General features: G+C 50.7%; 1 protein-coding gene across 4 annotated transcripts; it reads left to right on the plus strand.

Annotated features, from left to right (window-relative positions):
- The first annotated feature begins 58,520 nt into the window (after nucleotides 1–58,520).
- Nucleotides 58,521–117,770, plus strand: ADCYAP1R1 (ADCYAP receptor type I). Of its 4 annotated transcripts, none has more exons than XM_043589200.1 (17): nucleotides 58,521–58,894; nucleotides 70,110–70,248; nucleotides 71,767–71,872; nucleotides 85,705–85,812; nucleotides 88,378–88,398; nucleotides 89,426–89,467; nucleotides 91,847–91,956; nucleotides 92,564–92,661; nucleotides 93,128–93,260; nucleotides 94,193–94,346; nucleotides 94,769–94,829; nucleotides 95,363–95,432; nucleotides 99,671–99,762; nucleotides 102,665–102,748; nucleotides 109,974–110,103; nucleotides 111,486–111,527; nucleotides 112,964–117,770. In XM_043589200.1, the coding sequence occupies exons 2-17, from the start codon at nucleotides 70,198–70,200 to the stop codon at nucleotides 113,150–113,152; spliced, it is 1,491 nt and encodes a 496-aa protein (XP_043445135.1). In that variant the 5' UTR covers nucleotides 58,521–58,894; nucleotides 70,110–70,197; the 3' UTR covers nucleotides 113,153–117,770. The 4 variants fall into 4 exon arrangements, with proteins under 4 accessions (XP_043445135.1, XP_043445136.1, XP_043445137.1 ...); XM_043589201.1 differs by lacking the exon at nucleotides 102,665–102,748 and adding an exon at nucleotides 106,766–106,846 and having other exon boundaries at nucleotides 58,522–58,894; XM_043589198.1 differs by lacking the exon at nucleotides 102,665–102,748 and adding an exon at nucleotides 106,763–106,846 and having other exon boundaries at nucleotides 58,526–58,894.
- The last annotated feature ends 24,191 nt before the right edge of the window (nucleotides 117,771–141,961 follow it).

A 141,961-nucleotide genomic window follows, 5' to 3' on the forward strand; every position in this document is an offset into this window, starting at 1 on the left:
TATTTGGCAAACCTTCTCTTGGTGCAAGTGGCTCCCAAGCCAGTTCTCTGAATTTCCATCCCTTTTCTAGAGGCTTCATGCATGGCTGGAAATCTAGTCCTTGTTCCCTTCAGTTGAAACCGGAACCTCAAATTCCTGCCACTTTTCTCGTCTCTGCCACCAGGGGAATCCCTGGACTGGGGCTACAGTGATGGCTCCTGGGTCTGGTTCCTTGACTGGCACACCCTTCCCTTCTCAGGGCTCAGGATCCGCATCTGCAGCAAGAAGGAGAGGGTCATTAGGTGATTTTTGAGGGCTCAGAAGGGACATTGAATGAGGGGAGCTGAGAAGAACAATGCTTAACTTGGCCACCAGGTGGCAGAAAAACTGCAGCCGAGAACCCTGGCTGGGCTGACGGGGCTGCCTGTCTGAGGACCTCACTCTGGAACAGGGAGCAGGACTGCCAGGGCCGGGTCTGGGGCACAGTGAGCCTATGGGGCTGGTGGAAGAAGGTGCTTCTGGTCTGGCCAGCATAGGGAGGGCTCCAGTTTTGAGGAGGACAAAGCTGATAAGAAGAGGGAGTGCTAGACAGACAGGAGAACTGGTGCTCGTTGGAGTCTCTCTGCAGGGTTCAGACCAGAAGGAGGTTGCCCCGGGGCCCTGGTTTTGTGCAGGGTGGGAAGGCAGGGATTGCCATCAAACACTGCCCTCACCCACACTGGTCTTCATTCCAGTGAGCTGCTCCTGAGGCCCTGAAAGGAATTTCCTAAAGGGAAGGGGGAACTTTGACTTTTCTCCTGTTGTGGTCAGCCTGTGTTTGCTTACACTGTGAGGCAGAGGCAAGGACAAAAATGAGGGACCCCTTCCTTGTCACCAGAAAGCCCTCATGAATGTTGGGGGTGATATCCAGGGGTGAACTCTAACCTGGATGTAAGAACAGGCATGTGAGACTCAGACTCTCGGGGATGTATGAGCTCAGAGGTCAGAGTGTGGATGAGGGCAGGGGCAGTCAGGGAAGGCTTCCTGGGGGAGGGGACTCGGGTTGGTTGTATAGACCTTAGACTAAGTACCACTATCTGCTGAGCAGGAAGCAAGAATGTGGCTGATTTCAGCTTGGGGAGCAATGCTTGAAGGAAGGGTCTGACAGGACAGGAGGGTGGGCATCAGATTCGGGGTATGTTTTCCCCAGGAATGTTCCTGCGCGTTTCTGTTGGGGCTCTTGGCTGCCCATTCATTCACTTGGTAGGTGTTTCTGAAGTACTCGCTTAGGCAGCAGGCACCTTGCTAGAGCCTAGACAACAGGGACAAATAACGCCAGAATGTTCCTCCTCAGGAGGTTTCGGGGCTGGTTAGAGAGGATACGACTCAGGACTCCCTACCGCAAACAGCAGGACCCCTCAGGCTGAGGGAAACAGAAACACAATGTAGTCAGGGACATTGGGGAGCCACCTGTGCCCCGGACGGCAGCCAGTGGCGGTGCCCAGCCCACACCGGGGGATCACTGTGACGAGTTCCCCACTGCACCTCTTTCGGTAGCAGACACAGATGCTCACACCAGTGCTACTGGGGACAGAATGCCAGACACACTATGCGGCTGTCCTGAAAAGCCACACGCCTCCAGTACCACGCTTGCTAAAAACTCCATTCAACCCGGCACTGGTTTCCTCTGGTTGCTCTCTTCTAAACCTGAGGCCGCAGCCTTGGTCCTGACCCTGCCCACTACCTGCATGGTGGGGAGGCTGGGAGAGCCAGTTCTGACTTCTACCTTTGGGGAGGGCCCGCAGATCGTGGCCGGCTCCTCAGACATAGGAAGGGCATTCAGAATATGCTGGCTGGCCACGAACATGACAGATGTCCAGTGCTGGGAGGCAATCATGCCACTCAAACAATTGCATGATAATGGTGGCAGGTATACCGGGAGAAAGAGAGGACCAGAAGAAGAAATATCCGGAGGACCAAATCTAGTCTGGGGGTGTTAAAAAAATAGGGGGGGCCTTCCTGGGGAAGTGACACCTAAGCTGAGATTAAAACCATGGGTAGGAGTTGGCCAGATGAAGAAGTGGATAACAATCCAAGGTAAATGAAGCAGCCTGTGCAAAGGCCCTGAGGTAGGAAGCAGTGTCGCATTTAGGGGGTGAAGCAGATAGTATACTGCGGCAGGATTGTAGTGATGAAAGGGCTTGAGATAAGGAGGAGGTGGGCAGCACCCAGATCACTCAGAGTCAGGAAAGCCATGTTAAGGAGGCCTTATCCCAAGAGCTGTTGGAAGTATGTGATATAGGGCAAGACTTTTTAAAAATGATCCCTCTGGCTTGTCTGTGAAGACTGAATTGCAGGCAGATACTTCAGCTGGAAGCAGGGAGAGTGAAAATGGAGGCTGGGATGGGGCCACGGTAGGAAAGATTAGGGCAGATTCAAAAGCTGTTTCACGGAGTGATGGATGAACGTGTGCCATGAGGAGAAGGGAGGTTTCTGGGAAGACTCTGGAATGGGCAGCGGCGGAGAGGAGCACATTTCAGCGGGAAGAGTAGGGGCTCAGTGTGGGCTAGGTTTGGGGTGCCCATGAGACACGTGCTTGGGTGCCAAGGAGCAGGCTGGGGCTGAGAAGGGAGCCGGGCTGGACGGGGGGTTCGAGACCTGTTGGAGGAGCAGTGACGCCATGGAGGGGTGGGGGCCGGGGGTGGGACAGGCAGGGGCTCGGAACAGATGGAGCCCCGAGGGGTGGAGGAGTGGTGGAGAGGTGGGAGGAAAGCAAAGTGGCTGAGCGGGGGGTCCTGGGGCCAGACAGAGAGGGGTGCGAGGAAGAGAGGGTGGCAGGCGGTATGAGGAGAAGCAGGTCTGGATCTGCAATGCGGCTCCCAGAGCAGATGTGGCAGGAGAGGGACTGTCCACTGCCAGAAAGCAAGTGAGGCCTGAGAAAGTAGGGGCAGGCTGTGTGGACGTATCCTTTCCTGAGGCTGGTCTGGGAGTGGGAGCATAGTGTGGGGTTCAAGTCGTGTGTTTTGTTTTGTTGAAAGGAGGTCCTGGATGGCTCGGGAGTCAGGGAGGGAGGAGGGCGGTGGGGAATGTCAGCAGGTCACGGAGCCTCGTCACTGAGAAGGAATGAGAAGGTTCTGGGTCCAGAACCCGGGCAGGGGCGGCTTGGCCAGGGAAAGGGGTGTCTACTGGCTGTGACATTCGCCGGGTCTGCTGGGGGATGGGAGAGGAAGGGGGTGGGGGTCTTGAGGAGAACAAAGAAGGTTGGAAATAGCAGTGGCAGGAGTGGGGACAGCCGGTTGGTAAGAAATACGTGAACTTGTCAGGCGGTGTTGATGGCCCAGCTCCAGCCCGAGATTGGGAGTTTGGAGTGACACCAGTTTCCCTGGGGGGCACTACCAGGCAGAGAGAAGGCAAAGTTGAGCTTATTCAGGTGGGGCTTTGCTCAGACGTCACCATATTTGCAGACAAGGGCCTGTGCTGGTGACCAGGGGGCCAGCGGGAGAGGCGGCAGTGTGCAGGGGGTGTTGAGGAAGAGATCTGGCAGGCCAGGTGGGTGCACTGGAGGGGATGAGTGTGGCTGCTGGTGTGGATTCTCACCGTGGAATGGGTCCCACGGGAACGGAAGGGCCACGCTGCTGGGAGTCCGGAGAAGGACCCTGGAGGGAACGACAGGAAGGGCTCTGTAGCTCGGGCATTGGGGTCCCCCAGCATAAAGCCTGTGATTACAGAGGGGGCCCAGGTAGGGGTAGGGTGACGCTGAGTGGGGAGCAGGGGACCAGCTGGACAGAGATCCAAGACGAGGTTGCAGGTGCAGAGGCCCCCGGGCAGGTGGCAGGGGGACACCGAAAGATCCAGGCACTTGCTCCCACCCTCTGGAAGCCTGGTGTGTCCAGCTGGGTGGTCCTGTGGTGGATCTCACCCTCCCAACTCTGGGACAGCAGGGTGGCCAGGTCCTGGAACCATTAGGAACAAAACTGCCTGCAGAGGTAGAGCCAGACTCTGGAAACCAAGAAATCACAAACTGCAGGTCATGTTTGGACTTTTTTTTTTTTTTTTTGAGAGTCTGCTCTGTCTCTGCCTTCTGTGTGAATCTGTTGTGTGGCTACTTCTCTTCCTGAGCTCTCCCGCTCTGTGTCTCTGTGCCTTCTCCCCTCTTCCCACCTCCTCTCTCTCTCTATTTCTCTGGCTCTCCCTCTCCCTATCTCTCTCTCTCTCTCTCTCTCTCTCTGTCCTTATCGGTCTGTTTCTCTCTGTTTCCATCTCTCTCTGCCTTTCCTTCTCTCTTCGGGGCTCCAGCTGTGGAAAGTGATGGGATGGTGCATCGGGTAGCTGGCCTGTCTCTATGACACTGGACATCTGGGTCCCGGGGCCGAGGTGGTGGAACTTTCACTTGTGTCCGGATGGCCAGCTGCCTGCATCTGTCAGAATTCTTCTCTAGTCCCTCTTCCCAGCCCCCACGGCTGCTTTTCTCTTTCCTCCCTGTCCTCCCTCCCTTCTAGAGTCAGCGTGCTGTGTGTGTGTGTGTGTGTGGCAGACTGGGGGTGGGTGACAGGTGTGGTGATACACCCCAAGATCAGGAACCTTCCCTGCGGACGTCCCCTGGAGCAGGTCAGGCTGGTGGGACTGACGGGCAGCCGTTTCCCTGCCTTATAAGGATTGCATAAGCAGTGCAGGCCTGTGCACATTCCCATGGTGACGGGGCTGGGAAAGGCTGGCAGCGGTGGCATCGCTGTGGCTGGGCGTGGTGCTGACACGGAGCAGCTCTGGGCTCCCACCCGGCAGATCTCCTCCAGGCAGGGCCCCTCGGGCCTCCTGTGGCCTGTGGAGTCAGGTGGAAGCAAACAGCCCCTGGACAGCCTCTGGGAAGGCCGAAGGCCTGCTCAGCCTCTCAACTCAGAGGCCAAGACTCTGGGTGGTGTGTGTGTGGGGGGGGGCGGTGGATGGCCACGCGAGCACAGGTCTGGCTCACCATCTGGCTTAGAACAGGCAGACCTGACTCGGAGTCCTGGCCTTGTCCCCCAGGCCAAGCCCTGACTGTCCACAGCCCAGATCCTTTCTGCAGCCCCTTCCTCAGTCCAAACTGGGCCCACCTGGAGTCCTAACCAAACACAGCCTCAGCCTTCCACCTGGGCCCTGCAGAAGTCTTGATCTTGATCCTGACCCCAGCCTTAGTATTCTGATCTTCCGCACACTCTCCCACCAGGGCTGTGCCCTGGGGATCGAGCGGAATGGAGGGGAGGGTCTGGAGACCTAAGCTCTGCTTTCAGGGGCGTGAGTGCGTGCTGAGAACAGGCCTGTGGGACTCAGGCCAGCAGGGCTGTGGGGGTTCAAATGTCAGAGGTCGGTTGGGGGTCAGAGCAATCAGAGAAGTCCTCCTGGGAGAAGTGGTGGGATGTTGGACCCCCACAGGACGAGAAGGATTTGAGGAGGGGGAAGATCCTGGGAGGAGGAGCCGCTGACATGAAGGCGGGGAGACCCAGGGCACGCGACTTGCTTGATCAAAATAAGATCTTTCAAAAGGACAATAGTGCTGCGTATGTAGAGGTCTCTCTGGGTTTAGTTCCACATTGCTGGAGCACGGGAAGTGTCCTGGAGGAAGGGGTGAGGGATGGTTAGCAGGGTCCGGTGCAATCCCTTTAAAGGGAGCCTCGCCGAGGCCCTGGCACAGCCTCGGTGGGAAGAACTTCCTGTAGGGCACACACGAGCTACACATGCCTGGGCTCCCACCCAAGCGCAGACCCCTGGCCCGGCTGCCTCCCCGACAGCCCCACGTAGGTGTGCAGGCATCTCCCACCCGGCAGGGTGGCAGACGGCTCTGGCTGCTGCTCTCCCAGTTCTGTGAATGTCAACCGTGTCTGCCTCTGCCCATTCTCACCTGGATCCCAGGACTAATGCCCGAATCTCCACCGGAAGCTTCTGAAGCCTCAGAACCACTTTCCTTGCCATGGCCCCTCGCTGTTACTCTGTTGGTCCCTACAGGACAGGGCTCCCACGGTAGGGATGAAGCGCATCCTGGCACCCCCCTGCTTCCCAAAGTGATAAGGAAGTTCCTTTCCACAGCCTGGCCTGGACCAGCACTGCTCCCCAGCTGTGCTCCCCCCTCGCTCTGGCCACGCCCACCTTCTCACGGTCCCCAGAACCCCTGGGACTGTGCTTCTCTCCGCACAACTGTCACTTGGGACACTTGCCCTTGCGTCTCCCATGGCTGCTGCCCTCCACTTGGTCCCTGTTCAGCGTCAATGTCACTTCCTCAGAGAGGCCTGTCCTGACCATCTAGTGACATCATTCACTGTCATATTGCATGTCCTTGTTTTATTTTCTTCATGGCACTTAGCAGTAATTGCAATTGGTTCTCATTATTTGCAGTAGTTATGTTCTGTAAAGTCACCAGGAACACCGAATTAGCAAATACAGAACACTGCTCCCAGGAGATATGCAGGGTGGGGCTCCTGCAAGCCTCTGTTCATAACATTTTTGTCAACTGATCACTATGTAGCCTTGCTTTCTGTGTGTTTCTGTTTGTAGGCACCTTATTTAACATACATCATTGACTCATTAACATTGAACTCATGGCCAGCAGCACTAGAACCCAGGACTGGAAGGAGCTTGTTTAGCACACATATTTTCTCCGTAAGGCATGCCACTGCCCTCTTGCACCGAGGGACACTAGACAGCACTTTTGCACGATGCTTGAGGGTCATTTCAAATAGCAAGGTCACCAACCAAAAGTGCAAACATGTGAAAAACATGCCACTAGACAGAACATGAAAAAGACACTTGTTTATGTTGTGTGAGCTGAAAAGAGAAGGCAGAGTGTCACCCTGTTGGACCTCACCTGGGGACAGGTGCACCGGGCCACTCAAGTTCTTCACTGTTCTGTGTACATCCGAGAATGACTGACAACAGGTGGGTATTGACTTTGGGCTACAAATAAGGTTACCTGGCAGGCAAACTCACACATACTGAATCTGCAAGTAATCGAGATGGATTGTATGTTATTTGTATTTTGTCTCATTCACTGCTGCATTCCCAGCACCAGAGTCAAGGTCGAGATTCATAGCAGACATCCAATAAAGATGACTGGCCCGCCTCATACACACCCACCCACACACTTACACTCACACACTCATTTACACACACACACACACACACACACACAAGAACATACAGAGTCCTTAGGAGGTCACAAAGTAGAAAAGATGGGACATCTCCTTTTCAGGTGCTCCTCCCTCGGGCACCACAGGCAAGGAACACAAGGAAGATTCTGGAAGAATGGGGTAGGTGAGAGTCCGTGCCCTACAACTTTCCTTATCGCTGTCTTCCTGTCCTTAATGCCACGCCTGTCATCCATTGCAGGAGAGGTGGCGTGTGTGCACGTGTGCTGTGTAAACCCCCTCCTGTAGGAATCCACGGAGGTTGGGGGGGGGGAGCACAGTTCGCATGTGGCCTGGCTGAGGTCCTCCAGGTCCCGGTCCTGGAAGAACAGTGGGCGTGCGCGTGCGTGCGTGCGCGCACACGCGAGCACCGGGCCCCCTGGTGCGTAGGCGTGCGTGCGGGCATGTGCTCCAGCCCTGCCCCGGCGAGGCCTGCTGGCTTTTCAGCAGCTGCAGAGTTTGCCTCGCTGACAGGGCCCGTAATCACGGGAAATTACCCAGCCCAGAGCTAAAATTAAGGCTGCTGCCGCTGCCGCAAGACCTGTTCACAAAGCCAAGAGCCCGGAAGCGCCTCTGGAGGAGGCTCTGCAAGAGCTGGGACTTCGGGGGAGGGTGGCGGGGCGGAGGCTGGGCAGAGAGGCCGCAGAGAGAGGAAGGCAGCCTCGCGTATTTGGTATTCGTCATGCACCTACGAAGTGTCGGGCACGGTGCCGTTCATTCTGTGCTTCAGTTTGCTGCATCCCCACAGCAGCCCGCCAGGTAGGTACCGTCCCGGTCGAACTGGCGCTAGACCCGCCTGGCCTCCCAAAGGTGGGGTAAGGAGCTTCGGGCCTTGAAGGTCCAGCAGAGCTGTTGGACTCCAGGGCTGGGACTCCGAGGCAGGGAGAGGGGCGCGCTGTGGGCCAAGTAGGAACAGGGCCCGTAGGAGATTTGATCGTCTGGTTTTTAGCATTTGTATTTGGTGCAAGGAACACCCGGAAGAAGCCCTCCGACCCGCCTCACCCCCCGCCCCGGTGTCTTGCAGGCGGCTCTGCCGGGCTCACGAGCCCTCCTTGACAGGAGGGGCTGCCTCTTGGGTCTGTTGGCCAGGCCTCTTGGTGGCCCTGCGGGGACCTAATGAGGACAGTCACATGGCTGTGGACACGCTCACCACTAGCACCCACAGCCCTGAACCAGGCTGGTCTGGTCGCGAGCCCAACTGCTTCACACCAGCCCCTTAATCTTTTTTTGTGTTTGTGACCAGCATTTAATATACATATATATATATATATATATATATATATTTTAAAGTTTATTTACTTATGTTGAGAGAGAGCGAGAGTTTGAGTGGGGGAGGGGCAGAGAGAGGGAGGGAGAGAGAGAATCCCAAGCAGGATCCTCTCAGAGCCAGATGTGGGGCTCAAACTCATGAACCATGAGATCGTTACCCGAGCTGAAATCAAGAGTCAGACGCTTAACTGACTGAGCCACTCGGGCAGCCCCCACCGTTTAATATTTTTAATGAGATGCAAGAGAATAAAAAATACAGTACATCACACCTAGTGGGGGTAAGTACGTTTCGTGAAACTTATTTTCCATATATAGGCATGTTTATGCTGAATCACAATGAAAAATGCATTTCTCACTGGGGGTGAGGTAAAAACAAGTTTGAGAAACAGTCCTGTAGGTTTTGTGTCCTATTCAGGTTTCTGCATCAGCTGCAGCCAGCCCCGGATCTCCCCTCTGGCTGAGCCCAGAGTCCCCCTGCTCCCCCTACCGCTGAGCCAGCCTGGCTGGGGGTGGGGCTTGCAGGGAGAGAAGCCACCTTATTTTCTGATTGGTCAGAGATAAAACAGACCGCTGGGTAATACAGGCTCACAATGTGCCAGGCTCTCTGCAAAGCACTTTTCGTGCAGTATTTTTTAAAAAGCCTTGTGAAGTAAGTACATATATTCTCCATTCCACAGATGAGAAAATTAAGGCTCAGATAGCTTCATCTGCTGCTCAAAGTCATGCAGTTCATGCTAAGCGGGTTCAAATCCATGTCTGAATGACTTTCTCCACTCAGGATTGCAGCACTTCCTCTGGGACGTGGGTAGGCAGTGATCAGAATGCACCCTGAGCCTTGCACCCCACCTCCGTGGTGGTCACCTCCTCCTCCCTCCTGTATCCCAAGTGGTGGCTCCAGCCGAGTTCCTCTGAGGCTGCTTCCCCTAGGGCCTAAGGGATTCTGTGGGTTTAACTGGAAGCAGGTTATTACTCCTGTGACAGGGTGGCTCCTGGGAGGCTTGCTGGGGGCTTGGGGAGGAGACAGACTGAGGAGAGGCTGGACGTGACCTCTACTGAGCCTGTGGAGCAATCCTGGGTCTTGTACCACAGCCCAGTCCAAGCTTTCTTTTCTCCTTTCTCCTTTGCTCACACAGTCCAAGCAGGCAGATGCCACATTCCTCATGCCCTGGAGGGTGAATTCTCCTGTGGGAGCCACACTCCTTCGCAGAGCTGCTTGGAGCCCCACTGAGGCTGTCCCTTGGGCCTCTGGCTTCCCTTCTTCTGCCCTGACCCAAGCTCTGGCCCCAGGCGTCTGCTGTCAGAGCTAACAGGTCCCTCTGGGGTTCCAGAATGAGCATGAGTCTGGAGTTAGTCAGACCTAGCTAGGGCTGGATTCAGAGAATAGGGTGGCTATTCATACCTCCACACCCCCAAAACCCTGTGGTTCAAAATAAACCCTATTATTCGCCAACCCCTCCAGTAGCTCTCCATTTCTTCAAAGTCAAATGCCAACACCTTTATGACGGCCCACACAGGGCTACGAAGCCTTCCTTCCATGTTCTGCCTCTTTGGACTCCTCTCCTTTTTTTCTTTCCTTCATTCACTTGGCTCTTACTATGCTGGCCTCCTTGCTGTTCCTGCCCCAGGGCCTTTGCACTTCTCATTCCCTCTGCCTGGAGCAGTTTCTCCTCAGATAGCCGCAGGGCCACTCCTTTCCCTCAGCCCAAATGTCACTCTGCAATTCCAGCCAACGTGCCCAGCATGTCTTCTGCCACTTCCTCACTTTACTGTCTTCTCTATGGCACCTACTACCAAAATACAGTCTGATTTATCTCTCTTGTGTATCACTATTCTCTCTCCATTAGAATGTAAGCTCCACGAGGGTGGGGTGTTTTGTTTAGTGTGTTCAACAGTGCCTAACACAGAGTAGGCCTTAGAAAAATGTTTGTAGAAATGAACTGAAATAGAATTAAAATAGGCATAAAGAGGTCCAGAATTCTGATTTCTCCCATGACTTCCCTCAAGCTTCCATCTCTGATTCTTTGAAGCCAAAGTCATTAAAGAACTCATTCTGTGATGTTCCCACTTTGCTCTAGGCCTCTCCTGAGGCAGGATCCAGATCTGATTTGGGGCCTGGCTCCAGCACGGCCTCCTGGGTGCCAGGCCTTGTGCTAGGCACGGTACATACAGATGTGAACAGAGACGCCCCCCTGCCCTGCTGGAGCTTGCAGCCTGTTGAGGGGAGGGGCGGGAGAGGGTGACAAGGGAATAGGCACCGATGACAGGAGTGTGAGAGGGAAGCACCAGAGGCTGCGGGCACCCACAGGAGAGGAGAGTGGTGCGGAGGGAGAGAAGAGCCTGCAGAGAACTGCTCCCAGAGTGAGGGCTGGTGGGGAGGGGAGGTGCGGGGGGGATCACTTAACTCCTTCCAGCCTGCTTTCTCAAGGTGGGTGGGTCAACTTGGAGATTAAATGACATGATGAACTAGGGGGCACTCCAGGACTGAAAAGTGACCTGCAGATACAGGTTTTTATTTTTTGCTCTTCACATAGAGGCAGAAAGGCAGGGCAGAGATTAGTAGGCCCATTTGACAGATTTTGCCATATTTATCTTGTCCTGTGCGTCATGTCCTGCTTTTCAGTCACACGGGGAGCTCCTGCAGGCTGGGACCCTGTCTGCTTCATCTTCCCTCCTTCCTGCCCCCATCTTGGCAAAGCCCAGACTTGTCCTTTGCATGTTAGGACATTGGGACTCAGGGAGAGTGACTTGCTCATGGTTACACCATGAGAATCAGAGTCTGGGCAGGGACTGGGGCCCAGTCCAAGGCCCTCCCACTGGCAGACATGTGTTCTTTGGACGTGCTGCCTCTAGTCTGGGTTTCCCCGGAGGATGCCATGACCCCTGACCCTGATGGGCCTTTATTGATTCCTCCAGCGCTCCTGGGGCCACCACACTCAGGGTTGAGGGCCTGTTAGGGCTGGCTAGAGGTGCGGGAGTCAGGGCAAAGCCAATTCTCACTGAGGCCTTTGCATGCCTCCACCGGGGCTCTGCACTGCCCTCTCTCCTCCCCTCCTCACTCTTTTGGGGCAGACTCTCCCAAGGCTCAAGAATACTGATCTTCAAGGCTGGAAGAGCTGTCATGACGTTCAAGATTGCACCTCTTCTTGCCATACCGTAGAGAAGGATGCTGAGGTCCAGAGAAGGCGAGAGGCCTGCCCGGGTCCCAGTCTGAGAATACCTGCTCTCTCAGGCCCTTAGGTGTGTTACATCAGGGCAGCATCCTGGACTTCTGGTTACTTCTGGGCAGCATGCTTCAAGTGACGGGGGACTCACTACCACTGTGTGCTTTCCCTTGGTCTTTCTCCATTTCTGTTTTTCTGACCTCTGGACCCAGGCTTTAGAAGTCAAGTTTCCTGCTTCTGACCCTCCCTGTCTTCGTGGCCAGTGCTAAGGCCCCACACATGTTTCTTGTGTAACTGTGTTTATAGAAGGGACTTCCTCTGGCCACCACTTGTCTGTTCCACACAGCAAACCAGGTGTCTGAGACCAGGTTTGCTCATCCTTGTCACTCCTTTATTCAAAAATCTCTGTTGAACATATGTTCTAATACGTACCAAGTACTGTTCCAGGCACTGAGGATATACTAATGAAAACAAACAAAAATGTCAGTCAAAAAAGCACAAATACCTGCACAGTCCCTGATTTAGATACTTCCTCCCCATTACAGACCCTTGTGCAGCTGTGAGACCAGTGGACAGAGGGGCAGACTAGTAGGGCAATAAAGAGACAGATGGACAGAAAATGGAAGTGTGATGAGGCACACGGAAACGGGACAGAACCGCCGGCCCCCGTGGTTAGCTCTGGTTCCTCTGCCAGGAAATTGCAAGGCTGCCCTTTGGCCTTCTTCTGGACTTGGAGGCTGGAGAGCCCTTGGGAACATCTGGAACATCTGGAACATCTGGAACATCTGTTAGCTGTCCTCTCCCACTGAGGGAGCCCGGGCCAGGGGAGGGGTTGGGGAGCACAAGTAGGTCCAGCAAGAGGCCCCGAAGGCCTCTTTATGCTTCCAGATCCCAAACAGCACTTCAGAGCCGGGGCGGCCTGGCGCTTCCCCAGCTTCATCACGAGACCCTTCTCATCCCGCCTGCCGCCTCCGGCCTCTCAGAGTAGGCCAAGTTCTTCCCAGCACAGGGCCTGTGCAGGGTCTGGGGGGATGCCCGCTCTCCTGCGGGAGCCCCCGGCTGAGGGGAAGGGCTGCCAGCTGGGCCCAGGGGAGCCCAGTCTCTCTGGGCAGTCGGGGAAAGGGTTGTGGGAGATTAGAGCCCAGAAGGTGAGGGCGAATGCAGCTGGGAGGAGGCCTCCTAGGAGAGCACTCAGGGAGTCCTGACGGCTGAGGGCTGAGGTGGTGAAAACACAACGGGCAACTCCAACCACAGACTGAGATGGATCGAGACATCCCCCAGCCCTGCTCTTGGGGCTGAAACTGGAGGATGTGTTATGGGCTGACTTGTGTCCCCTTCCAAATCCACACGTTGAAGTCCTAGCCCCAGTGTCTCAGAATGTGACTGTATTTGGAGACAGGGCCTTTAGAGAGGTGGTTATGTTAGAATGAGGTCATTAGGGTGACCCTAATCCAGTTGACTGGATCCAGTTGAGGGCAGAGCAAGTGAAGACACAGAAGGGAGGCGGCCCACTGCAGGCCGAGGTGAGAGGCCTGAGAGGAAACCAGCCCTGGTCACACCTGGATCTCCGACTTCCAGCTTCCAGAGCGGTGGGGAAATCATTTCTGCTACTTAAGCTACCTGGTCTGTGGTACTTGTCACGACAGCCCCAGCAACCCAATGCGGGTGGGAAGCTATTTGAATATGGCACTACCTTTGTCTCAAGCAAGGGTACTTTCCGTTCCCATGGAGGTCCTGTTGTCCAGAGGCTCTGCCATGCAAGAGGCACATACACCTTCGGGTCATACTCCTGGATTATTTCCCCATGGATCGGGGTCAAAGCTGGGGCAGCTGGAGAAGCTGGTGTTGTTCGTAGGGACTAGACAGGAAACCAGTTCACAGCGGTGAGTTGTAATTGCCTTAAGAATGTAGGAGAAAACCAGGTGCTGTTCTTGACCCCCTAACCCCCAGTTCTGCACAGACCTGGCCGTGGAGCCGCCCGGTGGGCAGCAAGCTTGTGTACTTTTCACGCACTTGGAGGTCAGGGACTCTCGGGACAGTCTTATGCCATATCTAATTCTCCCCTGGCCACTTTACTTCCTGAGGACTCAGTTTTATATCCTGTGGTGGGGATAACAAGCTGAGACCCCCCCCCCCCGCCCCCGGTTCATGCTCAGGGCTGTTGAGACTGAGGAGCTTGGGGGAGAATGACTGGTATTCTCTGGTAATCACCGGCCGATTTCTGTCTTCCCTTGAAATAATGCCAGCACACTTGGACTCTTCCCAGAGAGACTTTAGGAAAGAGGAAGGAAGAACTTGCTGTTAGTGAGAAAGGGACAAGGCGGCCGGAAGAGACCCAGCTGGCCTCGGAGTCTTTCCTTCTGGAGACCTGCACAAACGGGACTGGGCTGGACGGCATGTCTCTGGGGTCCTGTTTGGAGCTGGAGCCATGATGCCCACCTCCAGGGAGCCAATGGGAAGGACCGGCCTTAATTTGCAGCCAAGACTTGGGCTGCTTTGTCAGGGTTGCAGTGGTGGACACGCCAAGGTAGGCAGTGGCCAGAAACAACGTGATATCCCTAGGCTGTGCTGGAATTTGCCACCAAATGAACACCTGGCAAAACTAGGGTGCAGTCATGCATTTCACATTTGATAAGTATAAGGAAAGTGACTCAGTGTGAAGCTGGGAAAGTAAAAAGGGGAGGGGACCATGATTTGACTGGCATCTTTGCTGTGCCCTTAACAACCACCACGTGGGGACACGAGGGAGGGAAGCTGGCTCAGGGCAGAGTGATTTGTGTGTGTTTACTGGCTGGACTGGAAGGAGAGAGAAGAGATAGTGCGGTGGCTGCAGCAGCTCCAGAGAAGGGAAATGTGGACTTGAACTAGGCAAGGAGTGCCTGATGGCAGGAGAGGGAGTGGATGAAGTGGGTCTAATCCTCAGGAGGGGGCATGGTGGCTGACTGGCTGTGGGGACCCTAGCTGCCCCTCATCTACCACACCTGGCTGGGGGCTTCCTCTTCACAGAGCATTCTGGGAAAGGCTGCCCCTCCTGATCTTTGGCCCTGTGGGTTGGGGGTCGGGACCAGTCCCAGGAACCCAGCCTTCTTGCCCCGCCCCCCCAAGGAAGGGCTTGTCACCAGGAGAAGGATAACCCTCCCGTGTCCGAGACCTCATTTCACTTGCAGCTGGGCGCTAATCCAATTGCTGGCTCTAACCTAATTCTCCATTGATGCTTGAGTCCTTTGCCTGCCGATATTAAAACTCTTTTCATTTAATTGTGCAGAAGATAGATCCTCCTCAGCCGTCAGGTGGTAAATATAGAATAGCTGATGTGTAGCTCTTCATTTCTTCCCTGGCAGGCCTCCCGCAGCTCTGAGTAATTGGGGACCAAGACGTTCTGGAAGGAGGGGGCCAGGAAGGAGGGAAAAGGGAGACAGGCGGAGGAGCTGGGACCTTGCCGTGCTCAGGAGGTTATAGATCTAAGGGAGCTAGTCTAAGGTGTGTTCCTGACCTGGTCCATTTCTACAGGGCCAGTCACTTCTCTGAATCTGTCACATTGCCTGGTGACTGGTGTCCTGAGATGTTGTGTGAGGTGCAAGTGTTTCTGAACCAAGGGCAACCGAGGGGGCAGGGTGCTGTCCCACTGTAACGAGTATGGGAAGTCACAGGATCCCCCAGAGCTGGGGGCATGGAGGAGTGATCCTGATAAGCCCCCTTGACCTTGCTCATGGCAGAGGGCTACTCCAGTCTCTATACAGACTCACCAAGGAGCCCCACAGAGTCATGGCTTTTGATGCACCAAGACCCACTGAGATGATTGTCTGCAGCCCCCTATTTGCTGTCCACGCCTGGTCTCCCAGCCAGGCAATGAAGAGTTGGTGATAGAGTGCAGGCCTCTTGATTTCCAGTGTAGTGTGGGACCTGGTGGCCACTGTGTGTTCCCATGGTGGGAAAGGGTAGTGGCATCACGGTGAGATGTGGAGAGTGAGATGTTCTAATGGCTCATTAGAACAGTTAGGCTCAACGTCCTCTTCCGTCCACCCAGCAGAGGCCACTTAGAGTCAGCGCTGCCCATCTGCGTCGTGCCCTCACCCCCAACGCACACAGGAAAAGCAGGATGGATGTAGAAACCACATGGCCCAGACAGTGGGTCAAGGGCAGGGCTCCAGTCTGTTACTGACCTTGCACCTGGCCACAGGGAGGCAGGAAGCGTCCTAGGAAGAAGCACTAGTCACCAGACCCTGATGTCTCTGGCAGCTCAGCCCCAACCGTGGCTTCCCACAGCTTCCGAGGTTCTCTTGGGCTCCAGAAGACATGGTCCCCACTCCATTTCCTGGGGGGGGGGGGGGGGTTGGCGGGCAGGGAGGGCTAATTCTTCCTCTTGGTTACCTGCTTGGCTCCTAGCACCTCAGAGCTGCTGTGCCTGACCATTGGTGGGTCTGAGCTCCGCAGATGGGCTCTGCTTCCCTGTAAGAGGCTTTGCTGGGCCTTATAGCTCCCTGAACCACTCCTCTCCATCACCCCTTGCCACTGTCTGGTGGGCACCTCGGTGGTCTCTCTTCTCCTCTCCTTTCCTTCCTGCCTTAGATCAAGGCACACCTCCAGCATTTCCCAAGGGCTCCTTTCTCCTGAACACCTGGGAGATTCTTGGAGCGCCATCCTCTCCTGGTCCGGCCACCCCAGGGGCCTCTGGTTGAGCCTGCTCTGTCTGAGCCCACCTCAGCCACCCCCCGCAAGATCTGCTCGCCCTCACACCCACTGCCTCTACCCCTGCTGAGCTAGGCGATCCATGGACAAGGGGAAAGCAATGCCTGGGACTTAGGATAGCTCCCTGACCAGGAGGTCCTAAAGAAGATGACAGGGTGGCTAACAAGACCCCAGCCCTGAACCCTGTCATTGTCTTTCCCTTCAGAATTTGGAGCTGAGCCCCTGACCTACTGACCTGCAGGTCACTCTCCTCCATGGCATTCTCGGAGCAAATACCGATAGGACATGTGTCTTCTGGGAACATGGTAGTCCAGTCACGGGATCCCTGCATATCAGGGCCAGAAGAGCCAGCACAGCTGCTGAAACCCTCTGCTCAGGGGAGGAAATGGAGGCCCAGAGACAGCAGGTGTGTGGGTGTGTTTGCCCAGACTCATGTAGTGACTCCATCCTGAGACCCTGGCTTCCTGGCTCCGGACTGGCCTCTGGACATTTCTTCTGGTAGAGTCAGAATTACAGGGTGTTTCCAAGCATGGGGGGCAGGATGACAGGGTGCCAGTTCCAGCTTCCTCCTCTTCCAGCTGTGGGAACTCCAGCCAGTCACCTGACCTCCTTGGGTATCGGTTTCCTTATCTGCACAGTGCGGGTGACAAGGACATCTATCTCATGAGGTGGCATGAAAGTGCGTGGAGATAAGGCATCCAAAGCCCCAGCATCACATCTGGCACATGATAAGTGATTATCAGCTATTATGCAACATTCAGCCCTACTGCGTCGCAAACATCCCTAAAACTAGTGTGAACCATAATGAGCATTAGCTATTCAAGCAATGAACAGGCATTCGATTTACTCCCTCAGAAAATTGAAGGGTTCTGTGTCAAGGGACTGTTTGGATCGGTTTTCCGAAAGAGAAGGTTTCACAGATGACATTTTGCCCTTCGTAGAAGTTTCCTGGCGCACGGCAAGGGCAACAGAGCCATTCCACTCTTCCTGAGGCTGCTCCCGGGAAGCAGAGGGAGCCAGCAAAGTCAGGATCCTGCCCGGTCTTTTCTGGAAGCACTCTGGGTGTGCAGGACTGCCCTGGGATATAGCCCACCTTCATCTGAGCAGTGTTTCTCATGCTGTGCCTTTGTGCAGTGATTATGCCCCACAGTTCAGGCCCTGGCAGGGTGGAAGAAACAATGCTGATGCTCACCAGGGCCAGAACTAGGGCAAGGAGAGTGAAGTGCTCGCCTGGGGTGCACGATCTAAGAGGTGCCCCAAACTCAGTAAATCAGGATTAGTGTTTTAATTTCTTACCTCCTATGCCCCCACTGTCAGGAAATTATTGGAGGATGCACACCACCGAAACAAGGGAGCAAGCCCAGGAAGAGAAAGAAAGAAGATGCCAGAAATGAGGCCTTGAACATAGGAAGTCCAGTGAAGGCGTGTGTCAGCAAGAAAATGAGGAGTGCCCTCACAAGACAGTTGAGTATCAGGCCCCGCAAACAACACATCCAGGTTCTAAAAAGAAAATGGAGGGAAAATGGACCTGAGGTGTTTGACCGGAAACTACCATTGACAGGTGAGTGGCAGAGATATTGAACACTTAGAATTAACAATTAACAATAGATACTAGACATCAGGCAAATAAAAAAAGGCAGTTGTGAACTCCAGAAAAAAAAAAAGGGTCAGACAAAAAGAATGCAGTTATAATGCACACCTGGGCTCAGTGGTACTTTAATTCAACGAAAAATTGGAAAATGACATTATTGGGAGGATGGAAGGAAAGGAAGCAGGGGAGAGATAGGAGATTTACGTCTTTATTTACCATGGCAGGAAGTCAGGAGCTAATGCCCCAAACTGAAATATCAAAAAATACCATGTACGCCTGTATTTTTTTTTTAATGGAGCTAAATACTGGATGAACTACCCAAAAGGATTAAGGGTGATTGAAACCCAGAGGTGATGCTGAGCTTGGAGAAGGTGGAGCAGAGCTTGCTGACTTCTTTCTAACCTTCAGGTACAGTTTTACTTTAATTATGTGCTGGTATTATTTCTGAGTTCCTCAAGTAGAATAAAAAAAAAAAAATCAATCCTTGTGTCTCTGCAACCCAGCCTGTCATATAGTAGGTGGTTCTCAAGTGAGTGCTTATGGAATACATAGAAGGAGAGATCCCAGTTGCTACAGCCAATGTCAGAGAGGTTACTGCCTGTGTTCTCGAGGATTTTGATGGTTTGCTCTCTTACATTTAGGTCTTTCATCCATTTTGAGTGTATTTTTGTGTATGGTGGAAGAAACTGGTCCAGTTTCGTTCTTTTGCATGTTGCTGTCCAGGAAGGGGTTTCAGGGGCTTCCTGGAGGGGGAAGAAGGGGTGAACTGGGACTGGAGTCCACAGAGGATTTGGATAAGCAGAGAGAAGGACCCTTATCACCTGGAGTGGACAGGTGGGGCACAGGGTCCTCAAAGACTCAGCTAATTAATTTATTGTATTGTTTAATCATTCTAAGAGTTTCTGAATTTTATTTTATTTTTTAAAGCTTATTTTTATTTATTTTGAGAGAGAGAGAGAGCAAGCAGGGGAGAGGCAGAGAGAGAAAGAGAGAGAGAGGGAGAGAATCCCAAGCAAGCTCTGCAGTGTCAGCACAGAGCCCAATGCAGGGCTCGACCTCACAAACCATGAGATCATGATCTGAACAGAAAAGTCAGACTCTTAACGATTGAGCCACCCAGGTGCCCCTGAGAGTTTCTGCATTTTAAAGACAAGCCCACGGAGAAAGCCCCAAAGGAATGGAGGAGGAAAGGAAGAGTGTCAGCACCCTGGCAGATAGGGCATATATCTCTTAAACAGCTGCAGTCCCGTTTCAAGGAGCACATGGCAGTCCCTCCCTTCTCCTCTGCAACTCTCAGACCTACATTTGTCACTTCTTCCAGAGCAGGAATACTCAACCTCTGCACAGCAGAAATACATGCAGAATTTCCCCAGATAGGACCTCTGCCTCCCGGAGAGTCTGACCCTCCCCTCCCGTGTTGGGCAGGGAGCCTGGCTTCAGAGCTGAGCAGGGACTAGGGTGAGGTAAGTAAGGCACTCACTCTCAGTGTCCTGCAGGGCCAGGGGCAGATCCCGTGGAATTGAAAAGTGTCATGTTTTGTTCATCATCAAGCCTTTTTTTTTTTAAGTTAAAAATTTATTAAGCCATGACACATAACATTGTATTCGTTTCAGATGTACAACATAATGGTTTGATATAAGGAGACATTGTGAAACGATTACAACAAGCTTAGTTGAAATGACTTTTAATATTTTAAAATATTTTGGAATCCAGGAGAAGTGGAGGGGAAACAGCTGAGAGATGTTTCAGAAGTGGAATCCATAGGACTAATTTTTTCCCTGAAGTTATTTCTTGTTTGTTGCTTACTTAGTTTTCCTATACCTACCATGGTTCTTCCCAAACTCTCCAGCAAAACCTAAAACTGCTCTCAATTCTACCCGCCTCCTCAGATAATCTACACATACAAACCATGTCTCTTCTCTGGCTGTCATTCTAGAACTGTCCTTCCCCATCTGCCTGAAGAGTTCCCTCTCTTCCTCGTTAGTTGACCCCACGGTGTCCTGGACCCAGCGCCTTCCTATTTCTTGGCTAACTGCCTTTGGTGTAGCATATTCTCCAGCAATTTCTTAAGAAATGCACAAAAGACATAAATTTTGTGACTCCTTGCATGTCCATACAGAATAAATATGTGTTTATTCTATCTTAAGAAACAAACACACATGCACACACACACATACACACACACAAAACCCCTATTTTACTTAAGTGATAGTTTGGCAAAGCATGGAATTGTAGCTTGCAAATAAATTTCAAAGATTTTGAAATCTCAAAAGATTTTTGATTGTTCAGTTGTTTTCTATTTTCCAGTTTTGTTGTTGAGGAGTCTGATGCTAGTCTAAGTTTTTACCCCTTATATGATCTGTCCTCCCATTTTCTCCTTTTCAGGTTTTTTTCTTTGTCTCTGACCCTCTGGATTTCATGATACTATGCCTTGGTATGGATCGTCAATGATTCATTGCTGCTGAATGGGTGCTTTCCAAGTAGAGACATCCTTCAGTTCTAGAAAATCTTGTTTCATTCTCCCCTCTGTTCTCTCTGTTCGAGCTTATCCAGAAGTCCTATTAGCAAGACATGAGACCTTATGATTCTAACCTCCAATTTCTTATCTTTTCTCTCTTATTTCCTAATTTGCCATTTTCTTCTATTTTCCAAAAGATGTTTTCAGCTTAATCTTTCGGCCTTCAATTGACTTTTTAAATTTCAGCTGTATAGTTTTCTTTTTATTTTCCATGTTCTTTTGTCCATTCTTTGAATATGTGTTTTCACTTACATACAACACCCAGTGTTCATCACAATAAGTGCCCTCCTTAATACCCATCACTCATTCAACCTGCACTTCCGTCCATCTCCCTCCAGGAATCCTCAGTTTGTTCTCTATAGTTAAGAGTCTGTTTTCTGGCTTGCTCCTCTCTTTTTCCCCCCTATCTTCACCCATTTTGTTTCTTAAATTCCACATATGAGTGAAATCATATGGTATTTGTCTTTCTCTGACTGACTTATTCCACTGAGCATAGTATTAGCATAATATTTTCTGGCTCCATCCACTTCATTGCAAATGACCAAAAGATTTCATTCTTTTTTATGGTTGAGTAATATTCCATTATCTGTCTATCTATCTATCTATCTATCTATCTATCTATATTTATCTATCTCACATCTTCTTTATAATATTCTATTATATATATTATTTATATATATTTAGTTAATATGATTATATTAATTATATTATATTATAACTTAATTATATTAACTTAATTATATATAATATATATAATTTGGTTATAATCTGGCTATTATAGATAATGTTGCTATAAACATCGGGGTGCATATATCCCATTGAATCAGTATTTGTGTATCTTTTGGGTAAATACCTTATAGTTCAATTGTTAGATCATAGGGTAATTCTATTTTTAGCTTTTTAAGGAACCTCTATACTGCTTTCCATGGTAGCCACACCAGTTTGCATTCCCTTCAACAGTGTAAGAAGATTCCCCTTTCTCTGCATCCTTGCCAACACCTGTTGTTTCCTGTGTTGTTAATTTTAGCCATTTTGACAGGTGTGAGATGATATCTCATTGTAGTTTTGATTTGTGTTTTCCTGATGATGAGTGATGTTGAGTATCTCTTCATGTGTCAGCCATCTGTATGTTCTCTTTGGAAAAATGTCTATTCATGTCTTCTGTCCATTTTTTAACTGGATTCTTTGATTTGGGGTGTTGGATTTTAGAAGTTCTTTATAGATTTTGGATACTAACCCTTTATGAGATATGTCATTTGCAAATATCTTCTTCCATTCTGAAGGTTGTCTTTTAGCTTTGTTGATTGTTTCCTTTGCTGTGCACAAGTTTTTATTTTGATGAAGTCCCAGTGGTTGATTTTTGTTTTTGTTTCCTGTGCCTCAGAAGATCTATCTAGTAAGAAGTTGCTATGGCCAATGTCAAAGAGGTTACTGCCTGTGTTCTCTTCTAGGATTTTGATGGTTTCCTGTTTTACATTTTGGTTTTCATCCATTTTGAATGCATTTTCATATATGGTATAAAAAAATGATCCAGTTTCATTCTTTTGCATGTTGATGTCCAGTTTTCCCAACGCCATTTGTTGAAGAGACTTTTTTCCATTGGATAATTTTTCCTGCTTTGTCAAAAATTAGTTGACCATATAGTTGTGGGTCTATTTCGGGATTTTCTGTCCTGTTCCACTGAACTATGTGTCTATTTTTGTGCCACTACCATACTGTCTTGATCACTATGGCTTTGTAATATAACTTGAAATCTGGAATTGCGATGCCTCCAACTTTGCTTTTCTCTTTCAAGATTGCTTTGGCTATTTGGTTCCATACAAACTTGACGATTGTTTGTTCTAGCTCCGTGAAAAATGCTGGTGGCGGGGCGCCTGGGTGGCGCAGTCGGTTAAGTGTCCGACTTCAGCCAGGTCACGATCTCGCGGTCCCTGAGTTCGAGCCCCGCGTCAGGCTCTGGGCTGATGGCTCGGAGCCTGGAGCCTGTTTCCGATTCTGTGTCTCCCTCTCTCTCTGCCCCTCCCCCGTTCATGCTCTGTCTCTCTCTGTCCCAAAAAGAAATAAACGTTGAAAAAAAATTTTTTTAAAAATAAAAAAAGAAAAATGCTGGTGGTATTTTGATAGGGATTGAATTAAATGTGTAGATTGCTTTGGGTAGTATAGATATTTTGATGATATTTATACTTCCCATCCATGAGCATGGACTGCTTGTCCATTTCTTTGTGTCTTCTTCAGTTCCTGTCATAAGTGTTCTGTAGTTTTCAGAGTACCGATATTTTACCTCTTTGGTTACATTTATTCCTAGGTATCTTACGGGTTTTGGTGCACTTTTAAATGGGATCAATTCCTTGATTTCTCTTTTTGCTGCTACATTATTGGCGTATAGAAATACAACAGATTTCTGTACATTGATTTGGTATACACTTTACTGAATTTGCGTATCAGTTCTAGCAATTTTTTGGTGGAGTCTTTTAGGTTTTCTGTATAGAGTATCATGTCATATGAAAATAGTGAAAGTTTGACTTCTTCCTTGCCAATGTGGAAGCCTTTTATTTCTTTTTTTGTTATCTGATTGCTGAGGCTAGGACTTCCAGTACTGTGTTAAATAACAGTGGTAAGAGTGGACATTCCTGTCTTGTTCCTGACCGTAGAGGGAGAGGTCTCAGTGTTTCCCCATTGAGGGTGATATTAGCTGTGCGTTTTTCATATGTGGCCTTTATATGTTGAGGTGTGTTCCCTCTAAAACCTACTTTGTTGAGGGTTTTCGTCATGAATGGATATTCATGATAAAGCAAAAAGAGTCCCAGCAAACAAAAGTCTAGCGCCAGATGGCTTCACCAGGGAATTCTAACAAACATTTAAAGAAGAGTTAATACCTATTCTTCTCAAACTATTCCAAAAAAGAAAAAGAAAAAGAAATGGAAGGAAAACTTCCAGACTCATTCTATGAGACCAGCGTTACCCGGATTCCAAAACCAGACAGACTCCATTGAAAAAGACAGTTACAGGCCAATATCCCTAATGAACATGGATGCAAAAATTTTCAGCAAAAAACTAGTAAATCCAATCCAGTAGTATCTTAAAACAATCATTCACCCTGATCAAGTGGGATTTATTCCTGGGTTGCAAGGGTGGTTCATTATTCATAAATCAATCAATGTGATAGACCACATTAATAAAAGAAAGGATAAGAACCATATGATCCTCTCAATAGATGCAGAAAAAGCATTTGACAAAGTACAACATCCATTCATGACATTCTTTGAATATTTCTTTAAAAAATAGCATTCTGTTCATCTCTCCCCCCTGCCAGGTATGTAATACATTTTTTTTTGATTTTCTGAGAATATTAGCTATTTTTAGTTTTTCCCTCTCTACTTGTCTCTGTTTCCTCTAAGTTTCTTTTCCTACCTGCCACATCCCTTTCTTGCTTCCCCTTCCCTCTCTCATGTCTTTCATGTTGGAGGCCTTTCTGAAATGTCTGGAGGCCCTGGGCAGACAGATAAGACCCTTCTTACTTAAGACAGAGGCACCAACAATCTGACAGGAAGCTGTGTGTGCATAGACAGGGCTTGTCCTTGGATAGGCTTCCCAAGAGGTGACTGGGTGTCGAGCCTAAATGCCACTACCTCTAGGTCTTTGCTCTTGAGCTGAGTGGTACCCCCCTCTTGCCCACTCCAAGAGGAGATCTCTAATTTCTGTTGGGGGTTTTTAGCCTTCTGCAGGTGGAGTAGCAGGTGGGGGCCGGAGGTCCACAATTCTGTATTCAGTCCCCGCTTCAGTATGGTGCCTTGCTCCCACCCTCCACTTCACAGTCCCTGTGTCACCAAGGTTTGTTTAGTCTCTCTGGAGAGGAGGCTTTCTCTCCTCAGCTACGTGGGAGGGAACTTGCAGGGGGGATGGGGAGGGCGGCTCTGACTGCTTTCATGCTGCTCCTTCTGTTTCCAGCCTCACTCCTGCTCTCAGAGGAATCTGCCAGTTCTCCTTCTAGAGGCTTTCCAGGCATCAAGGCAGATCTGGCTTGCTCCTTGCTGCCTCCCCTCCACGGGCACTTAGGTGTCTGCTTTCTCAATTCTGCCAAGGCACTTCCGCTTTTCCAAAATTTCCTTGTCTCTTATTGTCTCTTCCCTGGTTGTCTGTCCTCTTCTGTCACTTTAGTCGGACTTTGTGGGAGTGGGGGCAACCCGCAGGGCTTACTTGTACAGGTGTCGTGACACAGCTGCATGGACCTCTTGGCATATCTCCATGCCGGTGGTCCCTGCTTCTACTCTCCTGCCCAGCTCTCCCCCCTGAGCCCAGACCCGTGCACCCAGCAGTGTCCTGGAGCTGTCCTCATGTGGGTCCCCAGCCCCCTCAAACTCAGCATACCTCCAGCTGAATTCATCATGGCGCCCTCCACACCTGCCCTCCCTGCTGAGTCCTGCAGTAATGTATGCCCCTACCGTTCACCTGTGGTCCGGGGTCCGGGTCCTTCCACTTGCCAACGAGATAGTCAACCATCATGCACTGCCAGTTCTACTTCCTCAGCACCTTGTGAGCCCACCCACATGTCTCTACCACCACCCTGACCAGTGTAGGCCACGCATCATGTCTCACCTGGACGGCAACAGCCCGACTGCTCTCCTTTTCACTGGTGGGGCTCAGAGAGACCTCTCTCAATCTGATCATGCCCAGTGGTTGCCCATTGCCCTTGAGATAACCTGACCCTGTCACGTGGCCTGGGAGTCTTGCTGTCTGGCCCCAGCCAACCTCTGCAGCCCCATCCCCTGCTTCTAACCCTGAATACTCTAGACTCCAAACACTGCATGACGTGTTTTCTTCCTCCTAGCCTTGGAGGTAGGCCTATCTGTTCACCTTGTTCCTTCCCTGTCTCTTCTGTCTTCTCTCTTCTCCCTGCCTCTTCCCCATTCATTGTTGTAAGATTAAACCAGGAGATATGTGTAAAGTTCTTGGAACAGGGCCTGGTGCACATAAGCCTTACAAAAGAGTGGCTCATTATAGCTAAGTAGGTGCTCAGGGAAGTTTGTGGTGTAGAACTGTGTCAGGGGTGCTGGAGAGAGGGCTGTCTTCTCCTCTCTGGACAACCATAGTCTCCTTGCTGATCTCCCTGCCTCCCGGCTGACCCCTTCCCCTCTGTCCTTGCACTGTGGGATCGCCAAGGCTGGGCTCTGCCCTCTTCTCTGCCAGCTACACACATGTGCACGCTCACACACACACCCGTCCTTGGGGTTCCCTATGCACCTGGCTGGTCCCACTCTCTAGGCTTTGGCTCATAAGGCTCTCTCTGCCTGCAGGCCGCTGCTCCTGCTGCCCCCACACATGACATCCTCACGTGGCCATGGGCTGTTAATCCCCTTCTCTGGGAAGCCTTTTCCGCTCAGCTACCTCAAGTTCAGGTATAAATGTGCCCACCTCACACTCACCTGCCTTGTTCCTCCTGCCAGAAGCTTCCTAAGGCGGACTCCATCCTCGCAGATGCTGTGGGGAATTGCAATTACTTGCCTGCGGGTCTCCTCTGGCATTAGGGGTGGGTGTGAACCCCCAGGGTACGGTGACTTCTTCCCTGTTCCGGCACAGGCAGCGGGGGCTGCAGGATTCTACAGGCAGAAGCAGCTCTTTAGCCTGCCCCAGGTGGCTGGGGTCCTGGCCATCTTTGGGGACAGGGGTCAGGACCATGCCTGCCTCTGCTCACCACCTCCATACCCACCGTTGTCCTAGCCCTTTCTTCCTTCCACACCCCCAGACTGAGCACCTGGAGGTCAGAGGTGAAGGGGGGATGTCCCTGCCCCCTCAAGCCCCCAGGCTTGCGGAACATCACAACACTGTTGTCTCCACAACAGTCCTGTCCAACCCCCCTCAGAACCGGGAGGCCAAGGCCGAGGGAGGGGAACAGTTTGCTAAAGGACACATTGCTTGCTGAGGGTGGGACTCAAAGCAGACTGTGCCTCTCTTGTGCTCTTATATACAAATACCAAGTCTGTAAGGCTGGCTTCTGCCCTCCTCCTGTTCCTCATCGTTCCTGCCCTTCCTCCCTCCACAGGTCTTCAGGGCCCCTTCTGTAGCCAAACACTGCTTCCTAATCTGGTCCATCTTAAAGGGATGGCACCAAGGGCAAGATGTCCTTAAGCTCCAATGGTGACCATTCCTGTGGCCCTATATGCTGTGGGAGAGCGCTGTTGGGTTAACATGGCTTCTAGAAAATGTTTCCCAATGCCCAGCCTGGGATTATAGCCTTATCAGCCTTATACCTCAGGGTGAACGAGATCCTGACTCCTTCTCAAGCTGGCTTTTAGTAATGGGATTTAAGGATGGATTCAGGGCACCAGACAGGGAAATGCCTTTGGCTGAAGTCACATAGCATGGGCCAGGTAGAGATAGGGAGCCTGGGCTTGTTCTAAACATACATTTCAGGACAGGGGTGCCTGGGTGGCTCAGTCGGTTAAGTGTGTGACTTTGGCTCAGGTCTGATCTCACCGTTCGGATTCAAGCCCGCGTCGGGCCCTGTGCTGACAGCTCAGAGCCTGGAGCCTACTTCGCATTCTGCGTCTCCCTCTCTCTCTCTGACCCTCTCCTGCTCACCTCCTGTGTCTCTCCCTCTCAAAAATAAATAAACCTTAAAAAAATATTTATAAACATACATCCCAGGGCCATAGCTGGTCCTCTGGGCACCTGCACCGTCCCCTCTGTCCTCTGCCTGCCGCCTCAGAATGGAGGCAGACCAGGTAGCTACTGTGGAGGAGCTGCTAGGACAGATGTAAGCAGTGGGTGAGTATGTGGAAAATGGAGGAAAATGAAACCTCCCTTCAGACCCTTACCCCACCCCACTCTGACTCTGCCAGCTGAAGATTCCCCAATTCCCAGCCACGCACTTCCTCTGGGGGGCTGTGGGAAAAGGGCAGGACATCGCACCATGTGCCTTCCTTCCCATTTTGCCTACACCTGGCCATTGCCTCCTCTCCTTCTAGTGGAAGGTGGAGCGCTTGTTGTTGTTTGTGCTTTTGCGGTGTTTTGGCATAGAGGGTGAACTCTGGTTGTCATGGCAACTCCAGCAGAGGGAAGGAGGGAGAGGGCCCGAGTGGGGTGAATTTATCCCACTGTCAGCTGGTTCTCTAAGTGGGGATCTGCAGAGCACGAAGGCTGACGACCCAGACGAAGGTGCTGGCCTAAGAAGGTCCTGTGGGCCCTCATGTCTCCCTGCTCGACCCGTGTCTCAGCTGGCTTCTGCACCATGTAAGCTTTCCTTCTTCTGAGGGAAACATGGGCCTCGCCGCTGCTACCACGTGACGTTCTGGGTCTGGAGAAGGATGTGTTAGTGGGGGTGAAGACAGGTGAGGGAGAACCCCCCCGGAGAAATCTCTGGTGGCTGGGGCCAGTGCTGACCCCCTGGTCCTATGGGGGCAGCAGCCAAGGGTGATGCAGGGCCAGGGGGTCCTCTGGGTGGCCTGAGACACAAACTTAACCACCATAAGCCTTGGGCTGGGTCATCACATAAGGGCACAGTATCCAGCATCTGATGGTTAAACACTCTTCCAAGGCAACAGTCTCCCCTTGCTATTTGTTTCTTATAACATATGTCCCTCCAATTCAATTTTCCACTTTTGACAGTGACAAAGAAATAGTTTTCCACTAAAACAACAGCACACAGCCAGTGCTAACTGGCAGCTGGTGTTAAGAATGGGGGCGATGGGGAGTGGTAGGGACCATAGCCAGATGGAGAGCTTTTTTTTTTTTTTCTGGGTGACGGGCACTGTGCCTACTCACTCCAGTTGACTGTTGCCATGTGGACATGCTGGCTCAGTTGTTCAGGAGACACCAGGAGTCCTGATTCTGCGAAATTTCCTGAATTTTACCTTTTTCCTCACCAGAGTCCTGTGCCCACCTAGACGTAGGACTTCTCAAGATCAAGACAAGGGGCCCCTTGCTAGCACCTAAACAGTTAAAAGGGACTAAGCCTTTAGAAACAACCTCATTTGCCTCATCCTGTGCCAGATAAGGGTACTGGGACCCAGATAGGGCTGGGACCTGCCTGGCCAAGGGCACGGAATACCTTGGTGGTAGGGCTGCAGCTGTAGGTACCTGGTGCAGATCAACAGAAAGACAACCCAGACTGCATGTGCTGCTGGGACCCATGGCGAACACCTTGCCCCATCAAGGTCCGACTGGAGGGGCGCCCTGGGTAGCTCAGTCGGTTAAGCGTCTGACTTTGGCTCAGGTCTTGATCTCATGGTTAGTAGGTTCGAGCCCTGTGTTGGGCTGTACACTGACAGTGCGGAGCCTGCTTGGGATTCTCTCTCTTCCTCTCTCTCTGCCCCTCTCCACCCCCACCCCAAGATAAATAAATACACTTAAAAATAAAAAAGGTTATATGGGACCAAGAGGACCTAGGAATTATAATCATTTTAGCTAACATTTACTTGGATGGTTACCAGTCTTGGTGCTTTACCTGTATGTGTCCAACAAGCAGAGCTTGTGTCTTTTGGAAACAATTTTATTTTTGTGTCCTAGAGCCCCTTGAAAATGCATTATTGGGGAACTTGTCTCCTGTTTTATAAGATGAGAACTTGGGCACATCCCCTGTCTTTTCTGTTCACTCTTAGGCTGCAGAGAAGACGTTAATTATAAGTCTGAAATTGATTTAACAGCCCTTTTCCCTTGCCTGACTCAGGTCTGCAGTGGGAAGGGGGCACGTAGCTGGCTTCTTTGTGCATCTTCCCTCTCCCACCCCTTGTCCAGCTTGCCAGTCAGTTTCTGACCCCTCCCGGGTACGGGAGAGGCAGGAGGGAGGTGGGAAGGGCGAGCTGGCAGCATCATGAGCTGGCTTCGTATCCTGAGCCTGGCAGGTGGGTAAGTGGCTCTTCCTCTGCAGTACCTGAGTGGGGGCCATCTTTCTTCTGGTAGTCCAGGGAAGGAGATGGCCCTCGTCACGGGTAGCAGTGCCTATCCCACAGCCCACCACCCAGCCACAGGGGCCTTTCATCAACTGGACCATCCCAAAGGAACTTGATCTATGTAGGATGCCTTATACTTGGGTCACTTGCCTGCTGTGTGACCTTGTTAAAGGCTCTCTTGGTCTTAGTTGTCCTCCTCTATAGAATAAAGAGGTTATGTACTTTGCATAAGGCCATCTTTCTGCTGATCGGGAGCAGGCAGGTTCTCTGTTCTCCTGGCTCCCACCTGGGCCCCAAGCAGTAAAGCAAAGCCACTCCCCAGCTGCTCGAGGATTCTGAGTTCATGTCTCCATCAGAACCTTCCAAGCTCCTGCTGCTTGCTGGGGACACCCTCCGGTCTCTGAAGTCTCCCCTGCCCCTCTGTGCAGGGGGAGAGAGGTCAGGAGGTCCCTGCCCCTGCCCTTATCCTCTTCTTCCTGAGCACCATGTGAGGGTGAGGAAGGGGGAGCATTTGACACCTGGTGTGTTTCCAGGCTTTCTCCTCCTCCTTGTCCTAACCTCAGTCTCACCCAGCACAAGGCCCTGCTGGTGGAGAATTGGCCGTGGAGGAGGGTGAGGACCCCAGAGGGCCAAGTCAGTGCTTGGATGTGGGGTGCAGAGGAGGAGGGTGGGTGCCCAGCTGGAGCATGATGCTGGTCTTGGGTAGAGGGAGAATTTGCCATGAGGCAAGGGGAGTGGGTGTAGGTTTCCCACCTGGTAAGGGGCTCAAGTTCTGGGGATCCGGTGCTTCCTTTCCTCTCTAATCAAAATGCTGGGGAGGCATGCCCCTGACCTCTTGTGGGCTGGGACAGGGCTTTGGGGGCAGGGCAGAGACTGGGTAGGGGGATGGGTTCATTACCAGGAGTCCCTGCACCTCCTTCAGGCCTCAGCACTTATGTTCTGCAGGTTGGGAGGTCACTTTTATTTTCAGATGAGATGGGGCAGGTCAGGTTAACCAAGAAATATCTAGGAATTGGCGCCTAAATCTTTGTCCTAACTCCCAGGGAATAGCCCCATTACCCGGGCTCCCACAGGCCTCCCTGCTAATGCCCCTGGTATAGCCCTTCACACGCTGTAGGGAAATGACCACTGTGCCCATCCCCTTCTTTGAGGCCCAGGGCCTGGCTTGTGTCTTGTTCACCTCTGAACCTCAGCACTGAGCCCCATACCTGGCATGGAATAGGCATGTGACCAGTGTTTGCTTAGTGAATGACCGAATGCATCCAGGAAGAAGCAGGGATGGGAAGAGGGGAGATGAGATTGAAGGGGTGGGAGTGTTAGAGGAGAGTCTAGGTGTGGGTGCCAGTTCTGGCCTGCTGGTTCATTTCTGCCTCTCAGCAGGAAGCATGGGGGCACGCTGGAGGGCCCTCCAGACCTTCTGTCTGCTTACTTACGTGGGGTGGGAGGTCGCACGCCCCTAGCCCACCAGCCCTGCAGCCAGGGCAAGCAGTGAGCAGCCTAACCCTACACCCCTCCTATCTTGGGGAAGGGGAGCTGCTTTGGGGATGGTAGGGACAGGTAGGTGCAGAGATTTGGAGTGACAGGTAGGAGCAGGTGGAAGAGGGTGGTGGTGGGGGAAGTGGGGGTGGAGACAAGCAGAAGGGGAGAGATCAAAGGATAGAAGCAAGGATGGAGAATCCCAGAGGGTGCTTGGCCTGACAAAGAGGAATCTACCAGTTTGTGTCCAGGTTTCTGAATCTGGCCCACCTCCTGTGAAAGTGGGTGTGGCTCCCAGGGGGCTCCAATCCAAGCACTTGGGGCATGGCTGACCAGAGCCAACCAGGCTCTTCCCTTCAGCCCTTAGAGTCAGGGAGACTTGGTAGTGAAGGAATGTGGCACTGTGTCAGCTGCTCGCTAAATGTCTCTATGGACCTGTTGCTTAAATGCTGTCTGCCTCAGTTTGCCCATCTGTAAACTGGGGATCATAATAGGACCATTTCATGGAGGTGTTATGAGCTTTGAATGAGATAATCCAAGAGGAGGCCCTAGCCTGGGACATCATCAGGTCTCCATAAATATGTGCTATTATTCCTTGGGGTTCTGTGAATGGATGGGGTAACAGGCGAACATCGAACTGCTGCACACTTGTGTTTTTCTCCACTGAAAGGGGGAGAATGATCCTGGTTTAGACAACCTGCCAAGGATGGAGAGAGGATCCAAGCTGATATTAGAGAAGAACGTCAACAGTTTATAATCACTGGTCTCCTCCTTGACTTTTAAAAACATTTCTAATCTCTGTTTAATTCTTTGAAGAGAACATTAAAGCCCATTGTACATGTGAAAGGATGGAAATGGGGGAGGATAGGTGTTTTGCCCAGGGTCACGTGCCCAGCAAAGGAAGCTGGGACCCCCTGTGTCAGGGAGGGCTCCCCCTGATTTGGGTTCTGGGGAGGGGGTTGGGGGTGTTGAAGTGGGGGACAGGAGGAAGTGCTCCTGCCTTGTCTCTGTCCCTGTTTGTCCCACGTACTGCTCCTTGCTGATTCTGAACAGCATACTCCAAATCTTAATGCCTCAATCACCTAGCTATTTAAGGAGAAAATTGGACTAAAATGGCCTGAAGCTTTCAGCCTCCTGTTCAGGAGAAGGGAGGGCACTGGGCTGCACAATGGGCAGGGAGGAAAGAGAGTGGCCCCTGAATGTGAGAGTGTTCTCACTGACAGCGCCTCCGGAAGTGGCCACCCCAGGCCTGGTGGGTGCCCAGGGAGGGGGTAGATGTCAGGTGTCAGGGTCCTAGACCCTGGCCTCCCTGCTGTGAGATGTAGGCTCTTAAACCCCTCCTCCCTCAAAAAGACATGGTGCAGAACTCACGCAGGACCACTGGGTCCCAAAGGTTTTCTCTGAGCAAGATAAAAATAAGAGAGTGGAGGGCATGGGCCACCTGGGTGGCTCATTCGGTTAAGCATTGGACTTTGGCTCAGGTCATGATCTCACGGTTCATGAGTTTAACCCCTGCATTCTATGCTGTGCTGACAGCTCAGAGCCTGGAGCCTGCTTCAGATCCTGTGTCTCCCTCTCTCCCCAACCCTTCCCATCTTGCACTCTGTCTCCCTTTCTCAAAAATAAATAAAACATTAAAAAAAAAAAAGCCTGGAGGGCATGAGTGGTCATTCCAGATACTGAAGGGAGGCCCTGCTTCACACTCTCTCTGCCCCGCATCCTGGCCTTCATTTGCTTGACCTGTTGGAAAGACTGGGGTAGGAGACCTGGGTCCTACCCCCAGGAAGCCCCTGGCTGGTGGAGGGACCAGCCTCAGCCCAGGTCAGCCAGAGAAGAGCCCAGGCTCAGGTGAGAGCTCTGGCGGGAGGGTAGGCTCGTTGACTGGGGCAGGGAAGTGCTGAAAAGGGAGGTCAGTGGGGGTTGAGGCAGTTGGGGAGGCTCCTGTAAGGGGGTGGATAGAGCCGGTTCTTCAGGACTTGGACATGGGGATTGAGGAAGAGCCCTCAGGTGGAGGCATTGTCTTGCCCTAGCTGGGGCAGAGTTAGCAATGAAAGATGATACAGTGGGGGAGATGAAGGAAAACTCCACCTAGTTAGATCAGTGAAGGGTGGAGTGGCCAGTAAGTCAGGAAAGAAAAAAAAAAACATAGACTTGGAAACCATTTGCAGAGATAGTTGGGCTGGGGGTATTAGACATGATACAATGGGAAATAGCCGTTGAGGATTCTAGAGCAAGGGAATGGCTTGGTCAAATTAGCAGGTGGCAAAACTTACTCTACCCCTGGCTGGATAGTGGGTGAGAGTAGAGGCTTGGTGACCAGTTGGGAGAACAACGTAACCGGTGAAGGGCAATGGTGCCCTGGTTTGGGCAATTCCCTGTGGTTGGAAAGGAGAGACCAGATACCTTTGTAAAGTAGACGAGGGATAGGCTGAGGTGGATTAGATGGGGATGGGAGTCATCGATGCAGAAAAGGTGAATTTCTACCTATGGTTCTGGTTTTGACAGTTAGGGGGATGGATGCCATTTGCAAAGACTGAGAACACGATAACGATGAGCTTGGCTTTGGACTGGCTGACTACCAAGCATCTGTGAAGCATCAGTGTGGAGACAGTCCACTGGATGGTGGGACAGATGGGGAGGGGCACAAATGAGGGATGTGGGCCCACTGGCAAATAGATGTGGAGTAGCACGTGGTGCTCAGTTGGGTGGCCGTGCATAGCAGAGCCTATGGGGAACATCTCTACCTCCTCCCACGGACACTGTGCTATGACCCCAGTCTAAGTGCTGCCTGAGAATTTCTGCCACGAGTGAGAAGAAAGTCAGAGCCCAAGTCTGGAGACCACCGTCATTCAAGGGGAGGAGGAATGGCAATGGGTGGAGTCGAGGAAGCCAAGGGGCAAGGTCATGGGTGTCTGGTGTTGAAGAAGGAAGTGTGGCGAGGCCAGGGGCTAGCGGAGGTCACGAGGCCTCCAGAGTCACAGCATGGGGTTAGCTGGTGGAAGAGCCCAGAGCCCACATGCCACCTGCTGTTGCTGGTGCCCCTTGGGTAGGCTGGGGTCTGCGAACTGTCTTGGAAGCAATGTGGGGGCAGACTGCCCTGGGCTCCCAAGGCCCCAGGGAGGCCCTCCATCTTGTGCTCATGGGTTGGAGTTGCTAACCATTTGGCCTCTCTACCCTTTCCCAGCCCATGTGTCCTATGTCTTGGCCATCTGTCCTCTTGGCCCTCCGACCCCCTTTCTGTCTTCCCCTCACTTCAGAGCCAGAGGCCTAGACCATTACAGGCCTGACTCTGTTACCAATTTCTGCACCCCGGTTTTGGGACCCAGGACTCCCTTTCCAGGGGTGCGGGAGTACCATGCAGACTAAACCTGAATCGTATGTTACCACTCAGATCTCCTATTACATGAATACCCCATGACAGGACTTGGGGGAGGCTCAGGCTAGGACCAGACTTTGAGGTGACAAAGTATACCAGCAAATTGGCCGCAGGGACACTGCAGGGAACGTGGATGTCTCTGTGCCACTCACCCTGGTGCAGTGATTAAAGATCAGTGCCCACAGCCATGCCCATGACTGAGGAGGCAGTCAGCGCCCGGGTATTAGGGAGCTGATAGCACAGGCTCTGAGGTCCACACAGGGGGCACCAACCAGTCTAGGAGCGGCTGAGTCATTCTCGAAGCTGCTGTGGCTGGAACATCCAGTCCCTGCTGGTGGACAGGAGCTTATCTGGGCCACTCGCCCGCCCATCTGATGTGATCTCTGCTAGGAGATAGTGTTCTCAGCACTTGCCCGCAGCACAGAGCCCTGCAGAGCTGGGCTGATGGGGGGTCAAGGAGGGCCCTGAAGTCCATGGTCCCTGCACCAACACATAAGTCTTGGACTCAGAGGCACAAGATAAGCTCCTGTCTAGAGAGAGAAGGGACCCTAGCCCCTGCCAGGTGTGAGCCCCTGAACGGTAGTCCCTGATAAGGGGCACCTGGATCTCACCTACTGGGCTCAAATGTCCCCTGAGATCAGGAATGCCCAGCTATGCCCAAAATGGAAGCTTGGTTTTGGTAGGTGGGCCAGCAACATGGGGCGGGGGCAGGGAGGGAGGACTTTAAACATGGAAGGATTTTTACAGAATGTCTTGTCTGGTGTGGGGTTTCAGACATTTTTAGCAGAAGCCCAATGACTAAAATACATGATGGTAGTCACTCTGATTGCAGTGGGGATGGTGGGCTGGGGCCTACCTATTGACTCCTATCCTTGAAGCCCACCCCAGCAGCCTCTGGCATGTCCTTGATTAACCCCTGGGGCTCTGGGTAGCACAGTTTGAAAAACTAGTGACCAACTTCAATCTCTGAGTGATATACTTGGTCTGCCTGTTTTGTAGATAGGTACACTGAGGCATCAGAAGGAGGAGCAACTTCTATAGGTTGTTCGTGGTAGAGACAGAGATGGGGACAGGAACCTAGTTTCCTGCATCCCAGCCTGGGGCCTCCCAGCTGCCTGATAGAACTCCATCTTGCCTACTGATTGGATTCCAACAGCTCTGTTTTGAGGAATAATTGTATTGTCCTAATTATGCATCCCAATATTCTAAGCCACCTTACATCTGCTTTGGAAGCAGGCAGAGTAAGCATCATAGATGCATATGTAAAACCATTATGCTTCCTTTTGTTCAACTCCGGTCTCTGCTCCCCTGTGGGGGGAAATCAAAGAGGGTGAATCTGGCCCCCCTGCCCTTGATGAGCTCACAGTCAGGATGGGGGATGGGGGAGAGGGTGGCCCGCTCTCAGGAACAGCAGGAAGGTAGGGGATCAGAGCTGGAACCGTATAATGTGCCACATGGGGGGTGGGCTAAGCAGCATGGTAGACCCCTCCTCCCTCCCAGGGCATCATTCTGGTAGCTGCACGGCAGAGGCACGTGACCCATATTTCCTGTCTCTAGCCTGAATGTCATTAAGAATACGGACTCTATCACTTAATAGCTGTGACTGTAGGCAACTTTGCTAACTTCTCTGTGCCTCAAGTTTCCTCATCTGCAAGGTGGAAATTATGAATTACAGACCTCAAAGAGTTGTTGGGAAATTCTAGCGTGTTATCAATTTGCAAAACACTTAGCACTGCACCCGGCCTATGGTAAATGCCCCTGTGCAGTTAGCTGATGATAATGATGATGTATGATTGGGTTGAAATGGTCTCAGGTGGAGTGTCCACCCTGGGAGGGGAGCTGTGGTCTGAGCTCTCCCAGGGGCAGGACTTCTCGCCTGAGGCTTGGTCATCAGACCCCACTGAATGGAGCAGCCTGTTGCAGAGGACATAGCCCCTGGCCTGGGAGCAAGAGGCTTGGAACCCAGATCCTTACTCTGCTGCCAAGGACCTGGGGCAACGCTGTGTCTTCTCTGAGCCTCAGTTTTTGCATCTGTAAAGTGGGGAACATTCTACCAAACACACCGTGGTGCTCAGTGTTAGATCAGATGAATGTGTGAAATAGTTCCCACTTGACCTGCCAGATTGGAGGCATTCAGAGAAAGTTCCCTCCCCTCCACCTCCCAAGAGGATCGCAGGAGGCCCTGGGTAACGTATCACATAAGGGATACGTTCCCCAGGGTCTAGGGAATTTGGGAAGAAGATGGGAACGTATCCCACCAAATTCCCTAGAACTTGGGAAGAAGGTGGGAGCAGTAGCCGGCAGCTAAGGTAGATGGAAACAGGGAGAGAAACCAGGCTGGGACAGAGGAAACGTGCATTTTCATCCACTGAGCACATTTCTCAGACATTAACTGTCTGGACTGGGCTGGGTCCTGGGCAGACAGACGTGGCTGACATAACCCCTGCTCACAGGAGCTCCCAAGCGAGGGGCAGTGGGGTGAAGATGTACGCTCAGATGAACACTAGGCCAGGTGGAAGTACGAAGGTTGGCCTGCAGGCTGAGGATCCTTTAAGCTGGGGAGGACTGGATGTGGTTTGTTTTTGTTTGGCTGGGGTTTGAAGGACAGCTATGACAGAAGAAATTCAGGCGTGCCAGTGAGGTTGAAGAGCATCCCAGAGGAGGGGACCCATAGGCAAGTGCTGGGACAGGAAATCATAGGCAAGCTGATCTGAAACCCTGCTGCATCCCTACCTCCTACCTGGGTCACCCCATTCAAGGAGGAACAGAACTCCTCCTGGAGGAGTCAGCAAGTCTTCTAGCCCAGAATTATCTCCAGAATTCCTACAAAGTGACCAGCAGTACAACTGATGGCCCACTTTTGAAATACAGACCAAAGCTCTAGGATTATGCAGGGGAATAGTGACTGAAAACTCACCGCAGGCCCTGGGAGGGTCCAGTGAAGCCCGAAGGCAGCCTGGGCGGGGTCAGCCTAGGCCCGGAAGGCTTCTCTGAGAACGTGATGTTGGCGGAAGTCTGTTCGGGCGTCAGGAGAAAGCCAGGCTGAGAAAGCTGCATGCGTTCATTCACTTCCTATTGCAATCAGAGCTGGGAGTTTTCCTAAGATTACTTCTCACTAATAAGACAGGCCTCTTCTCAGGCACGACTGCTGACATGTTTTGTTTTCCCCAGATGGGGATAATCAGCCTGTTTGGTAGTCGGGCTGACAGCTCAGGCAGCAGGCGGGGGCTGGGGGCGGGAGGCCCGAGGAGGGGGGGGGTGCGTGTGGGGGGGAGCAGAGGCTGCCTGGCTGCCTGGGCGACAGCCCCGAGCAGGTGGGGATTTCCATTTGTGCCTCGGAGGAGAGGGCTGTGGGGCAAATAGCTCGGTTATGTGAACCCTGAGAGCCCACCTGGCTGTCTCCCTACTTAATTCATGCCTGATGTCAGTGCTGAAAAGCAGCCAGCCATCCCCTTGCTCCATGAGAGGAGACCAGTCAGGATCTGTGCTGGGAGCTCCCTCCCCTTCCCTGGGAAGACGGCCACGGCTTCCCTATCCCAAAGCCCTGAACAGGCCCAGCCTCGGACTCCAGCCCGAGCCAGGCATGTGTGCTTCACCCACTCATGAGCTGGGGGGTAGAGGAGAGGTACCCGCCAGTCTTGGGGTCTCTGTGGGCAGGCCATGGATGAGCTCTTCTTCTCCAGGGTCAGTACCCAGGGCCTTGCCCAGCTCAGCATCTCCAAGCGCTTGGCTGGGTGGCTTGTGACCTGAGCACAGCAGGGCTGTTGCCTTCAGCCACATCCACCTTGAGGATGACAGGCCCCCACGCCATGGGTCCCTAGAGGTCTGAGGGAGGCCACAGACCTGCTTCACCCAGTTTCAAGGAGGGGAACCAGCTGGACAGCCTTTCTGGATGACTTGAACTCTTTCCCCACCCAACACACTCTTCCTCCTGTGTGGAAGGAAGGGGTGGACTGCCTCAGCAGGGTGGACACCTCCGCAGCTCCAAAGCCCCGCTGCCCCCACCTCGGCACCCCTTTTCTGGCTCCCCAGTGACGGCCCAGCAGAGAGCCCAGCTCTGGTCCTTCCGTGTTTCACTTCCGGTGCATCCAGGGCAGGGAGGCTTCCCCCAACTCCGCGGCTGCTCATTCCAGTTGCTCCGGAGAGCAAGGTATACCAGTGCCCTTTAACAGCGACTCTTTGCAGAGGGGCATGGTGGGAGACTTGACCATGCAGACAATGTGCCCCTGGCTCTGTGTTCCTGGGCTGCAGCTCCTGGGCTCTGGCCCTGTCCTTAGTTCCTTGCGACTGACCCTCAGTGTGTCAGTGAGTCAGGCTCTCCCCCCTCCTCGGGACCTCAGTGTTCCCATCTGCCTTGTGGGTGTCTAGAAGACCCCAGCTAGATGCAAAAGAGGCGGTGGCCCCTGGGAGAGGCACCTCGGGGACCACCAGCCATCTGGCCCTCAGTAGCCATGTGGAGCAGCTTTCCTCCTTCGTGGTCTCCCAGGCAACGCCGAGTGCCTGCCAAGCTCGCTGCCGAGGCCTGGCTCCTGTGCACGTCTTTAGTGCCACACGGAGATGGCTGATGGCAGGGGCCAGGGCAAGGCCCAGCCTCCCCAGCTGTCACAGGGAGCAAATCAGACGAGAGCTGAGTAGGATTGGGAGGAGGGAGTGCTGGAGCCAGGGGGGCGTGGGAAAGAAGCTCAGAGGCCCTGGCTGCCCTCCCCCTGCCTCATCCTCTTAACACTGCCTTCTCGGTGACCCCTGCTTTCCAGAACATTCCATTGGAATCTCACAGCCCTGGACCTCAGTTTCCCCATATATCAAAAGAACGGGGTGATCTCCAGCCCTCCAGACTCTAATGGCCTGAAATAAGAGCCCAGCCAAGATGTCAGAGGCCAGTGGAATGGGCCCTGAACAGTCTTTAGGAGGGTGTGTCTCTCAAGGGCATTTATTAGGCAAAGTCTCCAGGACCATTTGCTCCAAGATCCTGAAACCACGCTCTACTCTTAATTCCATGCCCCTGCTGAGAACCCTTCTCTAGGGGGAGCTTTGCTCTGTTAGCCTCTCCATCTGCCACTCCCAGGATTTGCAGGCTCTGGTGGCTGGACAGTTCTTTCCTAAATTATAGTCACTCGTGCATGAAGGCACCATTCCACCCTTGTCCTGAGAGATGTGGAAGACAGAGCTGGCTCTGGGAGGGGGGGGCTGAGGGGGCGTGCAGAGAGGAGAGGGTCCTGGGCACTGTGGCTTCTGCATGTAAACAGCTGAGGTGTAGGGAGGGGTCCCAAGACAAGGACTGGGGAAAGGGCTAGTGTCCCACCTCCACGGTTTTCCCAGGTCTGGAGGAAAGATCCAGGCATTCCGCATCCAGGCTGGGTCCTTGGATGCTCACCTGGCCTGGGGCACCAGAAGGGACCCCTGCTATGATGCGGTGTTCCACCGAGACTGGGCTGCAGGAAGCATCGGGTAGCCACGTAAGCAAGGATGCTGTCAGCTCCCATGGCCCTTCCTGTGAACTGGAAAAAGGCACGCTCTCTGGGCAGACATGGCTGTGCAGTGCATGGCTTTCAGTCCCTCAACACCTCTGCAGACTGCTGCTGCAGGAGGCAGACCTGAATTGCCATCCATAGGGGCCTGCCAAGGAGAAATTGGAGAGGCAGTAGCTCTGATCAACCCACTGGAGAATCAAGGGACATTGCTGGCATGGTGGGTGGGGGAGGTTTTGGCGTCTCTAAGCTGAGGACAGATGCCAGAGCAGAGAGGGAATTGGTTCCTTCAACAAGTACTAATTGAGAGCACCTACTCTTTGCCTGGCTCTGTTCTGGATGTTGGGAGCCTGGTGATGCTCAAGACAGACAAGGTTCCTGTGGTCCTGGAGCTTGTAGAGGAGAAACAGTCAATAATAACCTAAAAATATCAATCAGGTGGCATGCAGAGGCTTACACCATGCAGATAGATGGTGAGCAAAGTGCCATGATGGATTGGGGATGGGTGGGTAAGTCTGGCAGGCCCCACTGAGCCTAAGCTGAGAATTGAGTGATAAGGGATCAGCAGAGTAAAGGTCAAGGGGACAAGCATGGCCAAATCAAGGGAACAGCTTGGCAAAGGCCCCACAGAGAGAAGAAATTTGGCCTATTCAGATGCTGCAAGGAGGTTGGGAAGACTGGAGTGTGGTGGGCGCCGAGGAGAGAGGAGGAGAAGCACTTAGCAGACAGAGGCCAGATCTGGGGACTCTGCCAACCGTGGTGAGGAGTTTGGACTTTATCCTCAGTGTGGTGAGAAGCCAGTAGAGGAGTCTAAACAGGGGAGACCCAAGAGCAGTGATTCTCACCCAGGAGTGACCCTCCACCCCAGGATATTTGGCAGTTCTGACTCGGGGTAGGAGTGGGTGCTCTTGGCACTCAGTGGGTAGAGGCCAGGGATACTGTTAAACATCTGACAAGCAGGACAGCCCCACAGCGAAGAATCATCTGGTCCAAAATGTCAGCAGTGGTGGGGTTGTGAAATCGTCTAAATGCTGGTGTTCCCAGGGCTGCTCTTCTTTTTAAACAACCCAGGGTCACACTGTACTCACATCTAGCTCTTTCTATATATACTCTGGGTTCAAATTCTGTTTCCACCACTTGTGCAAAATGTCAGTGGTGCACAGGTTAAGAAACTCCACTGCAGAAGAAGAATGGAAACATGGACACTGCTTAGACCTGCATTGCCCAATGCGGTGGCCACTGGCCACAGGAGGCTTTTGCACATTCACGTGTGATTAGCCTCAGCTGAGATGGGCTGTGGGTGTAAACCATGCACTGCATTTCAGACTTGATACAATAAAAATGGTGTAAAATATTCACATTTTATGTTGATTGCATGTGAAAATCATACTATTTAAAAAAAAATTTTAATGTTTATTTATTTTTGAGACAGAGAGAGACAGAGCATGAGCAGGGGAGGGGCAGAGAGAGAGGGAAATACAGAATCTGGAATAGGCTCCAGGCTCTGAGCTGTCAGCACAGAGCCCGACGCGGGGCTCGAACTCACAGACCGTGAGATCATGACCTGAGCCGAAGTTGGAAGCTTAACTGACCGAGCCACCCAGGCGCCCCAAAATCATACTATTTTAGATATATTGGGTTAGATAAAGTGTTTTATTAAAATTAACTCCGCTTGCTTCTTTTTATTTCTTCAAATGTGGCTACTAGAAAAATTTAAACTACACATATGGCTTCCGTTTGTAGCTCATATTATGTTTCTGTTGGATGGTGCTGAGTTAGACAGTGATAATGTTGATGAAATGGCTTCATATGTGCTGAGCACTGTTCTTTTTTTACATACATCACTTGACTTAATTTTAAACTTAATTTGACAACTTTGTAAGGGAGATATTGTTATTATCCCCACTGTGATGTGAGGAAGCTGTGGTCCAGAGAGGTTAAGTAAGTTGCCCAAGGCCACACAGGGAGTAAGGGTAGAGCTGGCTCCAGACTCTGTGTGCTTAACCAGGTCCCGTGAAGATGATGGCTAGCTTATCATGGAAAAGATGGAGTCAGACAGAAGTGGGATAATTCAAGATCTACTTGGGCTCCACAGGACTCACTGATGGGTGGATGTAGGGAAGGGGGCAGGGAAGGGAAGGAATCAGGAATGCCCACTAGGTTTGCTTTGAACAGAAGACAGGGGGTGATGCCATTCACGGAAATGGGGCATCTGGAGAAGGAAGCCCGAGTGTTCCGTGCTGGTCCTGCTAAGTTCAAGATGACTGTAGACATCCAACTAGAGACATCAAGAAGGCAGTGGGGTTTGCAGGGAGGGAGGCATTTGGGGCGGACACGGACATTTGGGAGTCATCAGCAGGTCAGATTTAAGGACACGGAGGGGGGATTTTATCACCCAGAGGGAGTATAGATGTTGAAGAGAAGGTTGTTCAGGATGGAGCCCAGGAACACACCAACATTTGGAGGGTGAGCCACAGAGAAAGAAGCTGAATGGGAGACCGAGAGAGAAGCCAGTGGCTTAAGAGGAAAACTAGGCAGGAAAGGAAGATGTCTGGGGAAGGAGGGTGGGGTCAGTTTTCAGGCTCAATGGACAGCCTGTGAGCCTCTGGCTGGTTGGAGCAAGTGGGGAGGAGAACTCACTGGCCCAAGGTAGGATGTCTGGGCTGGAGCCTTGCAGGCTGGCCAGATTCATGCCAAGTCCCTAGAATGAGGCATCCCTGGTTTCTGAAACATCAGGGAAGGGCCATGTCAAGTGGCCCCAGCTAAGGTAAAAGGAAGGCCCAGGGATGTGGGAAGAGCAACCCAGGCAGCTTGTTTCATTTGTCAGGAAGTCCTTCCTTATGTCTGACTGTAATCCTAACTGCTTCCAAGTGAGCCTACAGTTCTTTGTAGCTAAGCCGAGCAGACCACCCATACGCATCCTTCCAGGGTTGAAGACAGAAAATGCTTCTCCCTCCCTCCCCACCACAAACCTGCCAGCCCTGTCTTCCCCAGGATTCTCCTTTCTTCACCTAGAGAAGTTTCTCCTCCTTGCAACAGCTCACAAATTCAGCTCTGGGCTCGGACAGTTTGCAGCTCAGGACCCATGAGGAGCAATAGGTAGAAACTCTGATCTGAGCTTCTTGTGTCCTGCCTCTCAGACGCTTCCAGCTGGCCCGCATCCCTAACTTCACCATCTCTCTCAGCCGATTAAAAAGGTCTCTGTCTCCAGGAATCTGTTCTCAAGAGCACTTGTTTCTGGTTTGGCAACTTGCTCTCTGCCACCTGGCTCCTGACTGCAGCCCAACCTGGCTTCTGTCCTTGGTCTGTTCACTCTTGGCCATTTGGGGCACTGCCGTCCCTAGTCCAGGCCTGATCTTGGCTCTCTTCCCACTACCTCAGGGCCGGCATCTCAGCACACCAGCCCCTGTATGTCCCCCATCGCTAATCTCTCCATCAGCAACTTCTCTTCAACCGCACTGCCCACAGGACCAAGTGCTTTGTCGATGAAAAAGCCCTTTGGGGGCAAACACAGGAAATTAAAGCCTCGGAGCGCAGTAAGAAAACCCATTCTTTTTCATGGATTTCTGCAGTCCGATTGTGTTAGCTTCTGCCGAGTGCCTGGTGTTGCTCACACCCACAAGGGCTGGCTGGGGGCGCGTGACGTTAATAGGGAGGGCCTCTGTCTGAACTCCTGCCAATTCTGTTCATACCTTTGGGGCCGCGGGGCTGACCACTCAGTTGCTGGGGTGCCCTTGGCAGGAGGGAGCTTTCAGGGCATTGTCGGAGGCTAACACCTGGAGTGGATTTGTTGATGGCCAGCTGAGAAGAGTGTATCCTGCCAGAGGAGAAGCTGGCAAGGCCAGCTGAGCTCTCTGACTCTGGGTGTAAAGTAGGAAGAGAGTGGCCCTCTGCAGGGAGAGGGGGGAACCGCCATCTACTCTCCATGACTACATTGCTCAGTCTCAAAATGAGGGGAGTTGGAGGGACGGTGTTTAAACTCCCTTGCGGGAATAATGTATGCAACAAACGTTAGTAGAACTCCATCCATGTGCCAGAATTTTCAGGAGCCTCCACTAAGAGCTCCCAGAACCCCAACTCCAGGCAGCAGCTACTCCCCTTACGTCCCTTGACTGGCCACCACTGAGACCAGGCTCAGCCTGCAGCCCAGCATGTGAGCTCACTGGCCTGGATCTTTGGAAGCCATTCTGCCACCGAGGGCCTCAGGAATGCTGGACTCCAGCAGGCACGTTCTCCCTCTCTGAGAACCTCAAGGCTCCACCAAGGGCACTCTAATACCGTGGCTGGGCTCTGCAGACAGAGGTAGTGACTGGTGGCCTGCCTGAAAAGGTAGGCCAGGTGCTGGGGGAAGGAAGGCAGGGAGTGCCCCGGAGGGAAGCAGCAGAGTGCAAGGAGACGTGGCCTCAGTTTGGACCCTAACTTCTCATTTGGGGGAGCAGAAAGAGAAGGAATAAAAGGGGAAGGTGGGAAGAGCAGGACTTTGGGGCCGGATACATGAAAAACGCCTTCAAGTTCTTCAGGCCCTGCTGACATGTCCCAGTGGGGGGACTGTGGGCTGAGGTCGCAGCCAGCCCTGGGAAAACCCTCCAACTCAGGGCTCTGAGGGGTGACTCCGGGCCGGGCATTGGGAGAGCAACTCCCACCACGGCCCACTGCACCATCCTGGCCCAGGGGAGCAACAGCAGTCAGAGATAGGGGCAGGAGGATCTGTTAGCCTCAGGGCAGGTGCTCAGAATCTGATTATTCAAGTCTGCCAGGTCCTCTGGTCCCAGCGGGGGCTCTAGGATTCCATCCATTCATGTACCCACCCATCCAAGAGACATTGTCTGGTAGGCCTTCCTTTGCCCCCTCCCCGACCCCATGCCACCACTGACCTCTTGCCCCAGAGCTCCTCCCCACCCCGCAGACTGCACCTTTTATTCCCTGGCCCTGTGTCTGACCTTTCACATCTGCTCCTGCAGGAGTAACCCCAAGCAGAATGATTGACTTCCCACTTTGTAGATGGTCGTGACAGGGGCTGGTTCTCAAAGCCCTTTCCCCCACCAGCCCATGACACTGGCAGAAACCTCACCCTTACAGAGAACTGGCAGTCTGCAGACTTTACACTTGCACCGCGCTGAAGGTTTACTTGATTAAACTTGAAGGAAGAAAGGGAACCAGTATGCACTGAATACATACTCCAGGTCAGGCATTTTCCTGACATATTAGCTCACAACCCTCTCTGAATTTGGTAAAATCCCGTTAAGAGCAAAAGTCGCTAATATATATTATTGACTACTGCTATGTTCTAGGTTTTATGCTAAGTAATTTGTAGATGAAGACACAGGCTCAGAGGGGATAAATGCTGCATAACTCACCCAGTGTCACACAATGGGCACGGCAGCACGGATGTTCACACCAGATCTGGCTGACCCTTGCCACCTTCCACTTTCACCTCCCAGAACATACATTGGCCATGTGCTGTGGGGACCCAGTGGAGGGATATTTACAGATGAGCAATTTGAGGTCCAGGAAAACAAGATGGCTAGAAAGAGCGGAGGCAGTAGATGTCCCGATGACTCACTCGTGTGTGTGTGTGTGTGTGTGTGTGTGTGTGTGTGTATGCGTGCTCACTGCGCAGGCCGGCCTGGCATTGCAGACAGAGCACGTGGCTGCAGTGACAGCCTCATGGAATTGCCCTGGGCAGGGGGTCCTTCCCTGGAGGGAAGGCGGAGCCCCTTGCTAGCAGGCTCTGGCCAGGTCAGCTTCCAGGTCCAGTGAAGGCTAGAGCAGCTTCCTGAGTGAGTAATGAGTGACAAGTGACATGCAGGGAGCCCCAGGAAGGAGGAAAGGAAGGAGAGAGGAGGGGAAAGAACCAGTTTTGTTGCTTTAAAGCCTTATCACTCCTGAGAGGACCATTGTGCTTCCTATTTGGCTCTCCTTACTGCAGTCCATGTGAGGACTAGGGTGGGGATAGCTGGGTGGCTGCTCTGGATCATTCATTCTCTCCCCTCTGCTGTCCTGGGAGGCATGGGAGGGAGGGCAGGTGGATTCCCTTCTCACTCCACCATCCTTCCTGAGGCATCTCATCCGTTCCTGTGGTTTTGGTTATGGCCACACCCCTGCTTCCTCTGCCCACCCCCTGCACCGTGAGGATCACCTGGGGAGCTTTTTTTTTTAAGTTTATTTATTTTGAGAGAGAGAGAGAGAGAGAGAGGGAGAATCCCAAGCAGGCTCCACATATATGTGCAGAGCCTGATGCGGGGCTTGAACTCACAAACCACAAGATCATTATCTGAGCTGAAACCAAGAGTCTGACACTTAACCTCCTGAGCCATCCAGGCACCCCACCCATTTTAATAAACATGGATGCCAGGCCCTGTCCCAGACCTAATAAATCAAAATCTCAGGGATGGGCCCAAGAATCAGAATTTGTTGTCTACTCTTGCACAGTCAGGGTTGAGAACTGCTGAGTCCTCCAGGAACTGCCTGGTTGCACTTTCTTCCAACTGCCTCCTGTCCTTGAAGCTCCCTACCTGCTCCCTTCACGTCTGTTCCTGTCTCCTGTTAGGATGCCTCCAGCTCAGCTTGCCCATCAAGTTCATAATCCGTACACCCCATCTCACCCCACCGTGCAGCCTGTTTCTCCCTCAGGGCTCTCTGTGTTAGGAACCTCAATCACCTGCATCCAGTGGCATAAGTCCAAGACCTGAGGGAAGCCCTGCCTTTCTTGTCCATGTTCTTAGTGTCTAATTGCCACTTGATGGAGGTCCGATTCAGCACCTAGGACAGAGAGACCTAAATAAGCGGTGCCCAGACAGAATGGAAGTTTCCCTCTTTTTCACATAAAAGTTTGGGTGGACAATTTGGGCTGCTGTGGCTGCTCCATAACCACTGGGCACCCAGGCTCCTCCTCAAACGGGTGCTTTTGCTCCTCTTCATAAGCAGCCTTCTTCTCCTTGTCCAAGATGGTGCTCTCGTTCCAACCATCACATCCCCATGGCGGCCAGTGGGAAAGGACGAAGAGGAAGAGGAGGTCATGCCCCTCTTTGGGGGCACAAATTGGACGTTGTTCACATTACTTCTGCTCACGTCTCATTGAGAAGGATTTTGTCACAGGCTCACACTCAGCTGCAAGAGAAGCTGGGAAATGTGGTCCTGCTGATTTCATCTCCTCAGATGGTCTCCAGCACCCCCCTTCTCTCTACCCCCCTCTCCCACCATTCCTGAGCCCAAACCATAATCTCCTTCCTCATCCACTGCAACAGCTTCCTCATTGGTCTCCCCACATCCTCCAGCCTGGTTTTTCCTTTGCATCCTGGGTGATATCATTTAAGTGCAAAGGAGACCTGATCATCTCCTCAGCAGCTTCTCTCCACTGCTCTTAGGGTAAAGTCTCAGGGCTTTTGTTGCCCTTTGATCAGCCCCCAAGACCCTCACAATCTGATCGGGCCTCTGGCCTCAAGTCAAGCCTCTCTTCCTTGCTGTCTGTCCTCCAGCCACACTGGTCTGAGTCCCATGTGTTGAGTGAGGCCACCTCTATTCGTGGCCTTTGCTCTTGATGCCTTTGCTGCTGCAGCATTCTCCCCTTCCCACCTTCTTCTACCCCCTCCCACCTCCCTGCACTTGTCCTTCAGATCTGAGGTAAACTGACAGTTATTCTAGAAAACTCCCTTAACCCCTAGGCTTATGGCCCCCTATTCTTTAATTTCAGCATAACAAGTTGTATTATATTATTTGTATGATCATTGCTTAAGTTCTGGGTACTCATTTGAGTGTAGGCTCCAGGAGGGCAGGGCCACTGCAACCTCGGTGCCTGGCATGGGGCCTCGCCCACAGAGCATCCTTTACTAAATGGTGGCTCCCTAGGTGAATCGTGAAGGATGGAGAAGTACCAAGAGTGATTCTCTGGTTTTGGGCTCATCAAGGAGATGAACGTGGTGCCATCTGTGGAGATGGGGCAGTGGGAAGGGGTGCAGACTGGAGCAGGATCTTGCATTTAGTGTTGGAAGTGCTGGGCTGGGATGTCAGCTGGGCTGTTGGACATACGGATACGGACCTCTGGGGAGATGTCCTACTTGAGTCAGTTGACCTGGGACTCTCTACCCAACCAAGGTTGTCATAAGTCAAGCGACCAGAAAGGCAGCCATTTGGGGTGGGGGTGGGAGGGAATCCTGGCAACGTGTTCAACCTTAGAGGGGAAGAAATGGGAAGAAAGCACGAGAAGAACTCCCTGCTCCAGTTCTCCTTACTTCCGAGTTCTACTTTCTTCTGAGTTCTAGTCTCAGAAGGGCTTGCTCGGCTCCCTTGAGCCTGTCAGGGAGGTTGAGGCACTGAGTGGCATGCACAGTGAGCATGGGAAGGGCTGGGGTGTGCACTCGCCCACCTGGTGACAGTGCACACCACCCCCCCCCCCCCCCCGGCCACACGCCATGGCTGCAGGCACTCTAGCTCAGCAAACACAGATGGAGTGTCTATGGAATGCCAGGCCCTGGGTCAGGGGGAGGTGGGGGGGGGGGGAGCGCAGTGATGACAGCAGTGGGAGGGGCAGGAAAGTAGAGGTAGTAATAGCTACTATTTACAGAGGACTTAGTGATACCAGACACCATCCTAGGCGCCGTCTGTTTAAACACATTTAATCTTCACGACAACCCCGTAGCATAACGACATGCCATTATCCTTCACATTTTCCCTCTGGGAAAACTGAGGTAACACAAAATTAGAAATACGACCACGGCCACTGAGTGGCAAGAAGGAGAAAGACCCCCTTGCTTAAACAAGCTTGGGGGTGCGGGATTATCTCCTCGTGGTAGTGAGGGTGGCTATTGTCGCTCCCACTGGACGGATAGGTCCATAAAGGGGTTTCTCGTGAATATAACACGTGTGATCAGCACTAATTCACTCCACCCTCCGCGTATCCCCAGGGGTTTTCGTTTAAACCTCTCGCCTTCTCTCATAAAGCCTGGAGGTGGGTGGTGGGCTGATGTTGGCGAAACAGTTTCGAGGCTGTTCCCCTTGCAAGCCCTGCAGAGACAACCTCCCCAAATGGTTCTCAAGGGAGCAGAGAGTGGGCAGCGCTGAAAATGCAGAGGCGCGTTTTGAATGCCACAGTGGCCGGGCAACGCCACTAGCACTTGGAACGGGATTCAGGACGCCGAAGGGTGTGTATTGCAAAAAACAGCCTGGCAATAAAGACGTGTCCTAACCCAGACGCCTCCCCCCCCGCCCCCGTACTGAATGCAGTACTTGCGAACTGAACGCAGGGGTGGGGGGCAGAAGCATCGGTCAGAAGCAGTGCTGTGACCCAGATTAGCAGGCAGGCCTCTTACCACCAGACAACGGCGCTCTGCACTGCACATTCCCACTCGTCACTGAAGAATGAGTCCCGGTGGGGAGATTCGGGCAAGGCACTAAAGGACAAAAGTTGTCGAGGGGGTAGAGGGCCTTGCCCTGCAGCCTTCACATCCTGGCCACGCTGCGCCTGTGTGGTGTGGCTGGCACAGCCCCGGCTCTGGGGTCTACGGTTTCTCACTCCTCTGTCCCGCTGACTGCAGCTGCGGGTCCATCCATCTCTTCCCGCCAGGACTCCTTTGATCTTCCTGGGAGCGAGTGGCGTGTGGGTCGGCCGTGTTAAGGGCCCAAGGGGGGAAGCAGCCCTATTGATGGAAGAGGCCAGTTGGTCCCCCCACCTTGGAGATGCAGAAAGCAGAGCAGGAAGCATACAGAGACTCAAGTTTATTTGTTACTTGAATTGGTACAGAGTTCCTCCTCGAAAAGCGCCAGGCTCACTGAGGAAAACAGTGACCTACTGCAAGATGCTGAAACCAGCCACGCTGAAGCCGAGGTGGCAGAAAGGAGGAGAGTGTGACTGAGGAAGGGAAGTTAAGAGACCCGTATGGGCAGGTGGCTACTGCCAAGCTTACAGATACTCACGTGTATTGTCACCTCTACTGTCAGAAATCATCAAGATCAGCGTCCCCAGGGCCACTCCACCTCCACCACCCTAGGGCCACCTCTTTGGTCACTTCACCCAACCTTCTCACCACGGTCAGCGTCTCTGCCTCCAACCTCTGGGTCAGGTTAACCCCTGGTCCATCAACCTCCTTCCAGACTCTCTCGCTCATGTTGGAAGATGCCCGGGGTGGAGCAGAGCTACCTCTGGGCAGAAGACCCCTCCACACAGTGAGGGTGAGTCAGCTCGCTCTGGGCTCTGAGTGGGAGTTCAGCTTGAGTGGTCTTTGTAGTTGTGAGTTTCCAAAAGCCAGGGGGCTTTATTTCACTGTTTTAAAGAACGCTGCTGGTCTTTGGGGTTCTTTGAAGTGAAGTCTATTTTCAGAGATCTGTGTGCTCACTAAGGAGGAATCCATAGCTGGGATCAGGGATTGGTCCTGGGTGAGGGCAAAGGGTTATAAGTCAGTCTGTGGCCAGGGCAGGGACTTCCTCTGAGACTAGGATTAGAGGCCAATTTGAGACAAGGTCAGGGTTCAGTGTCTAGATGGGTCAAAGCGTTGCCTGGGGCTGAGATAGTTCTCAGGGTAGAAGTAACGTCAGGTGTCCATTTATTGGACACGTCAGGTCCATTATGAACCTCTGTCTTATATCCAAAATTTCTTACAAAGTACTACCATTTTACTCCGGGTCAGTCCATTTCCTTGAGGGATTCCTCCACTCTCTAGTCCCCTTGCCACCTCCTCCCTTTTAGCTCTTAGTCCCCTGGGGCTCAGGATGCAGCCATACTCCTGTTCTGGGGTCTGGACTTCAAAGTAAGATAGAGAACATTCTGAATCCAAAGTCCTCAGCAGCCTGAGACTGCAATTGGAGAAAAGGGCACAGCCGGGCCTGGTGCCTAGCCAGCCCTGGCAGCTGGATGACCAGTTGTAATGGGATTAGGGTTGGCCATGCCCGCCCCACTGTATGCCGCCCCAAACCTTTCCCTCCCATCCTCCCCCTGCATCCTGATTAGGATGCAGCCCTGGGCTCTACCTTCCCCGCCAGCCGCATTGTCTCGGCCAGTGCCAGCGCCTAGCAACCCTCACAGGGGAGCCCTTTCCCACCGCCGTCCTGGCCCCTGTCCCTGCCCCTCTGCTCTGAGCACCGGCATCACTTGTGTTTTCATCACTGCAAAGAAGCCAGCAAAGCGGAGCCAGCTGGTCGCACCAGATTCTCCCAATGACCCGATTCCAACAATCCCTTCTGAAATTCTGGGCCTCCTTTCCAAGATTCCTAGGTCCTATCAGTAATTCTCAGATGACAAGCTGGGATTCCAGAGTTCTGTTCTGGAATTCTCCAAATCCTGGAGTCCATTCTAGGAATCTATGAATTCTACGATCCCCAAATTATATGACACGGGTCTCAGCGCATTTGAGCGTATTCTAGAATTTGGCTTTTGTATTACAGAGGGGTCTGTGGTTCCAGAGTGAAGTCATGAACCAGGGTGACAGAGGTCAGAAGGTGATGAGGGCAAGAGAGCTGCATTTTTATTCTCTTTAAGGAGCAACTTTCAGAGAATAATAAAACTGTTGCCTGGGAAGATGGAAGGCGGGACTCACTCACTGATTCAACACTGTCCAAGCCCTCTAGGTGCTGAAATAGAGCAATGAGCAAAGAGAGACCCTGCCCTTGAGGGGCTTCCACTCTCTTAGGGGAGACAAATATTGAACAAATAGATAAATAATATGCAACTAAGTGCAGGTAGCACTAAGTGCTGTAAATAAAAAGAGCAAACAAAGGAGTAATTAATATTTTATTGCACTTGCGCTGTGCTAGGCACTGTTCTAATGCCTTACATAACTTATTTAAGTTTTATAATAATGTGAAAAAATAGATGCTATTGTTTAGTCCCACTTTAGAGATGAGAGAATCAAGGTACAGAAAGTTACATAATTTGTCCAACTAGCAGAACCATGATTTGAACCCAGGAGTCTGGCTCCAAAATCTATTCTTACCCACTGTGTTATAATGCAGGGTAAGAGGGTAGAGTGTGATGGAGAGAGGGTGCTGTCACACAGGGAGGGCAGGGACATCTGACCAGAGACTTCCCAGAGGTGAGGGGGTGATGTAGGTGCATGTATGGGGAGTAAGCCAGGTCCAGTCCTCCAGTGTGCAGGACCCTTGTTCTCTGCATTCTGGGGCTGAAAAAAAAAACCTTCCCATGGGGATCTGGTGGGAGGGGCAGGCTCCAAGAGGTGCTTGTCTCTGTGGCCATAAAAGGTCCCTTTGCTAACCCAGTCAGATTCCCTTGTGTTCTCCCTGCTCACGCAGATGAGTCCCCTCCTTTCCAGAGAAGTGCCTTCAGAACACAAAAGAAAGAACTGAAAGAGACAATCCTGTCATGACAGGACTAATCAGGCTGGCTAATTATGAATAATTAGAACCCCCACACACTGTGGCCCAGTGTGAAATGGAGTGATAATGTGAGGACTAAATCCCCCTGGGAAGAAGGAGGGTGGTGATGGTGGTGAGAAGCAGGGAGTGGGGGGGAGGTGGCTGAGCATCCTTGACCATCCCGTACACCTGGCCTTTTGATGATGCTGTCTGTCTGTCCCGCCCGTAGACACAGGCAGTGCAGAGTAGAAAAGGGGGGACATCAGGGACACTTGGATCAAGCCAAGTGAGCTTGAGTTCTGGCTTTATGATTGTGCTAATAGCATCTTTGGACGAGTTACCTTACTTCCCTGAGGCTTGTTCTCTTTGTCTGTAATCCTGGGGTAATCATAATCCCTAATCCTACAGCTTCATGATGACTCAAGGAGCTAATAAAAAAGCTGAAGATGGTGCTTGGCATATAGTAAATACTCAACACATGGTCGTGCTCATCATTGGTTCACCTTTGTCATCTGTTGCCTTGAGTGACTTGAAACAGTTCTTTGTTTTCTCTGGGCCTTGGCTGTCACACCTGTACAATGGAGTTAGGAGTTGGTGATTCACTTATTCAACCAAGAAAATATTTCCTGAGCATTGACTTCATGCCAAGCACTGGAGATGGAACAGAACTGACACAGACTCTGGCCTCAGGGATCTTTGGTCAATGGGTTGCCCCCACCCCACTCCTCACATTCCAGGCTCCAGGTGATGGGGACTGTGGTAGACAAGAGTTGTGAGGTCCTCAATTTTGCTGCTGCCAGTATACAAGCCCATACAAGCCCTTCCTCTTGAATATGAATAGGAACTATAAATATAATGGGATTTTACTTTCTTGCTTAGGCTAGTAATGTGGCAAAGGGGAAGGGATTTTGTTGATGTTGTTAAAATCCCTAATAAGTTGACTTTAAATTTGCCAAAAGGGAGATTACTCTGAGAGGGTCTGAACTAACCTTTTAAAAGAGGGTCTAGAAATCAAGGGCAGAGAGGCAGTAGGCTCTTTCCTGTTGGCCTTGAAGAAGCAAACTGCCATGTTGTAGAGAGGACCACATGGCAGGGACGGCAGGGGCCCTCTAGAAGGCGAGGGCTGTAGCCCCACAACCATGAGCAACAGACAGCCAACAACCTTGAGAGAAGAGCCCCAGCCTCCTTTGAGACCCCAGGCCTGGCCGACACTCTGATTGATTGCAGTCTTGTGATGCCCTAAGCAGGGGTCCCGGCTGCAGTCCTGCCCCAAGGAAACCGAGATGATCAGTGTGATTTGTTTTAAGCCCCTAAGTTTGTGGTAACTTGTTACACAGCAACGGAAACCTGATATACAAACCCTGCCCTTGAATGTATGCAAGGCCTTGGGTCAACCCCATCCTGCCGGCTGCAACTAGTTTCCCGGTCCCTGCTCAGGGCTAGAGCCCCCAGTGCCCCAGTGAATTCCTTGCAGACAATGCTCCCATCTGCCATGGCAAAGAGTTGTTTCATCAGCTGCCAACCTGCTCCCAAAGTTGGTCGTCAAAGAACGTTCTATTTGCCCTACTTTTAATATAATTATCAGCATCGTTTGCACGACACCGAGTCAGGGCTCAGGCTGTTTCAGTCCCCTATTATCCTGAGCTGCTTTTCTGGGAACGGCTGTATCCGTGCCTCATGCTTGCTGCTGCCTCCCACACAAATTATCTGTAATTTCCACACCTCCGTGCTTGCCGAGGCCCTGTGTTAAAGCCAGGACTGGTGGTGGGCTGGGTGCACTGTTATTTTCAAGGCGGCCAAGTCAGGCTCTGAAGAAACTGGAGCGAGAGCAAGTGGGACTTGGCTTTGAGTGTGGGATCTGCAAGGGGGCGGGGAGGGCAGGCAGAGGGGAGCGGGTATGCATCCCAGTAGGAGTTGGAGCCAGACCGAGGGCAGCGACCAAGCCCCTAGCAATCAGAGGGCAGGGCGTGCGCAATATGGCTCTCAAGCACACACAATATGGCCCATTTGTAGGATGCCCAGGAGGGGTTCTTTCTGCAGAAGACGAATACTCTATACCAACTCCAGTGTGCCAAAGATGGAGGAGGGGACGGGGGCAGGGATGAGCAAAGGAAGTCCTGTGGATAGAGAGGAGTTGGAGAGGAGAATAGACAGCGCCTGCTCCTTCAACCAGGGTCCCCTGCAGGGTAGTCAGCTCCCACGGGTAGACAGCTGAGTTCCCCGGGAGGGGACTATGGAAGATGAGCGAGAAATGTCACTGGCTGTCAGTGAAGAAGCTAGGCCTCCGCAGACAGGCCCACAGCCTGCATGCAATTCTGCAGGAGAGAGAACATCTCTCCATCTTGGTAGACAAGATGTACTTTCATACCGCAGATCTGTGGATGGTGCCCTTGTGGGTGCGTGTGCGTGTGCGCATGCTTGGACCCTCTGTGAATGTCCCTCTGGGCATAGATATTGGATGGAAATACACACGTGTATGTGTGTGGAGTACATTCATGTGTCACAAGTATGTATATTCAGGAGTATGCATATTTGAGCCTGAGGCTGCATTTGAGTACTTGTGAACATGGGGGAGGAAGACCGCATCTCTCGCTTTTACTCTGGGCTTTAAGGGATTACTTCTTTGGCCACCAGACTCCCAATACACCCACGTTTCCCAACTCTCTGAGTTGTCATGGAACAGGGAAAAGTCCAGAGATGTGGTATGTGGCCCAGCTCTGTCACCAGTTAGCCTTGTAACTTTGAGCCAGTCGTTTCTGTTCTCTGAGTCTCATTTGCTTTGTCTGTGAAATGGGGTGCTAACCAGTCACATCTGCACTTAGAATTTAGGTTCCAAGTCCCTGGTCCCCTGGTCCTACCTCTCTCGACACCAGACAGGTTCATCCTTATCCCCTGCCATGCCCTGCAGGGGGCAGGACAGTGAGACTCAGGACTCCTCAGCTGTGAAGATGAGTCTCCTTTCCTCCTGTACTCGAGGCCTTCTGGTGAGGCAGCTTCAAGGATTTCCACGGCTCCTGGAGTGCTGTTTAAAAACCATGGATATAGGCAGCCTAATGTTCTCTGCCTTGGTTTCTCAGAGAATCCCGAGGGTCCTGAGGACCAGTGTCCACAGGGGAACTGAAAAGGTGCTTGACGATGGCATTGGTTCATGGGATAAGGATGCTGACCTCAGATGAGAGGGCAGGGGATAAGACAGTACCTGACCTGGTGGGCTTGTTTCTGGAATGGAAACCATCCCAGGGGAGCCCAGGCCCTGACACCTGCAATGTCCCTGTGGCCTGTGTCTCTGTGGGGGAGGGGACCTTGATGGTGGCAATGGGCATCATTTACCCATGTGCAGGGGGGCTGAGCATTCCAAAGCCTCCCTGCTACTTGTCCTATTGTGCTTCCAGGCCTTCCAGTAGGCATTCCCTGGTGTACCTAGGGCTTCTCAGAGCCTCCCTGTGCTGTCTGAGTCCAGCACGGATGCAGGAGGTGATCAGAAGGCCTTCAGAATCAAACTTTCCCTGGCTAGCAGGCTGAGGGACAGTATCCCAGTACACATATAACCAGTTTTGGACATGCAAGGATGCCACCTTGGGATGCCCACATGTGAAGCATTTAGCAGAGGGCCTATGACAGTGGTTCTGAACCTCAGTTGTACATTGGAATGAGCTTTAAATACTTTTGCCCAGGCCTCACCACAGACCAACTGCCTAATGATTTCGGATGAGGCCCGGGCATAGGTATAGTTTCAAAACTCCCCAGGGACTCTGTAGCACCACGATTGTTGAGAAGCACTGGCCCCAAGGCAAGGTGACTGTTCAGCAAATGTCAGCTATCTACAGTGAAAATGCCTCCGTGTCCTCCCAATGTGTGGTCTCCTCGACTGAGCAGCGTAAGGGCTGTGCTGGGCTGGGATAGGGGGCCAGGAGTCATGGAGGGCACTGCTGTGCAGGAGAGATGAATGCTGGGTAGGGCAGCCCGACATCCATCTCCCTCAGCCATGTCTCAGTAAATTGAATTAAAACCCATATTTTTCAGCTGCTGCCCGCCTGGCTGGCTGGCTTGTGGAAGGGAGCTGAGGCAGGGAGCACCTCAGGGTAGGGAATAGCTGTTGAAAAGACCCCCAGCCTCCCTCCCTAGGAGAGAGAAGGCGACTCAAGGGGCCCTCTGGGAGGGCACCATTCCCAAGGGTGGGGCCCTCAGCCTCCAGTCTTCCCAAAGCCAGGCAGGCAGGGTGAGAATGGGCTGGCTGGCTCAGAAGAAGCGGGAGACTCTGGCCCTGTCCTTGGGGAAGCCCAGCCTGGGAAACAGAATTGGTGTAGCTGCTGCTCAAGGAGAACCAAGCTTATTTGGAGAGACCAGAGCCTCTGTCTGGATGAGCAGAGAAGAGTTCAGGGTGTAAAAAGCCCAGCCTGGGCCTCCAGCTTAATGGGGGCAGCCCGCAGGTAGAACGCCACCAAGTTGAGCACGAGGACACAGGCTTTAGTCCCCAATCTGATGACTAAGTTGCCTGTGTGTCCTCAGGTCTAGTCCTGTGGTCCCTCTGGGCTTAGGCACTTCATTCATAGGAAAGGCGGGTAGACAAGCCTCCTGGACCCCAGCTCTGTTGTTCACCTCCATGCCTCCCCCAGGCTGATGTTACCAGGCAGTCCATCTACAAGGTCGGCTGGCCCAGACAGCACTTTGGAGAGAATTAGAGCGGTGCCCCCTCCAGGACCAATTAAAAAAAGCGTTCACTGCCCACACCAAGACATACATGTGGGGACACAGAACAGACAACAGGGGATCCAGAACCCTGAGTGGGAACTGGAGCACTAAGTATAAAAAGAGGGAATAAACCTGGAACAGAATGCAGAACTTCAGAGCCAAGGGGACCTCTTCTGGGGCCCTGGTTATTGGCATTTCCAGCTTGAGCTGGCCTGCCATAGGTGACTCTTGATTTCCACCCTTTCTCACACTCCCAGGCCCCCTGCTATCCCGAATTCCCTGTTTTCCTCCAGACTCTGAGACTCCTGGCAGGCTTTCTTCTCTCTCAAGACACTTCATAGTTTACAGAGCACCTTCATACACAGCATCTCATTTGATCTTCACAACAGAGGAAGGAAGCAGACTCCCAGGGGTTAGGGCAACAAGCTAGGAAGGGGTGTAGCCAGGTCCAGAGGGAGGTCCTCTCTGTGTGTCTGACTACAGTGCAGCATCTGGCTCTCTTCTCTCCAGAGAGATGTCACTCTTTATTGACACAGAGAAGGACTGACCTTCTCTTCCTCCAGGAAGTTTTCCTGGACTGAGAGGAATGTGTTTCATGCAGACCCACAGTGTGGAGTACCAGCAGGGGCTAGTGTTCACTGTGCAGTGAAGAGAAACCACCAAGTCGCTGTGTGAACCTAGGAACTTCTTGCATCTTTCTGGGGCCTCACATACCTCCTTTAAGTCTCCGTCATGGATTCCTCTTCTCATTTGGAACCAAATCCCCAAGGAAAGCCTCATGTCCTTCTCCTCCCTCCTCCTTCTTGAGGCTTCCTTAATGAGGTGGCCACACCCAAAGTTTGGCCCAAGGGAGGCTGGACAATAACTTACTTGATTGGGGAAGGACAGGCTGGTTGCGGAACTGTGGATGGGGTTATGGAGGGAGGTCTTGGGATGCTCAAGCCTGGGGTGTGACCAGAAACCCAAGAGCAGGGATAGGCAGGAGCAAGGGGGTGGGAGTGGGGTGGGCAACTCTTTTCAGTTAGGCTGCAGCTCCACTCCTGACTGGCTATATGACCTTGACCAGTTTAGTTCCCTTCATTAAACCTTAGTTTAAACACCTGTACTAGCAGGAGGTTGTGCAGGACTACAATAACAGTAGCAATAGTAATTTATTCACTAGTGAATAAATAAAACCAGTGAGAACCTACTATGGGGTACATGTACCATTCTTACTTAATGCTGTTGTCAGGATGGGCCTGGGGCAGGGGCAGGAATAGGTATTATGATTCCCTTGTGCAGGTGAAGAAGCTGAGGCTCAGAGACATCAAGTCAGCAGCCCAAGCTCACAGAGCTAGCCCTGGCACAGTGAGGACTGGAGCAAGCAGCCTGACCCCAGAGCAGTGTCATTTTAAGTTGCTGTAATCCCCCCGCCCCCCCTCCCCCAACCTGTCTCTAGCCTTAGAGCTGCTCTCCAGGGGGTCACATTTGAGGACATCCAGGCTGGCCAAAGCTAGCTGACCTTACTAGGCCCAGGCTGTGGGGGCAAAGAGTAACCAGAACAGAGTCTGGACTTGCCTGGTAAGGAAGGCTTCCCGGAGGAGGAGGAAGTGCAGGCTCAGCCAGATGGACAGGGACTCGTGAGGACCTGGAAGGGAGAAGTTTGAAAAGGGCTTTCTCCCTCTAGGTATCTTGGGGAAGGAAGGTGAAAGGAGGGCAGTGAGCCCCAGCGAAGCCCAACCCTGATCTGTAGAAGGCCGGTGACAGAGGGGGAGGGGAGGTCATCGCCTCCGCACATTCGCTCGCTCCGGGGTCTCCAGCCGCAGCTCTTGCTGGTGTCTGTCGCGAGGCCCGGCAAACCCGGCGGGCGGGGTCCCGCTCTCCAGCACAACCCCGGCCTAACCCCTCCCCCGGTCGCCCATTGGTCTGCACGCCCCTCCCCAAGCCTGCGAAGTGCGCGGCGGAGGCGGTGGTCGGTCGCCTCCCTCCGGCCCCGGGCCTGGCTTCGCGGCGGAGGCGGCGCCTCTCCCGCAGGCACAGCCGGCTGGGCGGCGCGCGGCGCTAGCCGAGCGGGTGCAGACGGGGGGCGCCGCGCTCCGGTCCCGGGCGGTGACTGACGGCGGCGGCGGCTCTAGGCGAGCGCGGTCCCCGCGTGCGCGTACGCACACGCCGCCGCGCAGGGACCACGGACACCCGCCGCCGGCCGACACACGGACGCGGAGACCTGGGCTCGGCGCGCGCTTCTCGGCGCACACGCTCCCCATCCCCAGGCGGCGCGGGGCGCGGACTCGCCGCTGTGCGCCTTCCCCGTGGAGTCTGCCCCGGGCCGGCCCGCCGCCCGCAGCCCCGCAGTGAGGCCAGGCTGTGAGCAGGTAAGGGCCGCCCAGGCGCCCCTGCCCCTCCACAGCGCGCCCGCCCTCCCCCGATCGGGAACCTTTGCCCCCGGGGACCGCGGACTCCTTCTTCCAGCTCCGTGATTCCCCCCCCAAGCCGCGTCCTCCACCGACGGAGAGCGGGCCAGGGCCAACGCCGGCCAGCCTCCCGATTCCAAAACGAAGCCCCCTCCTACTGCTGCTCCTTTCGTGCGCGACAATCTGACAGCCTCTCCCCACTCCCCCCTCCCCCCAATATCTGGGATAGTACTCGGGGCGAGCGATCCCTGCATCCCCCAGGGGGCCACCTCCCTCCCCTCCCCGTGCCAGAGGGAGGACCAGGGGCTGGGAAGGCACTGCGGCCGGAGGGACCCAGAGGGGACCTGTCTCCCTACTTCCAAGGCAGACGGGCGCGCCTACGCGGATCGGGAAGGTGACGCTGGAGGGTCTCTGGGAGCTGGCTACCGCAATCCTCACGGGGCTTTAGGGGTGGGCTGGCGATGTGCTGGATGCGTGGGGGACAGGGCCCGCCTAGAATGTCCCCCTGTAGTGACACATTTGGGATTGCTCATAAGAGCATCCTCTCTCGGTTTCCCGCGGCGCAGAGGGGCTGGGGTCTTGATGCCTGGGCTTCATTGGTCTCGCAGAAAACGTCCTAAGGGGGCTGTTGGGAGAAAAGTACCGGCCTTCCCGGGCTGCCTTGGGCCAGTCCAAGACCCCTGCCGACTGCCTTAAAGGCACAGGCTCCCGCTGCAGCTGCAGGAGGCGGGGGGCCACATCCTGGGCGGGACATTGGCGGTTTGAGGGGGCCAGAACGGGCGGTGGATGAAGCTAGCCACTCTGGAGGGAACCCGGGCCAGAAGCTGATTGCATTTCACACGGAGCTGGGGAGTGGAGCCTCACCACTGGAAGGAGTTCAGGCCCCCTTCCGGAAACTGCAGGGGGAGGAGAGGGGTGGTGGACCCCTTGGAATTCTCCAGACCATTTCTATGCTTTTAGCGCAGTTAGTCTCCCTGACTTTACCCAGGCCATACGGTGTCCCACAAAACACCCCCCTCCAAAAAAAAAAAAAAAAAAAGACACAGCATTTAGCTTTTCTAGTGAACAGCCCTGGTGGGGGGGGGGGGTGGCTGGGGAATGGGATGGGGCTACACTAGTCTATGGAGGGCCACTTGCCTTGGGACTGCTGTTGGGTGGAAGCAGACAAGCATCAGGTCAGGCTAGAGGCTTTGGAATGGATGTGAGCTAATGGAGGGGATGAAAAATTGTGAGTTTGGGGGCTGGGCAACAGCAGCACCCAGATTTTTCTCAGGAGGTCCCCGTCTCAGTTTGGTGCTGGCTGCAGGTGGGGTTGGCGGAGCCCCCAGTTCCCAGCTGAATCTGGGGCTCCTGCTCCCCACTGACTGACCTTGGGGAGGGCAATGAGGTGCCAGTCTGGACACAAGCTGGAATTGGAACATATGATTAGAAACAGAACACATGGGGGTGGGCCCTTGGTCAAACCTTCTAACCAAATCCATCAACAGGTGTGCGGGCTGACAGAGGATGCAGACCTGGCCCCTTCTTCTCCAGATGGTTCATTGGTGGGTCTGTATCTGGGCCAAGCTACCTCTAGTCTGTTTGCCCCTGTGTGCAATGAGGACAGGAGTCTGTGGGGAGCCTCTCAAGGGACCCTTCCCTACATTCTGAGGACTAATCAGGCTAGAGCGTCCATTAAAGTTCTCTTTTGTGTAAAGTTCAGGCCATCAGGGGATTGATTGGAGAAATACTTTGGGACACTTTTTTTTTTTTTTTTTCATGTGACCACCCCTCCCTGCCAGGCTCCTACTTTGGGACGCTCCCTCAATTTGTGTAAAATAAACAAACACATAAAATAGGTATTTACAGATCAGTATATGCAAGAGGCTAAGAAAGATAAGAGCTAAGGCCACAAGGTGGCTTTCTTCCTGGGGATGTGGCCTCAGATTTAATGTCCCAGGTCTCTAGCCTCGCAGGGACGAAGACTTCATTGACCAAGGGCTGGCTGGCCCGGGTTAAGTGGAGGACACTTTGTGCTGGCTGCCAGAGGGCAGAACCAAGGTGTGCCAGGCACAGAGCGGGGGCTCAGCTCAGTGCCAGGAAGGCCTCGCTTCCCTGAGAGCCACCCAGCATGGAGCCAACACCTGGGGTGACAGTGGGTTTCCCGTCTGGGGAGGTATGTGAGCAGAGGTCTGATGCCCCAAACAGGGCCGCCTGGGGGGCTCTCCACACTGGTAGGGCTAGAGGCCCTGGAAACCTTGGCCACTCCTGAACAGAGCAATCTGAGTGCAGAGACCGACCGTGCTTGCCTAGTGGTCCAGCTGCCTGGCAACATACAGGCTTGGAAACTCCTCAGCTGCGACATTTGTACTGAGCCCTGGATGCCGTCAAGAGGCACATGGTGACAGCCACCCCCACAGTGACACACATAGAGGGAGTGACACACTGCCTGGGAGGCATGTAGGTTTCCAAAGACACCTGCCAGAGAGGTGGGGCAGAACATGCAACAGCAGAAAGACATATGGACATTGGGACACACCGTCTCACACAGATCTGTGCACACAGATACCTGGGGACTCAGACATTTATTTGCTTGAGGGAGATCACAAAAACCTTCCTTAATGAAAGTCCAGATGCACGTGGAATGGAGTGGAGAAAAGTGCGTGTGTTGAATGAGACTACATTGAGGCTTGGCAAGCTTTTTATGTGAAGGGCTAGATAGTAAATATTTTAGGCTTCGCTGGCCATACACCCTGTTGTAGCTGCTTAATTCGTCTGTTGTAGCATAAAGGCAACTAGAGATGATGCGTAAACAAAACAAATGGGCATGGCTGTGTTCTGATAAACTCCGTTTACGAATGCTGAAATTTTTGAATTTCATACAATTTTTATGTGTCATGAAATATGAGTCTTGTAATTTTTTTCTGACCACTTAAAAAAACGGTAAAACCATTCTTGGCTCACTGGCTGTACAAAAATAGGTGACAGGCTGGCTCTGACCTCCTGGAAGTGTTTGCCTACCTCTTGGCTCTAAGGTTAGAGGAGAAAAGTGGTTTAAAAGAATGAAGAAGGAAAGGCTTAGTCCTGGGAGCCCGAGCTGCCCTAGGTGGCCTTGGATGCTTCCCTCCACTCTGGCTGGAGCTCCAAGTGCCCATCTGCTTAATGGGTGAGTGCCAGGAGAGGCTCCCTGCCTACCCTCAGCACCCCTGCTCCAGACAGGCCTCTGCTGTGTCCATGTGATAAATCTCCTATGCTGAGGACACCTGGAGACAACATTCATGAAAATGAAATGACATCATGTCACTTCAGCTCACCAGACAGGTCCTGGACCCCCTTACCCATTCACCCTGCATGTCCAGGTCCATGCCACCTCCACCAGGAGGGAGATGTGAGAGCGCCTGGACATGCCTCATGTTTCCAATGGGACTTGAAACTCACAGGGAGCAGAATGAGACTTGAAACGGCCCAGGCGGGAGGGAGGGTCTCCTTATCGAGGGCCGGTGGTTCTCAGACAAGGGTGAGATCAGCCCAGGCAGATACAGCCAGGGTGGTGGTGGGAGGTGGGTTTGACCTTGAGGAGTAGCTGGGTGCTCTCATTTCAGTGCTGTGGTGCCTTACCTGTCCTCAACATTCCCCCCCTGACAAATGGGCACTGCCGAGGCTTGACCGAGAAAAAAAATAAATAAATCGCTCCTTTGTAGGCTCCTTCAGATTTCCCAGCTTCTGATTTAAGGCTGTGTAGTGACCCAGGTCTTGCCTTTGGTTTCTTCTCCTCCCTCTTGTTCCCTTCTGACATTTCCTGCCTGCCATTTTCCCCTGAAGTGGGCCAGGGAGGCTTTCGTCTCCTGTTTTTCCCGTGTCTCTGGATCCTGCCCAGGCCCCCATCGCCTCTACCCTGAATCCAGAAAATGGCCTCAGTGTGGGTTTTTCCCCTTCTGCTCAGCTTGCCAGCTTTCTGAGGAGTATTGCTTCACCAGGAAGCTTCTCACTGCACTCCCCTGCTTACGGTTCTTCTGTGCTCCCACCCTATCCCAGGGACCAAGGCGGCAGGGTCTCCAGCACCTGCAGACTGGCACCAACCTCCCACCCTCTTGTCCACCCCCACCTCCTGACACCTTGCTGAGCCCGTCAGCACGCCCAGGTCACCTTCCCAAGCCCACTCACCAGGCACTCGTCAGAGTTCTCTGGGTCCCCACCCTGTATGGGGGCACATGCCCATCAGAGCCGGCCCTCCCTTCCAGGGGCTCATACCCACTCAGGAGGGACTGCTGGTTGACAAGCGTCAGACAGATGGTGAGACGCTCTCAGTCCCTCCGTGCCTGGGAGGGGCTCACTAGACTGTCAACAAACAGGGCTCTACTCCTGGCTTCCCTTCCCCTCCCTTTCCAGCCTCTCCCTCCATACATCCCACCGCCTTCCAGGATGCCCTTCCTGCTGTACACACTCTTTCCCCTTCTTCTATCTTCTGCTTCCTCCTCCCCCTCTCCTCCTCTCTTGCTGTTGTTTGGTGGAGGGGGGCGGGGCTCTCCCTGGCAGAGAACTCCCAGGACCCCCCTCCAGGACAGGAGATGTGCCTGGACTAGTCAGTGTGGAAAGGCTTTGCAACATGACCTTGGGAGAGTCTCCTGGTTTCTTAGGGCCTCAAACCCTCACAAGTGAAATGCGATAACATTACCAAGGTGCACATGTGTTCCAGCCTAGCCCTTCCCTGCCCTGAGCCCAGGTTTCTCACGTGTAAAATGAAGGGTGTGGGTGGCGCCATGGGGGCCCTTCTAGGGACCTGCGTTCCGTCACCTACTGTGCACAGGACCCCAGTGGTCAGGTTCTGAAAGGGGAAGGTTTGAATACCCAGAGGAGCATCAGCATTAATGATTTATCCTGCGATTGCCAGGCTGCCCCTTACCCAGGCATTGGGTTCTGTTCTTCATCGGCTCTGCCCCTACCGAGGAGGAAGAGGTTCTAGAGTTTCCCTGTTCCTTCCCAGAAGCAAGTGTAGTTCCCTCCCTTTGAGGGGTGAGCTTGGCAGGGGTTGGGGGGGGTAATGTTTATCTTTCAGTCTTCCCTCCCTGGTTTCCTGCACTGGGAGGGAGAGAAGGAACTAGGGGGGGCAGGTTCATTAATAAAGGGAGTATGTGGCGAGCAAGGCTCTCGTGGATCATCTGTCTTAGGTCAGGCTTGGCACTGCAGGGTGACAGGGAGGGATGCTGAGTGGCCAGAGGAGTTCAATCGGGGATAGCCCAGATGGCCCCAGCCCCATGAGGGCAGGAGGACCTAGATCTGTGTGGCCTAATGGAAAGTGAGGCGCTGCCCTCCCACTGTGGGAGCATCCGTAAGGCAAAGCTGGCCCAGAAGAACAGGGTGGAAAGACATCAGAGCTTTCCCCTGAAGGCCCTGGACCAGCCGCTGGAGAGAGGTGAGCACCCCATCCCGGGGGGCTGGGCCGTCCTCAGCCGGAGGGCAGCAGAAAGCATCCTGTAGGTGTGGGGCAGGGAGGGATGGCTAGAGGGTCTCTGAGTCCCCTCCCACTCCATGCAGAAAGTTGGGAGCCTGGTGAGTCACCGCTGGCTCCGGTGTGCTGACTGATGACGCTGTCTTCCTGTGTGCTTGGCGCAGTGGCTCACCGGAGGACACGGCTGCTCTTGTCTGTTCCCGCTGCCATCAGTCACTGGGCTGATGGGGCCTGAGGAGGGCCTCCCCAGTATGGAAGGGGTAGCGGACTCCCCGCTAGACCAGGTATCTGTCACACACCCATTCTTGTCAGACAGGACTCCAGTACTCTCTGCTGTGCGAACTTGGGAAGTATCTCCCCCTCTCTGGCCTCAGTCTCCCCACAGGTAACTCAGTAGTGATAATGGAAGGTGGCCTTGAAAGCCCATATCAGGTGTGAAATGCTGTGTCTATAATTCACTCTTCCTAAGGAAGGTGTTTCAGTTATAGAAATATGGGCAAGGGGTAGCAGAAGTTCTGATAAGTCCCCAAAGGTGTGAGAGGGATCACTAGTAACATACAGATGAGTTCTGAGCTGATCTTTCTCTTGCCAAAGGCAAAAAATAGCAGGAGTGTAGGGAAGGCGTGCACAAGCTATGGGGCCATGTTGCTTGGGTTCCCTTCCCAGCTCTACCACCTATTTGCTGTGTGACCTTGGAGAAGTTACTTAGCCTCTCTGTGCCTTAGTCATCTCAGCTATAGAATGAGGATAATGCGAGTGACTACCTCAGAGGTTTGAGCAGGTGAAAGGAGTTAATGCAAATGTATTGGAAGAGTGCCTGGCACATACTGAGTGTTTAATAAATGTTAATCATTAGCAAATAAAGGTGCAGCAGTCTGGCCATTCCCATTTGGAATGTCACACAGGGCTATGGGGATAGAGGTGATACCAAGAGGTGCAAAAACTTGGACACAGGTAGTAAGAAATTTAATAATGGTTAACGCAGGTATAGCCCTCACTGGAACCAGGCTATGCTATATACTCTGTGGTTTACTTACATGAATCTGGTGGTATCGCAGAGTAATAGCTCTGAGGTAGGTATTATGATTATTTCTATTTTACAGTCAAACTGAGGCACAGCAAAACTGGCTCGCTTGAAGTCCTAAGGCTAAAACCTCTAGCAAAATGGTCCCCAAGTCCACCACAGTAAATGCCAGGGAGTAGAGTTGAATTGTTCTCAGATCAGTTGTAAAAGCCAGTGGCCCCAGCAGAGCCCAGACCCAGGAAAGCGAACCTGGGAATATCAGTGACCAGGTCATCCTGAGTCCGCCGTGTGGCTGGGCCAAAAGAGCCCAGTGTCCGTGCTCAGGGAGGGGAGAGTCCAACCCCAGACCACAGTGGCCAGGCCTGACCTTGTCCTGTGTGAAGGTCACTGGCAGGTTGGAGGAGTGCAGAGGAGGGAGGCAGCCGGGACGAGGGGGAAGAGGAGCAGCTGACAGGGCTGCAGGTGGCAGACCCAAGGGACGCGTGTCAGAGGGCAGGGGAACCGTGCATGTGGCCCACAAGAGGGGCGGGTTTGGGGCAGGTGGCCAACAGCTGGAGACTCTGAGTGCCGTCCAGCGAGGGTGGTGCAGGTGGGTGTCAGGGTATGGATGGGGGGAGGGCAGGAGTGTCAGGAGGGGCTGAGGAGACCTTCGTCTTGCAAAGGCTGGAGGAGGTGATCCCTGAGGTCTCCAGCTGAGGTGAGGGAATGGGAAGATCAAGATCTGGGAGCTCCCACCCTCTCTCTCACTGGTGAGTCCAGTTGGGCAGGGGGCGGACTGTAGTGGGTCGGAGGGGGAGGGAGAGTGAATAAGAGAGTGGATCTTAGGAGTTCTCGTCACAAGAAAAATAAATGTTGTAACTGTGTGGTGACGATGATAACTAGACTTATTGTGGTGATCATTTCATAATACGTACAAATCTCGAATTGTTACGTTGTGCACCTGGAATTACTATAACGTTATATGCCAGTTATGTATCTCAATAAAAAAAAGAGGGCAACAGTGGGAATCGGGAAGACTGGTCGAGTCCCAGATGAGGCCTTATGTTTGAGAAGACCCCAGCCCCTCCACCCTGCGTCACTGGGCTGCTTCACATCATCGCCTAAGCAGCCTGGTGACAAAGCAGAGCTGGGGGATGGTTGGGCTGGGGCCTCTGCTCCAGCTTGTTTTTAATTCAGTGCAGCTGTGGCCGAGGAAGGAGCTGGCCTGCGGAGAGCAGGCGTGAGCATCCTGCAAGTCTGGCGTCCCCGGGCGAGTGCGTGAGCGTGCGCATGTTTGTGCGTGTGTGCCCGTGCCTGAATCCAGACATTTCTGACTGCCTCTGTACATCTGGATGCCTTTGCAGAATCAGTGTGTGTATTGGGGCACAGATCAAGAATCTGATAAACACGCGTGAATCTCTGCGATGCTGTGTGGTCGCATCTGTGTGTACCTTTGTTCTGCATTCTGAATGTGCCTCTGCATTTCTGTGAAGGAGCGTGTGAATGCGCGTGGAGTTGTCTGGCAGTCCCTGAAGGAGCTTCCACCTTTGTATATTCCACACGTGGCAGTGTACTGATGCCTCAAGTGGGTACCCTGGGGATAAACATCTCTCTTTGTCTCTGTGGGGTTGACAGGTGTTTATGCTCTTCTCCGTGAACCTGTGTGTATGTGTGTGTGTGTGTGTGTGTGCGTGTATGAGAGAGAGGGAGAGAGAGAGAGGAGATAATCAGAAATCAGCCTGCTCTCAAACATGAACTCATTCTCTGCTTGCCTGCTACCACCCACTTGCCCCTAGAGCAAGCAGAGCCGTGGAAGCTGCCTGCCCTTCCGGACCAGCTCTCTTCGTTCTAATAAAGGTCAAAACAGGGCCTTTAAAATCCCTACTCTACGTGAGAGTTACCTGGACAGCTGTAAACAACATTGATGTCGGAGCCCCGGCCCTGGAGAGACTGACTCAGTTGGGCTGGGGCTATTTTTTTTTTTTAAGTTTATTTATTTATTTTGAAGGAGACAGAGACAGCACGGGCAGGGGAGGGGCAGAGAGAGAGGGAGAAGGAGAGAATCCCAAGCAGGCTCCGCACTGCCAGCACAGAGCCTGACGCAGGGCTCGATCCCATGAACTGTGAGATCATGACCTGAGCCAAAACCAAAACTCAGATGCTCAACCGACTGAGCCACCTAGGCGCCCCAGGCCAGGGGTAGTTTTAAATGTTCCTCAATGGTCCTGATGGGCATCCCGGTTGAGTGTGAGCATACCTTCAGACCAGGGTCGGGGATTGGGGAGCAGGAAGCAAGTGTCCGCCTGTGGGAGCCCCATCCTGAAGGAAGCTGGTGGTGCCTTTGCCGTCTCAGGGTGTCGCTGACAGCAGGGAGCTCTCTGCTTTCACTTCTGAGTGCTCTTGCCCGCTGTCTTCCTCCAGGAACGTCGCTCTGTGCCCCAGGGCAGAGGCCTCCCCCAAGAGGGCTGAAGCAGCAGCTAGCTCATGTTTGTGGTGGCGCCTTGCTGGGAGTATAGGAGAGGTGGCCCCTGAGGAAGGAGCACTACGTCCACTTGGCGACACGGGCTGTATATTCACTTCCCTTCTCTGGCTCTTGTCTGGGCCCTGCTGGCCACGAGGGAGCTGAGGTGAGGAGTCACCTTCCTCTTGGCTAAGAAAGCTGAGACCCACAGAAGCACGTGGTCTAGATGATGGCTGGCTGCTGGAGGCTGAGGCTGCTGGCCCCCCGCCAGAAGGGCTGATGCAGGGGCCGGGGCTACCTGGCATTGCCCGGGGTGGAGGCCCACCTGCCTTCACATCTCACCAGCCTTCCAGCCTGTCTGACACTGTCGTAGGTGCGGAAGAGGCAGCTCAGATCTCAGAGGCTTTCTGCCTTACGGTGGCTTCTCTGAGCCCTCCGCTGGCCGAGAGAGGGACAGCCTGCAGCATGTGCTGAGGGGCCCGGGGCCAGGCATCTCTCTGTTCCAGCCAGGCGGGCAGGAGTGTTGGCTCCTGTTTCAGCAGACAGGGCTGTAGGCTCCCACGGATGGTGCAGGTGCCCGAGCCCTCTGGGGACCACCAGTGACAGGTCATTGCCAGAAGCAGCCCGTGATCACCAGAGGTGTGGAGGGTCCTGGGAGTGGGTGCAGAAATTAAAGCCTGCGAGTCCAGCACAGCTGGTGCCCCGGGACGCCTGGGGATGATGGGATCAGCGCTTCCCCAGCCTGCCCAGTCCTTCCTGGCCCGCGAGGGAGAGCCTGCACCAGCACCTTCAGGGCCCTCGGGGCCTCTCAGAGCATATCTTGGGGATACCCAAGGCCTCCCTCAACATCTCTGAGTGGGCCCTGAGTAGGTCGAGCAAGAGGTGGGCAAGACAGGGCTGCCTTTTGTTGCACATTCCTGTGGCTCATTTTCTTTCTCCTTTGTGGGTACTTGCTTGTCACCAGATTGCGCTTGGAGAGGCCAGCAGAGAAGGAGGATGCGTGGGTGCGCAGAGGGCCAGGGGCACAAAGGAACCGGGGTAACGGCAGCTCTGCCCACTGTGGGGGGGGTGTATGCAGTGACTAAGGACGCAGCCCCCACGGGTCTCTGAACCAGGCACCTATGGGTTAGTGGTGGCCCTGACACAGGCATATGGAATTGTTTTATTAATAATTTAATAGTAGTAAAAATAACAATGTTTAAATTACTGTGTAGTATTCCATTGCATGGCTACTGGGACCTATTAACAGTGCCTGCTTGATGAATGCTTTGTTGCTTCGTTTTTTGCTGTTGATGCTATTTTAAGCCATGCTGCAGTGAATACTGTTGCATGTGCTTTTTTTTTTTTTTTTTTTTTTTTTTTGGGCAAGTGTAAATATTTCTCAACAGATACCCAGATGCGGAATTGCAAGGTTGAAAGGAATATGCGTTTACGATTGATTTGAGAAGCAGACCAGGCTCTTCCCCTGGGAATGTGCCAGGGCTCCCATGCCCTCCGTACTCGACTCCCTGTACCCTGTCTGGTGCCCACCAGCAGCCCCAGTCCTCTAGAGCCCCCCCACCCCCCTTGGAGCATGCTTTTCAGCACTCACTTGGTTTTGTATGTCGCGGTGGCAGAGGCTTTATCCTGGAGGTCAGGTGGGCTGAGGCAGGGTGAAAGGAGGTTCTGTTTGCTAGCGGGCCAGGCTCGGCAGCTGGAACACAGTGACCCTCTGTGGCGAGAAGTTCTTTCTCACGTAGCAGTCCGGTGCTAGGTAGGCCTTCCAGGCTTGTAGGGTCCAGCACCGGGAAAGGGCGAAGGTGCAGAAGCGGAGAGCTCGTGCTGCATTATGGACAGGTGGTACAGAGGTGACACGTGGCCCTGCCAGCTGTATTCCGTAGGTGGGAGCTTCACCGCATGCCTGCACCTGAGAGCAAGAGGGACCAAGAAATGTCCCTGCTGGGTGGGCACACATGTGCCAGCTAAAACTCTGTCTCAGTGGAGGGAGATAGGGGGAGACAGTCATCCCCTGCAGAGGGGAAAGCCATCCAGACCATTCTGGTAGTCTGATGGGGGCCTGAGCCAGTGTGTTCCCACTGCATCCCCAGAGCCTAGCACTGAGTAGGAGCCCAGCAGGTGTTTGTTTGATAGAAGAATAAAGAATGCATGGACAAAGGTGGGGCGTGGGTTACCCTTGGAGACTGAGAGCCTTGCTACAGGTAAGGGGGGGTGTCAAGAGGAAGGGCTGTCCCTGCCCCTCCTCTGCCACTGGACCCACGGGACTCATGCCTTCCTTTCTCTCTAGCCTGTAGACACCTTGGGGCTGCCCAGCGCTGCTCTGAGTGGGAGGCAAGCAGTGCTGGCCTGAGCCTCCTTCCGGATTGAGAAGCGTCATGGCCAGCATCTTGCAGGCCTCTCTGGCTGCCTTCCTCCTGCTGCCTGTGGTAAGAGCCCAGGACCCTCCCCTCTGTGATCATTTGGAGCTCCAGGCTCATCTGAACCCTCATCCCAGAGAAGAAGCTGCGTATTTTGTATGCCCTTAGCCAAGCTCAGTTCACCTGGCTGGTGTCTCTGCCTGAACCCCCACTGGGCCATTCAGTGCCTTTGTGTGAATTACAAAGGGTGCCCCTTCCTCAAGACCCTGTACTCATTTGGCCAGAAATTGTGACACAATTTATAAATCTATTATGTTGGTGACATGTGTGGCAACCTTTAGAGTTGTGCAGTATACAACCTGCTTGACTGTATGCAGGGGCCCTAGTCACAGCGGCAGAAAGTATTTTGATTCCAGTCCCCAGCCCATGAGTCTCTGCTAGGTTAGAGCTCAGAAGCCTGCTCTTTGCTCATGCCTCTTCCTGAACACGGGAAGGGTCAGGGAGGAGGGTTCCTAGGCATTGGCTTCTGCCTCTCAACCTGGGAATTTAGACCAGCAGTGGATGCGCTGTTTTCGGAGCCCTGGATGCCAGTCCTGCCTCTTTCCTGCCTTACTGCGTGACCACGGAGAAGCTTGCCCCTCTCCCTGGAAGCCTGCACATCTGTGAATAGTCAAGACTAGACTGGATCCCTCAACATGTCTTGTGCCTGCCTCTGTATTTGCAGACATCCCTTTGAAGAACCATCCCTGCCCCAGAGTTTTAAGTTAAAGTGATAGCATTAGAACACAGCTGTCATGATAGTAATGCATGGGCTTTGAAGTTACTTGGTCCTATGCTTAAATGTAGTACCTGCCGCTAGCTGGCTGTGTGACCTTGGGCAGGAACTTTTTAATATTCTGAGTCTTGGTTTCTGCTTTTGTAAAATGTGGGCAGGACTAAATGAGAGCAGCTAGTAGGTCCCGCTGAATGCAACCACTGCTCCCTTGCCTGCCGCCCCTGGGAGTGCACCTCCTTTCTGAGTCCCCAGAGGAGAGAGAGGATGTGCTTTCTTAGCCCCTTCTCTCTCCCACCCCCTACTTGCTTCCCTAAGGCACACCAATAGCCTCAGTGGTCTTGGGAGCCAGACTGCTCTAGGTTCAGATCCTTGCTGTATGGTCTACTAAGTTGTGTGACTTCGAGAAAGTTACTTAATGTCTCTGTGCTTAGAGTCACATCTGTCAAATGGAGAATGATGAAAATAGTACCTACTCTATAGTGTTCTTGAGGTGTACATGCGTATGACAGAATAATGCATGTGCATAATATAGTGTTATATATGTGTTTGCTAATATTATTATAACACATGGAAACTGAGACCCAGGGTGGGGTGGAGTCCACTGAAGGCCACACATTGAATTGGTGAAGAAGAGCCTCAGGGAATCTGTGGTAAAGTGGAGTCCGGGGCCCCTGCTGGCCTGGAAATCTCTTTGGCACTATTCCTGCTTCTGCTCCCCATCCCTCACACACTGCCCCTGGGGCTTAGGTAAAAGGGCTTGTACATGAACCTCCCGGCTTGCTCCTACCATCCATCCCATGTGTCCCTCGCAGGTCACTGGCATGCACTCTGACTGCATCTTCAAGAAGGAGCAAGCCATGTGCCTGGAGAAGATCCAGAGGGTGAATGACCTGATGGGCTTGAATGACTCCTTCCCAGGTGAGTAGGGTGGTGAGGAAGGCCTGGCGTCCCCAGCATATCCAGCCCAACCTTTGGAAACTGGCGTCCCAGCCTCTGGCCATTTTGTAGAGAATAATGGAAGGTTCATGTACCTGGGTCCTTCTGAAAGCCCTTCAGGGCGAAGAGTCCTGGATCTGCTCTGGGCAGGACCCTCAGGTTTCCCTCCTCGGGGACAGCCTGCCCTGGATGTCTCATTCTGGAGGAGGCTGTTCTGGGTGTCTGGCTGTGGCCACTTCTTTCCCATGGGGGCTGGTGTCTGAGCTGGGAAGCTGCCGTTAGAGAGCTCATTAGCAAGCAGCCCGGGCCTGGTGGCAGCAGGGACACAGCTGTTGCCAGTGGCCGAGCCAGAGAGCACCTGGGCAGCTCAGGGCAGGCAGTGTGGGGTCATTTCCCTCTTCCTCTGCTCACTCCATCAGAAGCCAGAGAACAAGGCTGCAGGAGGAACCCCTCTCCTGGCTGCAGTCCTTCTCCTGGGGCTGCCGTTAGCATTGCGGTGGGGCGGGGGTGTGTGGGGGGGTGGGTACTGCTTTCTGGTGCTGGATGGGGCTGTGCGCTGCGGGACGCTTAGCAGCCAGAGCTCTCTCTGTTAGATGCCAGTGACAACCCAAAATCCCTTGCACCTTTTCCAAGTGTCCTGAGGGCGTGGCATGACCCCTGGCTGAGAACCAGGGGTCTGTGTAACCCTCCCTTCCCGACTCCCCATTGCAGATGGGACACCGAGGCCCATGGGGCTGAGGGACCCTCAGCTTCCTGAGTCCCAGTGGGGCCAGGAAGAGGGTCTGTGTGGGAGCTTGGGGATTTGGGGGTGGGGGCATCCCTGGAGGTCTTGCCGGCCTCACTTGCACCTCAGTTGCTGGAGGCTGGGCTCTCTGCCCAGACTAGAGGGCTCCACTTTTCCCTCTGGATCCTCCCCATTTATGAGGAGCTCTTCTGAGCACCATCTGTTTAGATACTTGATTAATCGGCAGCCCAGTTAAATGTAACGGTCCCTCTGGGCTGAGCTCCCTGTACAGTCAGTGAACATTAACTGGTAATGAAGCTGCTCCTGGCCATGCTGGCCTTTCCCTCCGGGCCGGGCTCTGGCTTAGCCCTAACCAAGGCCGAAAGTGGATTCTAGGCCCCGCCATCCAGGGAGGCTGAAGCAGGGGGCCCAGATGGGCACAACAGTTGCAGGAAACCAAATGAATATCTGGTCCAAGCCTTTAGTCCAGGAGATGGGAGGCGGGGAGCCCTGGGGGCAGGGACTCTTTAGACCACACAGGGGTGGGAGTGGGTATCAGGCTGAGGTGCCCTGCTTCCCAGCCCAGGGCAGGTCTCAGATACACTTGGGGTTGAACAATGAGAAGCATCCAGGAGGGAAGAGTAGAGGTGGAGGTGGGGTGGGGTGCAGGTTAATTGTACAGCAATTTGGGGAGCCCTGGGTTAGGAAAGGACATGAAGGCCTGCCCACAGGGGTATTCTTGAAGAAGAAGCATGAGTGAGACAGATGTAGTGATGGACTCCCTCCCCAGGGGGAGTGGGGGGAGGGGGTCTCGCTGTCCCCCACACAGTGATGCTCAGAAGAGGGGGAAAGGAGTCCTCTGTGGGGAAGATAGGGAAGGATTTATGGAAAAGGGGGTATTTAAACCAGATTCTTGGTTCTCAAGCCTTGCTGCACATCAGAATCACCAGGAGCTTTTAGAAAAATGTACCCAAGCCACAATCCAAACCAATTAAATCAGAACCACAGCTCATTATAGTCATGATTTTGAAAGACTCCTCAGGTGATTCCTGAGGTTGAAACCCGTAAGCTAGGCTTAGGGAGGAGCAGACACGTGATGGCAAGTGAAAGCCCAGGGATGGATGAGTGGCAAGAACATTCTAGGCTGAGGGGACCCCAGCAGCAAGAGGAGGGGGAGGGGAATTGGTAACTTCGTGTATCTGGAACCCTGAATTGGAGGGGTGGGCTACAGAGGGGGGGTGGCTGGGGGTGGGCTACAGAGAGGGTCTGGCTGAGAGTCCTAGGGGCCCTGTGAGTCAGGACCCACCACAGATCACCCTCAAAACTGGACTTGGGTGAGGGACCCCAGGTCTGTGGAAGAAATTCACTCATCCACCCACACACTCATTCATTGACTCACTCATTCATTCATTCCTTCACTTGCTCATTCATTTGTTTATTCATTCATTCATTCATTCACTCACTCATTCATTTACTCACCCATTCTCTTATTCAGGCAGTTACTCATTTGCTCACTTATTTGCTTACTCACTCATTCATTCACTTATTTGTTCACTCATTCATTCACTCACTCATTCATTCACTCACTCATTCACTCCCTCGTTCACTCTCAGTCACTCTCGTTTATTTCGTTCACCCACTCATTCACTCACTCATTCTTTCAACTCACATGATAAGCTGAAACCTTATTAAGCAAAATCAAAAGGCAGCCAACAGGTGGAAAAGAAAAGGAGGCTGAGGGCCCAGCTGGACCACCACCTCTGTGGCCCTTTCTTTCTCTGTGGCTTAGAACATTCTCTATTAAAATGTGGGGGTGGGATGGATCATGTTAATAGTCAATACTTACAAAGACTTACCATGTGTTGGTCACTGTGCTAGTGCTTTTCTTCTCCCTCTGCAGCAACCTAGGAGGTAGGGCCTATTATTATCCCTGTTTTATAGATGAGAAAACTGAGGCACAAGGAGGTTTTATACCTTGCTTAGAGACAGTTCAATAAGATGCAGAAGTGAAACTTGTATCCAGGCATTCTGTGCCCTCAACCACTGGGATACACTGCCTCGGAAGAAGGATAGGATACCCTGAGGCCTTAGCCCCCATCACCAGCCAAGTGACCTTGTGAAGGGCACTTAACACCTTCATTTTTCGGTCTGCAAAATGGAGGAGAAAATAATACCTATCAAATAAGATTATTGCATTTAGTGCCAATCGTGGAAAGTGCTAAGGGTGACATGTGACATTTGCTGAGTACTCGGCAGAGATGTATGTTATAGTTACTTAGAGTTGTCATCTTACAGTGTGGACTGCCTCTAGGGTGTCCCTCCCATCTTCTGCTAGATCTGAGTTCTGGGGAAGTGTGGAAGTCTCTGCAGGAAACAGGGCAGTGCATTTTGGAACAATCGGGAAAGGTTTTCTGGAAGACCAGAGGAGGGGCTGGGAACCAGATCCAGGCTGCAGAAGGCCGATGGAGAAGCATGGGAAGGGGAGAGAGACCTCCAGGTGGGGGATGACCCGATAAAGGTAGAAAGGGAACAGTGAGTAGGGTGGATGGGGACCGTAACAGCTGGCACTTAAATACCAGGGGCAGCTTCTGAATCTTCCCGCGCATATCGTTGCATGGTGTAGCTCACGTAACCTCAGCCACCCATGGGCTGGGCAGAGTTTTCCCTCCCATTTTACAGCTGAGGCTCCACAGACTCACAGAAGTGAGCTTGTTAGCCCGTTACCTGGTAAGTCCCGCAGCCAGGGAAGGAGAGGCCGGCGTGTGCCTTTGGTAGTTCTGGAGTCCTTGCTCTTAACCTCTACATTGTTCTGTGGCTCAGAAGAGGTGCGGAACCACACCCTCCTGCCTTGTGCAGTGAAATATCACTTGGCAAGAGGAAGTTGCAATGAGGCTGGAGAGAGAGGTAGGTGAGGAGGGGCTTCAACGTGCCCCCAGAGGCCTGTACTTCACTCGGCTACAAAAAGGCTAAAGGGCATTTGTGTTTCTAGGGGCCAGGATAGCATGAGGCCTCAGCTTCCAGTGACCTGCTTGGCTGGGTTGCCCAGGCCCCAGCGCCAGTGCCGTGGAAGGCGAGACCCAGGAGTGTCCAGCCCGGTTCACTGCAGGCCTGTGGTCAGCAGGGGTTTTCCCCTACAAGCTGAGGTTGGAAGAACCCCTCCTCAGGGGCTTCAGAGCATGTGGCCTCTGGGCATCTTTCTAGTGTCGAAGTCCTGGGAGAGCACCGGTCTTGCTGTCAGCAGACAGGGGAGAGTTTGCTAGCCCCTTCATTTCCCCAGTGTGTTCCATTTGAGCCTCGGGTCCTTGCGGCATCCTTGTTGTGCAGCCGAGCCAGGCTGCTGGACCTTCCGATTCAGCCTGCTTGTGAAATACAGGCAGCAGTTCGTCTCTGTGCTGTGTGCAGTGCGTTAGAAACCCCGGGGGGCACTTAAAGATGCTGATATCCAGGCCCTTCCCGGGCCCATGTGATCAGCATTTGGGGGCAGGGCGGGGGAGGGAGGTTATTAAAAGTATGTGTTAAAAGCCTTCAGATGATTCTACAGGATATCCAAGTTTGAGAACCATTGGTGTGGGCAGAGGATAGCATCCACGGGGTGCCCACGTCGTCTTGGATGATGAGGGAACAGGTCCCAGAGCACAAGCAAGCCAGGCTGGGAGCTCATTCTTCGCCAAGAGTCAGATGTAACGGAGAATTGGCAGTTGGCATGGGGTTGCCAGTCCGTGCTTGGGTGAACTGAGAGAGGCCAGCCCTCTCGCTGCACGCCTTCTTTGCCCCTCCCCTGCCCCTTCTGTCCCTAAGCGCACGATGCACTTGCAAATGGAAAAAGAAGATCTGTCGGCTTGTTCCAGTAACTGTGAGTTGTGAACTCACAGTAATGCACTGACCTGTTTTAGAAATATATTTATATGTATTTCGTATGTTTCCCCATCATCTTGTAAATCCAGTGAAGTGAGTGCATTGGAAGGAGGACACTGGTCTGCTGGGGGTGAGGTTGTTCCATGCTACTGTGCGTGTGTGGTTGGGGCTGTGGGCAGCTCCCACGAAGGCAGCTGTTTCTGGTCAAATCCTTATCTGTCCCTGGGACACCCCAAAGAGGACATGGTAATGCACAGAATGGCCTTCGGAGTAGAAGCCAAGGGACAGAGAGATGTAGGGGTGGGATTGGGGTAGCAGGGAAAGGTACCGGAGCTCAGCAGACAGCTGAAGAGGGTGGAAAATACAGGTCAGGCCACGGACCACTACGTGGTTTTGTTCACAGCGTCCTTGGTGTGTTTTAAAGATGTTTATTGAGACTGTTATTGAGGAGCTATATTTAATGGTTTTGTACCTCATCCTAAGCCCTGAAAGCTCAATGGGGCTTGAGACAGCATTGAGTCCAGCTCTGTCACGTGACCCAGGGAGAGGTCGAGGCTGGAGGTGGCAGTCACTGGCTGAGTCACACAGAAGGCTGGAGCCAGCTCTGGGACAGGACCCAGGTCTGCCCTTCTAGCCGGGGGGTGCCCTTTGTGCCGCAGTGCTCTTGTGCCCAGAGAGAAGGAGAAAGGACTCCTGTGCGTGGGAACGGTGTCTCCACTCTTGAGAGTCCCCGGGACCCACACAGGTCACAGGCGCAGCCTGCTGTGTTGGTGGCTTTGTTCTCCTTGCTCAGCCCAAGTGGCCTGCCCGTGCAGGGTGAGTCCAGCCAGCACCTCCCCTTTGCAGGGCTGTGGGCTTCCACAGCCTGGAGGCCCTCTCTGCATTTCCGTGGGCTTTTTGGGTGTGGTCCTCCTTGAGGGTCCCCTCTACTCTGAAAAAGATGGAAGAGGCCTACGGTGGCCACGGCTGGGGCAGGAGGGAGGAGGCTTGGAGGGAAGATGAGAAAGCCTGCTTGTTGCTATTCTGATCCAGTCCCTGAGGCCTGTCCTGGGTGCAAAGTGTTGCGTCCCAGCCCCCACCTCCGCTCTCACCAGAAGAGGAGAGGCCCGGAGGAAGGGGGGCCACTTCAGGGCTGGGCCCAGGCTCCTCACCCCAGGAGCAAGATCAGCTTCTTGACTGCACCTCCCTGCTGCTCTGAGACTGAACGGGCCCCCAGCATGAGAAGTGGGGTCTACAGGGACCCTCACCCGGAGGAAATTACTGCCCCTGTCTGACAAAGGGTTCCGTTTCTGTCCAAACTGGTTTTTCTTTAGTCTTGTAGTTCTCACACTTGAGCCTGCATCAGAACTTCCTGGAAGGCTGTTAAAACACAGAATTACTGGACCCAGCCCCAGAATTTCTGACTCAGTGGGGCTGGGTGGGGCCTGAACATCGGTATTTCTGGCAAGTTCTCTATGGTGTTCCTGGTCTGGGGTCCCCACTTCGAGAACCACTGACTTCCAGAGGGGAGGGCTGCATCTTCAGTCCCCAACCCCCGATGCCCCTTGCACTGAGATCACAGCTGGTCCCCATTTTATGGATCAGAAATATTGGCTGTAAAGTAAATTGCAGTAAATTGAATCATTTTTTACCCTTGAATTGTGTGCTAAAATGAGGGGCTTGTTCTAACAATACCCAAGCATCCTCAAAGGGAGGACGGCGTCTTTGTCTGAGTCCCTTTGGTGCCCCTGGTCTCATGGGTTTTGAGCACTGTGGGGAACTGGACGAAATCATCACCATGACAACCTGCGATTAGCTCCTTATTTTGTTCTAGTTGAGGCTAATGGCCCTGTGTTCTCTCTCTGTTCAGTGTGCCCAAGTGGTCTTTTCCCCTCCTGCTGTTGCAAGGCACTTCCTCTCGTTGGCTGCTTTGTGCAGTGTCTTAGTGGGAGCAGCTCTCCAAGAGTGCACAGGGCTATCCCCTGGAGCAGGAAACTTGAGGTGTCTGAATTCCTCTGACGTGGTGCCATAGAGACTTTGAGTTGGGGTGGGGGGTGGGGGCGGGCAGACTGAGCCAGGAGGGCACAGGTGGACTTCGTAGAATTGGTGAACCAGAGGAAAGGTGAAGCGGGAGGCTTGGGGGCGTCAAAGCAAAGAACTCTCGCAGGGGATAGGAGCCATTCTGATTTTTGACCTCTTCTGCAGGGGGGAGGAGGGGAGGGAAGCAGTGTATGATGTACTTGACCGTGTCCTCCTTGGAGCCTGCTTTCCTGGCTGCTATGTCACTAACGTCTGGTTTTCCCTAAGTTTCTGGCCACCCCTCCTCCGTCTTCTTTGCCAGCCCCTCCTCTGAATGCTGGCATGCCTTCTTCTGTTGAGGCCAGGCCCTATTGTCTTCCCTTTTCTTCTCTAATGCACACCGCCTCACGGGACCTGTCATCCAGGTCCGTGGCCCTACCACGCACCCCTGTGCCAACCGCTCCCTGTTCCCTGCTTCCAGTTCCGACTTGCCCTCTGCACTCTGGACTTTTATCTAACCGCCTATTTGAAATCTACCTCCACTTGGCTCTTGGCACCACCTCAAACTGAACACGCTCCAAACGGGACTCCTGAGCCGCAGCCCAATACCCTCCACCGTTTGCTTCTCACTCGGTTCTCTCCCCTGTGGGGAATGGCGAACCTCTCTAGCCACGCAGACCCTCAAGCCAGAAATCCACGTAGCATCCTTGGTACCTCCTTCTCTTTCACTGCATTAGTCAAGGTAGCCTAGACTTCTTGCTGCAGTAACAAAAACCAAAAACCAACCAACTGAAAAAAAAAACCCGAAAGTTGCAGAGACTCAGCACACCAGTCTCGATTGCTTGCACACGTCATAGGCCGGTGTGATTGGCAGAGGTGGGAGGTGGGGCTTGACTCTGCACAGTCGTTCAGAGATCTGGGTTCCTTCCATCTCAGGACACTGCCACCCTCAACGTGTGGCCTCCAAGGATGCTACAGAGAAGGGAGAGGGAGAGAAAGGGCGCGGACTATGTGAGGGGAGCCTTTGAGAGCAGTTCGTCACCTCCACATACTGTTGGTGAGAACTCAGCCGCATAATGTGGATGAGTGCACTTGCCAGCCGTGTCTGGCCTGTCTGTCACCAAGCCCATCCGTTCTGCCTCCCAGCTCACCTACACAGAATGCCTTTCCATCTCCGCTGTCCTGGCTCCACATCAAGTCCCTCCGCCATCCCCTGGACTTCTGCCATATCCTAACAGACACGTCTCCATGTTTGATTTGCTGCTCTTGAAATGTATTACCTTCCCACGCAGCTGAATCAGACCATGTGACTCCTTGTCTTAAAACGCATCTGTGGGAGGCAAAACAATGCCCCCACCAACGATGTCCACGTCGTGATCCCCGAAGCCTGTGAATGTATTACCTTACATGGCAAAAGGAACTTGGCAGGTGTAATTAAGTTAGGGATCTTAAGATGGGGGGAGTTACCTGGATTATTCAGGTGGATCCAGTATAATCACAAGGGTCCTTATAAGGGAAGGAAGGAGGTGGGAGGGTCAGAGAAGGAGAGATTTGAGGATGCTTTGCTACTGGCTTTGAAGATGGTGAAGGGGGCCACAGGGCAAAGAATGTCTTGAATCTGGAAAAGACAAGGAGATGGACTCACCCTAGAGCCTCCAGAAGAAACGCAGCCCTGCAGACATCTCCCTTGTAGTCCAGTGACGCCTATATTGGACTTTCTGACCTCCGGAACCGTAAGAAATTGGGGCAGTTAGGTCACCGAGTCTGCTTTGTTGCAGTAGCATAGGAAGGTAATTCATCATCTGAGCCTTCTTAGCATTTAGCATAAAATGCAAAATGTTTGTCATGACCCCCAGACTATAAGCTCTGTGCAGGCAGCGACTAGGGCTGTTTTATTCACTCCTGTATTGCTCTGCAGCGTCTGACTCATAACAGACACAGAGTTTCTTGGATAAACGAGAGAATAAAAGGGAGGGTAAGGAGAGAATGCGAAGAAAAACAAAAGGGTAAAAGGAGGAGGGAGAAGAGAAGGAGAAAAGGTGTTTCGGTATCCCGAACAGATGGGGATAGAGAAGCTGGATATATTCTGTGGGGGTGGGAGGAAAACGAGCTGCTGTCCTTACTTAGAGAAACTCAAGGCTCTTTCCAGAGCCCAGATCCTATCGTCCTCATCTCCCCAGAAAGGGTTTCTGGGGGGGATTCAGAGCAGGCCCCATCAGAGCCCACACCACCTCCCTCAGGGACGGGCTGAGAGGGGGAGCTGTAGAAGTGTGCATGGGCATTCTGGGAAGCCTTGATGTGGCCACTGGAGTTTCCTCCTGCCCCCAGTGGGCAGAGGTCTGTGAGGTCCCCATGGGGTCAGGGACATTCTCCCCTAAAGGAGAACTGTGTCTCTATTCAGAGCATTTCTGACATTGAATATGTGAGTTTTCCTTCTCCAGTTTTCTGTGGGCCCCAGGTGGTCTCCCTACAATTTAATTCACTTCTGATATTAAGTACCTGGAGTTAGCATGGACCGTACTGGTTAAGGATCTTAGTCTCAAGACTGCCCCCCCCCACCCCTGCCACTTCACACACCAATTTTGCAAATCATGAGTCCCCATGTTACACAATCTTCTGTCTGACTTGACTACAAATTGGGGGTTCCCATGACCCCCTTGTCAGGTTCAATAATTTGTGATAATGGCTCACAGAACTCAGGGAAACATGTTTACCAGTTTACTGTAAAGGATATAAATGAACAGCCAGACGAAGGGGTTCACAGAGCGAAGTCCAGAAGGATCCCAGGCACAGGAGCTTCTGTCCCTGTGCAGTTTGGGGTGCACCACCTTCCTAGTATGTGGATGTGTTCACCAACCCAGAAACTCTTGGAACCCCATTGTTTAGGGTTTTTATGGAAGTTCTGTATTGTAGGTATGATTGACTACACCCTTGGCCATTGGTGATTAGCCCCTCCTCCTCTGAGGTTGGTGGGCGCAGCTGAAATCACGTGGTTGGTTCCCCTGGCAACCAGCCACAGCAGCCAGGAGTCACCTCATTAGCATAAACTCAGGAGTTGTTGAAAGGGGCTTATGAATAACAAAAGACAGTCTCATCCTCTTGAGGAAATTCCAAGGACTTAGGAGCTCTGCCTGGGACCTGGGATGAAGACCAAACATATAGTTCTTATTATATCATGATATTACAGTCTTCTAAGTCCAGGTACTGGGATCGGGCCCAGTTTGTGGAGCGTGTCTGGCTCTGTCACTAAAATCAAGTTACGGATTTTAGTTCTAGTCTTTCCATCTGCCCTGACGCTGTAGGAATTGCTCCTAGGACCCTTAGTCCCTGCAGGGGAACCATGCTGGGAGCCTAAGGAGGCACGAGGAGGGCTTTGATAGTGTGGCAGGCCACGGGGAAGGGTCGCACACCTTGGCAGATACCCCTTGGTAGATGTTTGTCGGGGCAATGGGGCCAGGGAGGGCAGCCCTGGACTGAGAATGCATTTCCCACCATGCCTGTGCACCTCTGGCCTCCAACCTGGGGGTCCCCTTCTCCCCTCCTGGCACCTCTGCCTGAGCCCTCTATCCTTCCCTGCCCTTCAGCCCTCAGGACTATGCTCCCTCTATTGAAAGTGGCTTGAGGGGCGCATGGGTGGCTCCGTCAGTTAGGCATTCAACTCTCGATTTTGGCTGAGGTCATGATCTCTCGGGTTCGTGAGTTTGAGCCCTTCACTGGGCTCCTCGCACTGACAGTGCAGAGCCTGCTTGGAATTCTCTCTCTCTCTCCGCCCCTCCTGCACATGCTCGCTGTCTATTAAAATAAATAAATAAACACACACACACAAAACAAAAAGAGAAATTAGAGTGGTCTGAGACCTTGGGAATGTCAGCTGGCAGTAGCAGCTGGCACTACCAGGGCCTAATGTTCCACATTAAGGGAACATCTGTTGGCTGGGGCTTCTAGGGCACGGGCCAGACACAGCCACACTCCACAGCCATTCCACCATCAGCATGGACCGTGGCAGCCAAAGATGTGCTGTTGGGTCTCTTTCAAGGACATGATGTCATAAGCAGCCACATGCCGGCTGGATGTCCTGCTGTGAAGGGTGGACAGGAATCGGCGATCACTGGATATTATCGGTGGTCCCAGTGAGGCCTGGGACCCTGCTCCCCTCTGGCCCCAGTGTCCTTGTCTTCTTGGTTTGTTACCTTTCAGAGTTTTCTATGGTGCTTCCAGCTCCCAAGCTTGGTCATTCCAGGAGCAGGAGACTATATGCCAACGTGACTGGGTGTGAATTCCAAAATAGTCAGATCTGAATTCTGAGAGACTGGGTTTTCTGCACTTGGAAGCTTTGGGTGCCTTCTTGTCCAAACGCCTCCCATAAGTCTGTCATGGGCCCCAACAGAGAGGCTGGGAGCACATGAGGCCAGTCCTAGACCCCCTGTCCCGGCTAGTGCCTGCCCAGGCATCCTCTGTGACCTGTTGGTGGCACGCCACTGGCATTTCTCCTCACCTTACAGGGCTCTGCTGCTTCTCCCTGCCTGGGCCTGTCTCAGGGGAATGATTCTCAGGGACACCTAATTGAAATAATGAAATTAATGACAGTAACAACGGTGAACATGCATTGAGTGAGCCTGGAGTTCTAAGAGCTTTACATGTATGAATTCATGAGTTGTCACAATAGCTCTGTGGGGTAGGACACTGTGGGTCACCCACTGGCTGTCTCTTATCTGGTAGAGAAGCCCTCTCCAAAGCCCTTATTTATAGACCCCTCAGCAGGATGTGGGTCTCTTTCTGAAACTGTATTCTGCTGTCAGACCCCCCCCCCCCGCCCCATGCAGCCACTCTCTCCTCCACCTTTGTCCCCTCTTAGTAATTACATCACCACATGTACCTCTACTGCCCATCTGGTAAATGTGGGATTCCCTGGGGCTCCCTCCTCCATCCCCTTCTCACTTCATGCCCCTTCCCTGGGTGAACTGCCAGGGGAAAAGTGAGGGGAAAGTGAGGGCCGGGCCCTGGGGGCCATATTAAGGACTTGAGGTGGGGTGGGCTGTATGACCAGGCTGGATCTTCCTTTTGGAAAGATCACTGTCACAGCTGTGTGGGGTGGAGGAGACTATGGTCCCAGTGAAAGGTAGGTTGCCCCTTAACTAGGTGGGGGTAGGGGGATGGAGAATAGGGCATGGATTCCACAAATATTTGGAAGTCAGACCAACAGGATATGGTGTTCAGTTAGACCTGGAACAAGAAGGAGAAGGAGACACAGCAAGGGTGGTCTGTTACTGAAACCCAACTTCAGCTACCCTCTGCTCAAAAAGCCAATGCTCGAGAGATGAATTTTGATTGGAAAGGAATATAGGCTTTGTTCAGGAAGCTGGCCACTGGGGAGAAGGCAGCTTTGTCCAAAGGCCAACTCTGAGGTTTCTGCCTGGCCCAGAGATTTTTTTTATTTTTTAAATTAATTAATTAATTTTAATGGTTATTCATTTTTGAGAGAGAGAAAATGAGTGGGGAGGGGCTGAGAGAGGGACAGAGGATCTGAGGTGGGCTCTGCACTGACAGCAGAGAGCCCGATGTGAGGCTCAAACTCACGGAACTGTGAGATCATGACCCGAGCCGAGGTCACACACTCAACCAGCTGAGCCTCCGAGGCAACCTCCCCCCACCCCCACCACCAACAGGGATTTGTTTAAATGGGTATAGGGCAGTTAATCAGTTAAAGGAGTGCGGTGGTCTGTTACATTTCTTGATTACATGCCCACTCGATGGTGCCAGCTATAAAGACAACATTATGGTGCTCGGAGGTTGGCCAGGTTGGTGACATGCAGAAGGGCTCTGTTCTTTTCTAAGAAAGAATGCGTGATCTACAGATTTACAAAGAGAGATTTAGCTAATTATGCGGGCTAAGGGTGCTTGCTAAAGTTTGAAGACGACTAGGTTAGCCAGAGGGTCAACCGAGGCGACATCAAGTCTAGGTGTCTAGCTGGGGCTAAGACAGGAGATCAGGCTTTAGTAGGAGATGCTGACTTGAGTCTTGGACATGCTGGGTTTGGATTGCCCTGGACCCTTTATGCTGGGGATATCCAGCCACGGGAGGCTGCTTTCAGGGAGTGCAGGACTCGGGATGGGGTGGTTGTCTGTGTGTAGCTCTGTCCTTAAGTCCATGAACCAGTGGTCTTGTCCAGGGTGAGAGGGGAGAGGCCAGGGCCAGGGTGGCCACCAGCACCTGCATTCACACAGGGTCAGCAGGGCAAGCCCTGCCAGGGTGACGAGGTGGGCTGTGGGTGGCTGGTGGCCCAGGCCAGAGACATTTCAGTGGAGAGGGAGGTAGAGTCAGGAAAGGGTGGGGCATGAAGGGAGGTGAGAAAGCGGCCACAGGGAGTGCGGGAGCTGGAAGGAGAGAGAGGATGCGTGGTGGGCAGAGGGGCAGGAGGGTCTGCTGAGCCCCCAAATAATATCTGGTCGTCAAGTTCGTCATCTTTCTCTTGCTCCCAGCGTGCATGTCCAGTGAGACCCAAATCTGGATGATTCCCAGACACCCCTCAGCCTGTCCTTGCTCCCTCCTCCCTTTCCAGCTCTCAGTATTTGCCTGAACTGGGCCTGTGTCCCCCCTGCCCCCACACTGCGTCCCTTCACAGTCCCGGGCCGTGGCCATGCAGGCCTCTGCCTGGATGCCTCTGCCCTCCTCCTTCATGTGTCAGAGCCTTGCCATCTGGAAGGCAGGTGCGGCCATGGAGCAGCACCCTCAGGCCAGCCAGTTCCCAGCCCTCCCCTTAGGGGCAGGGAAGGCCCACCAAGGAGGCTGAGCTGAAGCTGGCCCCCAGAGTGATAGTGGAGGCCTGGAGGACTGGGGGGAGCTGGTGCGGGATGATGGGAGGTTGCTGTAAAGACCCCCAGCCTCTCGTGCTTACTGATCCCGCCCTGTCCTGTTGCTGCTCTGTTTCTCTCTTCCCTGCAGTCCTGCCAGCACCGTGGGGCTGTGGGAGATGCAAAGTCAGATGAGAGCTCCCTCCCTACCCCAGGAACTCCTAAATTTCCCAGCTCCTCTTTGAGGGGTATTCAGGGATGAGGCTGAGCCCTGCCTCACACAGTAAGCCTCACCTTCCCTCCAGGAAACTCTTCCCTCCCACTGCAAGGGCCTGGCTCACGAGGGTGTATGTGTGCACATGTGAACCCCTGCACGTGTGCGTGTGTGTGGTGCATGTGCATGTGTGGGGCTGGGCCCCCCTCACCACGGCTCTCTTCCGCACAGGCTGCCCCGGGATGTGGGACAACCTCACGTGTTGGAAGCCTGCCCGTGTGGGGGAGATGGTCCTCGTCAGCTGCCCTGAACTCTTCCGAATCTTCAACCCAGACCAAGGTGAGTTTTCCCCTGGGACCTCTTTAGGCCTCGATTGGTCTAGTCTGCTCCCCACACTTGGGCCCCCGACCTACCTGGGACACCCTGAAGGCCGATATTCCCCACTCCAGAGCTCCCATACTGGTGGGAGGGTGAAACCACAGACCCTGGTCCACACGGGGCCACGGAGGCACCTGCAGACCGGGCCCCCACGGTCGACGTGGAGATGTGCCGTATGCGTGAGGCAATGTGCTCTCAGATGTGGGCTCCATCACTTACCCAAGTGGGGCCTGGAGCAAGGCAATTAACCCCTCTGTCCCTAGGCTGTCAAATGGGAATGTGGCATAGTGACTGGGGAATCAGTGGAGGAACGCATGTGGTAGTCACTCAGTCCAGGCCTTGACACATTTTAATGGTCAATAATGTTAGTTGGTGTTACTATCAATATACTTCATGCACAGATGCTCAGAGGCTCAGAGAGACACCCAGATATGGACACACAACAAGACACCCTTAGGCAGCTGGATGTAAGACTCTTGCCCATGTCCACACTCACATACCCACTTAGATACTGGGTATGTTGTCACAAAGAGCTCAGTTTGGGACATGTCTGTGTTTCAGGTCTTGGGGGGCCATTGATATGCTATGGAGATACTCAGGGGCCCCAGACCAATTTGAGAGTCTTAGGGGTGGGCAGTGGCTGAGTTGTATGACTCAAGACGTAGGGACAGGAGGGGTGCCTGGGTGGCTCAGTCGGTTAAGCATCCAACTCTTGATTTTGGCTCAGGTCATGATCTCACAGTTTGTGAATTTGAGCCCCATGTCGGGCTCTGCACTGACAATGTGGAGCCTGCTTGGGGTTCTCTCTCTCTCTCTCTCTCTCTCTCTCTCTCTCTCCTTCCTCCCTGCCCCTCCTCTGCTCACGCTGTCTCTGTCTCTCTCAAAATAAATAAACTTAAAAAAAAAAAGACGTAAGGACAGGAGGCAGAGGAGAGGGGGCAGTGCTCTGCCTAAAGGCACAAGGCCTTAATGACTACATCTCCAAGGGCAGGGGTCTGAGGAAAAGGGGATCATGCAGATCTCTTCTTTGGGGGTGAGTCCGCTGGGTTTTCCAGGCCAGTTTCCACCTTTCAGCTGGGACCTTGTAGATTCCTAAGAAAGGCTGCTGTCCAGCCAGTCCACACTGACTCTGGGAGGGGCCTATAGCCGGACCCTGGTCCTCACCCTACTCCTTGTGGCCATCAAGGGAAGCAGGGCACCAAGGTAGTGGGGGCAGGGAGAGGAAGCAGGGCTGGACTCCAGGCAGGTGATATCCTGAGAACTGGGCCACTGACTGCTGAGCCCTGGGTTGGAGCCTTGTTTAGAGGAGGATGGAGGGATTAGAGGGATCTGAGTCACTTGTGTGGTCATGCACAGGACCTTGCCACCTGGCCCTCAGCTTCCTGTTTCACCTGCCTAAGGCTTAGGCCAATGTCCTTCTAGAACTGGAGAGTTCCAAGTTCCAGTCCACTAGGGAGTCTTGCCTACCTCCGTCCCCCACCCTGTCTGTGAGAGGCAGAGGCATATTTTCTTTTACTCTTGGGACTTTTACTCTACAACACCCCTGACCCGGCCCAGAGGGGAAGGGGCTTGCAGAAGGTGGCAGTATGTTGGGGTGCAAGGCCCCATGCAAAGACCACGGAAGCAGGGTTTAGCTACAATGCCCCACCTCCCCCCCCCGCCCCACTTCCCCTTGTGGAGCTTTCAGCCACACCTCCCACCTCCAGACCTGCCAGCCCAGGGGGAGGGTGGCAGTTGGGCTGTCTCATCCTGAAAACTGGGGGACTGGGCGTGACCCAGAGCAGGACAGGAAATGAATTTGAAAGAGGAGACAAACTCAGGAAGCACTGGGGTGCGGGGTACCATGTGCGTGGCGGGGCATCAGGTGTGGTGACCGCAGGTGACTCAGCCGCATCTCTGATGCATTCCTATGGAAACCGCCTTCATCACTTCCTCCGTGCACGTATTCCTCTCATTCATCATTTACTTGAAGTTTCTTATACATCCACTTTGAGTCAGGTACCATGGCAAGACTGCTGCTTTTCAACAACAAAAAAGGCAACATGAATCAGCAGTAAATTAAGATTTTAAGATTTAAGACCTTCGCACTATATCCCTCCTTCTGGCAATTGCATGATGAATGTGTTATTTACACCTGATTCTTAATGGCTCATTAAGGCAGGGCCTTTTAGCATCTCTGTTCACAAAGCTGGATCAGTGAGATTTGCCTTAAATACTTAGAAAGTTGAGAATGGCATTTCTCCTTTTGTTTTGCGATTTCCAAGGCTGAATCTGTTCGCTGTAGTAGTTGTTGCTTTGCAGGTTATTGAAGATACAAGAGCACTGATCTCTCTCCTCCTCTCATTTTTCCTTAACTGGGTCACGTGTCTGGCCCACCCCCAGCCTGTAGTCCTCATGGCCTTGGGTCCCCAGCAGAGTCTGGGAGTAGGGAGCGGGAGAGGGAGGAAATCGACAGGACCCAGTGAGAGCAGACTCACCATTAGCCCCCTTGTTCACCTCTGTGTTGTCTCTCTTTCTCTGTTTCAGTGTGGGAGATGGAAACCATTGGTAAGAGGAACCTTGGAGAAGACAGGCTGCTGATCATCTATCTGTCCGTCTGTCCATCCAGCGAGAGCCCAGTTCTGACTGCTGGGAATGGGTGGGGGCGGAAGCAGAGGCTTATCAGAGACCAGGTTCTCCCCACACCAGCCACCTTTGGCCATCCGGGAGGTGGGGGACACAGGCAAATGGAAGGCACAGGTGCCTTGGTGTTGGGTGCTCACGGGCTGATTTGGGAGTATGAGACACACGCATGGAGGGGTTGGAAAATGAGCCTACCCCTGTGCCCAAGCATACATACAGGCCTGAATGTGTGTGTGAGCCCACGTAGATAACTGACATCCTCGGTGGCTGTGAAGTTGAAATGTAGGGCAGGCCTGAGAGCATGGGAGACCTCGCTATGCAGCATGCAGCTGGGATAATGAGTAGGTCCAGAGAGGCTTCCTGGAGAGGGTGGCATGTCAGCTACGTGTTATAAGCAGGACTTTGAGAAGTGGAAAGGAAATGAGGGTTCATTGCCAGCAGGGGATTCTTGATAAGAAAGGATGGAGGTGAGAATAAAGAGTCAGGAGAAAGAAAAAAAATGTCTGAGGATGAAGTCCTGGGCTCATCCAGGATGAGATAGGTTTGGGGCTGAGACGGAGGCTTGCAGACCAAAGAAGAGACCCAAGGCCGGGACCCATGTTGCTGCTTCTTGCCTTTTTCTGGAAAAGGGCCAGTCATCCTTTTCCATTCCCCTCCCAGTCCAGAGGCCCTCCCACCTTCCTGACAATATCCCGTTTCCACTTCCTGTTGCCCGGTGGGGAGAACTGAGTCATGGGCCATCATTAGAAGCAAATGAGATTGATGCTAGAAGGCATGGTGTGTCAGAGCAGTGTGTGGCTGCCATGTGCGCTGAGGCCTTTTGGCCAAGACCCCACCTCTGTCGTCTGGACCAGGGATGGCCTTGGGCTACCAGGGTGGAGAGTATACCATGCATGGCTCCACATGTGGATGGCCGTGTGTGCTGACTCATGCCCACTTTTGTGCTTTGCAGGAGAGTTCGATTTCCCTGACAGTAACTCCTTGGATCTCTCAGGTGAGGTTATGGGTAAGCTGGGGCTGGCTGGAGGGAGGGCACCTGCTGACACGTGAGCTTAGGGGCCCCTATTCCAGGGCAGTCAGTGCCTTTCTGTGGCTGTGTGATCTTTGACGGGTCGCTCTCCTTCTCTGAAAAACCTGTGGATTTTCTCCAGGGAAACTTGCACTCGTGTGCTCAGATAGAACATTGTGCATATAATTTCCGGGAGTGCAGATCTCTCGAAGCCTCATTGTGGACTCCCAAGTACAGATCCCCTAGATCAGATGGCCCCTGATAGTTTGGAACTTCCAAAGGTGCGGTGGTGCTTCTCGAACTTTCACTGTGATCTGTCACCTAGTGAGCTTATTAAAACTCAGATTCCTGGACGCCACCCCCAGAGTCTCTGATTTAGTAGGCCTGGGGTGAGGCCTGAGAATGTTCATTTCTAGCCAGTCTCCCAGTTGCTGCTTGATGGGCTGGTCTGGGAAGGGTGCCCACTTTGAGAACTACTGCCCTAAAATTCTGTGCTCCTATGAAATTGCTGGGGCAAAATAGCCTAGTGAAGTAGGCACAGCCACTACAAGTTTTTGACATTCTGGAGAGTACTCCATCTTCTGGAGATTTCCATCAGAACAATAGAGTGGCAAATTCGTGGAATAGTTCTGAACAAAATGGTTTATACGCTTCTGTGCCCACACTGTCTTATAAAAAGAAACAGAGAAAGAAGGAAAATAAAAGAAAGGAAATGGCTTCTACCTCTAGGACACTTTTACAAAATTGCTTTTCAAAGCAGCTTCCCTTTCCTCTTCCCACCACCCTGATGTGGGCAAAGCAGAGAGGAGATGAGGTCCAGAAATGAGAAGGGACTTGGCCAAGGCCCTGATTCCCCCAGGACATGCAGACTTTCAGTGGGACTTGGAAGGAGGTCGCCAGCCAGTAACAGCCTGACATGGATTTGCTGGAAGAAAGAATTTGGCATCAAAATGTGGGACAGAAGTGACTCCTTCTTTCCCTGGGCCTGGCAGACGTCCTCCTCATCCTGTGTCACAGGACTCCAAACTCGAGAAGCAATGGAAACCAGTAATCCCCCACTCGGGGCAGAGCTGTCTTCTATGGAAGGGGTCACCCACCCTCTGCTGCTTCCCAGAGTCCCAGGAAGTATGTTTCTGACTCTCTTGGTAAAAAAGAATTGGCCCCAGCTCTTCCAACTCAACTGGCAAGGACATGAGGTTGGAAAAGTGCGGAGGGGTTTCTGGTCTTGGTCTCTGCCCTTTCCTCCTTCCTGAGCTCCCCAGAGGTGGCCTTGGCCACAGCAGGGGGATCCTTCCAGAAACATGGGTTCTGGAGGCCCCTTTTCCATAGATGTTACCTGTTGTACACAATTTTCTGGCCCCTGAATCCTGTAAAAGAAAAAAACATTCCCATGTGTCCTAATACACCAGGTAAGCTCCCAGAAAGCCAGTCTGGGGACAGGGGACAGCCTGGGGCCACACTCAAGTGCAGGGATGGAGGCGGAGGGGGCTGCTTGCCTTCTCCCCTCCATGGGGTGTCTGTGGTTCACCCTTACAGACAGTCAGGAGAGGGGAGGATGAAATGAGCAATCATTAAAGGCTAAAAGGCCCCAGGCAGGGCAAAAACCAATCTAGATTCCACTCTGTAGACAGGAAATGACTCCCTCTGCTTTGGTGTCCTACAAAATGGCCTTTAAAGTCTATCAAAAGAAAATTAAAGCGCATTAGTGACAGAAAACAGACCTCTAAACCTGGGAAGACAAAAGTTTGTTTTTTTTTTTTTTTAAACTTAAATACATATCTTAATAAGATCTGGCGCTAGGTTAATGGAGGTCTGGTCCTTGTTAATTAAGCAAGCCGTGTGTCCCCTTTGTGCGGATATTGCTGCTGGAAGGCTCGCAGCTCCCCATGTATGACAGGAGCTCCTACATCACAGACACCTGAGGTGGTTACTGGACCAGAATCTGGGGGTTGGAACGCAGCGGGGTTTGCAATGATGACCTCACATCATTCTTTTCTGCCCGTTGCCATTTGACAAGTGCTGATGCAGGGCCTAGGCAAGGGGCTCAGGCCTTTCCCGGGTGAGCATTTGCCAGTTCCAGAAGAGGAGGAGGCTGGACTCATCCTGGCTCGGTCCCCTCACCGCTTGTTAAGAGATCTGCAGTGCCTGGTCCTCCCCAGTGTCCTTTGTGTTAAGGCTTAAGGGCACCAGCAATCCCTCTTTTCCCTCAGACAGTGGAAGATTTTGTGAACCTTCAGTCACCATGCTTCCCAGATGGGCATATGGGTTTCCAGAAATTCCCACTGAAGAAGTAATTTTCAAGTGAGAATTTCAGGGTCCTTTTAAATCATTTCCATGCCTCACTGAATTTTTGTTCTACTGCAGACATGAGGGTGGTGAGCCGGAACTGCACTGAGGATGGATGGTCGGAGCCGTTCCCTCATTATGTGGATGCTTGTGGGTTCGATGAATATGAATCAGAGACCGGGGACCAGGTGAGTATCTGTCCCCACCTGGAGGTGGTGGGGGTGGAGCCGAGGAGGCCTGTGTCAGGGTGTTCCCAGCAAAGGCCTTGGCTCCTATTGGGACTCCAGGAAGCTCAGGTCCCCAGGCAGCCCACGAGCACCTGCTGTGTACCCAAGGCAGATACACAGAGGGCAAGACTTTTATTCATTCATTCTGGGCCAAGAAGCATCTGGTTTGCTGTCTGAGTTCCTCCAGCCCCCACCACATGTCCCCTACCTCTCTGGCTACTCTTTTAGGGTGCTCATCCTTCCTGTGGCCTGACAACTGAAAGGTTGATGCTGGGCTCAGCAGGGGGCCTCCTGGACACTTCTCCAGGCTAAGGCTATTCTGATTGGTTGGTGCCCCTCTATTTAGCCAGCATTTACTGAATGTCAGCAGAATACAGATACTGCAGAGGGGAGTAAAAAACTCATGGGGGATGGGGTGAGGGGCAGAGTAGTAGAGGGAGAGGAGGAGGCAAGAAATAAAGGAGGAGCTGGGTAGTGGTCCCCGAGGTGGGAAAGCCCTGGCCTGAGGGGGCTGGGGGATTGGGGCAAGCCCCGTGTGGAACACTGAGTATTTTGTGCTTTGCTCCAGGACTATTACTACCTGTCGGTCAAGGCCCTGTACACAGTTGGCTACAGCACATCCCTTGTCACCCTCACCACTGCCATGGTCATCCTGTGTCGTTTCCGGTAAGACCCTCCCCCAGCAGTGTTTGAGCTAGTGCAGCCCACCCTAGCTCAGAGCCTTTTCTCTGTCCCCCCCACCCCCCCCCCCACCCCTGCCCCTGGATATCAGCCCTGGAGGTCTCTTAGAGGGCAAGGACATTTCCTCCACCCCTAGGCTAACAGATGGGAAACTTGACCCCAGAGACAGCCACTGACGTGTCCAGGGCCACCAGCAAGGTAGACCTATGTTCCTCACTTTTATCCTAGATAGACAGAGCTCACAGGAGGGGAAAGTCTGGCCTTTCGGAATAGTGGAGCCAGGCAACAAAGTCTGGCAGTGAATGAGGATTTAGAGAGGTGGGAAGGAGGTGGCAAGGTGGGGACCCCCTGAGACAAAACCGTGGAGTTGGCCCAAAGCAGACCACAGAGTGGAGGGGTGGAACGGGTTCCTTGCTTCAAGGCCTCTTCCTCCCCTGGCTTGCTGGCGTAGGAAGCTGCACTGCACCCGCAATTTCATCCACATGAACCTGTTCGTGTCATTCATGCTGAGGGCCATCTCCGTTTTCATCAAAGACTGGATCCTCTATGCGGAGCAGGACAGCAACCACTGCTTCATCTCCACCGTGAGTGAGCTGGGCCCTGGCAGGAAGGCTTCCTGCCCTCCCAGGACTCCCTTCCCTGCGGCACCCGGTCATCCAGGTGTTTTTCTGTAGGTTAAGGCATTGTCCCCAGTGAATGCGGAAATCCGGGAATGACCGTGAGGTTGCTAGTAGCCAGTGAGATCCCCGTATGATGTCGTTTCCTGTCCCTCTCTCTGTACATGTACTTGGCAGAACAGATGTGGAGGGGAGAGTGGAAATGCCAAGTCCCACTTGCCCAAGAAGGAAACTAGGTTCAGAGAGAGGGCTGGCCTGGCCCCTGGGCATTTAACTAACCCGTGACAGAGCCAAGGGGCTGCTTGGCTTGGATTTTCTCCAGACTACCTCCCCAATTGTCATACCTTTTGGAGGTAAGCAGAAAATACAGGCTTTGATGGAATAAGATAGAAAGAACATCCCAGAGCATAGGGTCTTGACCCAGGAGGGCATACTTGGAGCCGGGGGTTGGGGGGGGGCAGTGTCTCTCTGAGGTTTCTGGGGGCCAAGAGCATTCCCCCTTGATGTCCAAAACCTTTATTTTACCAAGGAGCCTCCTGCAGGGTCCTCTATATCCACCTTACCTGGAGGGGCTGGAGAAGGAGCAGGAAAGACCTGGGCGAATGAGCCTGGGGAGGGGAGAGGGTCCTGTGCTCGCCCCCAGCCCAACTCTTTTCTGGCATGTGTCGAGTTGCCTCCATGGGCAGCTTCGACTCAGAATCATAGGATGCTACATTTTTAACTCTTCGAATCCAGGAATGTTGAGTCTTTCAGCCCCATGGGGTGTTTGAATCCCAGCATGTCAGAGCTGTAGGGCCGTCAGGATTCTACCGGGTCCAGTTGGGCTGGATTTCCAGGGCTGGGTGGGGGCCAGCAGTGGGAGCTTCATGCCTCCCTCACCCTCCCTGCCCTCTTTGCAGGTGGAATGCAAGGCCATAATGGTTTTCTTCCACTACTGTGTCGTGTCCAACTACTTCTGGCTGTTCATCGAGGGCCTATACCTCTTCACCCTGCTGGTGGAGACCTTCTTCCCTGAGAGGAGATACTTCTACTGGTACACCATTATAGGCTGGGGTAGGTCACTGGCTGTGGCCTGGACAGGCTCAGGCCTCATGGCCAGGTACATCCTTGATCCCGCGGTCAGGGTGTGTTAGGTCAGAGGAGGGAGGCCCTGTCCTGCCCTGCAGCTGATGGTGTGCTTCTGGTTCTTGGACCCTTTCTTGCTCTTCCTGCCCATAGAAACCCACCATCAGAAAGAGGTGATAGGCTCAGGAGTCCTTCTGAGAAGTGAGATAGCCCAGGGTCTTACGGGTACATGAACCCCCAGGAGGCACTTAGGGTCCCCAAGACTCCAGACCTAAAAGGGAGACCTGCCCCATGGGTCAGAACCCCCTGTCTGAGTGGGGACAGCGGCTTCTGGGAGCCCCAAATCTGAGGGGAACCCAGGGCCCGTGGGTTTTCCTGTTATCACTGAGCTTCTTTTCTTGCTCTCCCAGGGACCCCAACTGTGTGTGTGTCTGTGTGGGCTGTGCTGAGGCTCTACCTCGACAACACAGGGTGAGTACATACCCGAGGGCCAGGGCGAGAGCCCCGACGGGCCTCAGTGGCTGCTCCGACCTAACATTGACTGCCCACCCCCACACCCTGACCCTACCACAGGTGGACCACATGGTCACATCTCAGCCAGAACCTAGTGAGAATGTGCAGGGCTTCGGAGTCCCTCTCTACTTTTGGGCCCAGCTCTGAGTGTCTTTTTTCCTTTCAGGGAGAGGAGGAAGAGTGTTGGGGGTGAGATCACCCCTCCACAAGCCCTGGGCCTGAAGGGGGAACACGGCCCTTGCCCAGGAGCGCATTGGTGACTCCAACTCTTGTGCTCCACTTCCTGCCTTGACAGGGAGCAGAGGGAAGTCCTGGGACACTAGAAGAACCAGAACTGGGCTCGGGTCTGCAAGCATGCCTGAGCACTTTCTTTCCAGCCATCCCCTCCTCAGAGAGCTGTAGGGGAGAAGTGCCACAGTGGGGCCAGGGGCATTGTCCTGTGGGCATCCCGGCCCTGAGCTTAATCTCTCTTCTTTCTCTCTGTCTCTCAGCTGCTGGGATATGAATGACAACACAGCTCTGTGGTGGGTGATCAAAGGCCCTGTGGTTGGTTCCATAATGGTGAGTATCCTTGAGACCAGGAGGGGGGAAGAGACAGGGCCTGGGCAGAAAACAGAAGAGGAGAAATACAGAGGTCGCTTTACAAACCATCCTCTTTCCTTTTCATGGCTACATTATATTCTGGAACATGGATACGCAAGTTATTTAGCTATCCCACTAGTGTTGGACATTTGTATTATCTCATTTTTCCTCATAACAAAATACGCTACTTGGAGCAGTTGTGTGCATAATTTTGAGCATGAGTATTTCTTTAGAATAAATCTCTAGAAATGGAATTGCTGGGCCGGAAAGAGTACCTCTTATCATTGTCTGCACTTAAAATATCAAACATTTACATTTTTGCATACTCTTCTGGGGAATAATGGTAGTTCATCGTTTTAACGTGAATCTCTCCACATTGCTGGTGCAGTGAAGTATTTTTTTTCCAAGCACTTATTGAAAATTTGTTTTTATTCTGGTCATTACCTGTTTATTTCTTTTGCTCGTTTTTCTTTTGCTTGCTTTGATCACTTGTCTTTCTAACTGTTTGAAAGATAGTAATGCTTTGTCGGTTAAACACGTTGTAAGTGTGTTTACAAGACTGCATAATTTTATTACAGTCAAACTATCAGGTTTTGTCTTCATGAATTCTGAAACTTATTTCTTGTTTGTGGAAGTCTTTTCCCATCCTAGGATATAAAAGTATTTTTAACTGTTTTATAACAATTTTATGGATTGGATTATTATATATATGTCCTTAATTTAGCTAATTTTTTAAAGGTTATTTATTTTGAGAGAGAGAGAGAGAGAGAGAGAGAGCACAAGTGGGGGAGGGGCAGAGAGAGAGAGAGAGAGAGAGAGAGAGAGAGAGAATCCAAGCAGGCTTCATGCTGTCAGCACAGAGCTCGACGTTAGCCCATGAAACTGTGAGGTCATGATCTCAGCCATGATCAGGAGTCAGACACTCAACGGACTGAGACACTGAGGCACCCCAGTCAAGCTAAATTTTTATTTCTTTGTCTAATCTGAAATGATATCTAATCTTCCTTAGTTTTTTTTCCCCCAGTTGGATAGACATTCCACCCTTTTAATTTTTTTTATTAAATAGACCATCATTTCTCTATTATGTTAAAATGTTACTTTTATCATGAACATTCAATACATTCTTCTTGTATTTAGTTCCAGACTTTCTATGTTATATTACTAATCTATCAGGCTATTTCCGTGGTGAATGCCCTCTTGTGTTTGTTATTATTAACCTGGTAGCAGGTTTTGAGGTCTGGTATGTTAATATCCCTTTCTTTATTCTTTTTTCCTTCAAAATTTTCTTGCACACTTACTTGTTCAAGTGAACTTTCAAATATCCTTGTCAAATTGCAAAAAAAAAAAAAAAAGAGTCTGGTCAAGAGTTTTAGAGAAATTGCATTGAATTTATAAATTAATTTGGAGAAGTGATTTTCTTAAAAATATGGAATCTTCCTCTCCAAGAACGTGGCATGATTCTCCATTTATTCAGCCTTTCTCATAGAGTCATTTGTATAGCTTTTTAGTTGTCTTGTGCAATTTACCTGCAAGGTATTTTCCATTCTGTGCTTGTATTGAATCTGGGACTCATTCTGTCATTGTATGTTCTAGTGGATTACTAATAGGGAAACTATTAGTTATTGTGTATTTTTGGTTACCTTTTCTTGGTTACCTTTTTAAACTCTCTTATTAGTTCCTGTCCCTTTTCAGTTGGTTTTCATGGGTTTTCTAGGTAGAACATTACATAATCTGTAAATGAAAATAATTTTACTCTTTCTAGTATTTATATCATTTATTCCTAGGTTTTGATGAGGATGGTGTTTGCTATATAGTTTTGGGAAGTTATTCTTCATTGAACTAGGAAAGTTCCTATTCCTGGCTTGTTTTAGTGTGTATTTTTTAAAAATCAGGAAATCCAATATGTTTTGGAAACATTTTCTGGAGTGATCCCTTCCCTTCGTGATGGACGTTTATAATATTCCAATTTGTCTTCCTAATGAACAATGCTACAATGGATATATTTGTGTGTATCTTTGAATATGTGTGAATATATCTTTTAGAATTAATCTCTAGGAGCGGAATTTCTGGGACAAAGGGTACGTAACATTTAACATTTTCATAGATATCAAATGAACAGAATACAAGAGTGCTCATTTCTCGTGTCTTTGTTGATGTTTTGATTACTGAACTATTCACCAATCTTATGGTGGATAAGGGTAGTTTATTGTTTTAATCTGTTAATGTAACAAATATTAGTAGATTTGTTTTTTTTTCCCTGAACTTCCGGTGTAAAACCTTTATGGACACGATCTGTTTGTTCTTTTAATACACTGCTAAATTCTATTTGTTAACATTTTGTTTGTAGTTTTTGCATTGTTCTTTGTATGTTCTCTAGTGTTAGGTGTGTGTGGTGTGGTGTGTGTGTGTGTGTGTGTGTGTGTGTGTGTGTATTTGTGTGTATTTATATGCTTTCTTCATTGTCCGGGATTTGGAGTAGAGTTTTGTTAGCCTAATAAGTAATTTGTGAGGTTTTCTTTTTATTTGCTTTTAAACAAAAGCAAATGAGGTAGTTTGTAAGTTACATCTTCCCTGAAGGTATTAAGAGACTAGTCTTTAAAATTATCTGCATTTTAATGCCTTTTAATGCATACATCTTTTGATTAGTTTATTTCAATTTCTCCTAAGGACATTGCTCTACTCAGATTTTCCACATCTTCTTTTAACTTTTTTTAAGTTTATTTATTGAGAGAGAGGGAGAAAGAGAATCCCATGCAGGCTCCATGCCACCAGCACAGGGCCTCACACAAGGCTCAAATTCATGAACCACGAGATCATGAGCTGAGCAGAAACTTGAACCAGACCCTCAATTGATTGAGCCACTCGGGCACCCTCTATATCTTCTTTTTTTTTTTTTAATTTTTTTTTTAACGTTTATTTATTTTTTGAGACAGAGAGAGACAGAGCATGAACGGGGGAGGGTCAGAGAGAGGGAGACATAGAATCCGAAACAGGCTCCAGGCTCTGAGCTGTCAGCACAGAGCCTGACGCGGGGCTCGAACTCACAGACCGCAAGATCATGACCTGAGCCGAAGTTGGCCGCTTAATCGACTGAGCCACCCAGGCGCCCCCCTCTATATCTTCTTGATTCAATTTTGTCAATTTCTATTTTCCCATTTTGTTTGATTTTCCCTTGTGATTTAAAATATTCTATACATCTGTTGTCTTGTCTTCCTTCTGATCCCTAAATTTGTTTAGTTGTATTTTCTCCTTTTGGATCGACTAACATTTGCAGTGAGCAGTGTTCTGTGCTGAATTCCAGGTACTGTGTAGACGCTGGGCTTGTAGTGGAGATCATTGAGAGAACCCTGACTTCATAGAGCATGTTTTATCATTCTAATTGATCTGTGGAAACAAACAAACAAAAAAACAAAGCCCCCAAATAAAGTTTTTATTGATCGTCTACTTTTTTCCTATTTCTTTATAATGCATGTTTATCTTTATTAATTTCCTTCTTGTGTAAGTTAAAATTGTGGCACTTTCCCCCTAGCTTTTGATTTGAATGCTTCATTATCTTATTGTCGATATTTACTATGTTTTAGTAAGTTAGTGTCAAGTTCTGCATTTTTCTTTTCTCCAGGCACTGCTTTGGCTCCATCCAGATGATGTCACTGTATGGTCCTTTCATTGCACCTTGTTTCTATTAGTTTGCTCCCTGTCCTCCCCTTTCTGTTTAGAGAGATTTTGTCCGTGATCTTCATCTGAAGGTAAATGCTGTCATTGTCGTTCCCAGACAGCTTTTTAATTAATAATACTTATGGTTGTCCTTTCTGGTTCCCCATGTTCAGTTACTCTGAGCTTGGAGTTTCTCCAGAGGACAGCTCTCAGCTCGGCAGGAGCCTCTTCTCTGTCTGTTTGGCATTGTTTTCCATCACCCCGATCCGATTTGCTTTCTCTTCTAGAAATTGCCTACTTTTCTGGCTCAGTCATGAGCCAGAAATACTCAGTTTTTCTCAGTACTCTTATGAAACTCTTTTTCTTCTATCTCTTCTGTCATTTCAGCAATAGTAAATGGGAGGTAAACAAGTGTTCTCACGTTGCCATCTTGGATTCATAAGTCTAGATGGGATTTTGACTGACCAGAGAGGGTCCTCCTGGGGCGGCAACAGTCCATGCAGAGGCGAGAGCTATGGCAAGTCTTTGCCCGGAATCATTTCTGTCTTTTCTTTGCTCTTCAGGTTAACTTTGTGCTCTTCATTGGCATCATCGTCATCCTCGTGCAGAAACTTCAGTCTCCAGACATGGGAGGCAACGAGTCCAGCATCTACTTGTAAGTACCATTGTGTGAATGCCATAGTCACTTCCAACAGCTATGTGGGCCCTGCACTGAGGTCACAGGAGAAGGCCTAGGTTTTGCTGACAGGGTAAACCAGCAGCGGCATTTGCAAGACGTCTTTCTGATTAAAGTGCCTTTAAAATGTAGTTGCCTTGCCTATCCTTTAGCCAGCCCAGGAGCTAATCCACATGGTGATTACATGGAGGGGAAGAGAGAGAGAGAGAGGAAGAGATGGTCAGACCCTGTGTCACATGAGGAAAAGCAATATGGAAGACACCAGATTCCTTAGGGTAGTTAGGGTCTTAGTTGTTTCACAGTTGGATTTCCTTTGGGGATCTTGGTTCTGTGGGAAGTTCATGAATGCCACTGGATGCACTGTTGCCTGATGTCCCCACCCCAGCCCAGTGGGGCTGAGCAAGTTGCTCAGCCCCGACTAGCGAACCAGGTGGACATTCTTGCTGGCTATTGGAAGAGGGGATTCTTTCTCTTCTCCACCTTCTTTCAGGGAAGCTCTATCTTCGGGCCTGGTCTTCCTCCTATAACTCCCTCCTCCCTGACCAGAGGGACAGCTGATATGTTTCACATAGCTGGGGTTCCCCAGGCAACACTTACCATTGAGTGTAGGGTTTCCTCCACCTCCATGGCTGTTTGGCTTTGCTTCCTACAAATCTTTTCACAGTCACGTCCCTAACAGCTTGCCCCACTTGCTCTGCCACCCCTCTCCCAGCCTTCCACTTATTCTGAATCAGACCGGGAAGCTTCCATTTCACCCTTCTTGCCTCATGATCAGGAGAATGACCAGCTGGGGGTGTGGGGACACTGCTGCTGCCGGGGGGGGGGGGAAGGTCGAACCCCTGTGGTTGGCTGGTGGGGTCAGATGGGCACAGAAAGTCTGAGGGCATTCTCTAGGGTCTGTCCATGGGCAAGGTGGAAGCCATATGTGTTGCCTCCTTCGTTTTTAAAGAAAAGAGCAGATTAGAAGGAGCTGAGGTATTCTCATGGTGTCAGTGGGGGCTTGGTCCTGTTTTCATTGGAGACTCCAACCCAGTGGGGCTCAGAACCTTGATGGCTGCCAGTGGACAAGTAGAGCAGCAGAGAGACCCCACCAGAGGGTTCTCCCCACCGGCCATTCTCCTGGATAGACGGTGTGGCAGGAACTACCCAGAGACCCATCCCAGATCCTTAGGGCTTCCCCAGAGATGCAGAACTTGCCCTGGGTCTGTGTGGTCAGCTTGGGGGCCTGCCTTGTAGAAGTCCTTCCAGTGGGGCTGGGGGATCTGCATAGGGCCTGGCTTGGTCAGCCTTGTTTTCCCTGCATTTAAGGATGATTACATTTCATTGGAAAAGACCCCCTACCTTTTTTTTTTTTTTTTTTTTTTTTTGCTGTCCATTTACTGTCTTTTTTTTTTCATGTTTTTGCAAGTGTTTTTTGTTTTTGTTTTTTTACCAACCCCTGCTTATCTGTATGTGTTTATGTAGTCAAAAATTTGTCATGCATATAAGTCATAAAGTCTCTAAGGCCTTGCACTGGGGGACCAGTGGGACTGGCTCCCTGTGACTGACTAACTTCCCTAGAGGGATCATTCCTACCTTAGTCTCTAGCACCCACAAAACAGAGCCCTGCCGCTCCCTTCACCTCCCTGTCTGGCGTCAGCTCTCACGTGCTATGTCTAGCCACACGGTGGACTGCTCTAGGGCCGAATGCCTCCCATGCAGTTGTTTCTGACATCCGAAGCTACTGGCAGCTAAATTGCCCTTTTCTTTCCTTTGAGCTCCAGCCTTGGTCCCCCTACTCTCTGCTTGCTTCTGAGAAGGGTTTCTTCTTCTGGGGTTTCTGGGATCTCTTCTCTGGGAGGCTCCCCCTTCCTTCCCTCCCACAGGGACACACACAGGGGTCCAACTGCAACCTAATAAGGACACTCTACTGACCCCAACGCACCCTTCACCAGCTTAGACATCTTGTGGTAGGCAGCCAGAAGCTCCCCAGGTCTGGTGGGAGGGAAGTGTGGGGTCAGGGTTTCCGAAATATTCCCAGACTGGGAGCTGTAGGATCCTGTCCGGCCTTCCTAATGCGTAGACAACCATTTGTAAGAGTGATTTATACATTTAAGTACATTTAAGAACCAGCTGGTTGGTTTGCTTCTGCTGTGGACCAAAAAAATCCCCTTGCAATCTCAGAGAATCCTCCTTGGTGCTAGTCTCAAGCCCCAAAGACAAAAAACTCAGGTGCGGTTGGCAAGCCAGGTGGGAGGGCTAACACAGGATGAGGGGCCCTTGATCCCCTGACATTTAGCAACCTACATGAGTGTTTCCAGGGTCAAGGAGACCCTGTTGGTGGAAAATGAGGGTTAATCAAGGAGACGGTGCTGCTGAGGACTGCAGGCTTTTTGCCAACACTTGCAACTCTGTCCACGCACATTTAGTGCCCACAAACACCCAGTGATCTGGTGGGCTGAGTAAGCATCCCTTTTTACAGCTGAGGGAGCTAGTTGTCAGCGTAGTGCAATGAATCCAGTAGGAGCAAGTGAAGCCATAGCTGTGGTGCCGCCAGCCCTTGGCTCTAAGCTTGACTACACCATCTTTCCTGTCCTCGAGGAAATGACAGATGAGAGATGGTGTTCAATAAGTGTATAAGCAAGGCTTCCTGGAAGAAGCGGCCCCAATGGGATCCAGCCTTGTAGAGAACTGCCCCCCTCCCAGAGCGCTTTGGGCTGGGAGGTGTCTGCTGTGGGGGGAGGGGAGACTATCGGGGGGATGGGAAGGGGCAGGACCTGGTGGGAGAGGAGATTTCAGGACTGTGCCTGAGTCCCCTTGGGCCACCAGAGTTATGTGTGGGGCGGAGGGGCCCCTTCAGATCTGCCCACAACAGCTTTCCGATTTTTTCCTCTGTTTCCAGAACAAATTTAAGCCTGGGAGTCCCCAAGAAAGCCCGAGAGGACCCCCTGCCTGTGCCCTCAGACCAGCATTCACTCCCTTTCCTGTAGGTTGGTTCCAGCTGCTTAGATGATAAGGGTTTGAGATGGTGCTTCTGTTGGAGGCTTGGACCCCCGCAGAGGGTGGTAGCACTGAGCCACCCACACTCTTTCACCTGGTGCTCCTGATGAAATGAGTCACTGGCACCAGGACTTGGGCAGGGGCCAGGCGTGGAGTGTGGGCCTGGGTCAGGGCTTGGCATGTGCTCTGGCTCATTGTCGTCTGGGGTGGGGGTTAGGGCTCAGCCTGAGGCTGGGATCAGGGTTAGTCTGCTGTTTCCTGCCCTTAGCTTTGCGAGAAGCCGGCTGGCTCAGAAAAGGGAGGGTGAGTTCCCACACAGACATGAACTGTGCTGAGACCGTCTCCAGGAGCTGGCTTTACTCCCAGCTGTCTCTCCATTACAGGATGGGCATTGGAAGCTGGGTCTGGTCTCGGGGAGAGAACCCCCATCTGTATTTCCCTCAGGGACCTTGCAGAGCAGGTCTGCACAGCCCCTTGGGTGAAGGAAGGAGATGAGAGCGGATATCATGATGTAGATAGCAGGGCTGTGACATACCCAGCGTCTGAAGGATGACCTCGACTCCACAGACAGGCTCTGTGGTGGCAGAAATGCAGCCAGGATGCCATCAGTCCAGGAGCTCAGCCCACAGCCTAAGGCTTCCAGTTCACATGGGGCTCCATTTCCCACTTCCAAAGCACCCCTCCTCTGTCTAGGAGGGCCCCGTCCTCACAACTCCTGTTAGGGATCAGCAGCGGGGGAATGGTTACTCCTATTTTGCAGATGAAGAAACTGAGGCCCAGAGAAGGAAAGTGACACCACCTGCGACCACCCAGCAAGTCAGTGTCTAGACAAAGCCTTGAGCTCAGATGCCCTGACGCCCCAGGCTGGGGAGGGGGCACAGAGGGTGAGCTTGTCCTCAGTGGTGGGGGAGGAGGGAGAGGTGGGCAGAGAAGCTCCAAGATCTGCTGAGCTGAGCTGAGCTTCCGGCCAGAGTACCAGCATGGTGTGCAGCGCTTGCCTGGGGGCTGGGCCAGGGTTCTGGGGCTTTACAGCATCTTGCCATCATGAGGGACCCTATGGAGAATGTTCGGTTCAGACTGAGACCTTCTGTAGGTCTGCCAACTATCCCAGTGCTTCAGTGATCACTAGGAACAAGGTGAAATAGACAGGGGTGCTGCCTCAAAGCCGCCCCCACCACCACAGGATGGGGGTCTGACATTCTGTCCGGCATTTCCTAGGGCTACAGCAGCTTTGCACACAAAAGTCACCAAAGCTCCAAAGCTTCCATGGAGTTTAGCCTGTGACCAAAACAGGGATCGAAGAAACTGTGTGCTGCCTCCCTGGGTTACACACTGAAGTGCTGAGACCTGGAAGTGGCTTTGACCTTCCTGCAGATACACAGCAAAGCCTTGGCAGAACCAGACCCGGGAGCCAGGGCTTCCTGGTTTCCAAATGCAGCCGTGGGCCCTGCACCTGCCATGGGGATCTCCAGCCTTCTGATTCAGTTCCCGCCCAGCACCCTTGTCTGAATGTCTTATCCTCCCTTGGGTCCAAATCAGAACTGAGTTCACCAGCCGGTCTGGGTTTATGTCTTCCTTTTGATTAAATTCCTTTCACTAATTGTAGTGACTTTTTAGAGGTCATGACATCTCTTCCTTTCTCACATCTATATCTGGCTTTTCTGCCCCTCTCTTGTGTCATTTCAGTGGGTCCCTTTGCACAGAGCCATTGAAGGTTTGGGAGAAGTGGAGTATTTGGGAAGAAGGCCACTTACCTCTTTGCGCAGATCCTTCTCCTGAGAGGCCTCCCAGGCATCAGGTCCCCCCACTTTGTTTACCCTTCCCTGTCCGAGACCCACATCTTTACGAGGGGCCTGATCTCCCAGCTAACTAAGTGGCCTCTAAGGAAATCAGAGGAGTCTGTATTTACTGTGTCCAGGGCCCAGGAAGGTCAGGGACCACAACTTGGGAGCTCAGAGACGGAACAGTCTCAGAAGAGAGTAGCTGAAGCTTTAGAATTCAGGGTGAGGGCTTAAGCCTGGTGGGGACGGGGCGGCCTCTGAGGTTTGGGTTCCTGGGCCCTCAGCCAGGCCATGGTTAAGGGATCAGGCCACTGGCTGTAGGAGAAAGTAGCCAGCCATTCAATCTGGACCAGGTAGAGAATAAATTTAGAGGCTACAATGGTTCCCATTCCCGAATACCCAATTAAGTTGTTGTAATTTGTGAGAAAAAAACATACTTATGTGTCCATCTGTCTCTTCATATGTGTATGAAACAGACCTTTGACATTCACTGAGGACACATGAAGAAACTTCTCAAATATGGGACTTCCTCATGACAGTGTGTTTCGAGCTTCGAGTTGTATGTGGATCACCTAGGGACCTTGTTAAAATGCAGATCCGGAGCCAGCAGGGCTGGGGCGGCACCTAAGATTCTGCATCTCTAAGAAGCTCTCAGGTGGTACTGATGCCGCTGATCTGGATAGCAGAGCCTCACGCAGGACCTCACATCCCATGTCTGTAAAGTGGGCCAGTAGTGCCCTCACAGAGGGGTGTGAACTGAGAGGTGCCATTTGTTAAGTGGGAACACCACGCTTGACTGTGGCAAGGGTCCTGGGTGGACCTCGGCTTGCCTCCTTTTTGAAGTGTGTGATTCACATTCGTGCCTCAGCAAAATGACATGTCTCCACATGTCAAGGACCTTCAGACTTCCTCTCAAAGATCGGGAATCACAGATTACAAATCAGTGAATGCCCAAGGTCTGGTTTCTTCATGTGTATTTGTTCTCATGTGTATCAGATCCCTGCAGATAGATCCGTTCACCAGCAGGTGCCAGGAGCTCGGTACCTCATGGTGCCTGAGGAGGGTTCGTGAGGGAGGCTGCTCTTTTGAGGTCTGATGAGAGAACACAGCTCTTCATCCATGTCTTACACGCTTATCAGAGAAGGAGAAGAAGTGTCTGTGGCTTGTCCCCACCCACGCAGAAGCAGGACCGTGATGAGCTAGAACAGATGGAAATTCCGCCTGACCTCTCTGAGGGGGTGGAATTTCTCAGTGCCTCACCCAGGCTAGTAGGGCTAACCCGGGGCTCACCTGTGGATGCCTGGGTGTTTCTGCAGGCAGTGGGGCGGTACCCAAAAGGGGCCCTTCTCAGCCTTCAGCCCCTGCCCTTTGAACTTCAGAAAGTCTAGCCCAGCACTGTGCTGTAGACCTCTCAGCAGGGACAGCAGTGCCCTAGCCTGTGCTCTCCAGTATGGGAGCCACTAGCTGCACGTGGCCGTTGAGTCCTGGCAAGGTGGCTAGGGGAACGGAGGAAAGCGGATTTCTAATTTGATTTAATTTTCATTCCAGTAGCTGCCGATGGGTAGTGGCTGTCCTGTTGGACAGTGCAGATCGAGACCAATTAACAATCTCTTCCGGCCATCCCAACTCTTCCCCCCCCCCCGCCCCCCGTATGCCCGCACTGCACTGCCTGGGGGCTCAGAGAGGACGAGGTGCAGGCAGAAGAGTGAGAGGTGTAGAGGAGAAAGACCAGTGGACACCCAAGCCCAGGACTGGCCTGATTCAGGCTGGGTGGGCCCGGGCTAGGCAGCACGAGGTCCACGGGATGTGTTTCCGGCTGCCCACCTGGCTGAGTGACCTCCGACAAGGCCGTGCTCTGAGCCTGGACCTGACTCAGCCAATTTCTGGGGCCCCTGCTTGAGAGCCAGCCCCGCCCCCACCTTCAGAACACACGTTCCCGCCAGCTCCCCTTACCTGTCTGTGGACCCAGCGTGAGTGCTCGTTGCGTGCACGTGTGTTCGTGCACACACCTGTACACGTATGGGCATGCATTTCTATGTCCAGAGCTGACCATGTCTTGGCCCCTGGCTTCCTCATCCTCTTCCATGCCACTGCCCCAGCCCTGTCTCCATCCCTGGGCTCCTCTGCCCTCCCCTGAGCCTTGTCGCTCCAGGTCCACCTCAGTTTCTTCATTGCCCGATGCCCCCAGCTGACAGAAGTGCTGATCTTGTCACACCCAGCAGCTGCGTGCAGAAATGCTACTGCAAGCCACAGCGGGCTCAGCAGCACCCTTGCAAGATGTCAGAACTGTCCACCATAACTCTGTAAGTGTGCGTGGCGTGGCTGTGGCCGGGAGGCCCGGAGGGGAGGGGGCCGCATGCTGCTGCCGCTGCCCGGAGCTTGCATCCTGCCGGCTGGATGAGAGCGGAGAGCAAGCCTGTGCCTCCAGCCCGGCCCTTTCTGCACTGTTGCATGTTGTTGTCTGTGTGTCTTGTGAGTTCTCTGCAGCCTCGAGGCCCTCGGGGCGGGGTGGGGCGGGGTGGGGGGAGGTCGTGGGGACGGAGTGGCAGGGCTGAGGCCTGGAAGCCTCTCCTGCAGCCGCCCCGATGTGTGGTCTTCCCAGAATCCCCCACTTCCCTGGGCTCGTCTTTGCAGCTGCCAAATCAAGTTCTAAGACCCTTAGAGCTTGAGTTCTCAGAGACCGTCCCCCTGCACGGGACAGGACCCTCACCCTGAGGAACCTCACTCACGCTTCATGTGCCAAGTGGCTTAATCCCCACACTGACCCTATGAGATGGGTTCTTGTAGAAACGCCATTTTACAGATAAGAAAACGGAATGCAGAGAGGTGAAGTACTCACTCAAGGTCACATAATTGGCGTCTCTAAGTGAAGCTCAGTCTTAACTTGGAAATTGCTTGAAGTGGAGGAACCCGCTCTAATTTGGGCAGCTCTGACCAAATTGGAAGGTCTTCTTGGTATTTTTTAGGCTCTCTGCCCATTCATGCCTCTTTCGGGCAGGACAGAGGCCGAGGCCTGTGCCACTGTCTCTGTGGCTTAACCAGATCACAGGGTGATTCTGTGACTGACCTCCAAGGGGTCCCAAGGCTCACACCATATATCCCCATTCCATGGCCTCTGGTCAGCTCTGAAGCAGAGAGGTCCCAGAAGTATGGGCCCTAGTGGCCTCCTCATCCGCCCTCTCTGCCCCATCTACCAAAGGGGTCACTGGGATGCCCTGGGTCCCTGACAGAAGTCCCCATCCATTCCAGGGGATGGCTGCAGGGCCACCAGGGAGGAAAAGTGTGGCCCTTGCTGCCATTTGCCACATGGCCAGGAAGTTGGAAGGACCTGAGCTCATGTCTGAAAGGGCCCTGCTTCTCACACGATGGGCCCATCCATCTACTGCCACCATGAAAGCTGGAGAGGCTTGGCCTTTTGGTTTCCAAGACACTTTGGAACTGTAGGGTCAAGTCCCTGCAAACAGGCCCACGTGTGTAGAGGAGGCAGGGAAGGAGGAGGGCAGGGACAACAGGCACGCCCCAGGGCTGCCTTCCCTCCTGAGCCCCTTCAATTAAGCTTCACTTGTAAAATAACCCCTTTAGGCAGGGTTGCAGAGTGGTTCCCCAGCCGCCCACATACCTCAGTTCCAGGCCACTTGCCTCTCCTTTTTGGACCTTCGTTTTTCAGCCATCACTCCCTGTTGCCTCTGGTGCTAGCCACTGGATGCGCAGAGATGAGTAGGACCCGAGCCCCGGGTCGTGGTCAGGTTTCAGAGCTCTGAGGCTTTCGTACGGTCTGGACGTTCGTTTACCCTTTCACGGGCAGGCAGGTGCCTTCTGAGCGGGAAGCCCCCAGCCTGGCATGTGCTGGGTGCTGGCCAGGGAAGGTAACTGATAAGCACCATGCCTACCTCCAAGGAGCCACAGTCTGAGAGAGGATAGACCACTCAAGAACCACACCTGGGCTCAGAGTGGGACCTCCTCACATCCTGTTGGCTCCAGCCCTGGTTCTGGGGCACCTGGGTCCCACAGAACGGGCTGCCTGTGAGCAGGGATGGAAGGCATGGGCACTGGCTCTCTGGGGGGCTTCTTCCTTCCAGGGCTGAGTGGTGGTCCACCTGTAGGTCTTCTTAGGCTACCCCTCCTCTTTCCTTTGTGTCGCCTTCTCTGCTTTTCTTTTTTCCCTTCCCCCTCCCTCCTTCCTTCCCTCTCATTTGAAACTGGGAAGCCAAGGGCCTCACTCAGACTCCATAGATTCACCTTCTCCTAAAATCTGGAGCCCCCACATGCAACAGAACATTCTCTCCCACAAAGGCTGGGATGGGGAAGAGCACAGGGTACATATGTAACTGCCCCAACTCAAAGGGTCATCCCACACCCGGCTGTCCATCCCTGTGGACAATAACTGAGAGGGAGGGGAGCCAAACCTCCCACTTATCCCCAACTCCGATGGCCCAGGGGGCAGACTGCACCTGCAGGGCAGGGCTGGCTCTTCCAGAAGATCCAGAGGGAGCCAGTACACTGGGGTGGGCGAGGATGGGGTGCTACTCTTGGAGACTCCCTGGGAGTACCCCTTCTGATAGAAGAGGACCCACAAGGATATGCAATATTTACCCTCCAGATGTCATACCATGGCTCTGTGCCCCCGCCCATCAGAGCAGAGCCCCACCCACTGGGCTTAGCAGCCAATGGCCAGCAGGCTCAGGAGGCACGGAAGTCCCTTTGGTCCTGTCTGTCTTTAACCCACAAGCTCCGAGCAGATAGCCTCCTCTCTCTTGACTGTTTCCCTGGTGGCAGGTTCCTCTGGCTTAGTTGGTGCTTGTTTATTCCCAGTGTCAGTAAATCCTTCCTAAGGTCCCTCCTAGGTCTCACCCACTGGGCACAGCATCTCTCCCCCCGACCCCCCCGCCCCACCCTGGGCTGCACTTCCCCATCACTCTCCATGAGTGTCCTGGCAACCCCAGACTCAGAAAAGCCCACTGCCTCTGTGGCCTCTTAGGGGGTCGTCTTTTTAGGCACGTGGAACTTCCTTCCAGAGCAGGAGAGGGTTTGCTTTGCTTGAGGGTCCATGATGTCATTCAAGCCTTCTGAATCCAATCCCTCTATTTGCACTGACTTCACTTTTCCCAGGGGGTTTGCGCCTCCCACAAGGGGTGTCTGTCAATCACACACTCCTGTGTGCATTTTTAGTGACTCTACAGGATACGGACATGGCCTAGAGGGACGGGATGTCCCCCGAGAACCTCCCAGGGAGTTCTGGAAGGCCTGCTCTGTCGGCCACCATTCGTCCCAGGCCCCATTCTTTCTAGGAAAGAATCCCAAGAGGGTCTGTGGACAGCAGCCCCAGCCCTGGGGGAGAGCAGGGAGCTGGGACCGGCGTCTCTGCCCTCCCTGGTTCCAGCATCAAGACTTGGCAGTTCCCCAGAACAATATCTTGTTCTCTCCCGACAGACGGCTAGCCCGGTCCACCCTGCTGCTCATCCCGCTATTTGGAATCCACTACACGGTATTCGCCTTCTCCCCGGAGAACGTCAGCAAGAGGGAGAGGCTTGTGTTTGAGCTGGGGCTGGGCTCCTTCCAGGTAGGTGTGGCAGAAATGGCAGGTGGAACTCGTGGAGAGCCAGGGAGGGCCCTGGCCCCTGACCTGCCAGCGGTTCTGACTTCTTTAACCCAGTCTCAGCCTCGTGTTTCTGTCTCTGAAATGAGTACTAGAAGAGAGGGGAGCTGGGCGAGCCCCTTCTGCCGTGTACCCTGTGGGCTCCCGAGAGAACACACACTGATGTCTTGTTGCCGCATCTGGGCGTTCTGAGCAAGGCCTCCCTTGGGTGCCCATCCCTCACCTTCAGCCTGGGACGTGAGCAGAGTGCTCTCCAGAGACCTCTGTGTCCACAGCCTGACTGCAGTCTACAGACCATGTCTCTTCTGAGCGCTGGAGCTCGGTCTTACCCCGGTTGGGGTCGCCAGCACAGGACTTGGCCACAGAGAGCAGAATGAGCTGAACAGGTAGATGAGCAAAGAGATGCATAAATGATCCAGGGACTAGCAAGTGGGGAGCCATGAATCCATGCATGGAGGCATAGGTAGGTGGGGTTTTCAGTATGTGAGGGAAGGAGTGAGCGAGTTGGTATGAGGATGCACAGTGACTGCATTAACAGATGGCAGCCCAGGTGGCCAGTGAAAGTAGCAGTGGCAACCTTGGGTCCCTAGGACAGAGCACCTCTCCCTAAGCCAGCTGTTTAACCCAGCTTCTTGATGGTCTAACACAGAAGGTTACTCTGTGTATCTGACTTAATCTCTTCCCCCACCCCGCCCCCATTTTAACCCAAGGCCATTTCACCTGTTAGAGTTCTTAGCCTGGTGAGGCTGGGAGTTGTACAGACACAGCCCCAGCTTGGGAGTCAGAACCCAGGGCTTCTGTCTTAGCACAGAAAATTCTAAATGCAAAGAATATGCGTAAAGGTAGGAAGACTAGACAGCTGCCTGCTCTGTGCCGGGCATTTACTCGTGTGTGTTGTGTGTGCTGTGTACAAGAGGATCTGGCCAAAGTGGGGTGGGATGGGGAGGTATCAGGGATAGAGACATAGGTCTGTTCTATCCTGGAGTAGTGCCGTCCTCAGGGTCCTGCAAACTGGTTAGGGGGCCCAGAGAACATCCAACGGACATCTAGGACAAGCTTCTTGTAGAAAGTAGGATAGAGCTGGCCCTTGGGAATGGGAAGGATCTGACCTAGGAAATGTGAGATCCAAAGTCGGGGTGTAGCCATTTGGCCTCATGGGGACGGCCATCTTGGTTCAGCAGAACTTTACCCATCTTACTGCAGGTTCCTGGGCAGGTGGCCTCCTATCCAGTTCATTATATTTTTCTGCCTTCTAGGGTCATTCCCCTTTTCCTCCACCTCCTATACTCCCAGTGCACAAGGTCCCTTGCTAGCATTCTCAGGTTATTTTTGCTCTTTCTCCCTAGGGTTTTGTGGTGGCTGTTCTCTACTGTTTTCTGAATGGGGAGGTAAGACTCTGGCCCTCTGACTTCTTAACAATGGAGGTGGGGATTGCCAGGGAGCAGGCAGGTAGGGACATCGCCTGCTGCCTACCAGAGCTGATTCCCTAGACCAGGGCAATGTCAGGCTCCCAGCACCTGGACGAGGGGGAAGGCAGTGGTGCTAGGGTCTCCTGACAGCCTCCACCCCGTGCCAGAATCTCTCCCACTTTGTCTACTGTGCACGGCATCAGCTGTGCCTGGAAAGGCATTGCCTGCTGAACACAGCCCTTCCTGGCAAGGCTTGCATAGTAAGACTACCTTAGTAAAGAAAAATGGAAAGTGAGGAAGGGTGAGGTACAGACAATGGGACCTATAGTTTATGAGGCTGTGATGAGCAGGGCTGCTGAGGAGGGACTCTGGGGACTTGGAAGAGACCCCGGGAGAGGCCTAGAACCTTCTTGTATTGTTCCATTCCCAGGATGATGCTTTTGAATAGAGCCCATAACAGAGGTGCTGGGATAGGGATGGGGACTGAATGGGTGGGATGGGTTTAGAGAGTGGGCAGGAATCATTGCATCTGTGCTGGCATCTTGCCTGCATGACCTCAGCAGGCTCCCCCTCTTTTTGCATGTGAGAAACCAGAAGTTAGGGTTCAATGATTGCCAAGACAATCTATGGGAAGGTCAGATGAGGATAGATAAGGAGACAGAGCCCTGCAGGGGGTGGCTGGGGAGTCAGGAAGTGGGAGTGTGTGGAGCTTACCAGGAGCCTGTGGGGGAGGTGGGGGCTGGAACTGGAGGGCTGGATGCTGGTACCACTCACTTCTAGTCGTGCAGTTCATGCACTAAGCAAATGTGCTGGACTGAGGGGGCATATGGAGGCTGAAACTGGCCATGCCCTGTACTTAACTATGCTAACAGCAACATGGGGGGTGTGTTCAGCCAGAGAGTGCATTATTTAGTGGTCCTCAACCCTGACTGCATATTGGAATCCACTGGGAAGCTTTACAACCTATGGATGCCTTACCGCAGAGATTCTGATGTAATTGTTCTGGGATATGATATGGGCATCTGGACTTTTAAAGCTGTCCAGGTAATTCTAATCTGCGGCCCACTGTTAATGGTCTGAGAGAGTGGGGCTCCTTGCCCTGATCTGCCTGACCCAAGGGCCTGTGAGCTGGTCTCTGACTATGGAGCACCAAGGCCCAGGAACAGAGGCCCACAGAGAACAAGAAGCCACTGGAGGGTCTTGCTCAGTGACTTGGGAAAGGGGCTGAGGTCAGCTCCTCAGAGGCCTTCTTTCCCATTGGTGGCCTTGAGGGCTACAAGTGCCATTTGGGAGTTGCTGGGGTACTGCAGGAGGTGGCAGGGCCAGCCTGGGAGGGGTCCCGGGCAGAGCATTCAGGTGGATGAGGCTAGAGAAGGTGTCTGTCTGGAAGTGATCGTCCAAGTTGCTCCCTGCAGGTACAGGCGGAGATCAAGCGTAAGTGGCGGAGCTGGAAGGTGAACCGCTACTTTGCTGTGGACTTCAAACACCGGCACCCATCCCTGGCCAGCAGCGGGGTGAATGGGGGCACCCAGCTCTCCATCCTGAGCAAGAGCAGCTCCCAGATCCGCATGTCCGGCCTCCCAGCTGACAACCTGGCCACCTGAGCCCCCGCTCCCCTCCTCCTCTCCTCCACACGCAGGCTGGGGTTTGTGGGCAGGCGCCGGCCCACGCATGTTGTGCTTCTTCTCTCACTTCGGGCGGGCCTGAGGCTGGAGGCTGGGCTCCCTGAGGTGGGAGAAGGATGCAGGGCGCAGATGGGTTATTTCCTCTCCCTGTTTGGCGCTGGCCCCACCCACCGTGGGCCGCTGGGCCCTGATCCAGACATGTAAATACGCCACAAATTTTGAAAAGTTGTCTCATTCCCTACCCCTTTGCCCACTGTCCCTGCTCACCTCAAGCAAGTCCCCAGCTTTACCCTGCCCTGTTTCCACCAGCCTCAGTGATCTCCTTGACCTTGTCAGTGAGGCCCTGTCAACTGAGGCTGACGACCTTGCTTTGGGGGCTTGGGGTGGGCATGTCCAACAGCCACCCCCCCACCAAGTGTCTGACTTTCAGCGTGGACTCCTTGAATCTCCTTGCCACCTGAGGCCCTTCTCAGACCTGGCCCAGTGTCTGAGGCCTGCCAGAGGTCCAACTTGGGCTCCCAGAGCATCCTTTAGTGCAGGCAAGACCTGAGTCGAGACTCCTTCATACCCTCCCCCAGCATCTTGGTGTCTAGGTGCCCAGCTCCTGGGTACAAGGGCGGTGGGATAGCTCCAGAGTTTTTCCACTCAGAGACTTGATTTTGGGTGTGGGGCTAAGGGTCCCAGAATGTTCTGGTGCTCTTCATTTGGTAGAAGAAAGATTGCCAAGAGCCAGAAATGTGGATGTGATTGGAAAGGAGATGGAAAGAGTTTGGGGCTCCCATGGAAGAAGACCTTCACTGGCTCCATTATTTTACCCCCAACTCAAGGTGAGAGGGGGTTCATCTGGTAGCCTCCCTTCTGCCCCTCCCATCCCCAGGCATCAGCTGCGGACTGTGAGAGATGGATGCCTCAGAGACACTGCTCCCTACCCATGCCTAAGCCTTCCCCCTCCTCATTTCTTCTTAAGTTAAAGCCATGATTAGGATGAACCAGCCGCCTTCCTGTGATGTCAGTGAATCCTGAAACACCTTATGCCTCCATGTGCCCGAGTCCAGGGCCTAGATTTCCCCCTCACCCCACCCCCATGGACAATGCGGATCCCAGCCACCAGCTCTTTGGGCTTGGGCTCAGCTACTGAAATATCTCTGAGACCTTTGCAAAGACTTCCCTCTGTGTATTCTTGACATTGAATCACCACGGACACTAGTGTCCTAGAGTGTTGGGAGGGGAAGGCACACATGCCATGCCTGTTAGCAGAAGCTGCAAGTGGGAGCGATGGCAGATCCCCAATGCCTGTTATGGTTCTCCAGATGCAAATTGCTTGGCCACAGTCTAGGAATTCAAGATGGGGTGCAACTGGGTTGGGGGAAGATGGACAGAAGTGCTAGAGTGCCATGGCCCATGTGGGGGGCCCATTTCATTCTATGTCAACTTTTGGTGGTGTTCCTGTCCAAGTGTGTTTGTGGACTTGTTTCATGATCATGTTCTGGAATGCTTGGGGAATTTGTGTGGAGAGGAAATACTGCTTAGCTTGGTTTTATAAAGAGGAAGGGGCTTGGGGGTCTGTTTTTGGAGAGGTCTTCAAAGTGACTGGAGAGGACTTAGTTGCTTTGTTTGGAGACAAGCCCTGTGTCCGTGGCCAGTGAAGCACTGTGGGTCCCTGGGTCTTTGGCAAACCTAGAATCTGCCCTAGTTGGGCTCAGACTACTGATATTGTGGACATGCAGCTCCCTGTTCTGGGCCTTGGTTTCTCCATTTGTGGGATGCAGGGACTTCTAAAGCTTCTCTAGGCTCTGTATGTCAGTAATTCTCCAGTTCAAAAGTAAGCAGATAAAAGGGCATGCATCATTGTTATGTGTATCATCTAAGGTTTTGAAGTGTACATGTTTGTGTATATGTGGAGGGAAGGGAGGATGCTGTTTATTTTCTCTTTCTTAGAAAGGAAACATCTGTTTCTTCCACTGGGACACCACAGTGGAAGCTGGTGGGCCAGAGGGAAAGGTCATGACAGGGACAATTGGACAGGTTCCTTGGGCGTGATGTGCTGACCCAGCCGTGTGCCTAGCCAGGGCAGGGTGCCACGGCTGCTTGGATAGTAGCCACCTCCAGATCCTAGGAGCAGTCCCTTAACTGGACCCCATTTCTTCACCCCTGTCCCCACCAGCAGATCTGCTTCACTGTGGAAAAAGAGACTTTGATTTTATACACACACACACACACACACACACACACACACACACACGTCATCAGCAAAAACATCATCAGGCCTGAATTCCATGTGCTGTGCTGTCACCTGAGCCCTGGGTTGCATCCTTGTAGAGGTTCCAGGTTCCCGTTGGTCTGTGGTTTGTTTTTCTGTCTGAATGAGTTATTGCCAGTCTTGTGAACTAGATGTACCCAATGTATTTCAAATGTTCCAGGAGGTTAGGCAGCTGGCTTAAAGGCCACTGGCAGTGGGTGAGAAGCATAAGGTTTGGGTAAAAACCTTCCCTCTCTAGTCTTGGTTTTCAAATCTGTAAAATGGGAAGTAAGACTAGATGATTTGTGTAGCCTAGTGCATGTTTGGAATTCTCTGTCTAAATACCAGCCATCTAGTTACAGGGAATGGGCCCCAGGCAGGGATTGTGGTATTTGCCTGACTGGAAAGGATAAGAAATCCTGTGCAGCCAGGAGGGGTTTGAGGGCCTTGGGAATGGTTAGGTTGGAGAAGAGCAGAGGTATCCAACTCCTTGACTCTAGAAGATCATTACCAGGAAGGGTTGTTGTTGTTGTTGTTGTTTTTTTTTTCTTCTTTCTTGCAATCCTAAAGGGCAACTGTCACCCAGGGGAGGCTGAATTCTCCTTGGAATGAAGCGATTTTTCAACCTTTTCCATGAATGTCCCGCCATGGGAAAGGCCGTGTTAGGAGAGAGTCTCCAGCCCTAGGGGAAATGGGATTTCAAGTCAGGGATGCTGAGGCTGTCAGGGAATCTGAGAGGGAAGTGTGTGTGATTTGGGCAGGGGGGAGGGGTTCAATGGCTTTTTGGTGGTACCCAGCACTGTGGGCTTCTTAACCCCCTACTAGAGGCTGGGCTACTTTTCCTGTCTCAGTGGGTAGCTCTGTGGCCCTCCTTGACATATCCAGTGGCCTGCAGTGATTCCTTCTCGGACCCTTACCCCTCCCCAAACCAGCTTCTCCAGGGATCAGGGCCAGGCAGCTGGAGCTGGGCCCAAGGCTCGAAGTACACATCATCACTCACCAAGTGTGCTCATTCACCTCCTTCATCTGACCCTTTCCCTTCCTGGAAGGAAAGCTAGAAGAAGCTTTCTTTGTGATTCTGTGAGTACCCTTGACCCCTTCAAGGTCACTCCAAAGTGAAAGCAGTGAGTGCTTTGTCATCGTAAATTCCTGCCTGAGCCCAGACCATGGAAGCCTGCCAGAAGAGCTCTGAGCAGGGAGCGGGGAACCCAGGCTTCTCCCAGCTTTGCCACTGACCTGGCCTTGACCCCATCCCCATATATCTTCAGGGAGACTCACAAAGCACTAGATCTGGGAAAGAAAATGGAGATCTGCAGGTCAAACCTCCCCGTTGGGCTGATGAGAAATCACTTACCAGCAGGCCTAGCACAGTGCCTGTATTGTGTCGGGATCCAATATGCTTTACAAACCTGAGTGAGAAAGTGGGCCCTCCAGCATGTGCCCAGCCCTGCACGTGAGCCAGAATAAAGTGTCCGTACAGAAAACATTCAGCCTTGCGCAAGAGAGGGGCTCTGGCTACAGAAGTTGTTAGGACTCCATATTGCAGGAGGAACAATGGTGTCAGTGTGGCATGGGGAGACCTGTGTTGTAGCTCAGGCCTTACCACCTGCTCTGTCCTCCAAGGCTTGGCCTCTTCGAGCCTCTGCTTCCTAATATGAGACATGGGAGGACATGATTTGCAGCCTGCTCCTCAGGCCAGTGATAAGGTTGAAATGAGACATTCTTGTGTGTAAAAGGGCTTTGGAAACTACGCAGGTAGGGGCTGGTTTCTGGGGTGAAGATCCCTGAAAGGGATCCCATGCTGTTTGTCAACTACTTTGAGCCCTCCTGGGTTAACCTTTGCCCCACTTGTAAAACCACCAGCACCGGGGGTAAGGGGAAGGCCAGTGGGCTCTGACAGACACAGAATTCCAGGCTTATCTCTGCCAACAACTGAATAGTTTGTTCCTGGCGTTAGGATGGGAGAATTTCATGTGGGTGGTGATTTCCATGTCACTTGCATGGGAATCCTTCAAGGATCTGGGATATCCCTGAAGTGGGCTATGTGCCCCTTTCTTCTTTCCCTAAATGTGAAGTCCTGGGATGCGTCTGTGCTTGGCCATTTGTGTCTTGTCTTATGTCCGTGTTTTATAGTTTGCCCTGTGAGGGCTGAAGTGGGGCAGTCCCCAGCATCCCAGACGTGGCTCCAGGCTTGCTTGTGGAACCAGGCTCACCTGTGTTTCATCTCCCACAATAAAGATAAACCCCGCAGACCTCACTGCTACTGCTGCCGCCATTAATGCTGTGCTCACAACCTTGTCCTGGATTTTAAGGATGTCAACCTGCTGTAGATAACTCAATAAATGTCTTATCATTTTTCCTGGTGGCTGTAACTTGGCAGAAGTGGAGGGCAGGGAGGAGAGGAGGTAAGGAGGGGAGGAAATCTGATCATCCAGAGTAATCTGGTTTACACAGTCCTGTGGCCTTCTGGATTCCAAGGGAGAGGTGTGAGAACAAGCATAAATGAGCTTAGGTTGGGCTTGGAAGAGTCAGGTCCTAGGATCATGCAAACTGAATGGAATGAAGGTGTCTTGGATGTTTTGGGTTCCTAGAAATGGAAGTAACTCACCCTACGGTCTCTGATGCCTCGTGGCCTTCATATTGTTTTATCAGCACGGCTACCAGATCCCTCAAAGCTTGCCTACAGTGAGCATTTCATTCCAGGTAAGCACAGGTGCATCACTGGCTGCCAGAGTCCCTCCCCCTAATCTGGATATTCAGAACCATCATCCCAGGCCAGACCAGTTAATGAATTCCAGGTAACCTCCGTTTCCTTGAATTTCTACCGACTGTCACAACTTCCAGTGCCCATTTTTATATGAGTCAGAATTTACAGTTGCCGGCAACAGAAGATAATTTTGACTGATAATTCAGAAAAGGGGTTTAGGAGAAAGATGTTGGGCACCTCCTAGAACTCTCTTGAGGCTGGAGAAAAACAGCAAAGGTGTTTCAAGCTGGAGCATGCCATGGAACTGGTGACAAAGCTGTTGACTGCTGCTGCTGCCAGCCCAGAAGCCTCTTCTGTACCAGCGACCCCCCTCATCATAGTTACCAGTTCTGAGCAGGGAGCTTTGCTGCCATCCTCACCAGCAAAGCAGATTCCACGTGCAGCCTCTTAAGTCTCTCACTTCTGAATTGAAGCCTCACATGAGTCCGTTAGATTGGCTGTGTCCCAGCTGCAAAGGAGGCTGGAAATTTGACTTTTCTGGATTCTACCTTGGGTAAGTCAGGCTCCCCAGTCTAGGAATTTCCTAAAAGCCCTGAAATAGCGAATGTCCATTACAGCAGGCCTGAGGTCTACAGCTACGGCAGAAAGCCCTAGCACCCTGTAGTGATTGGGTGGGCCACTCTGAAGAAGTCAGTCCATGACAAGATAAATCCCAACCAGATAACATGTGAGCCCTACAAGCAGATAGGCCTCTTGCCAAATGCACCAGGTATCTAGTGGGGGGTGTTCCCCAGCTATTTCTGCTTCCTAGGATTGCCCCTCCTTTTTCCTCTCCAGGTCTTCCTCTTCTTGAACCCTAAAAAATATTACCAGGTTTATGTCATATAACCCACTTAGCAGATATCTTGGCTGCTTTCAAAATGGAACCTACCCTCAATGGGTGAAAATCAATCTCTGCATGTCAGACTCTGTTGACCACTCAGAAAGAAGACTTCTCTAGTGCCTAGAAGTCTAGTGTCACTGATGTGACCCTGATAAAATGAGGTTCTGTATGTTTCGTTCTTGGAGGTCACATTCCAGAAGCAAAGATAAGGAGCCAGAAGTAACTGGAACCTTGAATTCTGTGTTACACTTTGAATTTCTTGGCAACCGTGAAGATCATCAAACTACTAAATCCTGTCTTATCCATTTCACCAAATCTATCAACTATTCCAGGCCTCTTTTCTGCCAAGCCCCTTAAAAGAATGCCTTCAACTCCGGTTATTCCTGATGATGTTCTTTGCTACTGGTAGTGTGAGAAATTCCTCTTGGGTACCCAGTGGTTCTCAAGCATTAGCATGTATCAGAATCACCTGAAGTATTGTGAAAATGCATATTGCTGGACCTAAATTTCTCATCCAGCAGTTGTGAAGTAGGGCCTACCTCATGTTCTGCATTTCTAAAAAGTTTCCAGGTGCAGGTGCTGCTTTGGTCTGGAGACTATACTTTAGGAAGCACTGTTCTAGACACTCTACCAAGGACACCAGCTGGACATCACAGTCCCTTTCTGTGAACCTTGGGCCTGGACAATGATTAATTTCCCAAGGTGGGGAGGACAAATGCAGATGTCAGCAGCATAAGCTTTAGTCAACTTTTCTTCTCAGGCCACTGTCTTAGGGAAAGGAGGCAGAAAGTTCCAAGAGGAAATCAGCCCATAGATGTACTTTTAGTCTCACAGTGTAAGATCATCTCTGAACCAACTAGGATGGATTTCAGTGGGCTATAAAATAAAAACATAAAAATAAAATATGTGGTTTAACAAAGATAGAAGTTAATTTTTACCACGTTAAAGAAGTCCAGTGGTAAACACTCCAAAGTTGGTGTGGTGGTGTTATGGTCTCTCTGAGGACTCAAACTTCCCTCTTTCTGCTCCTGCATTCTTAGCATGTGACTTCCAGTCTCAAGGTCACATGATTCAAGATGGCTCCTGGAGGTCTGGACATCACCAGATTCAGGGGCAGTCAGAGTAGGCAAGATGCCTCTCCTCCTAATTTGTTCATTTTGTTTTAAGAAGCCTCACATCTGCTTATATCTTTTTGGCCAACAATTAATCACATGGCCATAGTTTACTGCAAGGCAGGCAGTATTATGCACCCCTAAGAAAATTGGAAGCAGAGAGTAGATACTGTCTGGCAAACAGTAATTTGTGTGCTAGTCTCAAACTCCCATAGGTGGTGGTCACTGAATTCATCCACACCTGTGAAAAACCAGAGGCTGAATGATCCCACTGATGTCCCACTCTCCAACAGTGGGAACAAAGTGAGGGATACAGTCTCCAACCTTGTCCATAGAAGGACTCTGGAGGGCCCCACTCATAATTGAGGGAGCTTTTTATGCCCACGCATAGGAAGCTCTGGTGTGAGGCATGAGGGCATGTCTGCATTGTTTCTGGTTTTCTCCACGCTGCTTGCTCTCTCATGACTACATTTCCTGAGTGGATCTGCTCTGCCATGGATTCTACATTATATATCTTTTTAATTGGTGGGATCATCAGAGTAGTAATGTAGTTATATAGTTCACTTTTTTTTTTTTGTCTTTGAATTTTTGTCAGTTGCTCGCAAGTGAACTCAAGTGAGGTACTTCTGAGCTTCCCAACTTTGTTGGACTGCACCCTGGTGACGCCCATTGCTGCTGTTCTGGTCTGGGTGTGCAGATGGCTTATTCCCCCTGTTCTGGGTGCAAGATTATAATTTTGATGTGTGAAACTCAGTCACAAAGAGCTCTTCTAATTTTTAGAATACTATCTTGTAAATGCTCATGTAAAGATAGTTTTCCTTGGCCTCTGAAATAATTGTTTCCTAAATTTCTATATGGGAGAGGCTTACGGGTATCAATGTTTTTACAAGACGGATGATGGCAGTAGGATATGTGCCTTTCAGTTGTTTAGTTAACAAATACTTGTTGAGTATCTAACTCCTCATTTAGCAAATATCACCTCAATGCTTACTGTGTGCCGGGAACTGTTCTGTCACTGGTAATCATCACAGATGAGGGCCCTGCTCTCCAAGATCTTACATTCTAAATAAGGAAAGAGAGAGATGAGGTGATTTCAGATAGAGAGAAAGTGTTATAAAGAAAACAGCTGTTGATAAGTAGAGAGTACTGGGATCGGCCAGCCAGGGGAGACCTATTTAGGATGCAGACATTAAGTACCTGAACATTCTGCCCCTCTCAGACTCGTTAACCCATCCCCTGTGGATCTCTGCAACACCAAAGGGAAAAGCATTCAATGTAGAGGAACCAGCAAGAGAAAATGCACCAAAGTGTGAAATGCATATTCAAAGAAGGGCATCTACTTACCTAGGGCTGTTGTAACATTACCATAAACCAAGTCACTTAAAACAACAGAAATTAATTCTTTCACAGTTCTGGAGGCCAGCAGGCTGAAATTAAGGTGTCAGCAGGGTACTCAAATGCTCTAAAGGCCCTGAAGGCTCTACAGGAGGATCTGTTCTGTACCTTTCTCTTAGCTTCCTGTCTTGCTGGCAATTCTTGTATTCCTTGGCCTGGAGAGGCATCACTCCAGCTTTTCCTCAGTTATCACATGGCTTTCTCCCTGTATGTCTGTCTGTGTATCTGTGTCTTCCACTCTTACAGGGATACCAGTCATATTGGGTTTAGAACCCACCCTAATCTAATATAACCCCATATTAACTAATTACATCTGCAAAGACCCTATTTTCACATAAGGGCACATTGACAGGTATCTGGAATTAGGATTTCAGTGTGTCTTTTGAGGGGACATGTTTCAATGCACAGCAAAGGTCAAGAAAGTTTGAACCTTCACTGGTTAAGCTAATTCACTGCTTTGACTTTGATAATTTGGCAGAGGTAGGGATTGATGATGGAAATGTGGGGCAAAGGTGGGTGTCACAGCCTCCTCTCATCCACAGTCATCCCTCAGCACCACTAATGCATTCGAGTAAAAAAAAAACAAAACAAAAACATGCATCAGCCCTGGCCCACCCAGTCCTGGTCTGGTCTTTTGCTGAGAATTTCTCATGTTTCCCATGGAAATTGACTGACTCCTCAGATTCCATTGCCAGATCACAACCCCCACAGCAGCATCAAAATGCTTAGGGGGCCCAGTCTCAGCAGGTGAAGCTGGATGAAATTCATTCAGGAAGGCTAGACACTGACCTTGTGTCACTGTCCAAATAACCCCAGCTTTCAAAGAAGTTGAGTGCCCATTCCAAAGCAGAAGCAAAAGCAAACTGAAAAAATGACAGCTACACATACTCATGGAAGCCAGACTTGCTTAAAACCATCATTTACATATATTCCAACTCATACAGACCTTCACATGGAGATTTAGGAGTGAAGTCCCACCACGTCAATGGGAATGATCTTTGTTTTGGCCCTCAGGGCTTACTCTCAGGCTACCCCTCTCAGTCATTCTCTCTCATTTCCTTTCAAGACAGTCCGTGCCCCCAGTCTATTACAATCTCTTTACTTACTTTCTCGCACCCTGGGTCCCTCCTCTCTGCCTTTAATCTAGATTCAGGTATGGGCTGGTGGTCAACATTTTCCTTGAGATAATACCCTTTTTGTGTCCCTGTGTTTTGGGTTTCCTGATATTTGAGAGTCATCTGTGATTTTCTCCACAACCCTCTTCTTCTTAGACACTCTCTCCATGGGCGAAAACTTTCACTTTTATTAATTAACTATGACCTCAGTTGGTCATGAAGAGTTGAACCCCAACTCTTCATCTCCAGGCACAATCTATTGGCAAAGGCAGGGGTTTGTGCCATAAGTACTATGGAGAGAGTTGAGTGAACTTCAGGTCCAGCACCACAGACAGTTCCAACATACTATAAGTACTTGAGAGTCAAATCTTTTTGTGGCTAATTTATCCAACTTGATCAAAGGCAAATCTGAGATTTATAAAGCCTGAAACACATATAATTGGGGGGAGGCTCTTTAATAAAAAATGCAAAATTTAAATTCAAATTTATTTATTTTTATTTTATTTATTTATTTATTTTTTAATTTTTTTTTCAACGTTTATTTATTTTTGGGACAGAGAGAGACAGAGCATGAATGGGGGAGGGGCAGAGAGAGAGGGAGACACAGAATCAGAAGCAGGCTCCAGGCTCTGAGCCATCAGCCCAGAGCCCGATGCGGGGCTCGAACTCACGGACCGCAAGATCGTGACCTGGCTGAAGTCGGACGCTTAACCGACTGCGCCACCCAGGCGCCCTAAATTCAAATTTAGTTATAACAATGAGATGTTCTTTTTTAGAATGAGAAAATTTGACAACTGTCACAAATATTTTAAAATCCCCCCAAAATGTATAATATTTATATTAATTACTCTATGACACTTTTGTCTACTTTTTGGGTTATCCACTCTTTGGTTATATCTTATTTTGGATAATAATTTTTAAATCATTCTCTATACAGATAATTGAAATCTAATTTAGTCACATGATTAATAAAATATGTAGTTTACTATTGATAATTTGGTCTCAGTACCAGTAAGAACAGAATCCTCCACTTAAAATGTTACATATCTGGTGATTGGATGATTATTTTCACAGACTAGTGCCTGGTCCCATATATGCCAAACTTTGTTTCTCCGCAAACAATGGAGTCACAATGCCAGACACTGTAGGACACTTTCACATTTTGATATGATCTCTAGCCCTCTGTTTTTATATGTAATGCTGAATGAAATATAATAGTATGCCTAGAAGGCTTAGTAATAATCTAACTATATAATGAAGCAACAGTACATTTCTTAATTGTAACCCAAACTGAATGTATCTCTAACACTACTCAACATGTGACATGGTGCTGCATTTTTAGTCTCTTGAAACATATAGTATTTTGACTGTTAGAGACACCTGCTAATAGCTGGGGAAGGGGTTTGGTAAGTCAACTTTTCCAGGAGAATTTTTTTTAAGTCTGAGTATTAATGAACAAATGGATAAGAAGAGAGGAAAGAAATACCATTAAAAGCAGCAAACGTAGTATGAGCAAAGACTTACTGACTTTCTTCTGAAAAGCTTTCCATGATCCCAAATCTGGCTAAATCCTCTCTGGTATTTTCTCCTAGAATTCTGTACTGAAGTCCTACTGAATGCGAGCATTCATGCAAAAAATTTTAATGGCATGTCTATTAAGTTCTATATGTTTTAGATGCCTGGGATAAAACCATGAGTTAAGGATAAGATTTTTTTTTCTTGTAGGGAATACATTCTAATCAGAAAGGCAGAAAAAATATAGGTAAATAATAACATAGTTTCAGGTTGTGCTATATGTAGTGCTACAAAGTAGGATAATGGGATAGAGCAGATTTTAATAGGGTGCTCTGGACAAGCCTCTCAAGAAGGTGACATTTGAGTTGAGTGCTAAAAGACAAGGGTATGGCCATTCAAAGATCAAAAGGGCAATGATCTGAAGAGTGCAAAGATCCTGAGGTAGGTACAGACTTCGTGGTGTTCCTAGAAACAGAAAAATGACCAGTGTGGCTAGAATGTCTGATTAACAAGGCTGGTAAGCAAACTTTAGTTTCAAATACATAGAAATTATGGGCGAAGAGTGATATGTATACATATGTACATGTTTAGAAATATAGCAGAACTAATGCAAGAAAGGGAAATCTCCAGGGGATGGGAATAAGGAGAGTGGAAATAAGCAATGAGTATAGCAAGTCCTGGGGAAGGTCGTAATGTTTGAGAAGCAGGCAGTGACCAGGTCATGTAGTGCCTTGTAGGCCATGATAAGAAATCTGGAATATTTCTCAAGAGCGGTAGAAAGTCTTGGGAGCGTTTTAAGCTAGAAAGTGAGGAACATGCACTTCATGTGTTCAAATCACTCTGGCAGCCTTGTAGAGAATGGACTGTAGGCTCATCCAGAGGCAGCTACCATTGTCCAGATGAGAAAGATGATCTCTCAGCTTGGAGTCGAGCTGTAGCAGTGGACATGGTGAGAAACTACTGGATCAGGGGCATTTGGAGCTCAAGCCAGTGGGAGTTGCTCTTGGGTTGGGCATGGTAAGGGAAAGATGATGATCAAGTTCTTGAACAATGGCTAGGGTGGAGGTGCCATTAGTGTAGATGAAGAGGAGGAGGGTAGACTGTGGGGGAGACTCGAAGAGTTCCGTTACAGAAGGGTCAACTTCTAATGTCACTGACTTAGTCAGGAGTCAGGAAAAAAGAAGCCATTCTGGGTATTCCAAGTATGAGGAGTTTTAATAGGGGGAATAAGAGGCTCAGAGAAGAGTTGGACAGGCTGAAGGAGTGAGACTCAGCCTGCACTGAACCCACCCCCTGCCCCAGCAGCACCAGGATCTGAGGCTGGGCCTTGGCCCACAAAGCAGGCACCATGGAAACACAGAGAGTGCAGAAGACAGGTGTCCTGGTCTCTGCAAGTGGCCTAGTGAGTGGACCTGCCTCCTCATTCATTTGCATCACGAGCAGGGAAATACTTAAAACAGGTCACGACCCAACCTGTCATTTAAGCTGAACGAGCAAGTGAGGCAAGAGCAAATATAAAAAGCCCAGGAACTGAGAACCCATTTGTCCCCCAGTCAATACACCTAGAGGCACGTTTCCTGATCTTGAGTTCTTTGGGAGGAAAATTAGTGCGTGGGTCTGCACTGCCCCCTTCTGGTCACTCAGTTATCAACAAGACAGCGCCAAGCTCCTTTCTGGAAATCGCAGGAGCCCTTCCCAGCAGGGATTTCTCTGCCAACCCGACTTGTTTCCACACAATGACTCATAAATGAGATAATGAAGGGCAAGAGCAAGTTAAAATATTTACTATAATTAACATCGGGATGAAAAACTTACATCTTAAATTGCCTGCGGAGAGACTGTGGCCTAGAGAGGATTTTGCATTGGGTTTAACCCTCTGTATTTTTCGTTGGCAAGAATACACTTATGTTTTTTTCTCATCATACAGAAAGTTGATTTCTGAAGACCACAAAAATATAACAAACATATGTTCAGTGTCATTTAGGAGGTAAATATGTGCCTAAGAGTTTTCACACTCAGTTGTAAACATGAATATACACGTTTATTCATTCATTCGTTCCTCAGATTTCCACTGAGGTGTTTGCTGTGTCCTGCCTCCCATGCTGTGGGAGACACGGAGGTGAAAGAGGTAAGGACTCTGATCTTGAGGAGCTTGCTGTTTGTAAGGAAGTAAATAACTAAGAAGGCAAACCGGGAGATGTGCCTTAACAGACACTATTGGTACCCACCCAGGTCCAGATGCTGCAGGTGTGGGCTGCTGATGGTGTCCCTGCCCCCTTCTCCAGATGGTCGCTGAGGGATGCCCAAGGGGTGATACCACCCTCCCTCCATACTTCCCATCAGGTGAAGCCTGTGTCCAGGGACTGACGGATGGAGGGATAGGACAGCCCAGTCCCTTGCCTCTGTGTGGCACTGTGCAGGGGCAGGAGGGGGCTGATTCTGCTGAAATGACATCTCTGCCCATCCCTTTCCTCCGTCCCTCCCTGTTTTCCTCATTCCACGACAGTTTCTCCCAAGGGCACCCCCCTCCGTAAGTTACTTGCTCGAGATTCTCCATTTCAGGCTCTGCTTCTACAGAATCCAGATAAAAACATGTGCCATTGAAAAGGCTCAGGACAGACCATATCTAGCTTTAGGATCAGGAAAATGTGCCTGGAAGGTTAGGTTAGATTTGAGCACTTTAGACATGATCGTTCATTCCACAAACACATATTGACGGAGTGCCTTCTATGAACTGGGCAGGCTTCCAGGCCTTGGGGACCCAGCAGCAAATATGGTAAGGTCTTGTTATCACTGGCATTTACAGTCTAGTGGGAAGGGAAAGAGACAAGAAAACAAGTGATGGACGATTAGATAAATTGAAGTAAGTTCTGTAGTGAAAATAAAATATGCCAACTAGTTAATGTCACCAAGTTTCTTTCCTACAGTTTTCCAAAAACTTGCCCATGGGGACAAATGTGCTAATTCTTTTCATCCAGTGGTTGAGGTCTCAGTCAGTGTCAACTCCCAGAATTCCTGCTATGGATGGTTAGTTTAAACCATAGCATTGACCACTGAGCGTATCCCACACCGTTTCGAACAAGCACTGTATTTGGTTTCTCGGAACATTCTCTAGGCTTTCCACATTTAAGGCATTGAAGTCTTTCATTTAGTCTCTGGATTCAGAGCCAAGAGTCCCTCTAAAGGACCAGGGATGGTGTAAACCAGTAGGAGACAAGTCTCTGCCATTTCTGGTAGTGAATGCCTCTGGTCACCTGATGAATGGCCCTGGTGACAAAGGCAGGTGGCCTTTGTGACCTAGTGGACCTTGGGTCCTTCTGGGAGCCCAGGCTGTCCTCGTTCTGCATGGCTATCAGTTCCATTCTCCATGCCAGTGTCCTGAGAATATGCTGTCCTTTGATCTAATAAGCCTTCCGAAGACCTGTGGCCTTAAGACCTAAAACTTCTCACTGGTCTGTAAGCTCTCGCAGTAGGGGTGTGTTTTATTCATCTTTCTATGCCCCATAGGGCACAAAACAATTTTACTGCACAGGAGTTAACGAGTGATGTTTGTGGAAGTGAGTGACTTCCAGGACGCTTTTTAATCCCCATTTGCTTGCCTTACTCATGCTCCCCAAAGGCCAGGCCACAGTCCTCTCTCCATCGGACAAGCCTCATGCCCTTTCCAGCCTTTGCTGCCTTTTCTCAGCCTGTTCTCCTGCTCAGTGGCTGTGTGGGGAATTTAAAGAAACCCCTGGGCTTTTGAGATAGCTAGCCTGCAGTGGAATCCCAAAGTCTGTGACTTAGAGCAAATGGCTTCTAAGCATACAGTCTCCCACTCCTGCCTGTACAGAGTAGCTGCTCAACATATTTCGTTCCCCAGCTCCCATCTTCCACCCCCTTCACTTCTGAAATAGTCTGTGTTCCCAATAACAAAAGGACTCACCTTTCCAATCTCACCTCTTCCACAAAGGCTGTCATGATCACTGGGATGGAAGAGTGACCTTAGAGCCAACTTTTTTTTCTTTTTTCTTTTCTATAATTTGTGTAGGCTAGGATCTTCCTAATGCAGCAGTTATCAATCCTATGAAACATTTCTTTCTCATAACACTTTGAGTGGCTGTTAGGGCTTTTCTAAATATTTTGAACCTTCTCTTTATGGGCACACAATTGGATGGCATACACCCTAGTCGGATATGGCCACGTGACATGGACTAGCCAATGAACCGTGAACAGAAGTGAGCTGGGCCGCTTTGCTATCGAAGCATTCAAGAGCCATGTGAGATCTGTCATGTTCTTGTTCCCTCTGCTGGAGCAAAGATCAAGGCGGAAATGCCATTTGTGCCAGAAATAAGCTTTGGCTGTTTTAAATCGCAGAGATTAACACAGAGTTGTTAATTTCTGCAGCATAATTAGCTCATTATGATTGATGCATCCATTATACTTTCCTAAAATGAAATTCACATAGTATATATGTGTGTGTATGTGTCTATATGTGTAGGCATATGTACTTATTAAAATTTTTAAAAAGCAATATAATGGTCTAACTGCAATATAAAAAAGAATGGGGGCATTAAACTGTAATGATATTTATTCAATAAGTACATGTCAGCCCTCAGCTGACAACACTATAGCAGACATAAAGAAGTAGACGCTTTTGTCCATCTACGATAAATATCTACGATATTTATCGTATCACCATAAATACAGCCGCTGCAAAGACAGGCTCTTAGAGATGTGCCAGTGACCCAAACGCCACCAGCAGAACTATTGTCATTGACACAATTATCTAAAATTAGGAACACCTCCCAGTAGAGTTTTGGACAAGAGTTTAATCCTCCCCTGATTAACAAAGCAGTTGCTCTGCTGGGAAATGTAAAATATTCTAAAACCACGCCCCTAATACTTTGCCTTCAAATATAAACAGGAATTGAGTTCTTGGTCCAGGTTTGAATGTAAACCTATACTGGCCCAGGTTTTAAGTTAAAAACCTGTATGTTTTTGCCTACACAAAGGTCCTTTAGGATACTGGAAGGCTGTCCAGGATGTGGGACAATTCTTCAGAGTGTGGACTTGCCCTGGGTATTGCGGGATGTCCACTGTTCTTGCCCCTACCCAGTAGATGCCAGTTGTGCTCCAGCTCTCATTGTTGTCATTATCCAAAATGCCCCCCACCCAAATTTCCAAAGTAAACTTAGAGACGGGGCTTTTCCTTCCTTGAAAGCTCTTGAGTCTTCCTGAAGAAGGATGCTGCCCTATACTTCTTCAGGTTACCTAACACCACCCAGCACTGACATGTGTAAGAGTAGCTTCCTGACTCTGTTGGACTGATTTTCTAAAGCTGATTCTATTCAGCTGAGTTTTTCTTATTAGCACACGCTGAAGGATTGCTCCTATGGCCAGGTCCTCTAGGACCCTGTCTCTGGTGGCAGCACGAGGACTGGCATATAGGGGAGCACAGTGGTGCGCAGAGGGCTGGGTACGCCATGCCCTGCTGGCCAGCGCCGTAAATGCTGGGTATGTTTCTGGAACATCCTGAACTTTTCCTCACTGGGTTGTTAGAGCTCATGATGCAAGTCATTTCCCCACCTCCAAGGAGGATCTCTGGGGTTTCCACCGCATCCCAGTGCCTTCCCGGTATTCCCAGTGTTAGATGGCCCAGACCTGGTTCAGGACACAGTGGTACTTGGGCTGGGCTGGCTCAGATGAAAATAGTCCATGGGGAATGGGAGCACGCTGCAGGCAGCACATGTTCTTAGCTGCTTCTGAAAAGGATGGTGTTCCCAGATTCTTGTGGTTCTCTGTGCCCTCCTCTCCCAACCCACCATTCGCCATACGCAGCTGACCTCAGCTTCACCCTGGAGGGACTTCCCTCGTGCCTTGATTTCCATGGCGATTATGGACAGCAAGATCCAGGAGGATTCTGCTCCGCCAAGTGCCGTTATGCTTCAGCAGCTAAGTGTGGGCATTGTTTTGGGAACCAGGAGATGGTCTTGGGGATTAGTAATCTCTGACCCCCCATTTACCAGTTTGGGGGATTTTCTAAAATGCTGATTGACAATCTGATTCTTGGAAACGCTGTACTCTGCTGTCCAATGTCATAAACCATGTTGTATGGTGGCCTTGGAGTCAGCATCCTGCCTTTACAGTTCGTGCCTCCTAGCACAGGCTCTCACTCTATCTTCCATCCCAGTCTGGTGGCTACTTTCTTGACCTCTGCCTCCGAAGGTTAAGCAATACATTTGTGTTTTGTGGGGGAGGGTAGAACCCATCCGTTCCTGCCTTCAGACCCCATTTCCAGCTGGCATTCCTTGATGGCAACAGGCATTATCTCAGGCAGACAGCAGGGGGCGGGAGGGGGCTGAGGATCTTATGTCTCCCATTTCTTTGGTTCTCTAGCCTGAATCTTACATCCAGCCGCATTCCCACTTTCTGCCTCTGTTCAGACAGGCTTTAGTATACGTGTGGCAGACTTTTAGCTTTTGCAGTTCTGCAAGACGTTTGATTCTCTGACTTTTTACTTCCTATACCTTTTTTTTAGTTCATTTGAGAGCGAGAGAGAGAGAGAGAGAGAGGGGAGAGTGCGTGTGTGATCGGGGGAGGGCGAGAGGAGAGACAGAATCCCAAGCAGGCTCTGAGCTCTCAGTGAGGAGCCCAACATGGGGCATGACCTGAGCTGAAATCAAGAGTCCCACACTAAACTGATTGAGCCACCCAGGTGCCTCATTGACTTCCTAGACCTTCTTAACAAGGCTGAATCCTGTTTCCATTCTCATTTTGCATAGGCCAGCTTGAACCAAACCATATAGCTTTCAAGAAGAAACTTACTAGAGAGAAAGAAACAGGAGGGGCTAAACTATAGTGTTTATGGATATACACTGGTATAAGAAAACTTTAAAGAAGTCAAGGAAATGATTACTATAAAAGTCAAGATAGTCATTAATTTGGGGAGCAGGGGCAGGACTGTGATTGGAATGCCACACGGAGGAGCTTCTGAAGGAGCTAATGAAAGTTCTGGGTGCTGGCTATGAGGGTTTTACCTAATAACTTATTAAAACTATACATTTGTGTATAACTTCTTTATCTGTATTTATCTTACAATGAAAAGTTAGATTAAACAATTCCATCAAAAGGTAGAGATTATCAGATTGCATTAAAAAACACGATCCAGCTGCATTCTGCCTACAGGAGACGCACTTTAGATTCTAAGCGACAAGTAGGTGGGAAATAAAAGGATGAGCAAAGGTATATCAGGTGAACAGCAACCACAGGAAAGCTGGAGGGGCTGTGCTGATATCAGACACATAGACATAAATATTGTATAATGATAAAGGGGTCCATCAGTCAGGAAGATGTAATGATTACGTATGTATATGCATCGAATAATAGAGCACTAAAGTACATGAAGTAAAACTGACAGAAATGCAGGGGGAAATAGTTCAATAGCCACAGTCTTGAAAATATTCATAGCCTTGAATAACACTGTAAACCAAAGACCTAACATGCGTGGAACCCTCTTCCCCACAAGAAAATACACATTCTTCCCAGGTACACATGGAACATTCTCCAGGACAGACCATGTGCTAAGCCATAAAGTAAACCTCAATAAATTTAAAAGGATAGAAATAATATGGAGCATGCTCTCCAGTCACAACGGAATGAAATAAGAAATCAACAGCAGGAAAATAATTGGGAAATTCACAAACTTGTGGAAATTCAACAACATACTCCTGAATAACCTACAGGTTGAAGAAGAAATCAAAAGAAGTGAGAAACTACTTTGAAATGAGTGAAAACAAAGATATAACAGACCAAAAACTTATATTATGCAGGTAAAGCAGAGCTTAGAGGAGAATTTATAGCTATACATTTCTATAGTGAGAACGAATAAAGAGTAAAGAAACCCTTATACAAGAATGTTTCTGCAGCATTATTCATAATACCCAAAAGGTAGAAACCACCCAAATGTCTATCAACTGATCAATAGATAAACAAATGTGGTACAGCCATACAACAGAATATTATTTGGCTTTACAACGGCATGAAGTACTGACACAGGCTACAACAGGGATGGGCCTTGAAAATATTATGCCAAGTGAAAGAAGCCAGTCACAAAAGGCCATAGATTACATGGCTTTTCATATGAAATGTCTAGAACAGAGAAATCTATGGAGACAGGAGGTAGGTTTGTGCTTAGGGCTAGGGCAGGACTGTGAATACAGAGGGATGATAGTGAAAAGGTTTTGTGTGTGTGTGTGTGTGTGTGTGTGTGTGTGTTTTGAAATGATGAAAATGTTTTAAAATTGTGGAGATGGTTGCAAATATTGGAATTATTGAATTGTACACTTTAAATAGGCGAATTGTACAATAAAAATTATTGAATTGTACACTTTAAATAGGTGAATTGCTTGGTATGTGCATTGTATCTCAATAAAACTGTTAAAAAGTTAAAAAATGAAACACTACTAGAGAAGAGAAATGCTGCTGTAAGTAGCTTTGAATAATTTGATCAGACATGCGTGGGAGGATCTGTAAATTGAGCCTTACCTAATAATAATAATAATAATAATAATAAATGTAAATAGTACAAGTTGAGTTTTTCTTCTCTTTAGCCAACTTAAATTGTGCTTGTTTTATGTAAATGAATACTATCATGGATTCTCTTTTATACTTCATCTGCCTTCAGTATTTTTTTATGTTTCACTTAAGCTTTTGTGATTAGCTATTTTAAAAGGCTGTGCACAACTTTAAGGTGTAAATGGGCTGCAGGTTAGGCCATAATTTCTCCCTACTGTCTGCAAGAAATTGTCTGTTTTTCAAAGGGGCTGTGCCATTTGGCATCTCCACCAGCAACATATGAGAGTTCCAGTTTCTCCAAAACATCACCAGCACCTGATATTGGTAGTTTTTTAAAAAGCCTTTCTACTAGGTGTGTAATGACATCCCTTGCAGTTTTAATCTGCATTTTCCTAGTGAATTATACTGCTGAATATTTTTTCATCTGTTTATTTGCTACTCACATCATCCCCTTGGTTAAATACCTGCTCATATAACCCACTTTTCAAAACAACTGGGATATCTGTTTCCTTGTTACTGAGTTGTGAGCGTTTCTCGAAAAAAAATCTTCATATGAGGTTTTCATCAGAGATGTGTTTTACAAATATTTTCTCCTAGTCTGTGGCTTGTCCTCATTTTCTTAACAGCATCTTTGGGAGAACAGACTTCTGAAATTTTTATGAAGTCTCATGTATCAATTAAAAAAAAAATTAAAAGAGACCTGTTTATGCAACAGGAAATAGATTTCAAAACATTTTGAGGAGGGGAGCAACATATAGAAAAAGACATTAAAAAACACTTGGTCCGATTGTAGACAACAATATAAATTGGAATAGAAATAAATTTAGTATAAGAAAAATCAGCTGCTACAATAAATTCCATGTGAAATGAGGATTTCGGCAAACGTGGTAACGACAGGAACAGCAGCTTATTAAAATTTCATGTCTGCTTAACTAGAATGTACCAATGCGGAACAGAGTTAGTTTCAGCTGGGGTTAGATAGCCCAGAAGGAAATCATGAGTCCTCTGACTGGCAACACAGAAGGGCCAACATCCTTATTTCCATCTGGCTTATCCCTCAAATGTGCTCCTCCCCCCTTTTTTTGTATCCTGATCTCCTATGCAGTCAGGAAATACACATTTTCTATATGCAATTTAGCCATAATGCTTGTGTCACAAACCACCTCCAAACCTCCATTTTGTTGAGCTCGTGATGATTCTGAAGACCAGCAATCTGGGCTGGGATCAGCTGGGTAGTGCTTGCAGTTTCTGCTGGGTCCTCTCATGCATCTGTGGATGGCTTTGCTGGTTTTGGTTGGGCTCTCCCCCATGTCTTAGCGCCTTGCTACAATGGCGTGTCTCTGCCCCGTATGTTCTTGCATGTTCCACGAGGCCGGTTTGGGGTTGTTCACTTGGCAGCTGTCAGGGTTCCAAGAGGTTGGGCTGAAGTGTGTAAGGGATCAGAATTGGTAAGTGTTTTCCACTGCATTTTATTAGACAAAACAAATCAAATTCATCCCAGGTTCAAGGACTAAATACAGAGAAGGGAGTAATTGTGGCCATTTTATTACAAACAATCTATTTCAGGGTCTATCTTATGACCTGATCTAAGGTCATTTTTGTGAAATTTTTTGGAAAGAGAGGCATTTTTAGAAGCCCTTCTTCTGAGAGGTGATGGTGGAGGGATTATTTCTAAGACAAACTTTCATGAGGCTCATTATTGCAAAATCTGGGGCCCTTACAAGTGAGCCAGAATTACCATCTAAAGTGGAAATCCCAATTCTGATTATTTGCCTCCCATAAGGATAAGAAACAGCCTCATTATTAAGTGCTGTGCTTTGCTACAAATATTAACTAACAACAATTGACCCTCTCTGGGATTTTCCATTTAGTTATTTACTGGAAGCTGTTCCTGTAATTTTCAACAGTGCTGGTATCTGTGAGATTGTCTTTCTTTTAACTGTGCTGGGTTTTCAGATGCATTAATACAGCTTAATATCTCTTCCTGTTGCTTCTCTAATTAAAAGCGTGTTGGATTTCCAAATAAGAAATACTATATCCAGGCACTAGTACTAAAGACTGCTAATAATTAGGAGAAAAACGTCAGCAAGGGACGGCATCAACCAGACGTGAGGGATCTTCTGGTCAAGCAAAGAAAAGGGACCAGGGATCTGGAGACAACCGTAGGGCGATGATGTGGCTCTGAGAAGCCAGCCTCCCAGGACAGGGGCTGCTGAAGATGGAGGACAGTCAACGGGCAGCCTGAATGCAGTTCAGGTGCCCTGTTCCAAGCTGGATGTGTGAATCCTGGGTCCCAGAAGAACAGCTTATATGTGACTTTTCAATCATTACCTCTCGCCTTCCCTACTTTCCTAACTCCCTTACTCTTCCCCCACCCCACCGGCTGCCTTTTCGGGCTTTGGTCCTCACCGCCGACCACAGTTCCACTCCTTATAAGAATCAGCCACTAGATGGCGCCCGCTGTTCAGATTACAACGCTTTCCTTCCAGAGCTCCACGGGTCCTTGCTGAGAAGGCAGGGTCTGAAGTTGGCTTCTCCGCTCTGCCACCCTCTATCTCAGTCTCTCACTTCTCTCCCCGTCTTCTCGCCCTATCCTTACCCCATTTAAAATTTTGCCTTCTTCCAGCAGCACGTTTGCATGCGTGATTTTGAAGCAGAGGAATCAAGTGCGTATGCGCGTGCGTGCGTGCGTGCGTGCGTGCGTGTTTGGTATGGAAAGGCGGTGAGCTGGGAGGGAGAGGGAGTTTGCAGGTACCACCAGAACTTTGGCTGGTCTCTCTAAAGGCACAGATTTAACTCCGGGCAAGAAAGAAGGTACAACAGGGGCGCCTGGGTGTCTGGATGGGTTGGGCCTCTGACTTCGGCTCGGCTCAGGTCGATTTCATGGTTGGTGGGTTCCAGCCCGTAGTCCAGCTCTGTGCTGACCGACAGCTCGGAGCCTGGAACCTACTTCGGATTCTGTCTCCCTCTCTGCCCCTCCCCTGCTAATGCTGTGTTTCTCTCTCTCAAAAATAAACAGACATTAATTTTCTTAAAAAAAAAAAAAAAAAAAAAAATATATATATATATATGAAGAAAGTACAACTGTTTCCTGTTCTCTCACCAGCGTCCCCACAGGGCTGTCCCACAGGCACCTCAGCCTACCGTTTCAGAGTCTGAACCCATTGCTTCCTTCTTTCCATCCTGCCGCACCCCAATCCATTCTTTTTTGTAGCTCCCTCCTCGTTCCTTACAACCTTATAACCCAATCATTTCACCGACAAGCCGTCCAATTTCCTATATAACTCTCACCCTCCCACCCACCCTGCTACCACTTAATGTGGCCTCCCTTCACCTCTGCCTGTTCAGTCCTATTCTTGTCCCGGTGCACTGAATGCTGCTGCTGTTTGCTTCATTACCTATGTGTTTCAATATAGCAGCGGCCCTAACGCTGGGGATACAACAGAAGCATTTAAGCTGAAATCTTAAGGATGAGTTGGAGGTGGCCAGGTAAACGGGGGTAAAGGCCTTCTCCATAAAGCAGTGGTTCCTAACCAGGCACCCCTAGATTTTGCAATGTCTGTAGACATTTTTTTGGTTGTTACAAGCAAGAGTAGGTGCTACTGGCATCCGGTGGGCAGAGGCCAGGGATACCGATAAACATCCAACAACATACAGGACAGCCCCCACCACAAAGAATTATTCAGCCCCAAAATGTCAATAGTGCGGGAGTTGAGGGGCGCCTGGGTGGCTCAGTCATGATCTCACGGTTTGTGAGTTCCAGCCCCGTGTCAGGCTGTGTGCTGATAGCTTGGAGCCTGGAGCCAGCTTCGGATTCTGTGTGTGTATATTTCTCTCTCTCTCTCTGCCCCCTCTCCCACTCATGCTCTGTCCCTGTCTGTCTCTCAAAATAATAAATAAATATTAAAAAAAAAACAGTGCTGGGGTTGAGAAACCTTGTGACAGAGGAAGCAGCATGGGGTGAGGGAACATGGCTTTTTGAGGAACTAGGTGAGTTTTGTTATGGTGGGAAGGCGTGGGGGGGGGGGGATGTGGCTGGAGACTGGAGTGTGCGGAGTTGCACTCAGGAGTTTAGACTCTGTCCTCAGGCCAACAGAGAGTATTTGCAGCCCCTGGAGCCATTGGACACTTTGTTCTAAGGGTCATCGAGAGCCACTGGGGCCTTGGAAATAGTGAATGAAAAGGCATAGTTTCAGTCCCGGGTGTCAACCAGGCATCCTTGTCCAGACCTCTGTAGAATAAATATTGCTGTGCCATGATCCTTCTGAAATACATTGGAAGCAGTCATATTCATTTTTTTTCACTAAACAAATGAACAGATTAATTGAAATTCTGTATTAAAGCACTCTTCTAAGCTGTTCATAAAGATTTTTACTTTTATCCCCCCAACACCCTTATACAATAGGATTTTTAAAATTTTGTTTTTGTTTTTATTTTTCCTTTTTAAAGTTTATTTTAGAGAGACAGCGAGTGTGAGCTGGAGAGAGGGGCGAAGGGAGAGGGAGAGAGGATTTTAAGCAGGCTCCAGGCTCAGTGCTGAGCTGAGCCAGGGCTCCTGGGATCATGACCCGAGCCAAAATCAAGAGTTGGATGCTTAACAGACTGAGCCACCCAGGTACCCCTAATTTTGTTTTTAAATCTTGCTTTTTTTTTTCAGATAAGGACACAGAAGCTGTGAGAGGATAAGTCATCTCCCAAATATCATATTGCAGGTAAGTAGTAAGGTCAAGATTTTAGCCCTGAGCTGTAAGACACAGCTCAAGTTCTTCACCATAAGCTAGACTGTCATGATACTATTTTGCCATATTTCCAAAGAGTAGTGGGAAATCAGTAATCATCCACCTTTTGTATATTTCCATTAGCCTTGAAAACAGAACATGGATTTCATGTCCTTTCTTGGAAAACTTTGCCATATGTGTATTTATTCTTAAATAGTACAATGCAATAATATTTTGAAAGAATTTGAAAAAAATCCACACACCCCAAACACTTATGGTCATAAAAAATAAATGATGAAAACAAATGAATTAAGCATTGTTTCAAAAACTAGGAAGCAGTAAAATACACCCAAGAAAAGCAGAAAAAAAGAATTAAAAGCAGAAATCAATAAATTGGACAACAAATTTTTTGGAAATTCTAAATCCATGCGTTCCTTATTTGAAAAATTAGAGAAGTAGGTAAACTATTGCACAATCTAATTTTTAAAAAGGGAAAACACAAACTCACATATTCAAAAAGGTAAGGTAGAACTAATTACAAAACCGAAGGAAATTCAAAGAATCAGAAAAATGCCATCTTTGCTCAATATTATGGAGATGCATTTGAGCAGTTACATGAAATTGGTTGATATTCTAGGAAAATGTGAAGTAACACAATCAATCCTAGAAGAGTTAGAAAATATATAGGCAAGTATAATAGAAGAAATAGAGAAATTTGCCAAAAAGCTACTGTCAGTTCCCACAAAAGGCTCCAGACCCAGATGGTTTCATGGAAATATCTTATGGTACCTTTGATGGTCTTGCAAGTCCAATGTTGTTTAAATGTCTTGAGCAGAGAATAAGACAAAAAATCTCCTACATTTATTTTATGGTGTGAAAAGCTTTAATATCAACCCTGTCAAAGATGAAAGTGAAGTAGAATATTACATACCAATCTTTATTTTGAATATTGATGTGCAAAATAGTAAACAGAATTCAGTAGCAGATTAATGCAAATAATATTCCACAACTATTGCATGCTTATTCTGCAAATGTTAGAATGTTTCACAATTAGGAAGTGTGATGATTAATTTTATGTGTCACTTTGGCTGGAGTACAGTGTGCAGCTGGTCAAAAGGTATATATATGTTAAGTTTTAGGACATACTGCCAAATGCTTTTCCAAAGATGCTGTGTGTACAACTTACGTTTCCCCCAACGGTGTAAGAAACTGAATAGTGCGTTATTTCCTCACCAATGCTTGCTACTATCAATATTTTAATGTTGAAGTTATTCTTGTAGGTATATAACTATATTTCATTATGGTTTCAATATTTATTCCTCTGTTAAATAATGACATTGAGCATCTTATATGCTTACTTGGACATTTGGATGTTCTCTTTTGTCAAGTGCCTGCTCAAAGCTCTTGTCTGTTTTTCTATTGAGTTGACGGTCTTTTCTGTATTGATTTGGAAGTGTCTTAAAAATATTTTCTGGATACAAATCTCTTGAGAGTTATTATATTTTGTAATATCTTTTTCCATTACATGACTGCCAATTTCATTCTTGTGATATAGTCTTTTCATGAATAGGAGTCCTTAATGTTAATGTAGCCCACCTTACCAGACTTTTCTCTTATGGTTAGTGCTGTTGACGTTCTAGTTAAAAAATCTTAGTCCACCTCAAGTTCATGAATATGTTTCCCTATGTTATCTTTTTGATGTTCCTTTAAAAATCATTTATGTGTAAGTTTCATGACTTTTGATTTATCTCAAGATTATACTTGTGTATAATGTGAAGTCAAGGCCTATATTCGTTTTTCTCCATACGGCTATTCAATTGACCTGGCACCATTTATTGACAAGACCACCCTTATCCCCGTGTTCCATGGCACCCCTGTATTAGTTTCCTATGGCTACTGTAACAAATTCCCACAAAGTTGGTGAGTTAAGGCACCAAGAGAGAAATTTATTCTCTCACAGCTCTGGAGGCCAGAAGTTCAAAATCAGTGTCACTGGGCTGAAATCAAGGTGCTGGCAGGAACACACTCGCTCCACAGGCTCTAGGGGAGAATCTGTTCCTTGCTTTTTCTAGCTTCTGGCGGCTGCCAGCATTCCTGTTTGTGGGGACATCACTGCAGTCATTGCCTCCATCTTCGTGTGACCTTCTATGTGTGTGTAATTTCCCTTTGCCTGTCTCTTCTAAGGACACTTGTGATGGCTTTTGGGGCCCATCTGGATGATTCAGGATAATCTCCTCATTTCATTGTTAATAATCACATCTGTAAGAACTTTACCATGTAAAGTAATGTTCACAGGTTCTAGGGACTAAGACTTGGTATCTTTGGGGGAGCATTTTTTAGCCTACTACAGTCACTAACCGTCATATATCAAGAGTCCATATATATGTGTCCAGACTTTCTATTTCATTCCATTGATCTGTTTGTCTCTCTTTGTGCTGTTATCATATTACTGTGATTTTATTTTATAGTGATTTTATTATATATCTTGATATCTAGTGATGTAAGTCTTTCGGTAATTCTTTTTATTTTTTCAGGATTGTCTTCTTTCCCCCTTTTGCTTTTCTTTATAAATTCTAGAATCAATTGTCAAGGCTGATTGAATGAAATTCCTTTGTATCTATAAATCCATGTGTGGGGTAACTGGCATTTTCAACAATATCATCTTCTAGTCAATGAACATGGTGATATTAATCCATTTTTTAAGTTTATTTATTTTGAGAGAGAGAGAGAAAGACAGGAAGAGAGAGAGAGAGAGTGTGCACGCATGTAGGCATGAGTAGGGGAGGGGCAGAGAGAGAGGGAGAGAGAATCCCAAACAGACTCTGCACCATCAGTGCAGAGCCCCATGTGGGCCTTGAACTCACGAACTGTGAGATCATGACCTGAGCCGAAAGCAAGAGTCGGACACTTAACAGACCTAGCCGTCCAGGCACCCCTCACCCATTTGTTTTTTAAGAAATATTTTTCAGTAATGTTTTATAGTTTTCTGTGAAGAGATAACATTTTTTAAAATGTTATTTCTGGTATTTAACTTTTGGATAGTTTTTGAGAATATTTAAAAATTTTATTTTCCAGTTTTTGTTGCTTGTTTAAAGAAATAGAGTTAATTTTTGCATAAAACAACCTTGTTAAATGTCTTTATTAAGCATTATAAATTATCTGTAGTTTAAAAAAATTTTCTGCACATAATTATGTTGTCTGCAAATTCTGACTTACTAAAATGCAACATACCTTAGTACTTTTACCACTCTTCTGTTAATGCAAAAACCATAGAATTATATATTTTGATTTTACATACCTATTAATCTCGATCAGGTTATTATTTTTATATAATCAGTACTTATTTAGATTCACTCTCATATGGACCTTTCTTTTGCTCTTTATCTTTTTCCTGCATTACCATGATAAATCTGGGATGGTTTTCCATAGGTCTTTGGCATTCCATTTATTGTAGGTTTACTGAATTTTCTGTTTTTCATTTTTGTTTTTAAGTATTTTTTCTGGGAAAGAATTCAAGTTTAACAGTTATTTTCTTTCAGTGCTTGAAGACGTTCCATTGTCTTCTGTATTCCATTATTTAAATGGAGAAGTAAGCTGTAATTCTTATTTTGCTTCTTTGAAGGAAATGTCTTCTTTTTCCTCTGTTACTTTCAACACATTTTATTGTCTATTCATATTTTTTCAGCAGTTTTACTGTGATAAATTGACTGTGTTTTATCTCTATATTTTCCTGCTTGGGGTTTCATATTTCTCAAAACTGTGGCTTGATGTCTTTCATCAGTTTTAGAGACTTTCTGTCTGGCATTACTTCAAATATTGCTTCAGTCCCATTTGTTTTCTATGTTTTCTCCTAGACTACAATCCTACATATTAGACTTTTTTTCCCCATGTCTTTCATGTCTCTTACTCCATTTCTTCCTTCTTTTTCAAGCTTCACTTTTGATATTTCCTTCTTGTTTATTGCCAGTTAACTAATTTTCTCTCCTTTCCCCATCTGTATCTCCATCTATCTATTATTAGATACAGATTTATATACACACACACACACACATATATGTGTGTGTGTGTGTGTATATTGCTGTTAGATACATCAGTTAAGTTTTTAATTTTAGTTTTGCATTTTAAATTCTATTTTTCTTTTCTTTTTCGGGGGGGGGGGGCAGAGGGAAGGGGAAAGAGAAAATCTTAAGAAAGCTCCACACCCAGGGCAGGGCTTGATGCGGGGCTCCATCTCACAACTGTGAGATCATGACCTGAGCCAAAATCAAGAATCAGAAGCTTAACCACCTGGGCCACCCAGGTACCCCTTAAATTTGATTTTTCTATTGTGCAGCTTATATTCTCTAATGAAATCCACCATCTTGTCATCTAATTTCTTGAACAACAGTAATCACTTATTTTAAAGACCATATCTTAGGGTGATGAGGGGCTCCATGATGAGTGTGGAGCCTGCTTAAGATTCTCTGTCTCTCCCTCTGCCCCTCTCCCCTATGCACACACTTTCTCTCTCAAATTAAAAAAAAAAAAAAAAAAAAAAAAAAAGACCAT

Source organism: Prionailurus bengalensis, chromosome A2 (genome assembly GCF_016509475.1).
Source record: "Prionailurus bengalensis isolate Pbe53 chromosome A2, Fcat_Pben_1.1_paternal_pri, whole genome shotgun sequence".
Classification (NCBI taxonomy): Eukaryota; Metazoa; Chordata; class Mammalia; order Carnivora; family Felidae; genus Prionailurus; species Prionailurus bengalensis.

Bases quoted from the DNA above. Each gene is read 5' to 3' on its own strand.
- ADCYAP1R1 (XM_043589200.1), top strand. From the start codon at position 70,198: ATGGCCAGCATCTTGCAGGCCTCTCTGGCTGCCTTCCTCCTGCTGCCT. The intron at 94,347-94,768 runs GTAGGTCACTGG...TTGCTCTCCCAG, and splicing joins GTACACCATTATAGGCTGGG to GGACCCCAACTGTGTGTGTG. The intron at 110,104-111,485 runs GTAGGTGTGGCA...CTTTCTCCCTAG, and splicing joins TGGGGCTGGGCTCCTTCCAG to GGTTTTGTGGTGGCTGTTCT.